The 144,179-nt window shown below is 45.8% G+C and overlaps 1 pseudogene; it reads left to right on the forward strand.

The window, feature by feature from the left end:
* The first annotated feature begins 13,461 nt into the window (after positions 1-13,461).
* On the forward strand, positions 13,462-110,518 carry LOC134936104 (zinc finger protein 268-like; annotated as a pseudogene).
* The last annotated feature ends 33,661 nt before the right edge of the window (positions 110,519-144,179 follow it).

Below are 144,179 nucleotides of genomic sequence, written 5' to 3' on the forward strand. Positions count from 1 at the left end.
TAGATGGCTCTTAGTTCCAGGATGTTGATGGGCAGGCCGGCTTCCAGGCTTGATCACCATCCTTGGAAGGTTTCTCCTTGAGTGACTGCTCCCCATCCCCGGAGGCTCGCATCCGTTGTTAGCAGGACCCAGTCCTGAATCCTTAACCTGCGGCCTACTAGGAGGTGAGGCAATTGGAGCCACCAGAGGAGAGAAATCCTTGCCCTTGGCGAAAGACGAATTCTCTGATGCATATGGAGGTGAGATCCCGACCACTTGTCCTGGAGATCCAGTTGGATGGGCCGAGCATGGAACCTTCCATACTGGAGAGCCTTGTAGGAATCCACCATCTTTCACAATAGGCGAATGCATTGATGAACCAACACCCGGGGTGGCTTCAAGACATCCCAGACCATGGATTGGATCACCAACGTCTTGTCCCACGGGAGAAACACCCGCTGCACTTCCGTATCCAGGATCATTCCCAGAATGACAATCTCTGGATTGGTTCCAAATGTGACTTAGGAAAATTCAGAATCCACCCCTGACTCTGGAGCAGTCGCGTTGTGAGAACAATGGACTGCAGCAGCTTCTCCTTGGACGATGACTTTTTCAGGAGATCGTCCAGATAAGGAATGATGTTCACACTCTGCTTGCGGAGTAGCATCATCCTTTCCGCCATCACCTTGGTAAACACCCTCGGTGCTGTGGAGAGGCCGAATGGCAGGGCCTGGAACTGAAAATGACAGTCCAGCAATGCGAAGCGGAGATAAGCCTGATGCGGCAGCCAAATCGGAATATGAAGGTACGCATCCTTGATATCCGGTGATACCAGGAATTCCCCCTCTTCCAGACCTGATATCACCGCCCTGAGAGACTCCATCTTAAACTTGAACTCCTTTAGAAAGGGATTCAATGATTTTAGGATCAGAATGGGCCTGACCGAACCATCCGGTTTCGGTACCACGAAAAGGTTCGAATAGTAACCCTTTGTCAGCATGTGAGGTGGTACCGGCACAATGACCTGTGTCTCTACCAGCTTTTGGACAGCGTTTTGAAGTACTGTGCTGTCCACCAACAGAGTTGGAAAAACGATGAGGAGGGAGACTTTGAAATTTCAGCCTGTATCCCTGAGACACAATATCTACTACCAAGGGATCCATGCCGGACGATACCCAGACATGACAGAACAGTCTGAATCTCGCTCCGACAGGCCCCACCTCCGGGCCATCCCGTCCCCCATCATGCGGAGGACTTTGGGGTACCTGAAACAGGCTTTTGTTCCTGGGAACCTGCAGCGGCAGGTTTCTTGGACTTACCTTCTTTAGGGGAGGCAAGGTTATTGGATGAACTGGCCTTTCTGGGCTTGTTAGGCCGAAAGAAATGCTACACAGCTGAGGAGAAGGATTTCTTCGGAGCAGGTGCTGCTGAGGGTCGAAACGGAGACTTACCCGCTGTAGCAGTGGATATCTACGCATCTAGAGCTTCCCCAAAGAGAGCCTGGCCTGTATAGGGTAGCGACTCCACACTTCTTCTGGATTTCGCATCGGCCGACCACTGGCGGAGCCACAGTCCCCGACGAACTGATACAGACATGGAAGAAATTCCCGCAGCCACGGAACCCAGGTCTTTCATGGATTCTACCATAAAACCTGCAGAATCATGAATGTTGCGTAAATACAATGCAACATCATCCCCATCCATCGTATCCAAATCCTCAATTAAGGTAGCCGACCACTTCACTATTGCCTTTGCAATCCATGCACTAGCAATAGTGGGATGTAATATGGCCCCTGAAGCAGTGTACATTGATTTCAGAGTATTATCAATTTTCCTATCTGTCGGCTCCTTTAAGGCGGTAGAACCTGGAACAGATAAAACCACCTTTTTTGAGAGTCTGGATACAGATGCGTGAACAATCGGCGAGCTTTCCCACCTTTTCCTATCATCAGGGAAAGGAAAAGCCACTAGAATCCTCTTAGGGATCTGAAACTTCTTTTCAGGGTTCTCCCATGCTTTTTCAAATATATGCTTTTAGATCTTTTGACGCAGGGAAGGTTAGCGAGGCTTTCTTATTTTCAGTGAAAAAAGCCTCCTCAACCTGCTCAGGTGTGGTATCCATAACATTTAACACATCCCTGATAGCCGCGTTCAGCAATTGCACCCCCCTTGCAAGAGATGCGGACCCCCGTAACACATCCCCATCACCATCTGTAGTGTCAGAATCGGTGTCCGTGTCATCCTGTGTTACCTGCACAAGCGCACGTTTGTGGGGGTATATAGCGGGGTGTCCCGAGGTACCAGATAAGGGCCATACAGCCATAGAGATCTGCAATACCTGGGTTGCAGATTCATAACTGGCAACCCTGTCAGAAATCTGAGAAATCCAAGTCTTGATAGAGGAAAACCACTCTTATTCCCTTGCTGGAATCTGTGCTAAACAAGTGCTAACCTGATTACATGGAATGGGATCATCCTGGGAGTATAAATCCCTGGACATTGCTACTGGTGACCACCACACACACACACACACACACACACACACACACACACACACACACACACACACACACACACACACACACACACACACACACACACACACACACGACAGAGTTTTCCCCCCCAAGAATGGCAAGAGAGAGACAGGGATTGGAGCCAACCCACACCAGTGCTTTTTAGTAAGAAAACCCCTCATCAGCGCTGACTTGTGCTCCTTAATAGGACACACAGTCAATATATCAGCCACCACTCCCTTCTACAACCCCCTGGTATCGTTATACAGTAAACTGGAGTTGCTGTGGAGGGACCAGTATCTTCCTTTCAGCTCTGCATGCAGGAAAGTGGCGCTGGAGTGCTGCCGGGTCCGCTCTGAGGAGAAGCTCCGCCCCCTTAATGGCGCGGTCTTCCTGCTCTTCTGATGTTTAAACTGGCCTGAGGAGTTTTGCTGGCTGAGATCCCTGGACCCCGACAGGCTTGCTGACCAGTGTGTGGGGTAAGCGTTGGCCCAGGGCGCCCCTCACAGCGCCGCACTATGTGTCTCTGGTACCGTCCAGGAGCGTGGTTAATACCGCGCTCCATCCCCATTTGGCGCCATCATCACACCGGCCCTCCGCTTGTTAGGGGGGTCAGTGACAAACTCACCACTCACTTCAGCTCTGTAAGGGGTCGGCAGCATGCTGCTGGAGCGAGCGGTTCCCCTGTGGCGGAGACCGATCAGACCCCTCTGGAGCTCAGTGTCCAGTCAGCGGAGTCAGTGGCTCAGACCCCGCAGGGCGGACACTGCTCTCCCCCTTAGTCCCTCACTGCAGGCAGGCTGTTGCCAACAGCCTCTTGTAAAAAAATAAACTCTAATTTAAAACTTTTTCAGGAATGCTCAGGAGAGCTCCCCTAGCTGTGACCGGCTCCTCCGGGCACATTTTCTAAACTGAGTCTGGTAGGAGGGGCATAGAGGGAGGAGCCAGCCCACACTCTCAAACTCCTAAAGTGCCAGTGGCTCCTGCTGGACCCGTCTATACCCCATGGTACTAATGTGGACCCCAGCATCCTCTAGGACGTAAGAGAAAAATATATTTTTTTATTTTTAAATAACTTTACATTTGCTGCATTTTAGTAGATTGAACCAGGAGAGATACATACAGTAGGTTTTCATGTAATGATGGTAATCTGGCAAATAGTAATAAAAATAGTAAAATACAAGGGTTTGCACACGCAGAGAGAAAGAAAAAGATTCTTCCTAGGGCTCTCTTATGGTTAAATGTCAAAGTATCATATAAAATATAACTTTTAGTGATATACCCTTAAACCACATGTAAGTATGAAAATATATACTTACTTATAATAAAGTTGTAATAGTTAAGGGGGTAATTCCAAGTTGATCGCAGCAGGATTTTTGTTAGCAAACGGGCAAAACCATGAGCACTGCAGGGGAGGCAGATTTAACATGTGCAGAGAGAGTTAGGGCTGGAAGTTGTCTGCGCTGACATCAGAAACTCTACCTAATAACGCCTGGGGACGCCTGCATTTTTTCTGACACACCCAGAAAATGGCAGGTTTCTGCCCAGAAACACCAACTTCAAACATCAGTCAAACAGCGACTGCATTGCGTTTACAATCTGTACGCATTTTCTGTTGCTCTTACTCCATGTGCAATGCGAACGCTATGCATGCACAGTTGATTGATAATCGCTACATTTACGAATTCTCTAATTAGCGATCCATGCAGAATTTGGCATTATATACAGTATTAATCACTAGTCAGGCAGGTTATCTTGACTCATGAAGTTGCAGTGTTCATGTCAATCCAGTAGATGGCGCACCAAGACATACACTATATATCATAAAGTTGCTGGTTATATTACTTGCAACCTTGCAGTGTTACTTTAGATCAGAGGTTCTCAAACTCGGTCCTCGTGGGCCCACACAGTGCATGTTTTGCAGGTAACCCAGCAGGTGCACAGGTGTATTAATTACTCACTGACACATTTTAAAAGGTCCACAGGTGGAGCTAATTATTTCACTTGCGATTCTGTGAGGAAACCTGCAAAACATGCACTGTGTGGGCCTCCAAAGACCGAGTTTGAGAACCTCTGCTTTAGATCAAGTAGCAACAGATTTAGGATCTACGAGATAATATTGGTTTGCCTACCTGGACTGTGAGATTTATTGCCACTTGAATTGGAATTTGTGGTTTGCATAAAAAAATAGAAAACTGAAATATTGGTTATTTGTGTACTGTTTATTAGTGTGCGGTATGGCTCACCGGCGGTCAGCATACCAACACCAGGATCCCGGCAGCATACCGATGCTGGAATCCTGCCGAAGGGGGGGGCGAGTGCAGCAAGCCCCTTGCGGGCTCGGTGGCGATATCATATATACCTTATTATCTATCTATCTATCTATCTATCTATCTATCTATCTATCTATCTATCTATCTATCTATCTATCTATCTATCTATCTATGTCAGGGCTGGCCAAACCGGTCCTCGAGATCTACCAACAGTGCATGTTTTCCAGGCCTCCTGGAGATCTGTAGAATTGTCAGTTAGGAATGAATGCAGCACATCTTAATTAGTAATGACTACACCTGTGCACCAGCTAGGTGGTCTGGAAAATGTGAACTGTTGGTAGATCTCGAGGACTGGTTTGGCCAGCTCTGATCTATGTGATAAGCAGTGTGCATATGTAAACTCCACACAGATTGGTAAATCCTGGACTGTCATTACATAGGTTAATACACTTAAACATATAGTAAACTTTTGTGAACGTTCAAATGCATGCTTCTAGCCATTTTAGGAGTTTTTATACAATTGCACATATAAACTCTGCATGGCATTATAGATCATGAACTATCATTATACAGGTTATTGCAACCAATTTAGCATAAAATGGTTCATGGACATTGTTCAGCGTTAGTATGATCAAATTTAATGGTCTGGTCATACATGATGCTGAACGTGAGATACAGATATACACTGATGTTACACACAATCAGTACTTCCTCCCATCATGTTACAGCCCTGCACACACTGATCCTCTGCAGGCAGAACTCTAGTGCACACAGAGACTACACAAGACACTGCATGCAGCTAGTGACACAGAACACACATACACACTCACGCTGTGCTCAGGGAACTTTCTCCTGGTCTCATTTCTAAGATGTAAGTGGTAAAATCCCATTGTCTTCCATGCAGACAGGAGTCACTTTCTCCTGTAATGAGATCCGGATTTTTTTATTTTTTTATTACCCCTCAGACTATGGGGCATATGTAATAGGGTCAGAGGTTGCTGGAGGTGTAGGATGCCGGCTGATCTCGTACTTTTTTAAAGCAGCAATCTTTTATAAGGCAAAACCTTGATTGGTGCTTTAAAAAAACATCTAAGATCTCCAGGCATCCCGCACATCCAGCAAACTCAGACCCTATTACATATACTCCTATGTCTCCACTGATCATGATGAATTCCAATTGCACCAGCCATCATTTCTGTAGTTACACTTTAAGTATAAGCTCTGAAAACACAGTGATACTAACAAGAGTCCTCTGTTCTGTAATTGCGGAGTGACGGTAGGATAATTCCTACACCCAAAACAGATGAATACGTTGGTTCCTTACAGAGAAATCCGGGAACATCGTTTGAGGGAATAGATTCCCAGCATATTAGCAAGCAGACAAATCAGCAGTAGAAACAGAATGTGCCGGCAGATAAGAACCACTTGGCCCATCTAGTCTGCCCGTGTACACACTTACACACTAGGGCTCATTTCTGTTGGGAGACAATTAACCTACCAGTATATTTTTGTACTGTGGGAGGAAACTGGAGTTCTCAGAAGAAACCCATGCAAGCATGGAGAGCAGGGTATGTGGTTTGCATACCGATTGTCGGGATCTCGGCTGTCATAATATCGACGCCGGGATCCTGACAGGGGCACCATACCGATGCCGGAATAGAACCTGTGGCGAGCAAAGCTCACCACCGAGCAAACAGTGTGGCAAGTGCAGTGAGCCCGCAAGGGGCTTCATTGTGCTCCCCCCCCTGCTTGCATTCTACTGCTCAGGATACAGATGTTGGGATACTGACATTCGGCATCTACAGCAGCGGTATCGCATACCCAACCCGGGAGCAGGGCTGTGCTAGGGTGTCTGGTGCTCCCCTGCAAACGATACATTTGTACCCTCCTTTCCATATGTAATAAAGGGACAGCGTGTGCCAAAGCATAAGATGGGTTGTCGTCTCACAAGGAAGGGGCGTGGCCAAATAATAGTACCCCCAACTCAAATAATGGCACACAGTAACACTATCTTATACAGTACTCGATTCATATTGCGCCACACAGTAGTGTCCCTTATTCACATAATGTCACATAGTAGTGACCCTTAGTCAAGTTACGCTGTACAGTAGAACCCATTATACACAAGTTACACAGAAGTACTGCCCCTTATACACAATACCCACAGTAGTGTTCCTTATACACATAACATTGACAGTAGTAGTGCCCCTTGCACATAATACCCACAGTATTAGTGCCATATGTAATGCTCACAGTAGTAGTGCCCCTTACAATTAAAACCCACAGTAGTAGTGCCACACATATTGCCCATAGTAGTAGTTCCCATAGTAGTAGTGCCCCATACACATAATACCACATAGGCTGACACACTACTGCATATGGTTACCAGAAGTGCTGCTTCTACTCCAGCTGTCATCAGACAGCTCCTCATTCTCTGCACCACATACCGCAGAAGCAGGGCCTGTATTAGACTTTGTGGTGCCCAGGGTGAAAGTTTCCTTTGGCGCCCACCCCAAATTCAAAATAGGGATAGTTTGCAAATATATAGGGGCGTGCTCGGCCGGAGCTCTGGCACCCATTAGCTACTATTACTTTAATTACCTGGCATCCAGGAGCAGATATCTGCTTGCAGCTCTCCTCCTGGCTACCTCGGGCACTGTTGGTACCCCATCTAGGGACTTCCAGCTACTTGTCTAGCTGGGGGATTGGGGCCTTCCACGCTGGCCGACCTGCAGCTTACAGCTGTAGATGATTGGTGGACCTCTGCCTCTCCTCCTGTGCGGCTTCCTCCTTTCCTGTCGCTCTTTGAATCTACATAGTAACATAGTTATTAAGGTTTAAAAAAGGAAAAATGCTCATCGCGTTCAACCTGTATTTTGTATTATGTTGATTTGAGTGTACCTGCTGAAGAATGCTTTATGACTAGTTGACAACTACAAATCATGTTACACCCGGATTTACAACGTCAATATTTTAAATGTTGTAACCTTGGATATCCTTTTCAATCAGAAATGTATCCAATCCCCATTTAAATGCATTTACAGAGTCCACCATTACCACCTTACCTGGCAAGGAATTCCAAATCCTTATTGCCCTAACAGTGAAGAACCCTTTCCTCCATTGCGTACGCAATTTTCTCTCTTCCAGCCCACGTGTCCTAAACAGAGTTCTTTTAATAAATAATTCCTCTGATAACTCTTTGTAGTGCCCCTTTACATATTTGAAGACATTAATAATATCTCCTCTTAGACGCCTATTTTCCAGTGTATACATGTTCAACCTAGTAAGCCTTTCCTCGTAATCCAGTCCCTCTAGCCTTTTTATCAATTTAATAGCTTGCCTTTGAACCCTTTCGAGTTCACTGTTATCCTTTATATACAGTGGTGCCCAAAACTGAACACAATATTCCAGGTGCGGACGTACCAATGATTTGTACAGCGGCAGAATTACATCCTCATCCCTTGTCTCAATTCCCCCGTTTTATGCACGTTAACGACATTGTACTCATTGACATTAAGCTTATTATCAATGAGTACCCCCAAATCTTTTACCAAAACTATTACCCCTAGACTTTCCCCATTTAATATGTAGGATGCAAGTGTCGGACTGGGGTATGAAGAGCCCACCGGGGGAATGCAGTGATAGGAGGCCCAAACTTATAGGTGTGGCCAGCCTTCACAACATGCAGTCTGAAACCTCCATAGAGGAGGGGGTGGGCCCTCAGGCAGTGGTCTCCCCTGTACCCCTGCGGGCCCGTCCGACCTTGGGTGCCTGAGTACGGACCCCTGTGGTATTCCGCTGACTACTGGTGTCCAGCTTGAGGACTTCCCATTGACCACTACTCGCTATACCCTGTTGTCCAGCCAGTTACTTATCCATGTACAAACAGGTTATCCTAGGCCAAGCTCCTTTAATTTGATGATTAGTCTCCTGTGAGGCTCTGTATCGAAGGCTTTTGCAAAATCTAAGTAGACCACATCCACTGCTTTTCCTTGGACAAGATTGTCGCTCACTTCCTCGTAGAAGATATCTAAGTTAGACATGATCTATCCTTAACAAACCCATGCTGGTTCTTGTTAATAATCTTAGTGGTCTGCAGATACTCCTGTATGCTATCCCTTAGAATTCCTTCCAATATTTTCCCCACTATAGATGTCAAACTAACCGGTCTGTAGTTACCCGGATGATTTTTGGATCCCTTTAACACATGAATCGTTACTCCAATTGATATCAGGATAGTTTAAATCCCCAATCACTAGGATGTCCCCCAATCCCGCAGCCCTTTCGATTTGCTACAAAGAGTTGTTCTTCCTCATGTATGCTAATATCTGGCTGTTTGTAGACCATGCCTATAACTAGTTTTTTTGCATCAATACCCCCACTTTATATTTCAGCCCATAATGATTCCACATTATCGCCAGTCCCCTCATAAATAACCTCCTTTAAGTATGGTTTAAAAGATTGTTTAACATAAAGACATACACCTCCTCCTCTTTTGCTTGCCCTTTCCCTCCTGAAAAGAGAATACCCTTCCAAGTTTGCAACCCAGTCGTGAGAGTCTTGCCACCATGTTTCCATAATACTTATAATATCATACTAAGCCTTTGTTGCTAACAATTCCAATTCCCCTATTTCACCTGCTAGACTTCTTGCGTTTGCAAGCATACATTTTAGTTTAGTGGTTCCCTTATCCGCTTTTTTTTAAAGGTATTCTATCATGCTTTACTAGAGCTTCCCTAGAGTTACTCTTACAGACTGTCCTTCTCGCTCCCTTTCCCCCCCCACCATACTTAATACTGCCCACCTTACTCTTCTCTTTGAACTACCCAGTGTTTCGACCTGAACTCTCTAAACTGACATAAGTATTTCCACCCTATTCTACGTACATCCTTTTCTATATGCTGTAATGATGACACATACATGTTGTTAATGTTTTGGCAATACCTTTGTTAATACCCTTTTTAGAACCCATGCAACTACCCTTGCCATTGCCAGCTGCTCTTTCCCACCCCCCTTCTCCACTCCCATTTAGCTCATTACCACCATCTTTACTATTCTCGCTACATGTCCCATAGTTTCTAACTAAACCCTCCCCCCAGGCTCCTAGTTTAAAAGCTCCTCCAACCTACTAACCATCCTACCCCCCAGCACCGCTGCCAATCTGGCGCCAATTGCGTAACAATCATGGCACGGCAGCTTCTCTTTGGCTGGTAATCCATGAGCCATGATTGAATCACTACAGATTTAAATATGATGCTCCCTTCTTGTGATTGGCAGCCGATCTGCGAGCTGGGATTGGCTTGCGGGCCATTGCCAACTTTAAACTACACAGTTGCGACACTTTTGTTGCCAAAAGTGGGCAGCAGGAAGGCACAAAAGGAGCTGGCGAGGTGACTACGGCTGTGCTCTCAGGCAGCAACCCAGCCTGTAAAAGATTTTCCGGACAGTAGCCTTACTCTCCACCCCCTTCCCCCACCCACAATCACAGTGACAATAACAATTTCTTCCTCCCCCAAGTTCCAGATCATAGCTATCTCTCCCATCATCTCTCTTGTCACCCTCTCCAGCCGGATCGCAGCCACGGGTATCTCTCATTCCCACTGCCCCGGCTGCCTATGGCAGGGATCATTCAGGCTGCACAGGCACAAGTGGGCCCAGCAGCTCCCTTTTCAGGGGACTCCGCAGTGTGACAGTGTGACAGTCGCAGTGGTGGCTGGCAGCAATGGACAGCAGCAGGCTATGGAGCAAGGAGAGCACTTATCATACCCAGCTCCTCCCTGCCTTTCATCACCCTGCTGAGCGGTTTGAGCTGGCACTGATGGGGAGACTGTACAAACTCCACACAGTTATGGCCATGCAAGGTTGGAACTGGACTCATGACCTCAGTGCTGTGAGGCAGTAATTGTCAGGTCTCTGGGTTAGTCTGTCCCCGGCGGGGGCGCTAGTGGGTCAGTGTTGGTGCGATGTACAAAGCGGGGAGGCAATATGAAAGTCCGGTGCATAAGCACTGATGTTTATTACACAGGGATCACAGAGTAGATGGTATAGCAGTGAATGACAAACTGAAACCAGGCAATAAAGTAACAGTGATTGGTAATTGAATCCAAAACAACTGAAAAGTCTCTTGCAACAAAAATATATAATGACTTGATGCTGAATGTGAATGAAATAAACAGAACTCCGGTAAGACTTGAAAAACACACAGTTACTGTATAACAAAGTCCGTATGGCCACACTAGGCCCAAGCAGGAGACAGTCTCTATGCAATGAGGTGATATACTTGCAGAGATGCACAGATGGTATGCAATTAGCAGTGCACAGGTAGTAATGAATGTAACACCTGAGGAGAGTCTCTTACTGCTGGATGAGCTGGTAACTGGCTGTGGATGAAGTCTGAAGAAAACAGGAGAGCTGAAGTGAGATGAGATGACAGGAGGTAACCACGGGGAATCGCTGGAAACAGGAACACAGGAGTCCGGAGAACAAGGCACACCGTATGTGACTCGTTGTCTGAGGCAATGTGAGTGAGCCACGGACTGGGAGTTATACCCATGGCTCTGCAGTGATTGGTCACTGAACTCTGGGTGGAGACACAGTGCTGGATTGCACACCCGGATCAGCTGGGTGCAGGAGTCATGGCAACGACCTCACAGGCAGGACGCCGGCACACAGCAGAATGCACATAGGACCAGACTCAGGGGTATTCAGCAAGGCGGAAGATGACGCTTGCGGTCCATATACACATGCAGCCGCAACTGGGGCCATGACCTCCGGAGGCCTGCACACCAGCGCGCTGGTAGGTGAGACGTTGCAGAGCGCCGATTCCTGACAGTACCCCCTCCTTTATGGAACACGACTAACATACCATCCAGTTAGGAGAAGTTTCGGGATCATAAAGAAACCTCTATACGTGTGAATTCCTCCGTATTAGACGTGAGTACGGTACGAACCATCTTGTTGAATCATACAATCCAGAACCACCGAAATATAAGACATACTACACTATATTGCTCTTCCACTGTTTTTGAGGGACATTTGGCGAAATCGAAGGGGACTCATCGGAGTCAGAAAGGAAGAAAAGAAGAGGAGAAGAAGATTGGATTATGATCTCCTCTCCACTATTTTGACTGACGTATTTTAAAAAAAAAAAAACTTCATACATTTAAGTGGACCTTTACAAGCTGTGCGCAGTTGGGTAGGCTGGGATTATGTTACTCTGAGCCAGTGCTTTGTTGTAGCTACTCTGTACCCTAGCTCTGTGCTCTCTCCATGATATCCTGTGTAGCTCCAGTGGTCCTAATATCACCTCCGCTCCCAAGGGTCTGCCTGCAACCTTCACCACAAGAGATCCATCAGCTCCCTGCTGTGCTGTCAGTTAATCGCTCTCCAAGTGGAATCCTGGAGTCCTGTGAGAGGTTTCTCTATTCAGTGACTGCCTGATATAATCACAGTCTCTAGAAGTTTCCACTTTATCCTGGATCTCGTTCTCTCATCATCCAGTTTAACTCATTCTTAACCTTTGTCATCTGCTGCAGTTTCACTGTGCTTCAAGTGTCATCTTTACAACTTGCAAGTATTCTATTCAGTATTGTATTTTCATTGTTGCTGCAATCAAGGACAATTCTTCACAGCCTTCCAGTTTAACCTTTAATCTTCAGTACAAGTCTCTACAGCTATTCATTTATGTCTACAATATCCAGTTAAGACTCCTTACAGTTTGGCACCAATCATTGCTTCATTTGGACAATCCTTCATTCATTCACAAGTCTGTTTACACTCAGATGTATGAACATGTCTTCAATGCATCTTTAAGACTGTTGCTGCTTATCATTATACCATTAATTGCAATACATCCGTGTGTGTATATATATATATATATATATATATATATATAAATATATATATATATATATATATATGGTGACTAATAATTGTCATTTAACACCTTACTGGAATTGTTGCCTTTAATTAATATATGAAACATAACTTTGTTTGTCCTCCCAGCTTTCATCATACCCCAGCACCTACACCTTTGGTTGGTCCAGGTTAGCGGATTCACAAAAACACTCAGCCCTGACACTTGATTTACAACCATTTTTAAAAACAATTTTTATATAAATGTCATCATTTGATATCAATTTTTTTCATTAGTCATAGGGCATCACAAAAGTCTCTTACAAGATATGTTTTGTCACATAAGACTCATAGGTTGAAAAAAGCTACAGTATGTCACGCAGCACAGCTATTTAAAAAATGGATGAAAAAAGGTATTACACAGTGTTAAAACCTGGTAGTTATTGCGGCGGTGATAAATATTATAAGGCTAATAAATGAGAGTTTAAAAGATCAGAAACTAACAAATAGCTTCAAGATCAAGATGCCTATAGGTTGCGTAAGATGGACTTCAGAATTTTTAAAACACAAAATTGTTTTGCTATCTAAATATCTCACAGAAAATGGGTTGTATGATCTAACCACAATTTCAAAATATATACATTATTCGTGCTGGACATGCTCAGACATGTATATATCTGTATTATTTAAAACAATATTTGTGTTGTTTTTACAAACATATGTAGAAACACAATGTATTTGTGTTTAAGTCATAGATTTTTATTTATATTTTCATTTTTATTACCTCAATAATGCAAGTTTATTAAATGTTTATGATATATTAAAGAAGCCATGTTATTCATCACAAGAAGCAAATCAAAAGAAAATCCACTGATTCTGTGATTTGAATCAATTTAAATAAAGGTTATATTTTATTTTAACTCAGTGTTTCAAATACTGTACCTTTTTTTCCCACCAAGTCACGGTGGGGGTTGCTCTAACAGAACACTCTAACAAGACATGTCCTGTGCCAGATAAGACTTTACTTACAGTTCTATTACAGGACATCTGTAGCCTACAAAATGCTAACAATTGTTTAATATCACATTCATGTCTTTCCTTAAAATGTAAGTATACGTTTTACTTATTGTATCCTCTTTTCATTTTCTGAACATGCTTTGCAAAATGGTCTTTCACAAATTGCTGCAAGTGCTGCTCACTAATTGTATACTGCGACTCTAGTAGTAATGTGACAACTTGTTCATTGCTGGTTAATATCTGCATTTTTGTTACAAAAAAAGTATATTTGCATTTTTGTTACATCAATAATACAAGTTTATTAAATGTTTATACTATATTAAAGAGGCCTCCTTGTTATCTTTCACAAGAAACAAATCAAATACGTTATTTACACATATATTATATTACATTGTTGTTATGCCAGCACTGCTATTATATATTTGGTGTCAGTAACTAAACAGGGAGGGAGAGCAGTGTTATTGTGAGGCTGGACATGACAGGGCAGAAAGCAGCCAGTGGTGATACAGTACGTATCAGAGATGGGTCAATCTGCTGAAACGCTCTTAGAGGTATGAATTTCAGTAGACTGTATTTGGATTCATGTTTTTCTGTAAAATGCAGGGCCGTAACTACGTGTGTGCCAACAGGGCTTGGCACACAGCGCAGTTGCCCTGGGGGCGCAACGGCCAGCGGCATGTAATGAGTCAAAATGACTCATTACATGCCGCCTCTGTGTGCGCCGCTGCGCTGTGGAGGGGAAGAGACCAGCGCAGCGCCGAGCAGCGGAGAGAAGGAGGAGGAGGGAGGGGGAGCAGGGAGCCGCAGCAGCGCTATTTGATTGGTAGTAAGCGCCGCTGCAGCATCCCCCTCTCCTTCTGTATTGGCTGCCTGGCGCTGCTATGGATGCTGGGATGCGGTTCCTCCATCCCAGCATCCATAGCAGCGCCAGGCAGCCAATACAGAAGGAGAGGGGGATGCGGCAGCGGCGCTTACTACCAATCAAATAGCGCTGCTGCGGCTCCCTGCTCCCCCTCCCTCCTCCTCCTTCTCACCTCACACAGCCTGCACCGAGAGGAAGCTGCACGAGGAGCCTGTCAGCGGGGAGAAGGTAAGTATCTCTCTCTCTCTCTCTCTCTCTCTCTTTCTCTTTCTCTCTCTCTCTCTCTCTCTCTCTCTCTCAGGGGGACTCCGTCTGCCGCAATGTGTAAACAGAGGTCCTGGCTGCCGCAATGCATAAAAAGGGGGTCTGGCTGCCGCAATGTATAAAAAGGGGGTCTGGCTGCCGCAATGTGTAAAAAGGGGGCCTGGCTGTCGCAATGTGTAAAAAGGAGTCCTGGCTGCCGCAATGTATAAAAAGGGGGTCTGGCTGCCGCAATGTGTAAAAATGGGGTCCTGGCTGCCGCAATGTGTAAAAAGGTGGACTGGCTGCCGCAATGTGTAAAATGGGGTCCTGGCTGCCGCAATGTGTAAAATGGGGGACTGGCTGCCGCAATGTGTAAAATGGGGGACTGGCTGCCGCAATGTGTAAAATGGGGTCCTGGCTGCCGCAATGTGTAAAAAGGGGGACTGGCTGCCGCAATGTGTAAAAAGGGGGACTGGCTGCCACAATGTATAATAAGGGGGTCTGGCTGCCGCAATGTGTAAAAAGGGTGCCTGGCTGCCGCAATGTGTAAAGAGGGGGACTGGCTGCCGTAATGTGTAAAAAGGGGGACGCTGTCTGCTGTAATGTATAAAAGGGGCTCTACCTGGTGTAGTGGCGCTACTGTGCAGCGTAATTTGAATAATGTAGACTACTGTGCACCGTAGTATGAATTGCTGTTATTTTGTGGCCACGCCCCTTCCCTGTGAAGCCACGCCCCTATAAAGTTTTCACGCGCCTGCGGCGCGCACTGCCCCTTTCTTACATGGGGGGCGCCACTGTCGTTTCGTGCACACAGCGCTAAAATGGCTAGTTACGGCACTGGTAAAATGTATGTTGTTATTGAGTGTAGATGGTGTTAGAAAGTGTTCAGTGAATGTAAATGAACATATTAATGTATCCACAGCAAGAAATACAGTTTCTAAAATGTTGCTGCTTTGATGTAGCATACAGATAATCATTTATAATATATTTTTCTGTTACAGTACATGTGATATAAAAAAATCTAAAGTAAAAAATGAAAGTCCATTCAGAAATAGTAAAATGTAGAAATATATGTAGGTTCGGTGCTTACATTTTTTAGATGTTGGATTGCCAGAAATAGGTGAACTTTTCTCAGTTTTCTGTTCATTGGGGGGTCATTCCCTAGCTGAATTTGTTTGCAGCGCAGCGATCAGGCGAAAAATGGCAGTTCTGCACATGCGTATGCGGCGTAATGCGCACGCACGATGTACGGGTACAACGAACGATGTCGTTTTGCACAGGGTCTAGCGATGCACTTAAGTCGCACTGCTTGCCGCAGAGTGATTTACATGAAGTGGGCGTTTCTGGGTGGCAACTGACCATTTTCGGGGAGTTTGCGGAAAAACACAGGCATGCCAAGAAAAACGCAGGCGTGGCTGGGTGAACGCAGGGCGTGTTTGTGACATCAAATCCGGAACTGAATAGTCTGAAGTAATCGCAAGCGCTGAGAAGGTTTTGAGCTACTCTGAAACTACATAAAAAATTTTTGCAGGCGCTCTGCGATACAACCGTTCGCACTTCTGCTAATCTAAAATACACTCCCAGTGGGCGGCGGCATAGCGTTTGTACGGCTGCTAAAACTAGCTAGCGAGCGATCAACTCGGAATGACCCCCATTGTAACATGTTTAACCTTTTTGTGTGCAGTCTACTTTATAAATATAGTACAATATTCTTGTATTAGAAAATAGCAGAACAGTGAACAAGATGCAGCCAAGTTGTAAAAACAAAAGATTTCACTTTAGCATCTTTAAATGCTGCAAAAACAATTAGTATAATTCCACTTGATTCAGGAACAAATCATATTTTCCAGTTTTCAATACAGTACATTAAAATAAATATAATACATAAACAGGTTTTTTCTCTCCAAGTCATCGGGCGATGACAAGAGTCTCTTACATGACTTGTGTTGTTTTAGATAAGAGCTTAGCTCCACCTCCACAGCATTATACAATATTAACCCTTAGATGGTGTGACTTAGAGGAAGAATGATAAAGTCCCCATTTACATTATCCCAATATGGTACAGTATATTACTACTCTATGGGGGTCATTCTGACCCGTTAGCTTGCTGCTGTTTATTGCAGCTGAGCAAAGGGGTCTCTACTGTGCATGCACCGACACCATAGTGCGCCGGCGCATGCCAGACGTCCGAAGGCCATAGCAGGGCAGTGATCGCCTCTGCCTGATTAACAGGCAGAGGCGGTTGTAGGGCGGGAGGGGGAGAAACGGCGGCATTTGGCCACCATTTTTTCCAATGCAGGCGTGGCCAGACTGAATGGGAGGCGGGCCGCAGCGGCTGCATGACGTCACACACAGCCGCTGTGGGCCGGGGAGCGAGGAGTAGCTCCCGGCCAGCACGCTAAAGCCACGCTGCCGGGAGCTACTCTTGATGTGCAAAGACATCGCCGCTGTGTGATGCCTTTGCACTTCTGCGAGGGGGGCCCTGTGCTGGGCGTCCCCCCGCATTTCAGTGTAAATGATCGTACCTGTACTAAATTTAGCACAGCTACGATTAACTCGGAATGACCCCCTATACCAATATTCTTTACAAGCCAGCATACAACTGATATGGAATGGTTTATGTTCTGCAGTAAGTAACATTTATGTATTTTATACCCAGAGAGGCACTGGCCACAGATACTCAGTGCAGAGGAATGGCACATTAGGTGTAAAATGAAATATTTGTTTTCTACACAGGGCTATGGTATCTGCAGCTCCCACACACCGCTGTGTTTAGTCTTCTGGGATCTTCCATGTTGAATTTGCTACCAGTATTAGCATTGGAAGCCCTGAAAAAATACCAATTGTCGCAGTAATGGGCTTACCTATAAATCTGCCATTGGAAAGGTATAGCTGGTGACATGTGGTTCATAGGGGTTGTATTCTAATCCCACCTTTTCAGATTTCATACGGCATCAGTGGTTTATCTGAATGGTCATAACATTTATTCTCCTTGTTATACAAGGCATTGAGACTGTATAATGGTAGAATCCCCCCCTGGTAAGGTTGCTGAGAAAGGGGAAGAGATTAGCAGGGACAAGCTTTGCACTTGGCTCCTGAATACACACTGCCTCATGAAAATGTTACAGTGGATGCTGAAAGTTCCGTTTTAACTTTCTAAGGTGTGTAAATGTTTTTTCCTTTGTTTATTTCAGGCGTTCAGTTATACAGGTGGTTTACGTTTATCTTGTCTTTGCTAGGGTTTTGTTGTTGTTGTTTTTATTACCAAATGCTTTTAATGAAATAGTGTAATCTATCGTCCCTGTCAGCATGTCATTAAATTACTATACAACGGTTCTTTTTGAGAATATAGATAAACCTATTAAGACAAATAGATCCCTTTTTACTACTATTATAATGCACATGTCAAATTAACCTATAAACTCCTGTGAATTATATATGCATGTTATCCATTGCAATTGTTGATGTCTGGTAGATATAACGGCCACCATCATATATAGTTGTGGATGTTAGAAGTCACTTCGGATCTCCATCCTGAGTTCTTATTGACTTTTATACAGTGCTTAGAGAAAAGGGCTCAGTACTCTTATAACCTAAGGCAACAAGTTGGTGCAAGATTTACAGTCATTTCCACTATATAGGGGTTGATACTGCGTCCCAGTGAGTGCCATCAGAAACAGCATTGCTGTAACTATCCCGGTCATTTCCAATAGTGGTTAAGTAGACTGCAATCTGTGTTACCCCATGGATATTCACGTATGTATGGTTAATATTATTTATAGCACATTCATTGCCAGTTATTGATTTATGCTTATTTTTATATCTACATCTACTGTAATTTATATATGATAAATCCATGTTCTCCACCTGGAAATAGTAACCATTTCTTACAATTGTTATCAAAGGATATATGATGTAGAGTGCCTATCAAATCTCCCTTAATATTTGTATTTAGTAATAATACTGGACTTTGCTGCGGCAGTTTGCTAATATATCACCCCTAGACTATGAAAGCAATGTTGAAACGTTTATAAAATTAGATTTTCCTCAATATTTAAAAAGAAATAATTTGTTAATTAATCCTCTCATTCATGGACGTATTGGGGTATATTTACTAAGCTCCCGATTTTGACCGAGATGCCGTTTTTTCATCAAAGTGTCATCTCGGTCAATCTCGGTCATTTACTAAACAATAATCACGGCAGTGATGAGGGCATTCGTAATTTTTTGCTAGTTCAGGTAAAAAATTACGAATGAATACACCATCGGTCAAATTACGCCTGTTTAGATACGAATCTCGGTCATTTACTAAGAAGTGCAAAGCAAAAAAACACAAAACACTGCCGTGAAAAATTACAATTCGCAAAAAAGTCCTAAAAAAAACCAGACCTGCTTTTTTTATTCGTGATTTGAGATGCATGCAGGGATCCATGAGATCCGTGCATGTATATCAGTGGGAAGGGGTGGGAAAGTGCTTTTTGTTGCTAAAAAAAATTGCGTGTGGTCCCCCCTCCTAAGCATAACCAGCCTCGGGCTCTTTGAGCCGATCCTGGTTGCAGAAATATGGGGGGAAAAATGACAGGGGTTCCCCCATATTTAAGCAACCAGCATCGGGCTCTGCGCCTGGTCCTGGTTCCAAAAATACGGGGGACAAAAAGAGTAGGGGTCCCCCGTATTTTTAAAACCAGCACCGGGCTCCACTAGCTGGACAGATAATGCCACAGCCGGGGGTCACTTTTATACAGCGCCCTGCGGCCGTGGCATCAAAAATCCAACTAGTCACCCCTGGCCGGGGTACCCTGGGGGAGTGAGGACCCCTTCAATCAAGGGGTCCCCCCCCCCCCCAGCCACCCAAGGGCCAGGGGTGAAGCCCGAGGCTGTCCCCCCCATCCAATGGGCTGCGGATGGGAGGGCTGATAGCCTTTGTTGAAAAATAAAAGATATTGTTTTTAGTAGCAGTACTACAAGTCCCAGCAAGCCTCCCCCGCATGCTGGTACTTGGAGAACCACAAGTACCAGCATGCGGCGGAAAAACTGGCCCGCTGGTACCTGTAGTACTACCACTAAAAAAATACCCAAAAAAACACAAGACACACACACCGTGAAAGTAAAATTTTATTACATACACACATACATACATACTTACCTTATGTTCTCACGCAGGTCGGTCCTCTTGTCCAGTAGAATCCAAGGGGTACCTGTTGAAGAAATTCTACTCACCAGATCCAGTGGTCCAGGCTCCTCGTCAAATCCAGGGATAATCCACGTACTTGAATAAAACAAAAAAACGGTTGCCCGACCACGAACTGAAAGGTGACCCATGTTTGCACATGGGTCACCTTTCCCCGAATGCCAGAAACCCACTTTGCCTTCTGGCTAAGTGGTTTTCTTCAGCCAATCAGGGAGTGCCACGTTGTAGCACTCTCCTGATCAGCTGTGTGCTCCTGTCTTCACTGACAGGCAGCACACGGCAGTGTTACAATGTAGCGCCTATGCGCTACATTGTAACCAATGCTGGGAACTTTCTGCTCAGCGGTGACGTCACTTTAGGTCAACCGCAGGGCAGAAAGTTACCATCATTGGTTACAATGTAGCGCATAGGCGCTACATTGTAACACTGCCGTGTGCCGCCTGTCAGTGAAGACAGGAGCACACAGCTGATCAGGAGAGTGCTACAATGTGGCGCTCCCTGATTGGCTGAAGAAACCCACTTAGCCAGAAGGCAAAGTGGGTTTCTTGCATTCGGGGAAAGGTGACCCATGTGCAAGCATGGGTCCCCTTTCAGTTCGTGGTCGTGACAGCGTTTTTTTATTTTATTCAAGTACGTGGATTAACCCTGGATTTGCCGAGGAGCCAGGACCACTGGATCTCGTGAGTATAATTTTTTCAACAGGTACCCCTTGGATTCTACTGGACAAGAGGACCGACCTGCGTGGGGCCATAGGTAAGTATGTATGTATGTGTGTATGTATGTAATAAAATTTTACTTTCACGGTGTGTGTGTCTTGTGTTTTTTTGGGTATTTTTTTAGTGGTAGTACTACAGGTACCAGCGGGCCCATTTTTCCGCCGCATGCTGGTACTTGTGGTTCTCCAAGTACCAGCATGCGGGGGAGGCCTGCTGGGACTTGTAGTGCTGCTACTAAAAACAATATCTTTTATTTTACAACAAAGGCTATCAGCCCTCCCATCCGCAGCCCATTGGATGGGGGGGGACAGCCTCGGGCTTCACCCCTGGCCCTTGGGTGGCTGGGGGGGGGACCCCTTGATTGAGGGGGTCCCCACTCCCCCAGGGTACCCCGGCCAGGGGTGACTAGTTGGATTTTTGATGCCACGGCCGCAGGGCACTATATAAAAGTGACCCCCGGCTGTGGCATTATCTGTCCAGCTAGTGGAGCCCGGTGCTGGTTTTAAAAATACGGGGGACCCCTACTCTTTTTGTCCCCCGTATTTTTGGAACCAGGACCAGGCGCAGAGCCCGATGCTGGTTGCTTAAATATGGGGGAACCCCTGTCATTTTTTTCCCCATATTTCTGCAACCAGGATCGGCTCAAAGAGCCCGAGGCTGGTTATGCTTAGGAGGGGGAACCCCACGCATTTTTTTTTTACAAAATTACATTGTTTACTTTAAAAAAAAAAAAAAAAAACCCCAGCACGGATCACACAAATCCGGCCGAGATTGATTGTAAAAAAAAACGGCAGTGTTTTGCTAATCACTGCCGTAAAATTAGGTAAAAAAACACGAATGACATCGACATCGGAAGCAAAGAAAAACACGAATACGACAGCTTAGTAAATGAGTCGTAATCAATTCAAAAAGTTGCAGTTTTACACTGTCGATGTCATTCGTGATTGAACTTTGACCTTTTTTCGGAAATTACGATTCTTAGTAAATAAACCCCATTGTGTGTAATTTTTGCACAAGGTTATTTTACAGATTTTTCTAGTAAAACGTAATGTTAGCGTTGTAAACGTGTGCTGTCCAATAGGCACACAGACATTTGTCCTCGGGGTTTGCCATCCCTGAGGCTCTCCACACAGTCTTGTGTGACTTTTATCATTATACTCTGTGTATTTAGAACTTATATTGACTGTGCTTGTATAGACTGTTATTATATTAATTTGAGTGTTAACGTCAGGTTCTACTTAATCACAGTCCCAGCATCGGCAAAGTTGATGACGGCTTACCTCCTGTTTTTTAAAATGGTACTGAAGAGCCCGATACAGACAGACACTTTTGGAGCTATCGTCAATCGTGAGGAATGGCTGTAGCTGTTTATGGTCAAGAGAGAAGAAAACCCACTACCACGCTACCACCTAGAAAATCATTTTACCATGGGGCCTCTACTTTAACAAGAGCATTGAGGGCAGCATGTATCAGTATTTCCGGCTGGTGTTCATGTGACCGGCGGTCAGGAGACTGATGGTCACATGACCACCCCCAACATCCCTCTCCCTCACTATCCCGGCGGTCTGGATGCCGACCAACAGGGACAATTTCCACTCGTGGGTGACCACGAGACCCATAGAGTGGGAATAGAACCCGTGGTAACCGCAGGTCACCACCGAGCCCGCAAGGGTCTTGCTGCACTCGCCCCCCCCCCCCCCTCCGGGATCCCAACGTCTGTATGCTGACCGCCGGTCTCCTGACCATCAGTCAGCCATACCACACCACGTATTTCCTGATGCTGGCTCCTCTTGTAGCCTTAAAGGAAAACCATGGGGACTGTCAGTGGAAGGACCAACCAAATCGCAGCTTGTGCTTATTATCCCTACTCACTCATCCCCTTTTCCCTCTGATGTCATATAATGTTGGTCAGGTAACTAGATTTGATGTGATTATGGAAATAACCCCATTCAAAACATAAATCTGAGTGAAGAAAGTTTCTGGTTACATTGAAAGTACCAGATATACACCATCAGTCCCTCTAATGGTTTTGAAGGGGCCGCGCAGACTCAGACTGGTATATAAAAACATTATTTACAGAATATGGTACTGCCAATCACATTAATGGTAAATATCTTACTACATATGTTGTTAATTGCTTCATTAAAGCAATCATATGAAATGTAATTTTATTGCACAGTGCAAAAGTCCCCAGCAAGGCAGAAACTGTAATGTTTATTTCACATAGTTCTACGTAGTGCTCAGTGCACCGCTGTAACCAAACCATGGCAGCACAACAGGTGAGAGAGCAGCTGTAAGCAGGACACACTCAGGGGGCCATTCCGAGTTGATTGTAGCTGTGCTAAATTTAGCACAGCTATGATCATCTTCCCAGAAATGTGGGGGGACGCCCAGCACAGGGCTAGTATGCCCCGTATGTCTGTCTGCCTCCCCCTCCCCACAAGTACAAAAGCATTGCACAGCGGCGATGCCTTCGTACCTGAAGAGTAACTTCCGGCCAGCGCAGCTCCTGCAGCTGCCCAGGAGTTACTCATCGCTGCCCCAGGTCGCAGAGGCTGCGTGTGACGTCATGCAGCTGCTGCAGCCTGCTGCCACACAGTCCAGCCACGCCTGCGTTGGCTAGACCGTGCCCCCAAAATGGCGGCGAAATGCCACTGTGCCCAATGACTGCCTCAGTCCAGGCAGAGGCGATTGCTAGGCAACAACAGCCGTCGGCCGTCAGCCATGCACTGGAGCACTGCGGTGCTGGCGCATGTGAAGTTCTGACCCGATCGCTGCACTGCGAACAACTGCAGCGTACGATCGGGTCAGAATGACCCCCTTAGTTTGCAAGAACAGAAAATGTTCACACAGAAACTCCTACCAGACATTTATACTATTACCTGTGAACCACATGGCTTCCAGCAGGGGCGTAGCCAGAACTTTGTGGGCCCCATAGCAACATTTTGAAGGGGCCCCTGTCCCAATGGTTCTAGAGAGACACCTCACCACAGAAGTTGTTCATTTTATGCCCCAAAATAGTGCCCTACAGTAGTTGATTTTCTATTCCATAGTAGTGCCTTAGTTAATGTATTCCCCATAGAAGTGTACTAGTTTATTTTATGAACAATAGCTCAATTCACATTATGACATACAGAGTCCCCAGTTCATATTACGCCACATTACAGTGCACCTACTTCCTATTTCTCTAGCATCCATAATGCATCTTTCTGTCTCACCACGGGTGGATCCTCAATCTACAGAAGTCCCACCTGGATCCATCTCAGCGGCTCCTGTTTCTGGGCATGCTACTGGATACTGTAGCACAGAAAGTGTTCCTCCCCGAGGACAAAGCGAGAACACTCCAGGAAATGGTGCGCATGGTACTCAGACCTGCTCGAGTGTTTGTGCATCTTTGTATTAAATTCTTGGGAAAGATGGTGCCAGACCTTTCCAATTGGACATCCTGAACAAATGGTCCAATTCCCATCTTCAGATGCACCGGATGATTCAACTATCATCCCGGGCCAGGATTTAACTCCTGTGGTGGCTACAGTCTGCCAATCTTCTGGAAGGCCGAAACTTCAGGATTCAGGATTGGATCTTCCTCACGACAGATGCGAGTCTACGAGGATGGGGAGCTGTCACCTAAGGGGCACAGTTCCAGGGCAGGTGGTCTGCACAGAAGGCCCTGCTTCCAATCAACATTCTGGAACTTCGGGCTATCCACAACGCTCTACTTCAGGTGTCTCCTCTACTAAGGGATCTGACGATCCAGGGGCAGATGGACAATGCCACGGCAGTGGCATACTTCAAACAACAAGGAGGGACAAAAAGCAGAGCATGCATGCGAGAAGTGTCAAGAATACTCCTCTGGCAGAGAAACATGCAAGAGTGCTTTCCACAATCTTCATTCCAGGAGTGGACAACACTGAGGCAGACTTCCTAAGTCGTCATTAACTCCACCCAGGGGAGTAGGGACTACACCCTCAGGTATTCCAACTGATCATCGACAGGTGGGGTTGCCCACAGATCGAACTGATGGCCTCTCATCTCAACAAGAAGCTTTGCTGCTACTGCTCATGGACCAGGGACCCTCAGGTGAGTGCAGTGGATGCGCTAACTTTGCCTTGGCCTTACTGGCTGGTCTACCTGTTTCCTCCGATTCCTCTGATCCTAAGGGCGCTCAAGCGGAACAGACATCTAAGAGTGGAAGCAATCTTGATTGCCCCAGATTGGCCCCAAAGAGTGTGGTATGCAGTTCTTCTGGACTTGTCCGTACAGGACCCTTGGCCTCTGCCACGAAGAAGGGATCTTCTTCAACAAGGACCGATCGTCTACCTGGACTTACAGCGGCTTTGTTTGACGGCATGGAAATTGAGCAGCACATCCTAGCTCACAAAGGGCTTTCCAAAAAGGTAATTGCCACTATGGTACAAGCCAGAAAACCTGTGGCGTCAAACCACTATCATCATATCTGGCGGAGATATGTCTCTTGGTGCAAGGAACGCACATATCCCTCTGCGGAATTCCACTTGGGAATGTTCCTGTGTTTCCTGCAGGCCGGAGTGGATAAGGGCTTATGTCTGGGATCCATTAAGGTCCAGATTTCAGCTCTTTCCGTCTTCTTCCAGAAGAAGTTGGATCTCTTGATGAAAGTTCAGACCTTCTTGCAAAGGATGCTTCATATACAACATCCTTTCTTGCCTCCTACGGCACCTTGGGATCTGGATGTTATGTTACGTTTTCTACAGCGCTCCTGGTTCAAACCTCTGATGATGGTAGAGGTACCTCACCTGGAAAACTGTGATGTTACTGGCCCTGGCTTATGCTAGGCATGTCTCAGAATTGGGGGCATTGTCGTGCAAAAGACCGTACTTGGTCTTTTATGAGAACAGAGCAGAGCTCAGGACTAGACAGCAGTTCCTGCAGAAGGTGGTCTCCGCGTTTCACTTGAATAAACCTCTGTTGATTCCATCCAGTTCTGACACTGATTCTATTCCGGAGGCATTGGATGCGGTATGAGCCTTGAAAATCTATGTCAAGAGGATGGTTCGGGTCAGGAAGACTGATTCCTTGTTTGTGCTGTATGATGCACAGAAAAAGGGTTGCCCTGCTTCAAAGCAGTCTATTGCACGTTGGATTAGGCTTACTATCCACCAGTCCTATGTGTCGGCAGCCTTACCTGTTCCTCAGTCTCTGAAAGCCCACTGTACCAGATCGGTGGGCTCTTCCTGGGTGGCTGCCCCTCGAGTCTCTGCCCTACAACTATGCTGAGCTGCTACCTGGTTGGGAACTAACACCTTTGTGAAGTTCTACAAAATTGATACCCAGTTTGGGCAGGCAGCACTGCAGTTGTCTCAGCACATTCTGGAAACTTTGGGACATCCCCATCATAGTAATGCTGTCTCCAATATCCCTTATGGATGCTAGAGAACATAGGATTTTCATTTACCTACCGGTAAATCCTTTTCTCGTAGTCCATAAGGGATAATGGGCACCTGCCTCTGTGCAGTGACTTTCTGCAGGTTCTCTATTTGGTGTTCCTGTTCAGCTGTTGCTGTTGCTATTGCCAGATTTTGCTGGCTAAGTTTGTGTTACTGTTGCCAGACTTGCTGGCTAAGTTATGTGCTGGTGTTTAAATCTCACCACACCTGTTATTGTTATATTCCTTCTTTCAAGTATGTCATTCTCCTTTGGGCACTGTTTTACCCATAACTGAGCTGTAAGAGGTGGCATAGAGGGGAGGAGCCAGCACACCCGGTGAAGAATTTAAAGTGCACTTGCTCCTTTGGACCCGTCTATACCCCATCATACTAATTCTGTCCCCAATATCCCTTATGGACTATGAGAAAAGGATTTACCGGTAGGTATATTAAAATCCTATTTATGCTAAATTATAGTGTCTCCACTTTATATTGTGGTACATTGCAGTCCCCCAGTTCATGTTATGTAACATTCTAATGCCCTCCAGTTTATTTTATACCAAATTACAATGAGCAGGTCCTGGGGCATAGATTGTAGGCCCTAAGACAAAAGTTTGTAAGACCCCTATGTATCACCCAATGACGAAAAATGTTTATAACACATATAACTGTGAAACGGAAGTTGAGCCCCTCTCAGCTCTGGGCCCCATAGCACTGCCTGCACCTATGTCAGCTATGCCCTAGGCTTCCAGCTTCCATTAGTATGAGCATGAAACTGACTGTCACAGGTGACTGTATTAAAAAACTGGCAGAGCCCTGGAAATGATGGTTGCATGCACTATTTCATTGCTCTGTAGATGGTTTTGTCTGAATTTTACTCACTAGTGAAGTGGTTCCCAAATGCGGGCCTCAAGGCACCCTATAGTGAAGGTTTTAGGGATTTCTATATGTGGATTTTATTTATTTATTTTGACATATGTTGTGCCTGAGGAGGAGGGTAGCTATATGTTTCTGCAGGCAACGGCATAGTTTAACTTGTGGAATAGGCAGGCCTCCCAGTGCTTGTAGAACTACAAGGCACAGCAAGCCCCTAAAGTCATAGGTCTTGCAGTTCCATAAAAGTTGTAAAGTCACAAGTCTACACTGTATTGACGGGGCCTTAGTATTATTATTGTTATCATTTATATGGTCCCACCTGGGTTCCACAGCACCTAACAAAGTACATAAACAAATAAGCACAAGAAAACAAGACTAACAGTACAAGAGACTGTAGGACAAATACATGGCATATAATAACTGCGGCATCAGGGGACAGGACACTGAAATAATTTGTATCTCAGTTGTTATAAATAGCTTTTGTGTCTTATGTTATTACATTGTCAGATTTACATGCAGCTAGTATTTTACATAGTTGTCAACAATGTGTGATGGTAACCCGCTGTACTATGCTGGTCATTCCGAGTCGTTCGCTAGCAGATTTTAGCAGCATTGCACACGCTAGGCCGCCGCCCTCTGGGAGTGAATCTTAGCTTAGCAGAATAGCGAACGAAAGATTAGCAGAATTGCGAATAGAAATTTCTTAGCAGTTTCTGAGTAGCTCCAGACCTACTCACAGATTGCGATCAGCTCAGGCCGTTTCGTTCCTGGTTTGATGTTACAAACACGCCCTGTGCTCGGCCAGCCACTCCCCCATTTCTCCAGACACTCCTGCGTTTTTCCCCACACTCCCAGAAAACGACCAGTTTCCACCTAGAAACACCCACTTCCTGTCAATCACACTCCGATCACTTCAACGATGAAAATTCTTCATCGGACGTGAGTAAATTTACTAAGTTTTGTGTTAAAATGCTTAGTGCATGCGCATTTTAGCCTTAATCGCTCCGTTGCAAAAATCAGCAATGAGCGATCAACTCGGAATGAGCCCCTAAAAATTAGTGATGAGCGGATTCTGTTTTACTCGGTTCTCAAAACAGAACCTTATTGGCTATCCAAAACACGTGACATCCGTGAGCCAATAAGATGCCGTTTTGAGAACCGAGTAAAACCGAGTAAAATCGAACCCGCTCATCACTACTAAAAATACAAATCATATGATGGAGGACCGCTGTTTATCACATGTAACATCTTGTTTGCATACACTGTACAGCAGTAAATTAAAAATGTTTTTCAATAGTTAACAGTTGTATACTATTAAAATGTCATGGCAGCTGTTTACTCTGAAAAAGGTATAAGTTTCTCATTGCATGTTGCCATATCAGTGAGAAAGTTGGTCCCACAGTCCTAGTTTATGGTCTTATGTTCTTTGGGGTTTGTAAATTAATATTTCAACAAAAAATGAAAAATGTCAAATAAAAAATTAAACCTAAATGATGAAGATTGCCAGGAAAAAAATAAATACTTTCCCATCTGTAACTATGACTGTAATAGGAAAATAAAATAATGATATCAAATTGATATCAAATTGATATCAGATGATAATTGTTTTGATATTAAGAAGTACAGTGGGTTGGAAAAAGCATTGTGTAAGCTAAATGTAACACGTATTTATAATACTTTTTTTTCACCATGTCATCATTTGCTCTGACAAATGTCTCTTACAAGACTTGTGTTGTACCAGATAAGACTTTGGTTACAACATCGCTCTTTGAAAGTACATTTATTTAGTAGGCATGCATTTTCTATACAGAGATTGATGAATATAGGCCCTCATTCCGAGTTGTTCGCTCGGAGATTTTCATCGCATCGCAGTGAGAATTCTCTTAGTGCGCATGCGTAATGTTCGCACTGCGCATGCGCCAAGTAACTTTACTATGAAGAAAGTATTTTTACTCACGGCTTTTTCGTCGCTCCGGAGAACGCATTGTGATTGACAGGAAATGGGTGTTACTGGGCGGATGCACGGCGTTTTAGGGGCGTGTGGCTGGAAACGCTACCGTTTCCGGAAAAAACGCAGGCGTGTCCGGGGAAATGGTGGGAGTGCTTGGGCGAACGCTGGGTGTGTTTGTGACGTCAGCCAGGAACGAAAAGCACTGAACTGATCGCACAGGCAGAGTAAGTCTGAAGCTACTCAGAAACTGCTAACTCGTTTGTGATCGCAATAATGCGCATACATCGGTCGCACATTTAAGATGTTTAGATTCACTCCCAGTAGGCGGCGGCTTAGCGTGTGTAACTCTGCTAAAATCGCCTTGCGAGCGAACAACTCGGAATGAGGGCCATAGTGTTTTACCCAGGGGGAAAATATTTATTAAAAAACAAATGTTTGTTTAATAACGGGAACAATTTATTTAGTTTTCCTATTACAGTCAACAATCTTCATCATTTTGGTTTACTTTTCATTTTTTATTTTTTTATTTTTTATTGAAATGTTAATTTACAAACTCCAAAGGACATAAGACCATAAACTAGGACTGTGGGGCCAGCTACCATTATCCATCTTGGTGGAGCTGAGCTGCGGGTCCTTTGTGACGTCCTGACTGTGAGACTGTCACCTTCGGGGTGTGATATTGCTGCTTTCTAACTTTTTAAATGTGAGTTTATTTTTTAAAAATAAATAATTCTGGAAAATACAGTCAGTATTGCCCTATGTACGTCTCTATTTGAGTCCTGGGAGGTCATTCCGAATTGATCGTAGCTGTGCTAAATTTAGCACAGCTACGATCAGGCACTCAGACATGCGGCACAGGTCTAGTCTGCCCCGCATGTCAGTGCCGCCCCCCCCCCCCTGCCCCCTAAATGGCGGCTTAACACCGCCATCCAGCTCCCTCCGGCCCAGCGTCTGCCTCTGCCTGTCAATCAGGCAGAGGCAATCGCTACAATACAATGGCCTTTGGCTGCCCAGCATGCACCGGCGCACTGCGGCACCGGCGCATGCACAGATCCGACCCGATCGCTGCGATAAACTACAGCGAGCGATCGGGTTGGAATGAACCCCACCTCTGGAGCGGAAAGTTATACAGAGGGATCACAGAGAGACGAATCATCCAGTGGAATTACACCTTCTGTGTTATATGATCTCTTTATCGTGTAAATGTGAGTGCAGTGTGACCTTTTACTTCTATCACTGCACAAAAACAAAACTGCACTCTATTCTTTCACTCTCAGTTTTAGAGATCTGGTTGAAGTTGACCGCCTGAACCTGAAAGGGTGAAAGGAGAATTGTAAGGAGAAGTGTAAGGACTTTGTTAATACAGTACCTTATGCACATTTGGTTGTAGTAGGTGGTGCCATTGTGGGACACCATTTCTTTGGTTTTGGCTTTATATCTAGGAGTTTTTCTGTGAAGGCTCCTTCTGTGTCCTTATAGGCTGCAATCTATTGTGTGCAATTTTGGATACATTTTTTGTATTACAACCACTTTATTAGGCTGATTGTGTGACTGGTTTCTAGGGCATTCTGAGGAGCGCTGTTACTCATGGGGTCGTACTGTATGCAATGTACTTAATGTACAAGTTTCTTGAGGGCTAGATCCTTGGGTATCTCAGGACCTGGTGGAAGTGTTCCCATTGTACGCCCCTGTCACCGGGCATGTGTCTATGGCCAGTGTCAGACTGGGGCAAGAAGGGCCCACCGGGAAAATGCAGTGGTAGGGGACCACAAGTAAGGGTGTGGCCAGGCAATAGTTGAGGTGTGACCAACCACAACAGAGTCCAGGCTAACTAATAGAGAGTGCATGAGCTGGGCCCCCATGATAAATATATCTATAGTAAACACTGCTTGTGTGGGCATGGTAATGTAAAATATTAATAACAGGAGGAGTTGGGCCCACCGGTGGTTTCCCATTTTCCCCTGTGGGCCAGTCCGACACTGTCTATGCACATCCCTGCTAGACCATTGGCATTTCTATAATGGGTGCAATGGGTGCGGTGCACACAGGCCCCTGGCTCCAGGGGTGGACCACACTGCACCCATTGCAACCATTTTAATATTTAAATTTCCGGAGTCCAGCACCGGAAGCTGTGATCATGCTGGAAATCGCAACCAAAATGGTAGCCGCGCATGCGCGGTAGCCAAATTGGTCTCCGGATCATGATGGGCGCCATGTTTCTGGAGACCTACGCATGCACAGTAGACTCCTGCACAATGCTGGAGTCTATAGTGCTGTACAGAGGAGGGGGTCCACCCAGAGGTGCACACGGGCCCCCTCCTCTGTAGAAACGCCCCTGTGCTAGACAGGCAGTATGGTACAGAGGGTTAGGATGAGAGATGACTGGGTGTGAGGAAGAATTGGGCTTTGGGAGCCTATTTGAAGTTTGATATAGTATACCATAGAGTTGGAGAATGCCAGCAATACAGTACTGTAGGGAGGCCGCTTGTGCAAAATATTGGAGGTGACAATTTAAGGGAGAAATCAGTAGTCAGGATCCGCAGCCTGCATTTGTGAAGAGGGTGTAAAAGGAGATAATGTACTGTAAGGTTATGTCTGAGGGTGTGAGGATGATCAGCTCAGTGTTAGACATGTTACAGTGCAGGACAGTGTACTATGTATTTCTCTCTTATTACCAGCAGTCTCCTCCTCAGGATGGCGACGTTCTGTAAAAAGATAAAATACAGTTCTGTAAGTCATATCAGTTTTACTTAAAACAATTTGGGAGAAAAAAATACTGTCATTATAGTAATAACTATTGCTGCTGTATATTTACCAAATGTGTATTCTGGATGCTCCTCTTCATCTGTGGGTAAAAGAAAAAAATATATTATAAGATGTAAAAAGTACAGTAAGAGTACACTAGTGTCCAGGCTCGGTGACAGGTGGGTGAAAGGGGAAGCTTGTGACAGGCCATGTGATTTCAAGAGTGCCCCGTGTGCTGCTGATTACGACTAACGCACAGAGGCAGAACTCTGGGAGGCAACGGACTCATCTGCCGCCGGGCTCCTGCTCTGAAGGGGGGCTCTTCTTCCCCCCCTTTCTATGACACCATTGAAGTAAGTTAATTGATGGCTGCCGCTATCTTTTCACTATATGAAGATATTTCTCTGACAATTACACATAACTTCATATAGTTACAATTCTCATGCTTCCTGTACTGGAGCAAATAGCTCCATCAGTAAAGTGTCTGCTGTCAGTGGGTTCTAATCCTGGGTATGACTGCTAAGAAATGTGTGATTTAAAAGAAAAGACAATGAAATGTATATATACAGTATAGAAAAAAAAATTCAGAACACTAAACACACACACACACACACACACACACACACACACACACACACACACACACACACTTATCTAAATATAAGGGGGGCAACTGGTATGAACTTGCCTCTGGGCAACTGTGACGAACTTACGCCACTGCTAAGGCAGCCAGCATAAGCAAAGATCTTTGAGGGGGAGAAGCGAGAGAGAGAGATACAGTAGGAAGAGACACAGTGTCAGGGAGAGAGTGAGAGTGTCAGGGAGAGAGAGAGAGAGAGAGAGAGATGGAGAGAGTGACCGTGTCAGGTACAGTAGAGAGAGAGTGTCAGAGAGAGGGGACGGATAGATACTGTACACAGTGGCAAGGATAGAGAGAGATGGAGAGAAAGACAGTACTAGCTAGAGAGATAGGGGGTAATTCAGATCTGATCGCTGGGCTGCATTTATTGCTGCCCTGTTATGAGACAGTCGCCGTCTACAGGGAGAAGGAAAAAGACAGTGCTAATGTGTGTTCACTTCTGTAGAAGAGCTGCAGAAAAATCAGTTTGTGCAGTCTCTGCGCAGCCCAGGACTTACTCAGCCGCTGCAATGGAATCCTATTGATCGGGGCCAGAGCTGACGTCAGACACCCTCCCTTCAAATGCTTGGTACCACCTGTGTTTTTCTGGACACCTCTGGAAAACAGTCATTTGCCACCCACAAATGGCCTCTTCCTGTCAATCTCCTTGCAAATGCCCAATGCATTGGTATTTTTCACACTATCCCATCGCTAGGCACCAGAGGCTTAAGTTCATATCATGCGCCCGGAGGCGGTATGGATGTGGTGCCCCCCCCCCCCTCACAGCATTGGTTACCCCCATATACTGCAGACAGCATTTGTGGCATCTTATATAAAAAAAACCCACAGCAAAAAACCCAGTATTGATTTATCTTGGACCTTAAAGCCAAGAAAAGGTGCACACTGGACACATAGGTGCGATTCTGTGGGTGCTCCAGGCAGAGCCGGCCACAGGCATAGGCAAACTAGGCAATTGCCTAGGGCATTTGATATGCCTAGGGCATCAGCAGCTTTTGCTGATTAAAATGATATGCGGCATGCCTATATTCTGTGTGTAGCATTTCATATGTCTCACACAGTAAGTAGGCATGCTGCATATCATTTTAATCGGCAGAAGTGGCTTGTGTATCCTAGCCACATAGCAATGCAAAAAAGATGAATTTTCATTAAAAAAGTGCCCAATGTTAGCATTGAGGCAAGATTTATGAGGACACATCTGTATTCAAGCAGAGGCAGAGGTCACAGTGTTAGTGGCAGTGTGAGTGATGTGTGCATGTGAGTAGGTTGGTTGTGCAGTAGTGTTCGGAATATGTGTATGGAGCATTATGTGTGTCATTTAAAAATGCATTAATAATGTGCAACATATGTGTAAGGGGCATTACTGTGTGGCATTATGTGTATAAGGTGCTCTAATAAGCGGCATTGCGTATAAAAAGGGCACTACTGTGTCGTCTAATGTGAATAAAGAGCAATAGTGTGTGGTGTAATGTGAATAAGGAGCAATTCAGTGTGATGTAATGTGAATAAGGGGCTCTACTGTGAGGAGTAACGTTTATAAGGTTAAGTGATACTACTGTGGGATGTAATATGAATTATGGACACTACCACATGATCAAATGTGAATAAAGTTGCAGTACTATGTGGCGTAATTGAAATTGGGGTTACTATTGTGTGGCCATGCCCCTTCTCAGCAAAAACACACCGCTTTTTGGGCTGTGTGCCAAATGTGCGAACTGTTCCTGTTTAAAATATAGGGGGTACAAACCCCCAAAAAAGGACTGCTATGGGTGAGGGGTGATGGTGCTGGGAAAGAGGTGCAAGGTCAGAGGCGGAACCAGCGCTGGTGCTAGGGGGCACCAGCCAAAATCTTGCCTAGGGCATCATATTGGTTAGGGCCGGCTCTGGCTCCAGGGCCCGAGCACCCACGGAAAACAAGGAGCACCCACGGAGCCGCTGCCCTAGTAACAGTGCTTCCGTACCATAACAGTGTAAAAAAACATCCAAACAGGGCCGCCGCCGAGGAGGAGACAGGCGCTAAAGGTCACATTTGACCTTTAGCGCCTGTCTCCTCGGCAGCAGTCATTTTAAGAGGGTGTTTTTTTACACTGCTATGGTACGGAAGCGTGTCCGCAGCCCCCAGCGCGTCTCAATCGGCTGCGGGGGGCTAGCAGTAACCTTACTGATGCCCGCACCCACCCTTCCTAACTTTATTGGGGCAACACGCAGGAAACCCCTGGCAACCCCTGGAAATGCACAAGTGACCCCTGGCAACGCACATGAAATGCCTTGCAATGCACATGAAACGCCTGGCAACACACATGAAATGCCTGGCAACGCACAGGAGACCCTGGCAACGCACATGAAACCCCTGCCAAAGCACAGGAGACCCCTGCGAGGATGGAACCCAGAGAAAATCGAGGCGGCACTCCATGTGCTTCCATATTAAAAGTGTATTAAGGTCCAGGAGGATTGCCATTTATATACTGTATGTTCAGTATTATTTTTTTAATGTGTAATAACATACCTCCCTATGCTGGCTGCTGGCTTGGAAGCTGTCGCTGGCCCTGGTGGGACTCCAGACACAGACTTCCGTGATCCAACGCTGAACCTCCTCCCAGCCTCCCACGCAGGTTGCAGAGCAGAAGAGAGACAGCTGCAACGCCCCCTCCCTTTTGTCACTTGGACCAATACCAGCGCAGTGGTGAGACGGGCACGGGCTCCCGGGACTCTGCTTTGATGGCTGCAGCAGCGGCAGGTGCTCTACCACTCGCTGCAGAAGTCATCAGCGCCGCAGCGCGCACAAAATAAGTGGTTATAGATTCATTAATCTATAACCTCCAGTGTCCGGTGCCTGCTCCTCTGTGCCCCACTGATGGCTAACGCCCGGCGGCAAGAGTCTCCACTGCCTCCGGGAGTTACGCCACTGCTAGGCACCAAGGCCTGTTGCTGGTGTGCGACATGCCGGCGCAGTGTGGCTCTGACACACAGCAGCAAAAACACACAGCAGCAAAAACGCACAGCAGCGATCAGATCTAAATTACCCCCATAGTGTGAAAGAGAGAGAGAGAGAGAGAGAGAGATGAATGGAGAGACAGTGTCAGGGAGAGAGAGACATGGGCAAATTTACTAAGAGGGGATTTTTTTTAGAACTGGTGATGTTGCCCTTAGCAACCAATCAAATTCTATCTACAGTATTATCATTTAGCAGTAACTACAGAAGATACATGTTAAGTACTGTAGAATCTGATTGGTTGCTACTGTATGGGCAACATCACCAGTTCTAAAAAAAACACACATCTTAAGGCCTCCATCCACTAGTCCGATTTGAGCACTTTTCATCAGATTTTGACACATCTGACTGAAAAATCTGAGGAAAAGTGTCACATTGATCGGCTCCTCCGATCTGATGTGCGTTCCCGTGTCAGATATGTGGCGGCAGCAGCAGCAGCATCAGACAGCAGCATATCGCATAAGATCCATCACAGAAATAATTCTTACCACTGAACGTCTCCTCCTCCTCCTCCTCCTCCTCCTCCTCCTCCTCCTCCTCCTCCGTCAGTTCAGGGTCTGTGAAAACAAAAATGAATGACAAAAAAAGGTTCATTACATGAAATACTGCATACGACACAATACAGTACAGTACATTAAACTTTCAATTGCATCCACACATGCTGTATCAATGGCTTTTTCCCTATAGACTGCAAGCTTGCGAGCAGGGCCTCCCCACCTCCATGACTGTCTGTTATTACCTATTATTTAACAAAGTCGTTTTAAGGGAAAAGCACAAAGAAATTTGTTGCACTACCGTGCATAAAGTACAGTAAAAAAGTTTATAGTGTACTGTACATTATGTGACTACTGTAAGTAAAACACAACAAAGTAAAAATTAACCACACACACACACACACACACACACACACACACACACACACACACACACACACACACACAAAATAGCCCCCCAGCTAAAATATACATACAGTACTCTAAATTGTTAAAACTGTGTACAGTATTTTTATTTCCAATTTGTACTGTACTTACTGGCTGGGAGCGGAGTAGTGGGGGCTGGAGGCAGGCGTAGCATTCAGTTTTTCCTCCTCCTCCTCCCTAGCGATGACAATGATGTCTGTGTGGAAATAGCAGCAGAATGATTGGCAGGGGATGTAATGTATCTAAAATACCGGCTGTCGAGATCCTGGCATTCAGAATGCAGAGGTCTACATGTATATACTGCTGCACATGTGTATAATGCCCACATGTATATACCGCTTACCCGTGTATAATGCCCTCATGTATATACCGCTACACCTGTGTATAATGTCCACATGTATATACCGCTGCACCTGTGTATAATGTCCACATGTATATACTGCTGCACCTGTGTATAATGTCCACATGTATATACTGCTGCACCTGTGTATAATGCCCACATGTATATACTGCTGCACCTGTGTATAATGCCCACATGTATATACTGCTTACCCGTGTATAATGCCCAAATGTATGTACTGCTGCACCTGTGTATAATGTCCACATGTATATACTGCTGCACCTGTGTATAATGCCTACTTGGGCTAATATATTGTGTGTAAATCTGGCTTTGGTACTAGCCAGTGCCTCCTGAGCCATTTACCTCACAGCATGTCCCTGTCTTCTATATGTGTATAGCATTCCATTCCCCGATATTTTACATAGAATTCAATATACTATGGTCCAACATTATTTAGCGCCTCCCATTTATTAGATGGGTAAATCTCCTGCATATACATAATAAAGTGTGTGTGTGTGTGTGTGTGTGTGTGTGTGTGTGTGTATGATATAATATATATTGTGCCAAGAGAGGTACGTTGCCACCTGTAAGCTAGACACAGAGTCCTGGGTTTGGATGTGAAGTGTGGATGGATCGGGTTCCCATCCATTTGGCCCAGACCAGGTCTTATAGGCCTCTTAGCACAAGAAGCTGCTTCATCAGCCAGCACCTGGGTGCTGGGTTTAAAGCAGAGTCTCTCCCATGAGTCAGGGCTCCTGAAGGCAGTTAGTGTCCAGGTGATAGGCCTGCGAGGGACAGTGGGATCCGGAGTGCTGGGCCACTAGTGTCAGGATGCCGGGACCTGAAGGGTTCCTTATTTAGTAAGAGGGAGTGAGGCAGGGCCTAACCTCCTTGGAAGTTTAAACTAAAGACAGTGGCCCTCTTTCCGAGTTGTTCGCTCGCTAGCTGCTTTTAGCAGCCGTGCACACACTAAGCTGCCGCCCTTTGGGAGTGTATCTTAGCTTAGCAGAAGTGAGAATGAAAGATTAGCAGAACTGCTCGGAAATATTTTCATGCCGGTTTTGAGTAGCTCCAGACCTACTCCTTCCTTGTGATCACTTCAGTCAGTTTAGTTCCTGCTTTGTCATCACAAACACGCCCTGCATTCGGCCAGCCACTCCCCCATTTCCCCAGGCATGCCTGCATTTTTACCTGACACGCCTGTGTTTTTTAGAACACTCCCGGAAAATGCTCAGTTACCTCCCAGAAAAGCCCCTTTCCTGTCAATTACTCCCCGATCAACACAGCGACTGAAAAGCGTCGCTATTGTATATCTTGTGTAAAACAGCATCGGCTTTTGTGAAAGTACTTTGCGCATGCGCAGAAATGCTGATTTTTTATTTACCTGATCGCTGCGCTGCGACCGAAAGCACCTAGCGAACAACTCTGACTGAGGGCCCGTGATCTTTGTTTTATGTATATTTTTGTTTTTGAGCTACCTGAATGAAAGGTATTTGTTGTTTTTGCACAAGCCTGGAGTCAGTCGTTGGTGGATTTTTGTAGCAGAGCACATTCTAGCAAGTCTCCTGTTACAAATGGTGCCTGAACAGGGAACCTTCTGCTAGTTGTGTCACACATGGCAGAGGACCCAACAGCTGCAAGGTAGCGGCACACATAACAGTGAACCCCAGACCAAGCTGAACTCATGGGCATCAGTACCAGACCAAGGGTGTTGTGAGTAGTGGCTAATCCCAACCGCACGTGGTAAAAATAATGATATGTCTTGTTTAAATTGAATGTGTTTGATTTTGGTGCAAAGGTTTGCATTGGCAGCAAAGAGGTTAAACAGGGTACATGGCCTGTTCTGTTTTATATGCTTTGAACCATTCATTGAAAGCAGCTGTGCTGATTTGCTCTAAGGGGTTGCAAGCATCTGATAATTTATGACTGAATTTCTTTTCCAAGCTTATTTTTACCTGTGCCTGCAAAATCTGGTAATGGGAGTCTGGTGTCCCTGTTAATTAGCTCATTAAGAGCAATCAAGCAAAGTTGAAACCTTTTATAAATGTTGTTCATTTTACATAGATACATTTTGTGGCACTATGTGTCCCAGAAATCCCTGAGTTCTAGTTTAAGAGCCTGAAGGGAGAAGTTGTTTATTTGCACTACCAGTGTAAGGTTATTTGTGACCACTATATACATGCTACATTTCAGTGCTTTGTTAAAAGGTTAATCTGTGCTACAAAAAAGGAATTTTTATTTTCCCTTTCACTTACAGTTTTCAAAGGTAACAGGGTGAATAAAGATTTTCAGATATACAGCCTATTCTGAAGTGTCTCTTCAAATGGGTAACAAAAAGAGAATTCATGCTAAAAAAACAAAAGGGGTGACAGCTCTAACACCTCAGGTCAGGAACTTATGTGACCCAATTAAAGCCCCACAGTTGTAGAGTGAAGTGGAGAGTTTATTGGGGAGTAATCCAGATCTTGGGGAAGATTTTAGCATGGAACCTTTTTTTTGGTGTCGCATGATAAATGACCTTCAAAGCAATGTCCAATTAAAGGAACAGGAGCTAGAAGAGCTTAAGGAAAAATTCGATTTTCTTCAAGAGCAGGTGAACACCTTAACGCAAAAGCTGGAGGAAAAGGAATCTCTTTTGTCTGACTCTCTGGCCAAATTGGGAAGGAGTAGAGAAGAGATTGCCAAGGTCTCAGGCCAGGTGTCAGAGTTGCAGAGAACTTTGGCAAAGGCTAAACCCAGATCTGAAAACTTTGTAGTACATAGCCAAGGACTATTAGAGGAAATCTCCTGTGACCAGACATGATATGGGAGTCTGGTGCTAGTCAATAAGCCTCGGTCGCAAGACTTGGCGGAGCTTTAGGAGGAGGTTTCTAAACTAAAACCATTGGCTATGCCTAGCTTCAGTTCAGAGACAGGTGTAGCTACAATTAGATGATGATAGAAGTAATTCTAAGCCCCATTAATCAAACCAGTATATATAGATAGGGAGAAATGTTACTTACTAATAGTAATAATATAATAATAAATAAAGCTCCAAACAAGGTAGAGCTAGGAGAGGAATCAGTAGTCGAAGTTCTCTCTGCCCATATAAGGAATGTCTATGGACCCAGGTCTGGGGCTTAGATTTACTTCTATCATCATGTAATTGTGCCCACAGGCTATACTTCTGTATCCAATAATATTTTTGAAGATTAACTAGTTATGGATAACACCAACAACAGATTTGCCTGTAAGTAATTTGGCAGAGTTTTTACTGTTTTCCTTCAATGATCTGACTTTTTTGAGAAATTTGTATGCTAGAGTATATATATTATTAATTAATTAATTAATTAATTATCTGATTGATGGTAATTTGTGTTTTTATGCAAATGTGTAAAAATGATTAATTAAATATTGTAATTAAAATCATATTCATATACTCAAAAAAATTTCAAAAAAATGTTCAAAGAAATGCTATAAAAGTAATTTTATTCTTGGAAGATTGGACAGATATTAGTTCTCTTATTCTTATTTTTTTTTTTTTTTTGAGCTATGACAATATTGTGTCTACAAATGCTGTTCTCTCTCTGTTTTCCTCCTCATCGGCCAGCTTAAACAGATTTCCCCTGATGAAGTCCACATAAGGACGAAACGCGTTGGGTATCAAGACATTATCTCTTCTTAAAAAGGCAGTCCCACACAAAAAAGGGGCACAATGGATGTATTTTATTTGTTTTAACAAGTTTATTGAATGTTAAATTGTACAATACATTTTTATTATACTAGGTTGCTGGTTGAATTTGAATTTAATTAGATCAATCATATGCGCCCTCTGAATTTGTGTCTGTATGTATGTATGTATATATATATATATATATATATATATATATATATATTATATGCAGATCCAAACATCCCGGCACTCCTTTGACCTATCCAGGTCTGTCCGTGCTCCGGTGCCCCCCTTAAGGAGATTTCACACCTAAATATGCAAAATGTAGAGAGACGAGGCACTTCAGAGACATCACAAGTAGTTCAATCTCACCAAACAACCGTGTTTATTGTCTCATATCAATGTTTCGGGGCCAGTTGCCCCTTCCTCAGGACATAACACATAACAAATCAGTGCATATATTTCTACTAAAAATATAAGTGAAACTAACTTCATTGTGATCACTCCCAGCATTTTTTCATGGCCACAGCCGGCCAGACTGCCCAAACAGGACACTTCCGGGCAAGGGTCCTCCGTGAAAATGGAAGTGATGTCATGTGACAGGTGGTTGCCATGGCAACCGCTATTCTATAACATAAGAACAATATACTTTGTGTTTAGGCAGTGCACATAGTGCAAGGACAAATATATAATAGATAAGAGCACTAATGAACAATCATAAGTAAAGTGACAGAGTGCAATAAAGCTAAAGTGCAGCATATACAAAACGACTATAAATTAATTAAATATAATATAATATTATATATCATTAAAATACCATGAGTTTCTGTAGAAAAAAGTAAATGCACCCAAACTACTAAGTATCAAAAAGCAATAAGATATAGCAATAGCATATAAAATATTAATAACTCCATAATCACATAGGGGGATATTTATGTTACTAGCTCCCTAGTGGTTTTAAGATTGAATTAAAACTTACGGGCAAATAAGTGTCTGTCCAATAAATAAAATGAATCAGACCTAAGGACTCATTACATCCCTAGAGGCCTGCGTGTCCAGACAGAAGGTCCATTTCAATTCAAGTTGTAATAATTTTTTAGACCTGTTACCTTCTCGTAGGAACCCCGTGACATGGTCAATAATTTTATACTTTAATGTTGCCATGTTATGTCATGCTTGCATATAATGCCGGCAACAGGTTGGTCACTATGGGGGTAATTCAGAATTGATTGCAGCAGCAAATTTGTTAGCAGTTGGGCAAAACCATGTGCAATGCAGGTGCGGCAGATATAACATGTACAAAGAGAGTTAGATTTGGGTGGGGTATATTGTTTCTGTGCAGGGTAAATACTGGCTACTTTATTTTTACACTGCAATTTAGATTTCCGTTTGAACACACCCCACCCAAATCTAACTCTCTCTGCACGTTATATCTGCCTCCCTGCAGTGCACATGGTTTTGCCCAACTGCTAACAAATTTTCTGCTGCAATCAAATCTAAATTAGGCCCTATGTCCTGTCTTTAGTCCTGCATGATTGGCTGTCCGAAGTTGTGCCATTCTTGTTTTAAACATACAGTCAGTTTTCCCGACATAATATAATCCACATGGGCAGATAATCAGAGAAATTACATGTGTGGATGTACAGGCAAGGGGCCATTTAATAGATAATCTCTGTCCAGAATGGGGATGTAAAAAGGAATCCCCAGGGGATAAGTATGAACACGTCGTACAACCCAAACACTTAAAGCATCCATTTTTTCTAGCGAGGACGTTTTTTACAGGTGGAGCCTTATCAAAGCCCATCACATCTGTCTTAACTACAATATATTTGATGTTTCTGGCACGTTTGTAGCTAGGCATAATTTTTGTATTGTGAAATCATTTTAATTCTGGATCAGATGCCACAATCTGCCAGAGCTCTTTAGTTTTTTGGGGGGATCTGTGCACTAATATTGTCATATTGATGATTCACCCAAGGGATTTTAACTTGGGTCCGGGAAGTTTCTTTCTTGACCTGACTGTTGTTATTGGCAACCGCTTTATTCTTGTCCTTAATCAAATATGAAGTGGAGGCACTATAATGTGGCATAATATGACCAAGGATCACTGTAATGTGGCATAATATGACCAGGGATCCCTGTAATGTGGCATAATATGAACTGGGGACTCCATGTCAATGTGAATTGGGGGTACAGTGTTGCATAGTACAGTGTACTACAATGTCAAGTAATGGAACCAGTGCACTACTATGGAGCACAGCAATAACTGAGGCACTGCTATGGTGCAGAAACCAAACTAGGGCACTATTAGGGGAGCATAACATTAACAACTGCTGCAGAGAGGATTTGGAACAGTAGGATTCCAAAAGGCCGTCCCCTAACCATGAATCCCGATGGGTGGAGACTCATTACTTTACTTTTACTATAACTTTCTTTAACTTTCCTGATCTTCCCTATTTCCTAGCACTAAACCTACCGACATCTCTTGTATAGACATTTCCTATTTCTCCTTTATAAGATGGTGTCTCAGGTGACAATGATTCCTGATTCCTCTGCACACATCACACTGAGCTGAGAGACTGTGACATGGTCACATTACCCCCATTCCCATGGTGTGTGCAGGGAATGGTGACATCCTGGTGCATCAGCTGACAGTAGGTGTGACAGGATTGGTAGCATGTGTTACCCATCTATGGTTAGTGCAGGGGGTGAGTAATGTATGATCTGCACATTCTGAGGTCAGAGGATGAGGATTATACAATTTTCAAAGAAACCTTTATAACCCATGTGTGTATTATAGTAAGTATTGGTGCCTGCTGCCGGAGGGTAGAGGTCTCTGTGCTGCACATCTGACTGGAAATGGCGTCTTAGCAATATGACAACATAAATATAAAAACAATGATCAGTGACTTGGTGCTATTTGTTATTGTATAGAAATATACATCATGTTCCTTATACAATATAATATTTCAACCATTAATGTAGTTACCCCAGTAACCTTTATACTCTTACATAACTTTCTTTCAGGACAGCTGAGAAGGATTCCCTCTAACAGTAATAGAAGACATTGAGGAAAGGGACATTGTTCTCTGATCAAGCCAACTACAGACGCCATTTCTTCTTACACCTCTGGGGGATTCACAGAAGCTATTCTCATTATCTGGATAGAAAAACATTAAACCACTAATTTACTTCTCATCTAATACATGATGAGTCTCACAGGAGAGAAACCACATCTGTGTTCTGAGTGTGACAGAAGCTTTACATATAAATCACAGCTTATCACACATCAGAGGAGTCACACAGGAGAGAAACCATTTACATGTTCTGAATGTAGAAAGTGTTTTTCCCACAAGGCATCTCTTGTTATACATCAGAGAAGTCACACAGGAGAGAGAAAATTTACATGTTCTGAATGCAGCAAGTGTTTTTCCCAGAAGGCAGAGCTTATCATACATCAGAGGAGTCACACAGGAGAGAAACCACATCTGTGCTCTGAGTGTGACAAAAGATTTACATATAAATCACAGCTTCTCATACATCAGAGGATTCACACAGGAGAGAAACCATTTACATGTTCTGAATGCAGCAAGTGTTTTCCCCAGAAGTCACATCTTGTTGTACATCAGAGGAGTCACACAGGAGAGAAACCACATCTGTGCTCTGAGTGTGACAAAAGATTTACATATAAATCATATCTTCTCAGACATCAGAGGATTCACACAGGAGCTAAACCATTTACATGTTCTGAATGCAGCAAATGTTTTTCCTGGACGTCACAACTTGTTATACATCAGAGGAGTCACACAGGAGAGAAACCATTTAAATGTTCTGAATGCAGCAAGTGTTTTTCCCATAGGTCAGTGCTTGTTATACATGAGAGGCATCACACAGGAGAGAAACCATTTACATGTTCTGAATGCAGCAAGTGTTTTTCCCAGAAGGCAGATCTTGTTATACATCAGAGGAGTCACACAGGAGAAAAACCATTTACATGTTCTGAATGCAGCAAGTGTTTTTCCCGGAAGGCACATCTTGTTATACATCAGAGGAGTCACACAGGAGAAAAACCATTTACATGTTCTGAATGCAGCAAGTGTTTTTCCCGGAAGGCATATCTTGTTTTACATCAGAGGAGTCACACAGGAGAGAAACCTTTTACATGTTCTGAATGCAGCAAGTGTTTTTCCCAGAAGGCAGATCTTGTTATACATCAGAGGAGTCACACAGGTGAAAAACCATTTACATGTTCTGAATGCAGCAAGTGTTTTTCCCAGAAGGCAGAGCTTGTTATACATCAGAGGATTCACACAGGAGAGAAACCATTTACATGTTCTGAATGCAGCAAGTGTTTTTCCCAGAAGTCACAGCTTGTTATACATGAGAGGCGTCACACAGGAGAGAAACCATTTACATGTTCTGAATGCAGCAAGTGTTTTTCCCAGAAGGCAGAGCTTGTTATACACCAGTGGCGTCACACAGGAGAGTAACCATTTACATGTTCTGAATGCAGCAAGTGTTTTATTAAGAAGAAAACACTTGTTAATCACATGCGGTGTCACTCTGAGGGCCTGATTGCAGCAAGTGATTCATAAGTAAGGGAACATGTATCACTACAATATGCAATCATGGACACCACTTTTTATTTTCTGAATGTGGCAAGTGTTTTATATAAATAATTCTTGATAAAGACAGGAGAGGTCTGACGGGTGGTATTCATGTGACCGGCGGTCTGCTGACCGTCAGTCACATGACCTCCTCCACTATCCCAATGGCTCACTATCCTGATGGTCGGCATGCCGACCAACAGGGATTATTTCCACTCGTGGGTGTCCACGACACCCATAGAGTGGGAATAGAACCCGTGGCGACCGCAGGTCGCCACCAAGCCCGCAGCGTGGCGAGCGCAGCGTGGCGAGCGCAGTGTGGTGAGTGCAGCGAGCCCGCAAGGGGCTTTGCTGCACTCGCCCCTCCCCGCCGGGATCCCGGCGTCGGTATGCTGCCGGGATCCCGGTGTCGGTAAGCTGGCTGTACTACACCCGGTCTGACATGTGGAGTTACAGTTAGCTGGGAACACACTGAGTGATATGCAGCTTTGATCCACCAGATCAGACAGCAAATCACTCAGAATGGAGCATATCGGGCAGTAGCCCTCATTCCGAGTTGTTCGCTCGTTACCTGCTTTTAGACACTCCCGCGTTTTTCTCTGACACGCCTGCGTTTTTTAGCACACTCCCGGAAAACGCTCAGTTACCTCCCAGAAACGCCCCTTTCCTGTCAATCATTTACCGATCAGCAGTGCGACTGAAAAGCGTTGCACGAACACCAGCAAATCTACTAAGTTTTGTGTTAAATAACTTAGCGCATGCGCTCTGCGTACCATACGCATGCGCATTTACCAGAAAATCGCAGCATAGTGAAAATCGGCAAAGAGCGAACAACTCGGAATGACCACCAGTGTGTATTCCCAATACGTGCGCTCCCACAGTTCCTAGTGATATCTCTAGTGTCCTTGTTTATGCTAATGCAGGACATAACACAGTTGTTCCATTCTTCATTAACATCACTGCAGTGTGTATGAGCAATCTGGACTGACGGGCATTTGTACCGATGTCGTAATGATGCCCATTGTCCCACTGTGTACCCAGCTTTAGAGGTATTTCCCCCTTGGCTCAGTCTCTCTGTTAGCAACCCTCCTAACTTCTAGTAAAGTGAAATTGGGGTCTGCTGCACTGAAGGTGTACGCCCAAAAAGGGTGTTGTGCCTCATGTCAGAGGGGGCGTGGCTTCTCAGGAGATGCCATGATTGCCAGCCATGCCCCTGATTTCATCACTGTGGGGGCATACCAAGCCCTCTGGCAGCTGCTGGCCATGCCCCCAGTCCCTCTTTCCACACAACAGATACCTTGCATGTGTGCAGAGCTTCTATTCACTGCTGCTGTGCTAAGCAGAACCACAAGTGAGAGAGCGGCCTCCCAACTTCCCTCCCACAGTGGGACACTGTGACCCGCGGGAAGGACGGTATGTATAAAACTTAACTGTTCTGCCAATGGCCCTCATTCCGAGTTGTTCGCTCACAAGCTGCTTTTAGCAGCATTGCGCACGCTAAGCCGCCGCCTTCTGGGAGTGAATCTTAGCTTAGCAAAATTGCGAACGAAAGATTCTCAAAATTGCGAATAGAAATTTCTTAGCAGTTTCTGAGTAGCTAGAAACTTACTCTGCCACTGCGATCAGTTCAGTCAGTTTCATTCCTGGTTTGACGTCACAAACACCCAGCGTTCGCCCAGACACTCCCCCGTCTCTCCAGCCACTCCGGCGTTTTTCCCAGAAACGGTAGCGTTTTTTCACACACTCCCATAAAACGGGCAGTTTCCGCCCAGAAACACCCACTTCCTGTCAATCACACTACGATCACCAGAACGAAGAAAAAACCTTGTAATGCCGTGAGTAAAATACCAAACTTCTTAGCAAATTTACTTGGCGCAGTCGCAGTGAGAACATTGCGCATGCGCAATTAGCGGAAATCGCTGCAATGCGGAGAAAATTACCGAGCGAACAAGTCGGAATGAGGGCCAATATGTGTACATTTGGAAGTAATGTGTTATGTATTAGAGCTGCAGTGTAACAGGCACTGGTGATTGTGCTGCCATTACTGAGCTCTGTAATAAACAGCTGTTCTGCTGGTGCAGGTGCTGCAGTGATGTGCGGGGAGGTGAGGCAGAGCCTTCCCTGTCATACTGACGTATACACCAGAGTTATGACTGTATAGATTATATTTATATTATTCTATTCATTATTGTAATAGGAATAGAAAGTCTATGGCAGGTAAGGGAGTGCCGCCCCTGCCTACCTTTCAGTAAATATCTAATCAAATCTCACCAAATTACCACCAGTATATACTGTAGTACCTGTGTATAATGCCCACATGTATATACTGTAGTACCTGTGTATAATGCCCACATGTATATACTGCTGCACCTGTGTATAATGCCCACATGTATATACTGTAGTGCCTGTGTATAATGCCTACATGTATATACTGCTGCACCTGTGTATAATGCCCACATGTATACACTGTAGTGCCTGTGTATAATGCCTACATGTATATACTGCTGCACATGTGTATAATGCCCACATGTATATACTGTAGCACCTGTGTATAAATGCCCACATGTATAGACTGCTGCACCTGTGTATAATGCACACATGAAGCTTTTGGCTCATATACTATGTGTAAGTCTGGCTCTGGAACTAGCCAGTGCCTCCTGAGCCATTTACCTCACTGCACGTCCCTGAGGTGCTGGGACTAGTAGAGAGTTCCAGCAGCTCCTCTCAGTACTGGGTTTCCCTCTATGACTGGCAGAGCTATGAGTACTGGGTATTTCTACAGGATCCCTGCATGCTGACCTACATCATCCTACAGGTCTCCTCTGCTCTGTCTTATGCTGGGTACACAGTAGACGACATTTCAAATGAATTTGCCGATAATGACCAATCGGCAAATCACTAATAATACAGTGTGTACCCACCAGGTCATTAGCGATACGTGCTTCCATGGGTCACTAGTGACATCCCCTGTGCACTGTACATGACGCTCAGTCTGGGGATGTCACTAGCGATGCTATGTGCTGAACTGAATGTCCCTCCTCCTCCTCCCCCCTCCGCTCCATTGCTGCTGTCATTAGTAAGTGTGTATGCACTTTCCGATGTCGGCACCCCGCTGGGTCACGTCACTAGTGAGGTTGCCAGGTACACACATTGGTGGTTCTTCCGAGTTGTTCGCTTGTTATTTTTTTATCACAACGGAGCGATCAGTCGCTAACGCGCATGCGCAATGTCCGCAGTGCGACTGCGCCAAGTAAATTTGCTATGCAGTTAGGTATTTTACTCACGGCATTACGAGGGTTTTTCTTCGTTCTGGTGATCGTAATGTGATTGAGAGGAAGTGGGTGTTTCTGGGCGGAAACTGTCCGTTTTATGGGAGTGTGTGAAAAAACGCTGTCGTTTCTGGGAAAAACGCAGGAGTGGCTGGAGAAACGGGGGAGTGTCTGGGCGAACGCTGGGCGTATTTGTGACGTCAAACCAGGAACGACAAGCACTGAACTGATCGCAGATGCCGAGTAAGTGTGGAGCTACTCAGAAACTGCTAAGAAGTGTTTATTCGCAATATTGCGAATCCGTCGTTCGCAATTTTGATAAGCTAAGATTCACTCCCAGTAGGGGGCGGCTTAGCGTGTGCAATACTGCTAAAAGCAGCTTGCGAGCGAACAACTCGGAATGAGGGCCATTGTTTAGTGTGTCCCCAGCATTACACCTTCTTATTCTTTCCCTCATACCTTTCTATTGCTTCCTTTCCTCCCTCTATTTTGAATACTATGTAATATTGTGTAAAATGTTGCAATGAAGACGCTGGTCACCTGTATCCCATAGTAACTAATCATTGCAGCATTTGTTAGCTTTGCTATCACTATATAGCTGATAGGGGATATCTGGTTGCTATGGGTTACAGCACATCCTTGCTTTTCCTACCTGTTAAGCACCAAGTAGAACACATCGTGTACCAGGATAATGATAAAGATCCTTCATAATAAAAAAAAATTTCAACTAGTAAAATATACACAATATAATGACATAGTACATAGTCATCTGACTTAGATATCTACTGCCTGTATACTGATGACCCGTGTTATAATATTATCTGTAATAACCTTTTATGTAAAAAGCAGCTGTCCCCATAACACTTGCTGAATAAAAACTTATCTGGAGAAATGTCTGTTTCTGATTATTAGAAATAATAGGATTTTGGTACCTACCGGTAAATCCTTTTCTCGTAGTCCATAGAGGATGCTGGGTCCACATTAGTACCGTGGGGTATAGACGGGTCCACCAGGAGCCATTGGCACTTTAAGAGTATAAGAGTGTGTGCTGGCTCCTCCCTCTATGCCCTTCCTACCAGACTCAGTCTAGAAACTGTGCCCGAGTAGATGACATACTTAAAGAGAAGGACTTAACACAGACAGTGGTGAGATTCATACCAGCTCACACATACAAGGCACGTCAAGACAACTAGCATGAACTACTCGGCAAAAGCTGAAACATTACTTACCAAGTAACAATGCAGTACTCAACTAAAATGAAGTTGTACTGAACCAAATAACAATAGCAGGAAAACAAAGCGCTGGGCGAGCGCCCAGCATCCTCTACGGACTACGAGAAAAATATTTACCGATAGGTACCAAAATATTATTTTCTCTTACACCCTAGAGGATGCTGGGGTCCACATTAGTACCATGGGGATGTACCAAAGCTCCCAGAATGGGAGGGAGAGCGCGGAGGCTCCTGCAGCACTTATTGACTGAACTTCAGATCATCAGAGGCCAAAGTATCGAACTTGTAAAACTTTGCAAACGTGTTCGACCCAGACCAAGTTGCAGCTCGGCAAAGTTGCACTGCCGAGACACCCCGAGCAGCCACCCAGGAAGACCATACCTTACGAGTAGAGTGGGCCTTAACAGATTTTGACACGGCAGTCCTGCCGTAGAATAAGTGTACTGCATAGTGAACCTAATTCAGTGAGAAAATAGTCCCAATTTTCTTGGGATCATAGAGGACAAACAGAGTCCAACTTTCTGTGACAAGAAGTTCTCTTCACATATATCTTCAGAGCCCTCACGACATCCAAGGACTTTGAAGTAATTGAGGACTCAGTAGCCACTGACACCACAATAGGTTGGCTGATATGAAATGTCGACACAACCTTTGGAAGAAACTGCTGACTAGTCCGGAGCTCAGCTCTATCTTCGTGGAAGATCAAGTAAGGGCTTTTACAGGATAAAGCCCCCAGCTCGGAGACGCATCTAGAAGAAGCTAAGGCCAACAAAGTGACCGCCTTCCATGTAAGAAATTTGAGCTCCACCTCCTGTAGAGGCTCAAGCCAATCCGACTGGAGGAACTGCAACACCACGTTAAGGTCCCAAGGTGCCGTAGGCGGTACAAAGGGAGGTTGGATATGCAGAACTCCCTTTAAAAGGTCTGAACCTCAGGGAGGGCAGCCAATTGCTTCTGAAAGAAAATGGATAGGGCTGAAATCTGGACCTTCACAGATCCCAACCTCAGACCCATAGCCACTCCTGCTTGCAGGAAGAGGAGGAAACAATCCCAGTTGAAATTCCACCACAGGAAACTTCTTGGACTAACACCAAGAAACATATTTCTTCCAAATACGATGGTAATGTTTTGACATTACCCCTTTCCTAGCCTGTATAAGGGTAGGAATAACTTTTTTCGGAATACCTTTCCGAGCAAGAATCAGGCGCTCGACTTCCATGCTGCCAAACGTAGCCGCGGTAAGTCTTGATAGGCGAACGGTTCCTGCTGCAGCAGGTCGTCCCGAAGAGGAAGTGGCCTCGGCTCTTCTTGCAGTAGATTCAGAAGGTCCACGTACCAAGCCCTTCTTGGCCAATCTGGGGCAATGAGGATCGCTTGAACCCTTGTTCTCCTTACGAGCCTTAGGATTCTTGGGATGAGTAGGACTGGTGGAAACATGTACACTGACTGGAACACCCACGGAGACACCAGGCCGTCCACTGCCACTGCCTGTGGGTCCCTCGACCTGGAACAATAACGCCGAAGCTGCTTGTTGAGATGAGAGGCCATCATATCTATTTGGGGCAATCCCTAAAGATCTGTTATTTCCTTGAACACCTCCGGATGGAGACCCCACTCTCCTGGATGGAGATTGTGTCTGCTGAGGAAGTCTGCTTCCCAGTTGTCTACTCCCGGAATGAAGATGGCTGACAGCGCCAACGCGTGTTTTTTTGTCCAGAGGAGTATTCTTGTCACCTCTGACATTGCTGCTCTGCTCTTCGATCCGCCCTGTCGGTTTATGTAAGCCACTGTTGTTACGTTGTCCGACTGCACTTGGATGGCCCGATTTCTCATAAGAGGGGCCGCCGAAAGAAGACTGTTGTAGATGGCTCTTAGTTCCAGGATGTTGATGGGCAGGCCGGCTTCCAGGCTTGACCACCATCCTTGGAAGGTTTCTCCTTGAGTGACTGCTCCCCATCCCCGGAGGCTCGCATCCGTTGTTAGCAGGACCCAGTCCTGAATCCTTAACCTGCGGCCTACTAGGAGGTGAGGCAATTGGAGCCACCAGAGGAGAGAAATCCTTGCCCTTGGCGAAAGACGAATTCTCTGATGCATATGGAGGTGAGATCCCGACCACTTGTCCTGGAGATCCAGTTGGATGGGCCGAGCATGGAACCTCCCATACTGGAGAGCCTTGTAGGAATCCACCATCTTTCACAATAGGCGAATGCATTGATGAACCAACACCCGGGGTGGCTTCAAGACATCACAGACCATGGATTGGATCACCAACGTCTTGTCCCACGGGAGAAACACCCGCTGCACTTCCGTATCCAGGATCATTCCCAGAATGACAATCTCTGGATTGGTTCCAAATGTGACTTAGGAAAATTCAGAATCCACCCCTGACTCTGGAGCAGTCGCGTTGTGAGAACAATGGACTGCAGCAGCTTCTCCTTGGATGATGACTTTATCAGGAGATCGTCCAGATAAGGAATGATGTTCACACTCTGCTTGCGGAGTAGCATCATCCTTTCCGCCATCACCTTGGTAAACACCCTTGGTGCTGTGGAGAGGCCGAATGGTAGGGCCTGGAACTGAAAATGACAGTCCAGCAATGCGAAGCGGAGATAAGCCTGATGCGGCAGCCAAATCGGAATATGAAGGTACGCATCCTTGATATCTGGTGATACCAGGAATTCCCCCTCTTCCAGACCTGATATCACCGCCCTGAGAGACTCCATCTTAAACTTGAACTCCTTTAGAAAGGGATTCAATGATTTTAGGTTCAGAATGGGCCTGACCGAACCATCCGGTTTCGGTACCACGAAAAGGTTTGAATAGTAACCCTTTGTCAGCATGTGAGGTGGTACCGGCACAATGACCTGTGCCTCTACCAGCTTTTGGACCAGGGACGTGCAGTCAGGGGAGGCAGTGCCTCCCCTGTCAAAATGATTAAAATAATATAAAGAAGATACTTATGACACATATTCTGTGTCATAAGTATCTGCTTTACCCTTTATATTATTTTAATTATTTCTCTCCTGTGAAAAACAGTTTTAAAAGCATTTCAGAGGCACCGCTCTGGGGTGCCTCCCGCTGTCTGTTTGACAGGGTCGGAAGAGGGGGGCGGGGCCAAGCATCAGGGAGAAAAAGGCCATTGAAAAAATCCCTATAAGCGGCACTGAAAGCAGTGCCTCTTTGGCAGGGGCGTGCTTTCAGTCCATATGAAAGCACGCCCCTGTCACTGTGATTGGGCAGTAGAGGATTCGGGAAGGGTAGGGGGGAGGAGCGGGCACCAAGGATATCAAATCTCTACACTTGACTCTGTATGCGGCCGTCCCTACCCGCTCGCGAGCAGCCCGTCCTCAAGCCTGGACCCCAGCACATACAGCTGCCCGTCCTCCAGCAGCCCGCACCCCTGCAACAGGTAAAGAGGAAGCCGCTGGTCAGGGAACTGTATGGAGAAAAGTTCCCTGTGCTCGGTGCTGCTACAGAGACCCCAGTCCCACTTCCACCATCAGTGGTGTATGCAGGGAATCCCCCACTTGTTTTTGAGACGAAGACAGCAGTGTCTCCATCTCAGAAAAAGGCGCGACCGCGATCGCAATCGCGACCGCGGAGCTTCTTACTGCAGAACAACAGAGAATGTCTGAGAGGGAGCTGCTGGGTGTGCATGGTCAGCCACAGCAGCTCCCTCCGTCCTCACCCTGCTGGTTGTTTGCTCCGTGAGTGATAAGTCTGTGAGTGCCGCCTGTTAACAGCAAATATATTACCTTTGTTGAAAGAGGGCACCCGACAGGTCCCTGCTATTAGTCAGTTCAGAATTTACAGTATGTATCTAGGACCCCAGATCAGTACCTCTATTTGGCCCAATTGGTATGCTCTACTTCACCCCAAGCGCTGTCTCTCTAATTAACATTATATATATTGTTTTATAGTCTCTTACGGTACTATCTGATTAGGATAGATAACAACGCTTAAGGTTTATTATATTTATCTGTTTACAAGAGTTTTGGTGATACAAGATTTCCGTAGAGGTTTCTGTGTACAGCATGAAGGTAGAATTGTTTGTTATTCCATGTCCGCCATTGCACTCTATGGCCCTCATTCCGAGTTGATCGCTCGCTAGCTGCTTTTAGTAGCAGTGCACACTCTAGACCGCCGCCCTCTGGGAGTGTATCTTAGCTTAGCAGAAGTGCAAACGAAAGATTAGCAGAACTGCACAGAAAAAATGTTCATGCCGTTTCTGAGTAGCTCCAAACCTACTCCTACCTTGCGATCACCTCAGTCAGTTTAGTTCCTGCTTTGACGTCACAAACACGCCCTGCTTTCGGACAGCCACTTCCCCATTTCCCCAGGCACGCCTGCGTTTTTACCTGACACGCCTGCGTTTTTTTAGCACACTCCCGGAAAATGCTCAGTTACCTCCCAGAAATGCCCCTTTCCTGTCAATCACTCCCAGGTCAGCCGTGCAACTGAAATTAGTCGCTCGAGCTTGTGTAAAACTGCATAGTTTTGTGTGAAAGTACTTGGCGCGTGTGCACGGCGGCCCATACGCATGCGCAGAAGTGCCGCTTTTTTGCCTGATCGCCGCGCTTCGACCAAAAGCAGCTAGCGATCAACTCGGAATGACCCCCTATGTTGTTTGTATAGGCTGCTTATCAACTATGTTCCGACACTGGCAAGCCGCACCTCCTACCCGACAGTCTGTGATTCCCGGCGCAGGGTCGCGCAGGTGACGTCTTCGCCCCTTTGCTGGACGCGGTGGCCTGCAGTCCACTATTGGTGTTTGGTAAGTTGTACTTTTGTATATATATCTCCTATTTTGTAAAAGCTGGTCGTGTCTTGATAAAAGGGAGGTGTCCCTGAAACGTCGACCAAACCAGGGGCTGTGTCCTCTAAATTATTTCTGAGTGCCACCATTTCTTCCATCCTGTATGATCTTCTAAGGGGTTGTGCACCGGACCAAGTTGTTTTGTCTGTTCACATTGTGAGTGCCGGACTTATTTTGTGTCTGTGTGTATCTATCTATCTATCTATCTATCTATCTATCTATCTATCTATCTATCTATCTATCTATCTATCTATCTATTTCTGGTGTAACAGGTGGCTCCCACAGATTTCTCACAAACAGAAGGGACTCCCATTTTTATTTCAACGTTTCGGTCTTTAATAAACCTTCCTGGCTAAGGTTTATTAAAGACCGAAAAGTTGAACTAAATACGGGAGAGTCCGGTTCTGTTTGTGAGAAGTCCGTGACTGCAGCCTGTTACACCAGATATATTGGCCCTCATTCCGAGTTGATCGGTCGCAAGGCGAATTTAGCAGAGTTACACACGCTAAGCCGCCGCCTACTGGGAGTGTATCTTAGCATCTTAAAATTGCGACCGATGTATTCGCAATATTGCGAGCACAAACTACTTAGCAGTTTTAGAGTAGCTCCAGACTTACTCTGCCTGTGCGATCAGTTCAGTGCTTGTCGTTCCTGGTTTGACGTCACAAACACACCCAGCGTTCGCCCAACCACTCCCCCGTTTCTCCGGCCACTCCTGCGTTTTTTCCGGAAACGGTAGCGTTTTCAGCCACACGCCCATAAAACGCTGTGTTTCCGCACAGTAACACCCATTTCCTGTCAATCACATTACGTTCGCCGGAGCGATGAGAAAGCCGTGAGTAAAAATACTTTCTTCATAGCAAAGATACTTGGCGCAGTCGCAGTGCGAATATTGCGCATGCGCACTAAGCGGAATTTCACTGCGATGCGATGAAAAATACCGAGCGAACGACTCGGAATGAGGGCCATTATTTTTATTGAAGAAGGGCACTCGGCAGGTAGATTATCTTTATTGGCAGCGCCGAGCGCATGTAAGTATATATATATATATATATATATATATATATACATATATATACACACACACACATACGGAACCCCCCGACTAAATCCTGCGTTTGCCCCTGTACCTCACTCCCCCTTTGACACCGCCGCCACTGCCTGTCTCTGGCTTACTATGGCATACTGTACTTCCCAACTGTCCCGATTTTCACGGGACAGTTCCGTTTTTGTGGGACTGTCCCGCTGTCCCTCCCGCGGGCAGCAGTGTCCCGCGGTGGTGGTGGTGGGGCAGTTGAGAGGCTCCTGTCACTGCTGCTCTGCTTTGTGCTTCTATTCACGAGTGACAGAGGGAGAGGGGTCATGCCAGCAGCTCACAGAGCACTGGGCATGCCCCCTTCAGTGACGGACTAGGGTGTGTGGCTTACGATAGCTGTATCACCGCGATGCCACGCCCCTTTTCACCACGTGTTCATCCCTCTTTCAGGATAAAGAAAGTTGGGAGGTATGCTATGGTCACTCTGAGTGAAGTCCATGCAGAGGAGCCGCGCTGCAGTTCTAGGCCCAGGACCTATTCTCATCACCCTCTCTATCACACTCTCACCCTCTGCTACTGCTGTTACTCTCTCCCTGGCATCACCCAATGCTGTAACCCTCTCCCTGGTGTCACGTTCTTCCTGTCACCCTCTCCCTTGTGTCACCCTCTCCCTGTCACCCACTGCTGTCATCTTCTCCCTGTCCCTGGCATCATGTTCTTCCTGTCACCATCTCCCTTGTATCACCCTCTCCCTGTCGCCACCCTCTCCCTGTCACCCACTACTGTCAACCTCTCCCTGGCATCACGTTCTTCCTGTCACCCTCTCCTTGGTGTCACGCTCTTCCTGTCACCCTCTCCCTGGTGTCATCCTCTCCCTGTCACCCACAGTGGGCACTGACTGCTGCCACCCTATCCCTGTCGACCTCTTTCTGTCACCAGCTTCCTATCATCACCCTCTCCAGTCACCCACTGCTGCCATCCACTACTGTCACACTCTCCCTGGCATCACACACTTCCTGTCACCCACAGTTGGCACCGACTGCTGCCACCCTCTTCCTGTCACCAGGTTCCTGGCATCACACTCTTCCTGTCATGCTTTGCTGGCTATTTTGTTGTCCAGGACTTTCATTAACTTAATAGCATCGCTCAAGTGGCAATATTAAGTTAATGGAAGCTCTGGACAACAAAATTGCACTAATGTCCTCCTACCACTCCCTCCCCAATCCTAAACACTAATATTTATTTTTTTATCTGATAAAAAATGACAATATAATATATTAGTCGCCTGCTCATCACAAGTTTCGGTAGTGGACTGAGATGCAAATTCGTGGTGGTGGGTTGGGGTAGTTGATGGGGATTTTGTAAGCCATTGACGGAAGCTGTGGCCATTAGTGGCAGGAGTAGCGGGCATCAGGGGCGGCGGCAGCTGGCATCGGCTCAAGTGCAGTAGTGAGTGGCGGTAGGGGTCATCAACGGAACGCGGTGGACATTATCGCTGCAGTGCCTCACCAGCCACTGACCTCACCGCACGCCACTGTTTTGGACAGCGTTTTGAAGTACTGTGCTGTCCTCCAACAGAGTTGGAAAACGATGAGGAGGGAGACTTTGAAATTTCAGCCTGTATCCCTGAGACACAATATCTACTACTAAGGGATCCATGCCGGACGATACCCAGACATGACAGAACAGTCTGAATCTCGCTCCCACAGGCCCCACCTCCGGGCCATCCCGTCCCCCATCATGCGGAGGACTTTGGGGTACCTGAAACAGACTTTTGTTCCTGGGAACCTGCAGCGGCAGGTTTCTTGGACTTACCTTCTTTAGGGGAGGTAAGGTTATTGGATGAACTGGCCTTTCTGGGCTTGTTAGGCCGAAAGAACTGCTACACAGCTGAGGAGAAGGATTTCTTCGGAGCAGGTGCTGCTGAGGGTCGAAACGGAGACTTACCCGCTGTAGCGGTGGATATCTACGCGTCTAGAGCTTCCCCAAAGAGAGCCTGACCTGTATAGGGTAGCGACTCCACACTTCTTCTGGATTCCGCGTCGGCCGACCACTGGCGGAGCCACAGTCCCCGACGAACTGAAACAGACATGGAAGAAATTCCCGCAGCCACGGAACCCAGGTCTTTCATGGATTCTACCATAAAACCTGCAGAATGATGAATGTTGCGTAAATACAATGCAACATCATCCCCATCCATCGTATCCAAATCCTCAATTAAGGTAGCCGACCACTTCACTATTGCCTTTGCAATCCATGCACTAGCAATAGTGGGATGTAATATGGCCCCTGAAGCAGTGTACATTGATTTCAGAGTATTATCAATTTTCCTATCTGTCGGCTCCTTTAAGGCGGTAGAACCTGGAACAGATAAAACCACCTTTTTTGAGAGTCTGGATACAGATGCGTTAACAATCGGCGGGCTTTCCCACCTTTTCCTATCCTCAGGGAAAGGAAAAGCTACCAGAATCCTCTTAGGGATCTGAAACTTCTTTTCGGGGTTCTCCCATGCTTTTTCAAATATATGCTCTTAGATCTTTTGACGCAGGGAAGGTTAGCGAGGCTTTCTTATTTTCAGTGAAAAAAGCCTCCTCAACCTGCTCAGGTGTGGTATCCTTAACATTTAACACATCCCTGATAGCCGCGTTCAGCAATTGCACCCCCCTTGCAAGAGATGCGGACCCCCGTAACACATCCCCATCACCATCTGTAGTTTTAGAATCGGTGTCCGTGTCATCCTGTGTTACCTGCACAAGCGCACGTTTGTGGGGGTATATAGCGGGGTGTCCCGAGGTACCAGACAAGGGCCATACAGCCATAGAGATCTGCAATACCTGGGTTGCAGATTCATTACTGGCAACCCTGTCAGAAATCTGAGAAATCCAAGTCTTGATAGAGGAAAACAACTCTTATTCCCTTGCTGGAATCTGTGCTAAACAAGTGCTAACCTGATTACATGGAATGGGATCATCCTGGGAGGATAAATCCTCTGCAGCATATGACACTGTATCCCTGGACATTGCTGCTGGTGACCACCAAACACACCACACACACACACAGGTGGGGGTAAGTTTCCCCCCCAAGAATGGCAAGAGAGAGACAGGGATTGGAGCCAACCCACACCAGCGATTTTTAGTAAGGAGAAACCCCATATCAGCGCTGACTAGTGCTCCTTAATAGGACACAGTCAATATATCGGCCTCCCCTCCCTTCTACAACCCCCTGGTATCGTTATACAGTAAGCTAGAGTTGCTGTGGAGGGACCAGTATCTTCCTTTCAGCTCTGCATGCAGGAAAATGGCGCTGGAGTGCTGCCGTGTCCGCTCTGAGGAGAAGCTCCGCCCCCTTAATGGCGCGGTCTTCCTGCTCTTCTGATGTTTAAACTGGCCTGAGGAGTTTTGCTGGCTGAGATCCCTGGACCCCGACAGGCTTGCTGACCAGTGTGTGGGGTAAGCGCTGGCCCAGGGCGCCCCTCACAGCGCTGCACTATGTGCCTCTAGTACCGTCCAGGAGCGTGGTTAATACCGCACTCCATCCCCATTTGGCGCCATCTTCACACCGGCCCCCCGCTTGCTAGGGGGGTCGGTGACTAACTCACCACTAACTTCAGCTCTGTAAGGGGTCGGCAGCATGCTGCTGGAGCGAGCGGTTCCCCTGTGGCGGAGACCGATCAGACCCCTCTGGAGCTCAGTGTCCAGTCAGCGGAGTCAGTGGCTCAGACCCCGCAGGGCGGACACTGCTCTCCCCCTTAGTCCCTCGCTGCAGGCAGCCTGTTGCCAACAGCCTCCTGTAAAAAAATAAACTCTAATTTAAAACTTTTTCAGGAATGCTCAGGAGAGCTCCCCTAGCTGTGACCGGCTCCTCCGGGCACATTTTCTAAACTGAGTCTGGTAGGAGGGGCATAGAGGGAGGAGCCAGCCCACACTCTCAAACTCTTAAAGTGCCAGTGGCTCCTGCTGGACCCGTCTATACCCCATGGTACTAATGTGGACCCCAGCATCCTCTAGGACGTAAGAGAAAAATATTTTTTTTTATTTTTAAATAACTTTACATTTGCTGCATTTTAGTAGATTGAACCAGGAGAGATACTTACAGTAGGTTTTCATGTAATGATGGTAATCTGGCAAACAGTAATAAAAATAGTAAAATACAAGGGTTTGCACACGCAGAGAGAAAGAAAAAGATTCTTCCTAGGGCTCTCTTATGGTTAAATGTCAAAGTATCATATAAAATATAACTTTTAGTGATATACCCTTAAACCACATGTAAGTATAAAAATATATACTTACTTATAATAAAGTTGTAATAGTTAAGGGGGTAATTCCAAGTTGATCGCAGCAGGATTTTTGTTAGCAAACGGGCAAAACCATGAGCACTGCAAGGGAGGCAGATTTAACATGTGCAGAGAGAGTTAGGGCTGGAAGTTGTCTGCGCTGACATCAGAAACTCTACCTAATAACGCCTGGGGACGCCTGCATTTTTTCTGACACACCCAGAAAATGGCAGGTTTCTCCCAGAAACACCAACTTCAAACATCAGTCAAACAGCGACTGCATTGCGTTTACAATCTGTACGCATTTTCTGTTGCTCTTACCCCATGTGCAATGCGAACGCTATGCATGCACAGTTGATTGATAATCGCTACATTTACGAATTCTCTAATTAGCGATCCATGCAGAATTTGGCATTATATACAGTATTAATCACTAGTCAGGCAGGTTATCTTGACTCATGAAGTTGCAGTGTTCATGTCAATCCAGTAGATGGCGCACCAAGACAAACACTATATATCATAAATTTGCTGGTTATATTACTTGCAACCTTGCAGTGTTACTTTAGATCAGAGGTTCTCAAACTCGGTCCTCGTGGGCCCACACAGTGCATGTTTTGCAGGTAACCCAGCAGGTGCACAGGTGTATTAATTACTCACTGACATATTTTAAAAGGTCCACAGGTGGAGCTAATTATTTCACTTGCGATTCTGTGAGGAGACCTGCAAAACATGCACTGTGTGGGCCTCCGAGGACCGAGTTTGAGAACCTCTGCTTTAGATCAAGTAGCAACAGATTTAGGATCTACCAGATAATATTGGTTTGCTTACCTGGACTGTGAGATTTATTGCCACTTGAATTGGAATTTGTGGTTTGCATAGAAAAATAGAAAACTGAATTATTGGTTATTTGTGTACTGTTTATTAGTGTGCGGTATGGCTCACCGGCGGTCAGCATACCAACACCGGGATCCCGGCAGCATACCGATGCTGGAATCCTGCCGAAGGGGGGGGGGGGGGGGGGAGTGCAGCAAGCCCCTTGCGGGCTCGGTGGCGATATCATGTATATCTTATTATCTATCTATCTATCTATCTATCTATCTATCTATCTATCTATCTATCTATCTATCTATCTATCTATGTGATAAGCAGTGTGCATATGTAAACTCCACACAGATTGGTAAATCCTGGACTGTCATTATATAGGTTAATACACTTAAACATATAGTAAACGTTTGTGAACGTTCAAATGCATGCTTCTAGCCATTTTAGGAGTTTTTATACAATTGCACATATAAACTCTGCATGGCATGATAGATCATGAACTGTCATTATACAGGTTATTGCAACCAATTTAGCATAAAATGGTTCATGGACATTGTTCAGCGATAGTATGAACAAATCTAATGGTCTGGTCAGGGCCGGTGCTAGGGTGTCCAACGCCTCCCTGCAAACTACAAATTTGCGCCCTCTCTCCCATACTTATGGGACAGTGCGCACCGAAGATGCGTGCCACAAAGGGGTGGTGTCTCACAAAGAAGGGGCGTATCCATACAATAGTACCCCCAATTTAAAGTACACCACACAGTAGAACAATTTTATACATATAAACACACACATACACTGTGCCCCTATACACACACACACACACACACACACACACACACACACACACACACACACTGTGCCACCATACACACTGCCCCCATCTACATACACACATATACTGTGCCACCATACACACTGTGCTCCTATACACACATACACTGTGCCACCATACACACAGACTGTGCCACCATATACACTGTGCTCCCATACACACACACATACACTGTGCCCCCATACACACATATACTGTGCCCCCATACACACTGTGCTCCCATACACACATACACTATGCCCCCATACACACATAAGCGGGTAAGCAATGTAACAAGGCAATGAGCATACCTCCCAACTGTCCCGATTTTCGCGGGACAGTCCCGTTTTTTGGGGACTGTCCCGCTGTCCCACCCGCGGGCCGCAGTGTCCCGCGGTGGGGGGGACAGTTGGGAGGCTCTGTCTCTCGCTGCCCTGCTTAGCAGAGCAGCGGTGAATAGACGCTGTGCGCATGCGCACAGCGTCTATTCAGTGGAGTCAGAGGGAGACGGGGCATGCCAGCAGCTCACAGAGCGCTGGGCATGCCCCTTCAGTGACGAAAACGGGGGCGTGGCTCGCGATCGCGGGTCCTCCCGCGAAGCCACGCCCCCTTTTCGGGAGCGCGCGCGGCTTAGCCGCGCGTGTGTCCCTCTTTAATGAAGAGATAAGTTGGGAGGTATGCAATGAGGAAGGCTAGTCAGATGCTTGGCTGCATTGGGAGAGGAATCAGCAGCAGAAAGAAAGAAGTAATACAGGTTGAGTATCCCATATCCAAATATTCCGAAATACGGAATTTTTTTAGTGAGACTGAGATAGTGAAACCTTTGTTTTCTGATGGCTCAATGTACTCAAACCTTGTTTAAAACACAAAATAATTAAAAATATTGTATTAAATGACTTTCAGGCTGTGTGTATAAGGTGTATATGAAACATAAATGAATTGTGTGAATGTACACACACTTTGTTTAATGCACAAAGTTGTTAAAAATATTGGCTAAAATGACCTTCAGGCTGTGTGTATAAGGTGTATATAAACCATAAATGCTTTCTGTGCTTAGACTTGGGTCCCATCACCATGATATCCCATTATGGTATGCAATTATTCCAAAATACGGAATAATCCGATATCCAAAATACCTCTGGTCCCAAGCATTTTGGATAAGGGATACTCAACCTGTAATGCCACTGTATAGGTCATTGGTACAGCCTCATCTAGAATACTGTATTCAGTTCTGGAGGCCATATCTTCAAAAGGATATTAATACATTAGAAACTGTACAAAGGAGGGCAACTAAAATGGTGCATGGCCTACATCACAAAACATACCCAGAAAGACTAAGAAATCTCAATATGTATAGTTTGGAGCAGAGAAGGGAAAGGGGGGACATGATAGAAACTTTCAAATATATGAAGGGTTTTAACAAAGTCCAGGAGGGAAACATTCTTCAAATGAAGAGAAGCAATAGGACACGAGGACATGCACTGAGACTGGAGGGGGGGAGGTTCAGGGGAAATTTGCGGAAAAATTATTTCACAGAAAGGGTAGTGGACAAGTGGAATAGCCTCCCATCAGAGGTGGTAGAGGCTAAGACAGTAGAGCAATTTAAACATGCATGGGATAGACATAAGGATATCCTTACAAAGAAATAAGGATCAAATAAGGTTAGTGATAAAAAATAATATAAAAAAAAAAAATAAGGGGCAGACTAGATGGGCCAAGTGGTTCTTATCTGCCGACAAATTCTATGTTTGTTTCTATGTAGACTGTACCACCATACACACTGTGCTCCCATACACACATACACTGTGCTACCATACACACATACATTGTGCCACCGTACACACTGTGCTCCCATACACACACACATACACTGTGGCGCCATACACACTGATCACATACACTGTGCCACCATACACACATACACTGTGCCACCATACACACTGTGCCCCCATACACACATATACTGTGCCCCCATACACACACATATACTGTGCCACCATACACGCATATACTGTGCCACCCTGCACACTGTGCCCCCATACACACATATACTATGCCCCCATACACACACATATACTGTGCCACCATACACACATATACTATGCCCCCATACACACACAAATACTGTGCCTCCATACACACATATACTGTGCCACCACACACACACATACCCTCCAACTGTACCTTTTTAATAGGTACAGTACCTTTTTTTCATGGTCTGTACCGATTTTTGGCTTTCCAAACTTCCATTGAAAGTATAGGAAAAGGGGCGAGACCACGCCCCCTTTACCCGCAACCACGCCCCTTTTTCGGCTTTGTACCGATTTTTCAGTGTAAAATGTTGGAGGGTATGCACACATATACTATGCCACCACACACACACACACACACACACACACACACACACACACACACACACACACACACACACTCTCACACTCTCTCTGTGCCCCTACTGTACTGTATATAGACAGCAGGACTCACCCTCCCTGTAGAGCTGACACTTCCTGGACACATGGCTGCTCAGCACCAGTCATGTGATCTGCATTCGGGAGACCACACACAGCATCAGCTCCCCGAGCTGCGGGGACTGGGCTCACTTACAACTGCTGGAGACTTTTTCTCAGGGGCATACTGCAGGTCCGCGGTGGCATTCTTCAGTGGGAGGAAGGCGGGTAGAGGAGGGCAGCAGCGCACATGGACGCCAGCAGAGCAGGGAGAGCGCCTCTCCAACACAGCGCCTCCCTGCATTGCAGGCTCTGCTGAGCGGGTAGCGCCGGCTCTGGGTCTGGTCATACATGATGCTGAACGTGAGATACAGATATACACTGATGTTACACACAATCAGTACTTCCTCCCATCATGTTACAGCCCTGCACACAGTGATCCTCTGCAGGCAGAACCCTAGTGCACACAGAGACTACACAAGACACTGCATGCAGCTAGTGACACAGAACACACATACACACACACGCTGTGCTCAGGGAACTTTCTCCTGGTCTCATTTCTAAGATGTAAGTGGTAAAATCCCATTGTCCTCCATGCAGACAGGAGTCACTTTCTCCTGTAATGAGATCCGTATTTTTTTATTTTTTTATTACCCCTCAGACTATGGGGCATATGTAATAGGGTCAGAGGTTGCTGGAGGTGTAGGATGCCGGCTGTTCTCATACGTTTTTAAAGCAGCAATCTTTTATAAGGCAAAACCATGATTGGTGCTTTAAAAAAACATCTAAGATCGCCAGGCATCCCGCACATCCAGCAAACTCAGACCCTATTACATATACTCCTATGTCTCCACTGATCATGATGAATTCCAATTGCACCAGTCATCATTTCTGTAGTTACACTTTAAGTATAAGCTCTGAAAACACAGTGATACTAACAAGAGTCCTCTGTTCTGTAATTGTGGAGTGACGGTAGGATAATTCCTACACCCAGAGGCAGAACTCTGGGAGGCAACGGAGTCGTCTGCCGCCGGGCTCCTGCTCTGAAGGGGGGCACCTCTCCTCCCATTCTGTGACACCATTGAATTAAGTTAATTGATAGCTGCCGCTGTCTTTTCACTGGCCAACTTCATCACTGGTCCCTGCACCTTACAAATCAGTGAAATCACACCCTCTTTATTATACTGTAGGTACACATTTTACAAGTACACACCCAGGATTAGAAACCACAACCTATTACACTGGAAGCAGGCACCTTACTGATGCAACGCTGTTTGCTCCTATCTAGGAAATAAGAGAATTTTAACTATATGAAGATACTTCTCTGACAATTACATGTAACTTCATATAGTTAGTATTCTCTGCTTCCTCTACAGACGCAAAGAGCTCCATCAGTAAAGTGTCTGCCGTCAGTGTAACAGGTCATAAGTTCTAATCCTGGGTATGACTGCTAAGAAATGTGTGATTTAAAATAAGACAATTAAATGTATAAATACAGTATATAATTATTTTTCAGAACACTCGTATACACACACACACACACACACACACACGCAAACACACACATACACACATACACACATACATACATACATATATTTATCTTCATATAGGAAATAGGGGGGCACCAATATTTATCTTGCCTCCGGGCCACTGTGTCGAACTTACGCCACTGCCTACACCCAAAACAGATGAATACGTTGGTTCCTTACAGAGAAATCCAGGAACATCGTTTGAGGGAATAGATTCCCAGCATATTAGCAAGCAGACAAATCAGCAGTAGAAACAGAATGTGCCGGCAGATAAGAACCACTTGGCCCATCTAGTCTGCCCGTGTACACGCTTACACACTAGGGCTCATTTCTGTTGGGAGACAATTAACCTACCGGTATATTTTTGTACTGTGGGAGGAAACTGGAGTTCTCAGAAGAAACCCATGCAAGCATGGAGAGCAGGGTATGTGGTTTGCATACCGATTGTCGGGATCTCGGCTGTCATAATATCGACGCCGGGATCCTGACAATCTTATACAGTACTCGATTCATATTGCGCCACACAGTAGTGTCCCTTATTCACATAATGTCACATAGTAGTGACCCTTAGTCAAGTTACGCTGTACAGTAGAACCCATTATACACAAGTTACACAGAAGTACTGCCCCTTATACACAATACCCACAGTAGTGTCCCTTATACACATAACATTGACAGTAGTAGTGCCCCTTGCACATAATACCCACAGTATTAGTGCCATATGTAATGCTCACAGTAGTAGTGCCCCTTACAATTAAAACCCACAGTAGTAGTGCCACACATATTGCCCATAGTAGTAGTTCCCATAGTAGTAGTGCCCCATACACATAATACCACATAGGCTGACACACTACTGCATATGGTTACCAGAAGTGCTGCTTCTACTCCAGCTGTCATCAGACAGCTCCTCATTCTCTGCACCACATACCGCAGAAGCAGGACCTGTATTAGACTTTGTGGTGCCCAGGGTGAAAGTTTCCTTTGGCGCCCACCCCAAATTCAAAATAGGGATAGTTTGCAAATATATAGGGGCGTGCTCGGCCGGAGCTCTGGCACCCATTAGCTACTATTACTTTAATTACCTGGCATCCAGGAGCAGATATCTGCTTGCAGCTCTCCTCCTGGCTACCTCGGGCACTGTTGGTACCCCATCTAGGGACTTCCAGCTACTTGTCTAACTGGGGGATTGGGGCCTTCCACGCTGGCCGACCTGCAGCTTACAGCTGTAGATGATTGGTGGACCTCTGCCTCTCCTCCTGTGCGGCTTCCTCCTTTCCTGTCGCTCTTTGAATCTACATAGTAACATAGTTATTAAGGTTTAAAAAAGGAAAAATGCTCATCGCGTTCAACCTGTATTTTGTATTATGTTGATTTGAGTGTACCTGCTGAAGAATGCTTTATGACTAGTTGACAACTACAAATCATGTTACACCCGGATTTACAACGTCAATATTTTAAATGTTGTAACCTTGGATATCCTTTTCAATCAGAAATGTATCCAATCCCCATTTAAATGCATTTACAGAGTCCACCATTACCACCTTACCTGGCAAGGAATTCCAAATCCTTATTGCCCTAACAGTGAAGAACCCTTTCCTCCATTGCGTACGCAATTTTCTCTCTTCCAGCCCACGTGTCCTAAACAGAGTTCTTTTAATAAATAATTCCTCTGATAACTCTTTGTAGTGCCCCTTTACATATTTGAAGACATTAATAATATCTCCTCTTAGACGCCTATTTTCCAGTGTATACATGTTCAACCTAGTAAGCCTTTCCTCGTAATCCAGTCCCTCTAGCCTTTTTATCAATTTAATAGCTTGCCTTTGAACCCTTTCGAGTTCACTGTTATCCTTTTTATACAGTGGTGCCCAAAACTGAACACAATATTCCAGGTGCGGACGTACCAATGATTTGTACAGCGGCAGAATTACATCCTCATCCCTTGTCTCAATTCCCCCGTTTTATGCACGCTAACGACATTGTACTCATTGACATTAAGCTTATTATCAATGAGTACCCCCAAATCTTTTACCAAAACTATTACCCCTAGACTTTCCCCATTTAATATGTAGGATACAAGTGTCGGACTGGGGTATGAAGAGCCCACCGGGGGAATGCAGTGATAGGAGGCCCAAACTTATAGGTGTGGCCAGCCTTCACAACATGCAGTCTGAAACCTCCATAGAGGAGGGGGTGGGCCCTCAGGCAGTGGTCTCCCCTGTACCCCTGTGGGCCCGTCCGACCTTGGGTGCCTGAGTACGGACCCCTGTGGTATTCCGCTGACTACTGGTGTCCAGCTTGAGGACTTCCCATTGACCACTACTCGCTATACCCTGTTGTCCAGCCAGTTACTTATCCATGTACAAACAGGTTATCCTAGGCCAAGCTCCTTTAATTTGATGATTAGTCTCCTGTGAGGCACTGTATCGAAGGCTTTTGCAAAATCTAAGTAGACCACATTCACTGCTTTTCCTTGGACAAGATTGTCGCTCACTTCCTCGTAGAAGATATCTAAGTTAGACATGATCTATCCTTAACAAACCCATGCTGGTTCTTGTTAATAATCTTAGTGGTCTGCAGATACTCCTGTATGCTATCCCTTAGAATTCCTTCCAATATTTTCCCCACTATAGATGTCAAACTAACCGGTCTGTAGTTACCCGGATGATTTTTGGATCCCTTTAACACATGAATCGTTACTCCAATTAATATCAGGATAGTTTAAATCCCCAATCACTAGGATGTCCCCCAATCCCGCAGCCCTTTTGATTTGCTACAAAGAGTTGTTCTTCCTCATGTATGCTAATATCTGGCTGTTTGTAGACCATGCCTATAACTAGTTTTTTTGCATCAATACCCCCACTTTATATTTCAGCCCATAATGATTCCACATTATCGCCAGTCCCCTCATAAATAACCTCCTTTAAGTATGGTTTAAAAGATTGTTTAACATAAAGACATACACCTCCTCCTCTTTTGCTTGCCCTTTCCCTCCTGAAAAGAGAATACCCTTCCAAGTTTGCAACCCAGTCGTGAGAGTCTTGCCCCCATGTTTCCATAATACTTATAATATCATACTAAGCCTTTGTTGCTAACAATTTCAATTCCCCCATTTCACCTGCTAGACTTCTTGCGTTTGCAAGCATACATTTTAGTTTAGTGGTTCCCTTATCCGCTTTTTTTTTAAAGGTATCCTATCATGCTTTACTAGAGCCTCCCTAGAGTTACTCTTACGGACTGTCATTCTCGCTCCCTTCCCCCCCCCCCCCCACCATACTTAATACTGCCCACCTTACTCTTCTCTTTGAACTACCCAGTGTTTCGACCTGAACTCTCTGAACTGACATAAGTATTTCCACCCTATTCTACGTACATCCTTTTCTATATGCTGTAATGATGACACATACATGTTGTTAATGTTTTGGCAATACCTTTGTTAATACCCTTTTTAGAACCCATGCAACTACCCTTACCATTGCCGGCTGCTCTTTCCCTCCCCCCTTCTCCACCCCCATTTAGCTCATTACCACCATCTTTACTATTCTCACTACATGACCCATAGTTTCTAACTAAACCCTCCCCCCAGGCTCCTAGTTTAAAAGCTCCTCCAACCTACTAACCATCCTTCCCCCCAGCACCGCAGCCAATCTGGTGCCAATTGCGTAACAATCATGGCTCGGCAGCTTCTCATTGGCTGGTAATCCATGAGCCATGATTGAATCACTACAGATTTAAATATGACGCTCCCTTCTTGTGATTGGCAGCCGATCTGCGAGCTGGGATTGGCTTGCGGGCCATTGCCAACTTTAAACTACACAGTTGCGACACTTTTGTTGCCAAAAGTGGGCAGCAGGCAGGCACAAAAGGAGCTGGCGGGGTGGCTACGGCTGTGCTCTCAGGCAGCAACCCAGCACGTAAAAGATTTTCCGGACAGTAGCTTTACTCTCCACCCCCTTCCCCCACCCACAATCATAGTGGCAATAACAATTTCTTCCTCCCCCACCTTCCATATCATGGCTATCTCTACCTTCATCTCTCTTTTCACCCTCTCTGGCCCGATCGCAGCCACGGGTATCTCTCATTCCCACTGCCCCGGCTGCCTATGGCAGGGATCATTCAGGCTGCACAGGCAAAAGTGGTCCCAGCAGCTCCCTTTTCAGGGGACCACTGCTGGCTCCGCAGTCTGTCAGTGTGACAGTCGCAGTGGTGGCAGCAATGGACAGCAGCAGGCTATGGAGCAAGGAGAGCACCTATCATACCCAGCGCCTCCCTGCCTTTCATCGCCTTGCTGAATGGTTTGAGCTGGCACTGATGGGGAGACTATACAAACTCCACACAATTATGGCCATGCAAGGTTGGAATTGGACCCATGACCTCAGTGCTGTGAGGCAGTAATGCCATTACACCATCCATACTGGCCCATATAGACTGAGGAAGGTGAGGGAGAATAAGTGATTGAGTGCAGATGAGGTACAGCGGCTTTCTGTATTCATTATACACACTTGTCATCAAGACAACAGAATGTGTGAGGCTGGAGAGACAGGTAGATTACAGTATCAGCATGGTCCAGATTGAAGAGGGAAGACTATGGGGAGATTGGAGAAGAGGAAGACGGTGTGTGATAGAGAAGGACGGGGGTGGGGTGGATGGGTTGGTATCAGGTTTCCTGGGCTTGGGATCCGGCAGTCAAAATACTGACAGCAGCATCCTAGCACCTAGTTGGTAAGTATCCTAAACCTACTCCCCTAACCATATCCCTCCCTCCCCGCAGCCTAACCCTATCTGCCCCTGGCCAAAGCCTAACCCTATCCTCCCAAGCTGGTGCCTATACCTAACACCTCCATAACCCTTTCCCACCACGGTCTATCCCTTCCCTGGCATACTAACATTCGGGATGCTAACATTCATGATTCCGGCGCGGGCATTGTGAATAATGTCCGGATCCTGGTGTCGGTATTCTGACCAGTGTCCAGTTTCCGGCGTCAGCATTACGACTGCCTCCATCCTAAACACCTGTATGCTGACTGGATCCCGGGAGGATTTGCTATTGGCAAAGACAGTGATTAAGAAATGATTACCAACAAAGTGTAGCAAGTGGAAGAAATTCTAAGCTAAAAGAAAACACACAATATTGTATATATACTATATTATCATCTAAGCACCTTCAGTCCAGACTCCCAATGATCTATATAATAAATAAGAAAGCAGTTTTTTCTAACAAATCAGATTTCATTACAATACAATGCTAAATAGTAACACATCTTAGGATCCTTACCCCATGTTCATGAATGTTTCAATGTGCACTATATGACACACACACACACACGTACGTCATACTTGCCGACATTCTGGCTGCTCTCTGCGGGAGAGAGCAGCCAGGTCGGCTCAGCAAGGGGGCAGAGGAGGGCTATGACGTGGGGAGGAGGAGGTCCGGAGGCGGGACGGGGGCGGAGCAAGGGTGGAGCGGGGCAGAGCAAGGGCGGGGTCATGTTGACACCCGCTTTAAGCCACGCCCCCGCTCTGTAATGCCGCGATCACCGGCATTACACGGCAGGGGGTGTGGCTATGATGACGCGATTCTGCAAGAATCGCGTCATCAACTGCCCGGACCGCCCACTTTACACACTAAGTGGGCGGACGGGCAGGGGGACCCCCGTTTCCGGGAGACTTGCCTGCTCTTCCGTGGGGCCGGGAGGGTCACCCGATTTTCGGGAGCCTCCCGGCCATTCCGGGAGAGTAGGCAAGCATGACGTACGTGTACACACACACACACACACACACACACACACACACACACGTGATCTTTCTGTATTTATGCACCGGTCACTTTATTATATAATATTAGGAAACTATATAACACACAAGCAGCGTGTGCATGTATCTATTTCTCTCCCTCTCTCATGTAACAGATAGATAGGAATATGGAGCTTCCTCGCTGTTTAGTAAGTTTTGAAATGTTTTTTACTTATTCACCATCTTAGGTTCCTTTTGTACATTGGGTGCTGGGGACCAGCCTGTGCTGTCTGGTTACTGTATGTTACTGTGAGGTTGTGCACTGTGAAGGTCATTTCTATATATCACTGGGGGCTGGGGACCAGCCTGTGCTGCCTGATTACTGTATGTTACTGTGAGGTTGTCATTCCTATATATCACTGGGGGCTGGGGACCAGCCTGTGCTGCCTGATTACTGTATGATACTGTGAGGTTGTCATTTCTATATATCACTGGGGGATGGGGACCAGCCTGTGCTGCCTGATTACTGTATGTTACTGTGAGGTTGTCATTTCTATATATCACTGGGGGCTGGGGACCAGCCTGTGCTGCATGATTACTGTATGATACTGTGAGGTTGTCATTTCTATATATCACTGGGGGCTGGGGACCAGCCTGTGCTGCCTGATTACTGTATGATACTGTGAGGTTGTCATTTCTATATATCACTGGGGGCTGGGGACCAGCCTGTGCTGCCTGATTACTGTTACACAGCAGCAGTCACCAGCCAGCCTGGCTCCCTGCCCCCAGTGATATATGAGAGATAAACATTAAAGTGTAAAAACTCCCAGTATAACCAGCCAGCTCCTCTGCACGTCCTGATTTCTCCTCTGCACTGGCGCTAGCGTGATAATGTCATTACGTCAGCACCGTGCGGCTCAGTCTACACACAGAGCAGACTGTGGACAGCCATAGATGGTGGGGGAAGGAATTTGTGTCCCTGCAGCGCTTCTAAGAAATCCGGACGGACACCTCCTGGTACAGACACAAGAACTCGGTGCATGTGGAAATCTGCTGTGAGGTAAGTGTTCCTTACAGCCCTTTAAAGTACGGCTACCGCACCTAGATATCCACTATCTGAGTTACTAACATGTAAGTGTCTGTGGTTAAACCCTGAGCAATTTTTTTTCTCTTCTCAGAGCTTTCAACATTTAGTGCATCCTGTATAAACAGGAACTGAATTCTCCTAAATTGTGAGTATTAAATAACTTGTTACCACAGCTGCATCTGGTGTGTGAGACGTTGTTATTGTTGCATTTCTTATAAAATAAATATCCTTACACATTGTTACTAATCTGCCACTTTTACTCTCACTGCAACACTTGTTACATCTGGGAGCATCTGCTGAAAAGTAACGACAGTAGCATACACTGTTACCATCATTTATACTCTCTGCCAGATAAATACCAAAAGTCCAGAGCTGGAACCGGGGTGCAGGTGGGCGATAATGGCATACCCTTAAGAATTTAGCCGTGGGTACCCGGTACCCACGCCGACGGGCCACCGCTCGCTCCCTCCGCCGCTGCTGCTCACCACCGTTGCAAGAGGGGAGGAGAGTGCAGCCTGCACCTCTCCTGCCCCTCAGTGTCTTCAATTCAGTGCCGGTCTGTGAGTCAATCAGAGCTTGCAGACTGTCAGCCAAGGCTCCTGATTGGCTGTCGGACCGCGAGCTTTGATTGGCTCATGGATCGGCGCTGAATTGAAGGTAAAGACCTGCACCTCCGCCCGAGATTTAGGGGCAGGAGAGGTGCAGGCTGCCCTCTCCTCCCCTCACACACAGAACGGCACAGCAGCAGCGGTGAGCAGCAGGGTAAGGGGGGGGGCATGTGTACCTGGCACTGGGGGGCATATCTGGCACTGGGGGCATATCTGGCACTGTGGGGACATGTGTATCTGGCAGTGGGGACATTTCTGTATCTGTCACTGGGGGCATCTCTGTATCTGTCACTGGGGCATATCTGCCACTGGGGAGACATGTGTATGTGGCACTGGGGACATTTCTGTATCTGACACTGTGGGGGCATTTTTGTATGTGGCACTGGGGGCATATCTGGCACTAGAGGACATATCTGGCACTGTGGGGGCATTTTTATATCTGGCACTGGGGACATTTCTGTATCTGGCACTGGGGGGCAATGTATATCTGACACAGTGGGGGCATTTGTGTATCTGATCTGGCACTGTGAGGCAATGTATATCTTGCACTCTGGGGGCATTTGTGTATCAGGCACTGTGGGGCAATGTGTATCTGGCACTGTGAGGCAATGTGTATCTGGCACTCTGGGGGCATTTGTGTATCTGGCACTGTGAGGCAATGTATATCTGGCACTCTGGGGGCATTTGTGTATCTGGCACTGTGGGGCAATGTGTATCTGGCACTGGGGGCATATCTGGCACTGCCGGAACATGTGTATCTGGCACTGGGGACATTTCGGTATCTGGCACTGGGGGCATCTCTGTATCTGTCACTGGGGCATATCTGGCACTGGGAGCATATCTGCCACTGGGGAGACATGTGCATCTGGCACTGGGGACATTTCTGTATCTGGCACTGGGGGGCAATGTATATCTGACACAGTGGGGGCATTTTTGTATCTGGCACTGGGGGGGGCATTTTTGTATGTGGCACTGGGGGCATATCTGGCACTAGAGGACATATCTGGCACTGTGGGGGCATTTTTGTATCTGGCACTGGGGACATTTCTGTATCTGGCACTGGGGGGCAATGCATATCTGACACAGTGGGGGCATTTGTGTATCTGGCACTGTGAGGCAATGTATATCTTGTACTCTGGGGGCATTTGTGTATCTGGCACTGTGGGGCAATGTGTATCTGGCACTGGGGGCATATTTGGCACTGGGGGTATATCTGGCACTGTGGGGACATGTGTATCTTGCACTGGGGACATTTCTGTATCTGGCACTGGGTTGTAATAGTCAAATTGTTTTCTAACAAATATTTAAAGTGCCAGCTCTAATATATACTGTGGACGCCTGCACATCTTATTATCATGTGCTATCAATGTGTGCTATACATCGCAAAACACTACATCCCATAAGAGAAAACAATACACCCACACATTATCTGAGTTACAAAGCTCATTGATGTATATATTTGTTATTAAAAGGATATGTATTCAATATATCACAATGTACAGTATATATATAGTTACATGGTTACAGTTTACACAGTAAGCAGTTATTACAAACGAATTCAAATACAGACACAGCCAGCAATACAATTACCATCTCCCTCAATGCTCACTACACTCCCCCTCCATGCTCACAGCAGAGTATTGGCAGAAACCCATCTCGTTCAGCATCAATATTTTTTACTTCGACAGTCCACCCTTTGGCAGTAAACAATAACTGCCATAAATTATTAACATAAGAAAAAACATATTTCAAACAATAATCGGTGACCTAGACAAAACTATGTATTAATTTTGCAAATCAGACATTTGAATATATTTGGGGAAGACAGGTAATAGGACGAGACATTCTCTATATGCACTCGGTGGTCACGGGACCACTGGTTGGGTGCGATACAACATTCAACGTATAGAGTATGCTGGGACATTGCTATGGTCTTTGATGTCTGATTTGAATGAACATTTCACACATACATGTACCACACATGAGACTTATCCACAAGCTACAAGAAACAGGGCTAGGAAGCACAATATGCACTTGGGTCAAAAACTGGTTAGATAATAGGGAGCAGCGCGTTGTGGTTAATGGATCTTTTTCAAATTGGACTGAGGTGCTAAGTGGTGTGCCGCAAGACTCAGTATTAGGACCGCTATTGTTCCATATTTTCATTAACGACCTAACAGAAGGTCTAGAGATCATGTTGTCAATTTTTGCAGATGATACCATGTTGCGTAAAGTTATAAGTGCGGAGGGGGATGCTGATTCGCTTCAGAACGACTTCGTTAAATTAGAAGCTTGGGCAGCGAAATGGAGAATGCGCTTCAATACAGACAAGTGTAAGGTAATGCACTGTGGTAACAAGAACAAAAATAATACCTACCTACTAAATGGGGTAAAATTAGGGGATTCTGTACTGGAAAAGGACTTAGGTGTCCTCATAGATAGCAAACTAAGCAGTAGTACCCAAAGTAGGACTGCAACAATGAAGGCTAATAAGATATTAGCATGCATAAAACGGGAAATTGATGCTAGGGACGAGAGTATTATACTCCCGTTATATAAATCACTTGTGAGGCCACACCTTGAATACTGTGTACAATTCTGGGCACCTTACTACAAAAAGGATATCCTGGAGCTAGAAAAGGTTCAGAGGCGGGCGACCAAACTAATTAATGGTGTGGAGACGCTGGAATACGAGGAAAGGCTAGCAAGACTAGGTATGTTTACACTGGAAAAGAGATTAAGAGGGGACATGATCAACATTTACAAATATATAAGGGGACAATATACAGATCTTGCTCAGGACCTGTTTTTGTTTAAATCAACAAAGAGAACTCGTGGAGACTCGCTCAGGTTAGAGGAGAGAAGATTCCGCACAATATGGCGTAAAGGCTTTTTTACGGTAAGGACGATACGTGTTTGGAATTCCCTGTCTGAGGGAGTTGTAATGGCTGACTCAGTCAACACCGTTAAGAATGGGTTAGATAAATTCCTAATGGATAAGGATATCCAGGGTTACGGGGCATAGTCACACACTATGGTTATTATAAAAAAGAGGGTTAAAACATAACGGCAGTCATCAACTTCAGTCAAAATTTTATACATAATAATCGTGCATAGGAGACCACAAATGGGTTGAACTTGATGGACAATTATCTTTTTTCAACCTTAGATACTATGTAACTATATTACTATGTTACGTCTTTGTACACTGATGTTTAGATTCGATTCGATTGAGGTTCTGCTGGGTAGAGGTAGAAAACACAAACAAATTGTGAAAGTGACATAAAATTTACATGATGTATATATTCCTATCATTTTCTGAACATTGTTTCCATTTCTGGAACGTATGCTAGGTCTGTTTCATCATTGAACAAGGGTTATAAGTAGTGTCCTTCCTTGATAACATAAACCTTCGGAGTTCGGAGAGAGCCACTCATAAACCTTACTTCCACATATATTCATGAGCTCTTTATCTGCTATGTGTGTGTCTGATTGTTCCTGATTACCTCCATAACTCCATAACTACTAGACCTTTGATTTTTCTCTGGCTTTAACAAACTGATCGGCTAATCCTGGGATCATATAAGGAAATCACTCCTTCCTCCAGAACCAGTTCCAGTACCACACTCAACTCCTCATGAAAAATCTTGCAAAAATAGAATGTCCTGAAAAAAATGTTTGTCAGTGTGAAAAAGGGGAAAAAACATAGAACAAAACAAATCTTGTCCATAGCAAATAAATTACAATGACTGGTCTTTCTGTAATCCTTTAGTACGCTCAGGTAGTGTTCAACAGTGCCGCTTCTCAGTCTTCACGGAACAGACTCTCTGGTGATACTTTTGCGATCTCACTCCATTTACGAGTTCTTCCGGACTACCGACTTTCCTGCAATGGGAATCGTGGACCCAAGTCTCTCTCCTGGCTACTTTCACTGGGATAGTGCTGTCAACAAAACTTGGTATGGTCCTTCCCACCTGTCTATTAGGCAACCTGAGCATAAGAACAATCACAGAGTCTCTTGGTTCACAATCAAGACAGTTAGTATTTGGCATACCAGGAATAAACAGTTTCAAGTTCTTTTGTCAAGTTCTCAAATGCTGGCTCATCCCGATAGGTTACTGTACTGTCATCTCATTGGTGTATTTCTGATCATTATGTGGATCAATCATGACATGAGGTTGTCTTTCAAAAATGAAAAAAACAAAAACAAAAATTTCGAAGAGGGTGATTCGTTAAGTGAATATCTGGGAGTGGTTCCGATGCTACATAATACTAGTGGCAGTGTCTATGACCACAATAGTCCAATTTCAAGCTTTGCTCCTACTCCTAGGTGTACCATATCTACACACAAATTTCTGCACAATTTTTCTTTGTGGTAAACACAGCAGCATCCGTGGTGGCAGGAAATGCCTCTACCCAGTTTGAGAAAACATCAATGCACACCAATACATAACAATAATTCCTAAAGGGTGTTAACTGTATGAAGTCGATTTGTATTACCTGAAAAGATCCGTCTGCAGGAGGGATATGGGATGGCTCTGTTAGTACTACCTTACCAAATGTTCTTCCTCATGCAAGCAAGACAGGTCATTGCTTTCCTGCTTGCCATGGTACACGCCAGTAAGCTCTTACCAATTTGCACATACCTTCCTTACCCTAGGTGAGTCAGACCATATGCCACCTCAGCTAGGCTTGGGAGATACGTCCTGGGGGCCACTGGCTTACCTTGTCCATCTCTCCAGAGTCCTGGGGACTCCTAACCATACCCCTTCGACTTCCAGACCTCCTTTTCCTGTAGGGAACACAAATTTGTATCTTAATTTAACTGTTGTGTGTTTGCAATGTAGAGTACCATGAGCATAACTCAAAAAAAAGAAAGAAACATCTCTAGAGGGGAGAAAGAAGAAGAAAATATCAGGTCTGCGTTCACCAGCGGGCATATCAGTGTCTATATAAAAATTTCCCTTCACCAGTATTCTCATCCTTCCACCACCCTTTGTGCATGACAAGGCACACTGCAGTAATACTGGTGTCATTGTACTGGTGAGATATACTGGGTTCGGGCAGAACTCTGAAGGACTAATTAGGCATGTAGTGTTTGAACTGTAATCGGGTCCATGTATTGTACCACCCTGTGTGAACGCAAAAGATGAAGAGGAAAATGTGGAGAAACAGAATAGGGTTTGGTGACAGATGAGTTTGTAGAGGTGGAGAGGATTTTATTAAAATGACAACTGGATTGGGCACTACGGGGAATTGATTAACTACTTGGTCTACCCCCCTTAAAGCTTGTGCATGCTGTGTCACTACTGGGACTACTTCAGCCATCAATCCAGTGTCCTGTCCATCCTAACTTCATAGGTAACCCGGTATCGTGAGATAATTTCCTCTACCTGTGATGGACATGAATCTAGAACAGTGTAATGCAACATTAGTCTTTGAGGGTATCTAATATACCATGTACTTCCTGAGCGGGAGTACAATATATGTATTTCATATTTAACAAAGTTTCTGTTACGTTAGTCAGGGGCCATTTCTGTTAGTAAAAAGAAGGAAAGGAAAGGGTTTAGCATCGTAGGGGCCCAATCATAACTTCAGCAGGTTTTTGTCAAAGGGTAATGTTGCACTTCTTTCGTTCCTCCCATTTGCCGAATTAGTGTTTACCAGTGATCTTATCCAGATGGAGAATTTTCTAGTACTGCAAAAGACTATAAAAAAAAAATCAACAAGCTTCTAGGTCATGCAAAGTATTCATTCAATCCTTCTCATCCTGTATTAAGGGTCTGTACATGGTCGTACAAACATTTCCGAGCTCATCTTGACTATGGGCATTACTAGTAATGAATACTTCTTATATGGTAACTAAAAGAAATACCTGGGGGTTACCCTATTTATGTCCACTTTCCTACTGGCAAATACTAATGTGCAGTCAGGATTTTCTCCATTTCTGACGTTACTTTCTTGGTTTTTATTTTATTTTTGGGTTTTACTATATATGTACAGGAATGACTCCATACTTACCAGTTCCACTGGTCTCAGCGACGTCCCCCGCAGGCTACTGCTCTTCTTTTACCAGTTGGATACTCCTCTGAGTGCATGAGAAATGGCTGAAACCAGTCAGGTTGCCTTCTCCTCCTAAATAAAACTTCAACATTCATTCGTACATATATAGGTTACATTCATATTTTTAATATTTTTATTATATTCTATAGTTTGTATGCTGGCCATAACTGCTTCCACATCTACATATGGTGGTTTACTTGCTTTCTCTTTTTCTTCCTACTTGTTTATTGTTGCTACAAGTTCCAACAGTTCTTATATTTCCGTTCTTGTCTTGTATGACTTTGGTTAGACATACCACCTGCAATACCTCAGGATCAAACTCACCAACCCTAGGGAATGATGCCCTATCTTCAGCAGTCATACGTACCCATTCATTGCAAAAAGCCTCTGTGTGTGGACCATACTTCTCACACATAATAAACCTTGCTGACCCCCTGGGCCATGGCTCTCCAGCCTGAACCCTGGCTACCAAACGCCCACAGAGGGAGAATAAAATAATGTGGCGCGCGTAGCACGCCACCGTGCCCGTAGCGTGGCGAGCGCAGCAAGCCCGCAAGGGGCTCATTTGCGCTCGCCACACTGTCGGTAAGCCGGCGGTCGGGCTCCCGGCGCAGGTATGCTGGTCGCCGGGAGCCCGACCGTCGGCCAGCCGTACTGAACCCCCCCTAGTGCCAGCTATGCCCCCAGTGCCAGCCCTGCCCCAGTGCCAGATATACATGTCCCCACAGTGCCAACTATGCCCCCAGTGCCAGCTATACATGTCCCCACAGTGCCAGCTATACGTGACCCCTCTTCCCCCCCATAAGCTGCTCATCTCACTGCTACTGTCTGTGAGGGCAGGAGAGCGCAGCCTGCACCTCTCCTGCCCCTCACTCTCTGGCGGCGTGTCTCTCTTCAGTTAGGAACCGGTCCATGAGCCAATCAAAGCTCGTGGTCCGGCATGCCAATCAGGAGCCTTAGCAGCCAGTCTGCGAGCTCTGATTGGCTCAGGGACCGGCACTAAATTGAAGAGTGACACCGCTGCCTGAGACAAGTGTATGTGCCGAGCAGCGGTGGCCAGGAGCCGGCTGAGCCTCATGCGGCGGATGAAAGAGCCGCATGCGACTTGAAATCAGCGTTGGCCAACCTGCTGCTCTATGTGCTCATTACACCATACTAACCCATGTACTCATAATCTATGTGTATGTTAGTTGGCTCTGATATTTATGATGACAAGTGATGACAGGCTGTCACAGTAATACATTTAGAATTATGAATTATACTTAATACTTGTTTTACACTATTTCCGTATGTGTGCTTTTTTGGGGGGATAGATTCACAATAAAAGTTTAAGTTTTAACTACGAGTGTTCCCCCACAAAAGAGTCTACTTTCTGCTGCGTGGTACACTGTGCTCCACAAGGATTAACATCGGGGTGTAGAGTAGGATCTTGATCTGAGGCACTAACAGGATCTAAGCTTTAGACTGTTCCCAAGATGCACAGCGCCGCCTCCTCTTTAACCCCGCCTCCATGCCAGTGAGCTCAGTTTGTAGTTGGTGCCTGCAGTAGCAGGTCACTTAACAGGGGGCTGCCTCAGGCAGCCTAATTCTTAGCTTTAAATTTGAAGAAAAGAAGAAGATTCTTACAAAGGCTGCAGCAGGCTGTGTCTGATAGACGTCTCTGCTGCAGCTCCATCACCCTCAGTGGCGCTGTATGCTCCCGCACCGAGGTTGCCGGGTCACTGCAGTGGAGATGCCGGCTTCTTCTCTCTCTTCACGTGAGTCACACACGCCGCCGTCTCCCGGATTGCGGGGCCACTGACCATGGGGAGGTAAGGGGCTTCTGTGCCGCACTTTGCACTGCGATCCAGCGTGGCCATAGGAGGCGGGCTGCACACTGGCGTGGACACAGATTACTGGGCTGATGTTCCACTAGCCACCAGGGAAATACTGTATGGGCACAGGTCAGGGGGGACGTTGTACCATTACCCCTCCCCCCTCTTTTCTTTACTGCCCGCACGCCCGGTAGAGATGCCAGCAGGGGGAGCAGGCCGGACCTGAGGCCCCTCCCCCCAGCCCCGGGGCACCATTTCAGCAATGTTCCCGCCCTGGAGCTGCTTCCTTCTCCCTCACTCCCAGTCAGCAGCCATTACAGATAGAGCTTTGATGTTACTACTGATGTTTTTAATGAATCACGGACATTGCGGTGTGTGTCATAATGTGTCACAGGCATTACGGTGTGTGTCATACTATATCACGGGCATTTTGGTATGTGGTATAATGTCTCAGGGGCATTGCAGTGTGGCATAATGTATAACGGGCATTGCGGTGTGTGGCATAGGGTGTAACGGGCATTGCGGTATGTGTCACAGGCATTACGGTGTGTGTCATACTATATCACGGGCATTGTGATATGTGGTATAATGTCTCAGGGTCATTGCGGTGTGTGTCATAATGTGTCACAGGCATTGTATGTGCTATAATGTATCAGGGGCATTGCAGTGTGTAACATAATGTATAACGGGCATTGCGATGCGTGGCATAATGTGTCACAAGCATTACGGTGTGTGGCATAATATGTCAGAGGTATTATGGTGTGTGGCATATTATGTCATGGGCATTATTGTTTGTGGCATAATGTCTAAGTGCCATTGCAGTATGTGGCATAATGTATACTGGTCATTACTATAAGGAGGAAAAATGACAAATAATGTAAGAGGCATGAGTCAGGATTATTTTTCTTTCCTGTGGTGGCCAACGTCTGGGCGTGCAGATTGCAAAACTGGGGTATAAGGTAGTCTTTTCCTGCAATGACATGCCCCTTTATGGAAAGCCACGGCCATTTCAAAAAAGCCACACCCCTTTTTTGTGGAGCGCGCGCAAGTTCATCGCTTTACTAGTGCAAATTATAGTGGGGGGGGGCAGAGAATTTTTTGGCTTGGGGGAGAAATATTTCTAGTTACACCACTGCTGTGGGGGCCAAGTGTTTCAGGTTTTCTCTGATGATAATATAGGATTGTTTCACAAGATATGCTACTGGAGTATTTTTTACTTGTGATTTATAGCCACCATATGTTCTATTCCTATTGAACTCTCGGTCTGTGCCATCTTAGGCTGTTTCTCTGAGTGTTCTTACTAGGTATAGTGCTGCTACAATTTGTTCCGGGTTGCCCATTACTGTGCGCATAGTTACTGTATGTCTGATACACGTGGCAATGACGTTTGGGCCTCTACACACTGCGTGGTAGTGAGGCCACTGATGGAATGGAGGATAATTTAGCAGCTGAGAGTTCAGGTTCAGGTGCTTCCTTGCACCCCAGTGGGTCGGTAGCACTTGGGGCATCACAAGAACCACCTTGGGCTACATTTTCCACATTGTTAAACACGCTTGTAACTAAATTGACGCCTCTCGTGGGACCACCTGTGCCATTACCACAGTTTATGGTCCCCGCTGTGAACCCGCCATGGGCGGATCAGCTTTCCACTCAGTTACAGCATTAGAACCGATCCATGTCCAAATCTAAGGGTCCCTTTCACCCGCATAAGACTAAGTCATCTTATAAAATGGCTATTACCTCCTCCCGATCCGCGGCCTTAACTGACACATCTTCTGAGGAGGACAGTGCTTATAGTGACCCCTCAGACACTGATGGTGTTTCAGATGGAGAGGGAAAATCATCTGTGGATGTCTCGGATTTGATTGAGGCGATACGGCTCATTCTTCAGGTGGCCGATAATTCTGAGACTGTCTCCAAGAAACCTTATAGGTTTAAGCGTAAGAAGGTGGTTAAGCAGGTTTTACCCTACTCTAAACACCTGGTTGACATACGTCAGGAATCCTGGGAAAATCCGGGGACAAAGTTTACACCAAATAAGAGACTGTTAACTCACTATCCTCTCTCTGCGGAGGTATGTAAAAATTGTGAAACACCTCCGCCTGTAGATTCTCATGTGGCGCGCATGGTTGTTTCCTCTGCCCTGCCAGCAGTGCCGTTTCTAGCGGCGGGCGAGCCGCCGCGGCACTTCGTGACTACTCTCCTCCCTCTCTCTCCCCCCGAGCACTCCTGCTCGGGGGGCGGGGCTTCGCGGAATGACGCGTTTGCGTCGTGACGTCACGACGCAAACGCGTCATTCCGCGAAGCCCCGCCCCCCCGAGCAGGAGCGCTCGGGGGGGAGAGAGAGGGAGGAGAGGACTGGAGAAGACGGAGGAGGCGGCCGGCGCGCGGGACCTGAAGAGCGGCAAGTTGTAAGTATTTCTCTCTCTCTCTCTCTCTCTCCCCCCCCCCCCCACTTGACACCTGCCACACTGTGTAAAATGGGGGCACCTGCCGCACTGTGTAAAATGGGGGCACCTGCCGCACTGTGTAAAATGGGGGCACCTGCCGCACTCTATAAAATGGGGATACCTGCCGCACTGTATAAAATGGGGGCACCTGCCGCACTGTGTAAAATGGGGATACCTACCGCACTGTGTAAAATGGGGGCACCTCCGCACTGTGTAAAATGGGGGCACCTGCCGCACTGTATAAAATGGGGATACCTGCCGCACTGTGTAAAATGGGGATACCTGCCGCACTGTGTAAAATGGGGGCACCTGCCGCACTGTGTAAAATGGGGGCACCTGCCGCACTGTGTAAAATGGGGGCACCTGCCGCACTGTGTAAAATGGGGACACCTGCCGCACTGTATAAAATGGGGATACCTGCTGCACTGTATAAAATGGGGATACCTGCTGCACTGTATAAAATGGGGATACCTACCGCACTGTGTAAAATGGGGATACCTTCCGCACTGTGTAAAATGGGGACACATGCCTGCGTACTGTGTAAAATGGGGATACCTGCCGCACTGTGTAAAATGGGGGCACGTGCCTGCGTACTGTGTAAAATGGGGGCACGTGCCTGCGTACTGTGTAAAATGGGGACACCTGCCTGCGTACTGTGTAAAATGGGGACACCTGCCTGCGTACTGTGTAAAATGGGGATATCTGCTTACCGTACTGTGTAAAATGGGGACACCTGCCTGCCGCACTTTGTTAAATGGGGACACCTGCCTGCCGCACTTTGTTAAATGGGGACACCTGCCTGCCGCACTTTGTAAATGGGGACACCTGCCTGCCGCGCTGTGTAATATGGGGACACTTGCCTGGTGTAATGTGTAAAAAGGGGACTTTTTTATTTTTATTTTTCCCCCCCTGTGGTGGGTGTGATATCAGACGAGGCCACGCCCACTGAAATGAGACCACGCCCATTTTAATCAGGCCACACAGCCTTGTCGGGAGCGCGCGCGCCTTTGGCAGTACCTGCGGTTTGCAGTAGGCAACCTTCATTACCAATTTCGGGCGTTACCCTTTGGTTTGACAACGGCTCCGCGAGTTTTCACCAAAGTTATGGCAGTCATGATGCCTACGCTACGCCATCAAGGGGTCAGGATACTACCATACCTAGACGGTTTGTTGATCCTGGCGAGTTCCCCAGAACTTCTCCTGTGTCATCTTGATTTGACAATCCAGTGCATGAAAGCCCACAGATGGCTGATCAACTGGAAGAAATCCTCTGTGGTTCCGGCTCGGAGCATGGTACACCTGGGAGCGTTATTGGACACCCACAACCAGCGGTTGTTCTTTTCTCAGGAGAAAGTCCTGAAACTTCAGGACAAGATCAGATGCTTCCTCTCCCGTCCGCAAGTGTCGATTCATTCGGCGATGCAAGTGCTAGGTCTCATGGTGTCGGCTTTCGACATGGTTGAGTATGCTCAATTCCATTCTCGCCCTCTGCAGAAGTTGATTCTGTCCAAGTGGGATGGCCTGCCTCACCGGATCAGTTCTCACATGATCTCCCTATCTCCGGAGGTCCGCCTGTTGCTGAGCTGGTGGCTTCAGGACCAATTATTGAGCAGGGGCCGTCCGTTCTGGATATCCAACTGGGTCCTGCTGATGATGAATGCCAGTTTGAGAGGTTGGGGCGCGGTGTTGGAATAACACTCTCTCCAGGGTCGGTTGACCGAGGAGGAGTCTTTACTCCCAATAAACATTCTGGAACTGCGGGCAGTGTGCAATGCGTTGACAATGGCCCAGCATCTTATACAGAACAGACCTGTTCAAATACAATTGGACAACGCAACCACTGTGGCGTACATCAATCCTCAGGGTGGCACCCAAGGCCACATGGCAATGAGGGAAGTATCAAGGATTCTTCAGCGGGCAGAACACCATCTGATCAGCAGTGTTCATTCTGGGCATTCTGAACTGGGAGGCAGACTATCTCAGTCGTCGGGACGTGCACGCCGGATAATGGAGCCTACATTCAGAGGTGTTTCAACTTCTCATGGACAAGTGGGGCCACCCAGATGTGGACCTGATGGCGTCTCGACACAATCACAAAGTTCCGGTCTTTGGAGCAAGGACAAGGGATCCTCAAGCAGCATTCATGGATGCTCTGTCAATCCCGTGGCTGCCGTATATGTTCCCTCCGGTGTCACTCCTGCCCAGAGTATTACGGAAGTTCAAGCAAGAAAGAGGAAACCTACTTCTAGTCGCTCCAGCGTGGCCCAGGCGGCACTGGTTCTCCGATCTACAGGGCCTCACGTTGGATCGTTCCCTTCTACTTCCACAACAACCGGACCTCCTCGTTCAGTGCCCTTGTGTTTACCAGGATTTGGCTCATATGGCTTTGACGGCATGGCTCTTGAGGCTTCCATCCTGAGGGTCAAGGGCTTTTCTGAGGCAGTCATTCAAACTATGTTGAAGGCCCGTAAACCGGCTTCTGCTCGGATATACCATAGGGTCTGGAATTCTTACTTTACTTGGTGTGCGTCTCACAATCATGATGTTTTCTAGTTTAGTACGGACAAACTATTGGCCTTTCTATAACAAGGCCTGGATTTAGGCCTGCGTCTGGCCTCCCTCAAGGTTCACATCTCGGCCTTGTCGGTTTGGATTTCTGAGAAAGATTGCTACCCTGTCTGATGTCCATGCCTTCACTCAGGGTGTGTTGCGGATTCAGCCTCCTTATGTGCCACCTGTGGCCCCTTGGGATCTGTTGGTGGTTTTGGAAGCCTTACAAGAGTCTCCGTTTGAGCCTCTTACATCTACTGACCTTAAGTGGCTTTCCCTTAAGGTGTTGCTTTTGCTGGATATTGCTTCAGCTAGAAGGGTCTCGGACTTGGGTGCCTTATCTTATAAGTCCCCTACTTGATTTTTCACCGTGACTGCGTGGTTCTTCGGACACGCCCAGGTTATTTACCCAAGTTGGAGTCTTCCTTCCACCTTAACCAGGAGATTGTGGTTCCGGCCTTTAATTCTCCTGAGTAGTCTTCCAAAGAGTGGTCTTTGGATGTGGTACAGGCTCTCCGTATCTATGTGAAGAGAACTTCCTCCATTAGGAAATCCGATTATCTTTTTGTGTTGTTTGGTTTTCACAAATGTGGCTGGCCTGCTTCTAAGCCGACATTGGCCAGATGGATTAGAAATGTGATTGCACATGCTTATGTACAGGATGGTCGTCCGGTTCCTGCTACCATCAAAGCCCATTCTACTCAGTTGATTGGACCTTCTTGGGCGGCCCACTGTGGTGCGACCCTTGAAGAATTGTACAAGGCGGATACATGGTCCTCGAGGAACACGTTCATTAGATTCTATGCCTTTGATACTGTCACTTCCCAGGATGCTTCCTTTGGACGCCAGGTTCCTGTGTCCGCTTCAGTGCGTCCCCTTCCATAAGGATCTGCTTTTGGACATCCCCGATGTTAATCCTTGTGGAGCCCAGTGTACCCTGCAGCAGAAAACGAGATTTATGGTTAGAACTTACCCTTGTTAAATCTTTCTGTAAGGTACACTGGACTCCACAAGGCGCCCATCCTGATGCACTTAGCTTTTTTGGGTTGGTATTGGCATAGCCGCTGACACCCTCTCCTGCGGTGAGTGTGTGGTGTAATTGGCTACGAGCGGTTGTTGTCTCTAGTACCTGCTACTGTATTGGGCTGGTTAACGAAACTGAGCTCACTGGCATGGAGACGGGGTTATAGAGGAGGTGGCGCTGTGCGTCTTGGGGACAGTCTAAAGCTTTCAGCCTGTTGGTGCCTCGGATCAAGATCCTACTCTACACCCCGATGTTAATCCTTGTGGAGCCCAGTGTACCTCGCAGAAAGAGATATAACAACGGTAAGTTCTTACCATAAATCTTGTTTTCTCTTGCCATAGCATACTCCAGTATATGCCAGAGCATTCACTATGTGAAGTATAGGAAAAGTACAGATAATATATTATAAATATCTTCTTTGTATTCTGCACATCCCTAATCAAAGCTTACCAAATTCCCATATACTGCTGTGTATAATGCCCACATGTATGTACTGCTGCGCCTGTGTATAATGCCCACATGAATATACCGCTGCACCCGTATATAATGCCCTCATGTATATACCGCTGCACCCGTGTATAATGCCCACATGTACAGTACATACCGCTGCACCCATGTATAATGACCACATAAATATTCTGCTGTTCTGACAATCAAAAATGGTGCAGCATTTCCCCAGACCCCCAGACTATTGCCTGGCCACCTTGTTCAGCATCAGGAGGCTTATCCCTGGGTATAAACAGCATTCTTAGCGGCATCTAGTAAGTGCTACTAATCAACATGGCAGCAGTTCATTCCTGACTTCAAAGAAACCTGGACGAGATCCATGTCCAACTGTTGATACACTCACACTTGTTTTTGTGACCTCATCGGGACCTATGTCTGGAACATCCCTCATGGGGATACCATTTTCCTTACCTAGCTTGGAGCCTGTGCAAGGGGACAGAGGGTGGGGGCATGTGCGGCCTGGAAAGGGACCATGGGGACATAACATATGGATCAATTTATGTGTGACACCCTCCCCCCAGGTGGCCACCGGGTGCAATGGCACCCACATTTTATTATGTATTGATTGATTTATATATGTATGTACAGTATGCATGTGTTTCTTTGTTTACTTATTTTTTATTTATTTAGTTCATGCTCTTTCTTATAATCGCAGTTATTCAGTTCATTATGTAGAATTTAACTGAAAGCCAGTTCCAAGCCTTCAGCGCTTGGGTTTCAGCCCTTAGGCATGCATCACAATCCTTCATGCCCGGAACCTTGCAGGAGTGGATGAATCGCATACTGTGTCTTTCAACGGCTCTGACTTCCGCTGGGGTCCATGGTTTCCTCTTAGCACCTCTGCTGTCACCTATGTGGGTGAGGAAAGGTCAGTCACCCTGCAAAGCCATCACAAGCCAAGGCCACCCTTCACCAACCGGTATGGAAGGTTGCACCCACCTTTAGGAGTGGCTCCCTCCACTGCCATACTGTTTGCTTCTTTCTCAGTGTGCACCACTGTCTTCTCACTGGCTTGCCTCTCTGGCTCATCCCCAGAGTCACAACTTGCCACCAGGATTGGTTCTGGAAATAGAGATGGACAGTGAACCCTGTCATACCAGCCAACTTACAGTATCAGTCCCTGGAGCCACCTGTCAAGTTATACTTACCATCTGGATCGATGGAGATCTCCTCCAGACTGCGGCTCCTGAATTCAACCATTCCCCATTGCTCCAGGGCAACGAAGAGCTTACTTAACTTGGCCAGCTGCAGGGTACCTTCTGGATGACAGTAATACTGCCAGTGCACCCGGATGTCATGCCCGAGAAAATCGTCGCTTAGGTTAAGGACCCTAGAAAAGGGTGCCCACATGCTTCCGTAGGCGGGTGGAGGACAGTGCTTTGGGATGCTTGGCCCCACACTCCCGGGCATAGAGATGAATCCAGTCAGATCCTCTGAATTGTGATAAGGCGGCTGGCCTGGCAAACATGTAGCAATTGTCAGTGGTGACACCACACTCTGCCATCTTCTCAGTCAGGAGCTTTTTTCATGCATGGGGATAACCGGACAGGAAACTTCCTGCCTCTTTTCCCAGGTATCTCAATATGGGTGAAGTGGTGACAAAGAGCCTTCTCCATCTCCAAGAGGGCCTGGGCCACATTGCTCTGCAAGCAGTCTGTCTGCCATGATTCATATGAGGATACACATATCTTGGAAACCTCACCTTCCCTCCTGTGGTTGAAGAGGATCAGCTGTGTGAAGGTGACCTTGGTCAGCATTGACCACTGCTTTGCAGAAGGGTGGGCAGACAACCCATCAGTGTACTCCCGCTGCCAGTCAAGGAGGTACAAGTTCAATCGCTTCACATCATCAATGAAGCATAGGAGGAGTGGGGCATTCCATTTTCTCTTATGTCCTAGACGATGCTGGAATCCATTTAGTACCATGGGCTATAGATGGGTCCTTTGGGAGCAACTGGCACTTTAAGAGTTCAATAGTGTGGGCTGGCTCCTCACTCTATGCCCCTCCTACCAGACAGTCTAGAAACTGTGCCCGAGGAGACGGACATACTTCGAGAGAAGGAAATACCCAGATAGTGGTGAGATTCACACCAGCTCACACATAACAAAAAAGGAAAGCCAAGCTAACCAACTTGGAAACTAATCAGCAACGGTTGAACCAACAAACGTAACAATGCAGGAATACGAAGCACTGGGCGGGTGCCCAGCATCCTCTATGGACTACGAAAAAAGGATTCACCGGTAGGTAATTAAAATCCTATTTTCTCTTACGTCTTAGAGGATGCTGGGGTCCATTTAGTACCATGGGGATGTACCAAAGCACCCAGTACAGGAGGAAGAGTGCTGAGGTTCCTGCAGAACAGATTGGCCTCTGAGGACCTTAAGTTTGGTCAACGTATCGAACTTGTAGAACTTAGCAAACATGTTCAACCCTGACCAAGTAGCCGCTCGGCAACGCTAAATAGCCGAGACACCCCAGGCAGCAGCCCAGGAAGTACCCACCTTACGTGTAGAGTGTGCCTGAACAAATTTTGGATTTGCCAAACCTGCCATAGAATAAGCATGCTGGATAGTAAGCCTGATCCAGCGAGAAATTGTCTGCTTAGAAGCAGGACACCCAATCTTGTTGGGATCATAAAGGACAAATATTGAGTCCGACTTCCTGTGATGAGCAGTTCGCTTCACATATATTTTCAAAGCCCTCACAACATTCAGGGACATTGAAGTAATCGAGGTGGCAGTAGCCACTGGCACCACAATAGGTTGGTTGATATGAAAAGCTGACACCTCGCCTCATAGTTTCCTGAAGCTCTCCACTGTCAGGGCACTGTCCTCCATCAGTGCCTGGCACTTGACCATTGCAGAAATCTTTTGCAAACTGTGGCCCACCTTCAGGGCCAGAGAGTGGACCTTATAGGTGTTGGTCTTGTCATTGTAGCCAGCCAGGCTCCTAATGGCATGCACCATTTGGAAGAAGTTGGGTGATTGAATGAAACCTTCCATGCTCCGCAATGGAGTGACGTTCATCGCATGCAGCAGGAGCCGACCAGCCTCTTGGAGCTTCTGGCAGATGTACTCGTGCTTGCCGACATCAGACCCCAGCCGGTTGTGGGGTGCTGCCCGAACTGCATGATGCAGCTGTCTTCCTTGATCACGGGTACTACATAATTGTAAATAGTTTGGCTCAACAACTTCCACAGGCTGGTTCCAACACCTGGCACAATGGGTGTGGTGAAAGTGGACACACATGAACTGGACCCTGGTTCTACAGAGTTTGGGGTGGCCATCCCTTTTTTGGTGAGGGCAGCTCTTCACATGTCACCACAGGTGTCGTCTGGAAAACAGACCTTCACAGTGTGCACAGTGCATGAAAGCTTGGGGAGCTGCTGCTTTGGCCGGCTGCTTGCAAGGTAGTAGGACAACGTTACCCTTGCAGAGAACACTGATATTATGTGCAAAGGTCCCCCGGTGGCGAATCATGTCCAGCTGCACTGACCTTTCCCTGGAGTTCTTATCAAAGCTTAGTGCCCTTGCTACCTCCGGCTCACTGCGGTGGACGGCTTCCATGTGCCTCGCAATTTTGGAGTATGTCCTCTCACACCATAGCAGAAGTTTTTCTTGTTATATGTTCTGGAACCATCCCCTTTTCGGGTAAAAAATAAGAATTTACTCACCGGTAATTCTATTTCTCGTAGTCCGTAGTGGATGCTGGGAACTCCGTAAGGACCATGGGGAATAGCGGGCTCCGAAGGAGGCTGGGCACTCTAGAAAGAATTATGACTACCTGGTGTGCACTGGCTCCTCCCACTATGACCCTCCTCCAAGCCTCAGTTAGGACACTGTGCCCGGACGAGCTGACATAATAAGGAAGGATTTTGAATCCCGGGTAAGACTCATACCAGCCACACCCATCACACCGTACAACTCGTGATACTATATCCAGTTTTACAGCATGAAAACAACAGAGCCTCTCAACAGAAGGCTCAACAATAACCCTTTAGTTAACAATAACTATGTACAAGTATTGCAGACAATCCGCACTTGGGATGGGCGCCCAGCATCCACTACGGACTACGAGAAATAGAATTACCGGTGAGTAAATTCTTATTTTCTCTAACGTCCTAGTGGATGCTGGGAACTCCGTAAGGACCATGGGGATTATACCAAAGCTCCCAAACGGGCGGGAGAGTGCGGGTGACTCTGCAGCACCGAATGAGAGAACTCCAGGTCCTCCTCAGCCAGGGTATCAAATTTGTAAAATTTTGCAAACGTGTTTGCCCCTGACCAAGTAGCAGCTCAGCAAAGTTGTAAAGCCGAGACCCCTCGGGCGGCCGCCCAAGATGAGCCCACCTTCCTTGTGGAATGGGCATTTACAGATTTTGGCTGTGGCAGGCCTGCCACAGAATGTGCAAGCTGAATTGTACTACAAATCCAGCGAGCAATAGTCTGCTTAGAAGCAGGAGCACCCAGCTTGTTGGGTGCATACAGGATAAACAGCGAGTCAGATTTTCTGACTCCAGCCGTCCTGGAAACATATATTTTCAGGGCCCTGACAACGTCTAGCAACTTGGAGTCCTCCAAATCCCTTGTAGCCGCAGGCACCACAATAGGCTGGTTCAGGTGAAACGCTGACACCACCTTAGGGAGAAACTCGGGACGAGTCCTCAATTCTGCCCTATCCATATGGAAAATCAGATAAGGGCTTTTACATGATAAAGCCGCCAACTCTGACACTCGCCTGGCTGAAGCCAAGGCCAATAACATGACCACTTTCCACGTGAGATATTTCAGATCCACGGTTTTTAGTGGCTCAAACCAATGTGATTTTAAGAAACTCAACACCACGTTGAGATCCCAAGGTGCCACAGGAGGCACAAACGGGGGCTGAATATGCAGCACTCCTTTCACAAATGTCTGAACTTCAGGTACTGAAGCTAGTTCTTTTTGAAAGAAAATCGACAGAGCCGAAATCTGTACTTTAATGGAGCCTAGTTTTAGGGCCCATATTCACTCCTGCTTGCAGGAAATGCAGAAATCGACCTAGTTGAAATTCCTCTGTTGGGGCCTTTTCGGCCTCGCACTATGCAACATATTTCCGCCATATGCGGTGATAATGATTTGCCGTAACATCTTTCCTGGCTTTAATAAGCGTAGGAATGACTTCCTCCGGAATGCCCTTTTCCTTCAGGATCCGGCGTTCAACCGCCATGCCGCAAACGCAGCCTCGGTAAGTCTTGGAACAGACAGGGCCCCTGCTGTAGCAGGTCTTGTCTGAGCGGCAGAGGCCACGGGTCCTCTGAGATCATCTCTTGAAGTTCCGGGTACCACGCTCGTCTTGGCCAATCCAGAACCACGAGAATTGTGTTTACTCCTCGCTTTCTTATTATTCTCAATACCTTTGGTATGAGAGGCAGAGGAGGGAACACATAAACCGACTGGTACACCCACGGTGTCACTAGAGCGTCCACAGCTATCGCCTGAGGGTCCCTTGACCTGGCGCAATATCTTTTTAACTTTTTGTTGAGGCGGGACGCCATCATGTCCACCTGTGGTTTTTCCCAACGGTTTACCAGCATCTGGAAGACTTCTGGATGAAGTCCCCACTCTCCCGGGTGGAGGTCGTGTCTGCTGAGGAAGTCTGCTTCCCAGTTGTCCACTCCCGGAATGAACACTGCTGACAGTGCTAGTACATGATTCTCCGCCCATCGGAGAATTCTTGTGGCTTCTGCCATTGCCATCCTGCTTCTTGTGCCGCCATGTCGATTTGCATGGGCGACTGCCGTGATGTTGTATGACTGGATCAGCACCGGCTGGTGTAGGAGCAGGGATTTTGCTTGACTTAGGGCATTGTAAATGGCCCTTAGTTCCAGAATATTTATGTGAAGGGAAGTCTCCTGACTCGACCATAGTCCTTGGAAGTTTCTTCCACGTGTGACTGCCCCCCAGCCTCGAAGGCTGGCATCCGTGGTCACCAGGACCCAGTCCTGTATGCCGAACCTGCGGCCCTCTAGAAGAAGGACACTCTGCAGCCACCACAGTAGAGACACCCTGGTTCTTGGAGACAGGGTTATTAAGCGATGCATCTGAAGATGCGATCCGGACCATTTGTCCAACAGGTCCCACTGAAAGATTCTGGCATGGAACCTGCCGAAGGGAATTGCTTCGTAAGAAGCTACCATCTTTCCCAGGACTCGCGTGCAGTGATGCACCGATACCTGTTTTGGTTCCAGGAGGTCTCTGACTAGAGATGACAACTCCCTGGCTTTCTCCTCCGGGAGAAACACTTTTTTCTGGACTGTATCCAGAATCATACCCAGGAACAGTAGACGTGTCGTCGGAACCAGCTGTGACTTTGGGATATTCAGAATCCAGCCGTGCTGGTGCAGCACTTCCTGAGATAGTGCTACTCCCACCAACAACTGTTCCTTGGACCTCGCCTTTATTAGGAGATCGTCCAAGTACGGGATAATTAAAACTCCCTTTTTTCGAAGGAGTATCATCATTTCCGCCATAACCTTGGTAAATACCCTCGGTGCCGTGGACAGTCCAAATGGCAGCGTCTGGAATTGGTAATGGCAATCCTGTACCACAAATCTGAGGTACTCCTGGTGAGGATGGTAAATGGGGACATGCAGGTAAGCATCCTTGATGTCCAGGGATACCATGTAATCCCCCTTGTCCAGGCTTGCAACAACCGCCCTAAGCGATTCCATCTTGAACTTGAATTTTTTTATGAATGTGTTCAAGGATTTCAAATTTAGAATGGGTCTCACCGAACCGTCCGGTTTCGGCACCACAAATAGTGTGGAATAGTAACCCCGGCCTTGTTAAAGTAGGGGTACCTTGATTATCACCTGCTGGGAATACAGCTTGTGAATTGCCGCTAGCACCGCCTCCCTGTCTGAGGGAGCAATCGGCAAGGCAGATTTTAGGAACCGGTCGGGTGGAGACGCCTCGAATTCCAGTTTGTACCCTTGAGATACTATTTGAAGGATCCAGGGATCCACCTGTGAGCGAGCCCACTGATCGCTGAAATTCTTGAGGCCGCCCCCGACCGTACCTGGCTCCACCTGTGGAGCCCCACCGTCATGCAGCGGACTTGGAAGAAGAAGCGGGGGAGGACTTTTGTTCCTGGGAATCTGCTGTTTGTTGCAGCCTTTTTCCCCTACCTCTGCCTCTGGACAGAAAAGACCCGCCTTTTCCACGCTTGTTTTTCTGGGTCCGAAAGGACTGAACCTGATAAAACGGCGCCTTCTTAGGCTGTGAGGGGACATGGGGTAAAAATGCTGACTTCCCAGATGTTGCTGTGGAAACTAGGTCCGAGAGACCATCCCCAAATAATTCCTCACCCTTATAAGGCAATATTTCCATGTGCCTTTTAGAATCTGCATCTCCTGTCCACTGGCGAGTCCATAAGCCTCTCCTAGCAGAAATGGACAATGCACTTACTTTTGATGCCAGCCGGCAGATTTCCCTCTGTGCATTTCTCATATATAAGACTGAGTCTTTGATATGGTCTATGGTTAACAGGATCGTGTCTCTGTCTAGTGTGTCAATATTCTCTGACAGTTTATCTGACCACGCAGCGGCAGCACTGCACATCCATGCTGACGCAATAGCAGGCCTAAGTATAAAGCCTGAGTGTGTGTATACAGACTTCAGGATCGCCTCCTGCTTTCTATCAGCAGGTTCCTTGAGGGCGGCCGTATCCGGAGACGGTAGTGCCACCTTTTTAGACAAACGTGTGAGCGCTTTATCCACCCTAGGGGGTGTTTCCCAACGTGACCTATCCTCTGGAGGGAAAGGGAACGCCATTAGTACCTTCTTAGGAATTACCAATTTTTTATCAGGGAAAGCCCACGCTTTCTCACACACTTCATTTAATTCCTCTGATGGGGGAAAAACTACGGGTAGTTTTTTCTCCCCAAACATAATACCCTTTTTAGTGGTACCTGTATTTATCTCAGAAATGTGTAACACCTCTTTCATTGCCTCAATCATGCAGTGAATGGCCTTAGTGGGCATCAGGTTAGACTCATCGTCGTCGACACTGGTGTCAGTATCCGTGTCGACATCTGCGTCTGCGGTCTGAGGTAGCGGGCGTTTCAGAGCCCCTGATGACCTTTGAGACGCCTGGACAGGCACGAGCTGAGAAGTCGGCTGTCCCACATTTGGCATGTCGTCAAATTTCTTATGTAAGGAGTCTATACGTGCACTCATTTCTTTCCATAGGCTCATCCACTCAGGTGTCTGCCCCGCCGGGGGTGACATCCCTTCTAAAGGCATCTGCTCCGCCTCCACATCATTATCCTCATCAAACATGTCGACACAGCCGTACCGACACACCGCACACACACTGGGAATGCTCTAACAGATGACAAAGCCTATATGTTTATCCTATTTAAAACACTTTAAAAGATTAGGAGACACAGTACGCAATTGGCGCAAAAGGTACCGCAAGGGTAATCCCTTAGCGTAGCAGACGCTGTGCACAGGGTGTGAACACAGGCGTCGCAGATACTTACAGAATTAAACTAGAATAACTATACCTTAAGGAATGTACTTATAATGTAAACCTTTGTGCAGTGATAATGTGTAGATGTAATGCAATGTAACCTTGTTAGCTTAAAAGCTGTATGAGCGGCTGTGATGCTCTGAGAACCCTTTAGCAATATAATAATCAATCAAATACCGGTCTAAGGTTCTAATGCCTTTAAGGAGAGAATGAACGTTCACTTTGCAAAAGAATACACAGTACAAGTTATACACTACCAAAATAACATAGAATATCTAACCAAGTTACTACACATAAAATACAGTAAAGACACAAGTACTTTTAAGGGGAAAGAGAGAGAGAGAGAGAGAGAGAAAGAATGGCTTATAAAAACAATAAAGACACATGTGGAAGCGATCGCTGCGCAGTTAGTCAATGTTGAGAACCTTTGTGTTGAGAAACTTTTGCTCACCCTGGCTGGCTGTCCCTATGTACACAACACATACAGCAACAACACAATGGTCCCTAAAATACGGCATGGGACAGAAGCTAGACTCCATTTTGGGAAAAACTCCCATGATTCCAAAGTCTGTAACATATGATTTAAAAGGGAATGCTAGCAGCCATTTTGGATTTGCAAGTCCAAACACATGGCATTCTTTGCTACACCATATAAGCTTCAACATAATGCATATGTGCTGATATTACAATTCCAAGCCATCTAATTACATTTCACAATTTTAAACCAACTCAGTATCTCAATAACCAGAGCATATGGTATGCTGGCTATGCTATATGAACCATCACAAGACCAGATCACCAGGTAACCACAAGTATCAGCCTGCCATTGCTACAAGCCTTTGCTATATTTCAGCAAGATGCACTATATAAAACCACTACAATCTGTTATAAATCACCATCCACAAATGTATACCAGAGATGCTATGCTACAGATTGTCTACTGTTCCAATTCATTACAGATTTCATAGAGTATCAACACAAACACCCAACAATCACATAACTGCACCAGCATCATTAACCTTAAGCCATTTGTATCTCCAAACTAACTATTCTATACCAATCATTTCACAACTACTTTACCACAAACTCATATTTAACTATTCTATGCCAATCATTTCATGAGATATTGAGATTATGATACTTAGCCTTTGTAAGGAGCCTGGTGATGAACCAGCCATGCTTCTGGGTGCTAAGTAGCTGTGTGTAGCTACAGTACAACTGTCCTCTGAGACCACAAGCAACTGAACCCTGACCTCTTCTCTAGCCAGGAACTACTTTCTTGTGTGACTAGTTCCTGGGGGAGGGGTCTCTCCTGCACGATTCAGTCACTATTCTCTTTGTATATGCTGATCAGGTTCAGCCCTGAAAACTGCTAAAAGGGTTGGCTTCAGTTCCCTGTTCACTGTATCATTCATTGTTCTAACAAAGTGATTTTAGCTTTTATACATATACTATCTGCTGCAATGTCCCACAACTTCACAACAAGTATCAAATTAATCTACACACCAATCTGCTAGTTTTAATAGTAAACATGACAGGTGTATCTGGTTTCGTTCCAATAATACACATTCATGACATTAATTCATTAGGTAATTTTAAATCTCCATGATGTCTGGTGCTTGATATTATTATAATTATGTACTGTATGAAATAAGTGTCGAATCCATCTCTGTGCCATGTCCGTGTAAATGCGTGTGTTAACATATATTGCTGTGCTCGCTGCGCATATTTGCAAGTATAGCGACTTAAATGTGTGCAGTTTGTATGTTCTCTCTATGTAATATTTTTGACTTTGACACAGAGGACAGGACCCACAAAAGCCCTTTGGGGGGACAGAGTTAGAGTATGCCAGCACACACCAGAGCGCTATATAATGCAGGGACTAACTGAGTTATGTCCCCTATAGCTGCTTTTTCTATACTGTATACTGCGCCTAAATTTAGTGCCCCCCCTCTCTTTTTTACCCTTTTCTGTAGTGTAGACTGCAGGGGAGAGTCAGGGAGCTTCCTTCCAGCGGAGCTTTGAGGGTGAAATGGCGCCATTGTGCTGAGGGAGATAGGTCCGCCCCTTTTCCGCAGACTATTCTCCCGCTTTCTCCTATATTCTGGCAGGGGTATTTTCCACATATATAGCCTCTGGGGCTATATATTGTGGTATTTTTGCCAGCCAAGGTGTTATTATTGCTTCTCAGGGCGCCCCCCCCAGCGCCCTGCACCCTCAGTGACCGGAGTGTGAAGTGTGTATGAGGAGCAATGGCGCACAGCTGCAGTGCTGTACGCTACCTTGGTGAAGACTGATGTTTTCTGCCGCCGATTTTCCGGACCTCTTCTTGCTTCTGGCTCTGTAAGAGGGACGGCGGCGCGGCTTCGGGACCGAACACCAAGGACTGGGCCTGCGGTCGAACCCTCTGGAGCTAATGGTGTCCAGTAGCCTAAGAAGCCCAAGCTGGCTGCAAGCAGGTAGGTTCGCTTCTTCTCCCCTTAGTCCCTCGCTGCAGTGAGCCTGTTGCCAGCAGGTCTCACTGAAAATAAAAAACCTAATTTCTATACTTTCTCTCTAAAGGCTCAGGAGAGCCCCTAGTGTGCATCCAACCTCGGCCGGGCACAAAATCTAACTGAGGCTTGGAGGAGGGTCATAGAGGGAGGAGCCAGTGCACACCAGGTAGTCATAATTCTTTCTAGAGTGCCCAGCCTCCTTCGGAGCTCGCTATTCCCCATGGTCCTTACGGAGTTCCCAGCATCCACTAGGACGTTAGAGAAACCTGGACTGACACACCGTGAAGCGTCCATCGGTTCAGGCCGCCATCTGTGGAGGAAGCCTCAGCTTCTTCCCACGCCTATCTCCCGTGACAAGATGTCTCTTCCCAGCTGCTGTTATCTGAACTGCTCAGATAAGTCAGGGAGATAGTATTCATCACTGCCATCTGTTTTACTGTCTGCCCCGTCCGCGTTCATTGTCTTGAAGAAACAAGCCAAGGACTTCCAGGAATGGAAAACAAACGGAGGACTTCTGGGAGTGAGATATATAACGTGGAACTTCTGGGGGTGGGAGACAAACCATGGACTTCGGGGAGTGTGTCATACTATGTGCTTTTGCCTGCAAAGTTAAAAAAAAAGGAAAAATAAAATAAAATAAACATGCAGCTGGGTTGTCCAATATTCCCATCCACTGCAGCAGCACAAGGGGGTAAAAAAAAACATACATAAAACCAAAATAACCCCCCCCCCAACAAAAACACACACAATAAACACAAAAACAAACCCCAAAATAAACAGTATGGGAAAAATATCTTGGCCAGTAGTGGGGTTTATCCAGTATCCCCATCCGCCACTGCAGTACCTGGGGCAAGAAAAAGACACCTCACCCGCTTCCCCCTCAAAAAAACAAAATATAAACAACACACACAAAAATACACACAAACAAACATATAGACCCTCCAAAAACTAGTATGGGAAAAATATCTGTGACAGCGCCGGGATTGTCGAGAAGTATTTATTATTATTATTATTATTATTATTATTATTATGGCGCAGCGCCCATTACCCAGTACATAATCAAATGAGCAAACAAGAAAACAGCACTTACAGTACAAGACAATATAGGACAGGTATGGAAAACCCAGGGCTAGGTGCCATGAAAGGGAGTATGGAGATAATGTAAGTAAGAAAAGGAAAGGCACATGAGGAAAAGTCCCAGCTCTTGTGAGCTTACAATCTAAAAGTATCCCCATCCGCTGCTGCAACACCTGCGTAAAAAACAAAAACTCCCCCAACAAAAGATTTTACATTTTTTTAAATTGGGTAAAAACACACAGGCTGGCATCAGGTGTGTCCAGCTCATGGGGGAAAATAAAAACTACCTTCCCCCCCACCCCCCCCAAACAATATAAAAAAATTAACACACACACAAAAAAAGAGGACCTTCTAACCCCCACTCCTAAGAAAAAAAAAACTGGGAGGAAAAAATCCAGTATCTGCCTCCGCCATTGCCCCACCGTCCGGCGTGAAATCCCGACTGTTAAGCCCAGGGGAAGGAGCAACCCCTCTGGCTATTATGCCCGGAGAGCAGGGGCTCCAGCCGAATATTATGCCCAGGAAGGGATCAACCATGGGGCATGGGAGGACAAGGGGAGAGACCTTCCTGTGGCACTAACCAGTCAGTGTCACCACTGACCCGCATGCCGGAGTGTTCCCGGCCAAGTCCCCGGGCCAGGACTCTGCACGTGCTAGCAGCCCCGCTGTCCAGCATGCATTTCCTGACTGTTAAGCCCAGGGGAAGGAGCACCCCCCTCCAACTATTAAGCCCGGAGAGCGGGGCTTCTGGCCAAATATTAAGCCCAGGGAGGGACCAGCCACGGGGATGGGAGGACCAGTGGAGAAATTCCCCCGCCACCTGACCCAGCCTGCAGTGGCGTTGATCTGCACGCCGACTGGAGTGTCCCCAGACCGTGACTTTGGATGCAACAGCTGCGAGCAAGCTTACAGTGCGAGGGCACGGGATGCCCCATATGCCCACCCCTGCAGTCAGCCAAATTTTGACTGACCTGGTGGTGTTTGGTCATAATATCAGAGATGGTAGCTTGGGCTCCTCTGGCTCCTCATCTTTACATGTGCAACAAATGTCTAATCTTATAGTTTCTCTCCTATTGAGGAGTTCAATGGTGACAACACATCATCAGTAGGCCAAAATTAACCTGTCTTCACAATCGTCTCTCGAGGACAGCCAAGTATGGAGGGGGGTGCCCAACATTTCTCCCTGACACCAAAGTGAGACAATGACTGCAAACTCCCCTCCTCCATCTTGGAGGGGGGATGGATAACCTCCCGCAACAGCCCACCATGATGACATTCAACCTTGTCCCACATTCCCACCGCCTAAGTGGGGAAAAATAGGATTTTGGTACCTACCAGTAAATCCTTTTCTCTTAGTCCAAAGATGCTGGGGATTCCAAAAGGACCATGGGGTATAGATGTATCCGCAAGGAGCTTGGGCACACTCTAAACACTTAAACTGGGTGTGAACTGGCTCCTCCCTCTATGCCCCTCCTCCAGACCTCAGTTAGAAAACTGTGCCCATGAGAGATTGACAATTTCAAGAAAAGAATTTATTGTTATAAACACGTTGAGTGTCCTACCAGCTCACACTTCAAACACACCGTAGAACGTGGCATTCAGTAGAATACCAGCCAACGGCATGAATAAAACACAGCCACATGCTGAGAGAATATGTAACACAACCTGTGTGTCCACAGAAATAAAAATACAACCCCGCATGCTATGTCATGAACAACGGTAGCAATCGCCAGACAAAGAAGACACACCACCAGGGTGTAACCAAAAACAAAAACTGCCGACACCGTATGCACTGGGACGGGCGCCCAGCATCCTCTACGGACTAAGAGAAAAGGATTTACCGGTAGGTACCAAAATCCTATTTTCTCATACGTCCTAGAGGATGCTGGGGATTCCAAAAGGACCATGGGGTTTATACCAAAGCTCCAAAACGGGCAGGAGAGTGCGGACGCTTCTGCAGCTCCAAATGAGCAAACATAAGGTCCCCAAAAAGCAGGGTATCAAACTTGTAGAGCATCGCAAAAGCGTTTGACCCCAACCAAGAATCCGCTCGGCAAAGTTGAACCGCCGAGACTCCTTGGGCATTCGCCCAAGAAAAGTAACAAGAGTTGGTTGGATATCAGTGCGCTGTCTACAGCTGCTAATTCGGGTATCACTAACGAGGTTCCTCCGCCCTCAAATCACACAGACATTTACAAACATATAGGATACCACTGAGTCAGCGCTGTATGGAGATCAGAATCGATCGTATTCTTATAGTCTCTTTCTCTTTAGTCCAATAGACCGGAAAAGGAAAGAGAAACATAGAACATAGTGCAGTAACTTAGGTTAAAAGTTTTAATTCACATAAATTACACCACACAATTATCATAAAATATCCTGGATAACACTACTTAGTTATCTTTAAAATTACAGCCTATGCTGTTTGGGCATTCATTGGTGAACTCAATGCGACATAAATGCCCAAGAAAAGCCCATCTTCCCAAAGAAGGAACCTCCACCGACTTCGGTGACGGCAAAAGCAGCCGTATAACGAACATGCCAAACCGCATCACAGATTCAGCATGTAACAAACTGCATAACGCAGTCTCCCAAAGTAAGCTGGGAACTTACCAGACAAACAGGGCCTCTGTTTCTCCAAACTGAGCCAAATTGATGACCTACATACTCAAATTCCTTGCTAGATCAAGGGAATTTGAACCAGCTAATGCCTAAGTAACCCCCGGCATCAAAATAGTCCGATTTCTGCGAACCCCAGAAACCACTCTTGGTAGAACTACCAACCGAGTACTCAATTCCTCACTATCCACCTGAAAGATCAAGCAAGGCTCTTGTGAGACAAAACCACCACTTCCGACACCCGCCTTGCGGACGTCAAAGTCAATAGCCTGACCCCTTTCCAAAAGTGAAATTTCGTAAAGAAACTTATTAGGCTTGCTTCCACATCGGCTTGTAAAGTATGGATAAGCACGACCTAGCTGAAAGTCCTCCATACACACCAAGACACATAATTACTCCAACAAAGGTGGTAATGCTGTGCTGTCAGTTCTTTCCTAGCCCAAAGAATTGAAGAAACAACTTCACTGGGAACACCCATTCGGCTTAGGATACGACATTCAACCGCCCCGCTGTTAGACGCAGCCGCAGTAAGTCCTGATACACGCCCCGACCTTGTTGTAACATTACCTCACGTAAAGGAAGAGGGCAGTAATTTTCTATGAGTAAACCATGAAAAACTACATAGCCAACCCTCGCTGGTTAGCCTGGATTTCAGAGGATCATCAGAACCTTCGATCATCTTACGCTTCCCACTGTCAGAAAAGTGAAAGCGGAGAGGCCACCTAGACCGACTAAAAACACCCACGGTGTCACAAGGATGTCCGCTGCTATATCCTGAGTGTACCTTAACCTGGAACAATCTCCTCGAGGCCTCTCGTTGAGGCGAGACGCCAACATGTCCAATGGCGACACTCCACAAAGACTTGTCACGTCTGGGAAAGCTTCTCGATGATGACAGTATTCTTCCCGGCTGGATATCGTGTCCGCAAAGGAAATCTATTTCTCTGTCGTTTACCACCGGAACGCAGACTGCTAACACAGCGTCTACCAGACTTCCCACTCAACTGCAAACTGTACATCTTCTGCCATTTCCGCTTATTCCTTGTTCTGCCTTAGCGGCTTATTTACGCCATTGCTGACAAGTCTTCTGGCAGAATTAACACGGCAGAACACGAAGAATACATTCGTCAAAAATAGCTCTTAATTCAAGAAAGCCTACAGCAGACAAGTTTCCCAACTTGACCTCATCCTCTGGAAATACGTCCCTTGCAAAGGACTGCTCCCCAGCTTCGGAGATCTATATGCACGGACACCAGGATCTAAACCTGGATCCCTAAACTTCTTTCCTCTAAAAAAAAAGAACCGAGCAGACACCACAGGAGCGATGTCCTGGCCGTTTTGATTATATTCCGGTGCATGCGGAGGTGAGCCCCGGACCACATTACCAACTGGTCCCATGAAAACCACTCTGGTATTAGACCTGTTCACCGAAAAAGGCCTCTTGTGCCGCAACCATCTGTCTTATTAATGGAACCTATTGATGAGGTGTCACCGCAAAACCGATCCAACTCTGGATCCTCAGACCTCTTTCCACGGGAAAATCACCGAACCTTAACCGGTCAGTATCTACTCTGAAATCCACTTCTGACCTCTGCGTCGTTGGGAACCACAGGTCAATCCCTGCGTCGAAGAACAGTCAGAGATAAACAACGATATGCACCTTTTTACAGGGACAACCAGACAATGTATTGAACGTGACGCACCTCCATATGGCATCGCGTGTTACCTCTCCTTCCATAGGGCAAAGGCAAAATCTATTAGAAAAACAGTAAGGGAAAACAACCATAGATCAGAATGTTCCCTTTTGGCTTCTATGAATAACTCACAGGTCCTAGTCTATTCCTGGACTAACTGAAAATTAGTAGACAAGTGGTCACCGGAGTGGACTCAGCGACAAGTGGTGTATGTAGTGGAAACAGAAAACTACGTCCACTTCTGCGAACCTAACAAGGCTGCTGAACTCTTACCTTCTCACCTTTCACTGTTTGCGCAGCAGAGGAAAAAAGAACGGTATCGAACCGGTTAAAACGACTGCATCCCACAAAAGAAAGCATCACCAACTGTTGTGAAGGAGGTTAACTCACAAATTTAGACTTACCAGCGGATACCGCCTAGATTGACTGAAGCGAGGCCACACCAAACAGCAGTATACCTCCCATCAGCATCTCCCGGAGACCTTCTCCGCATTTTTTCAGTCACACCACCTGCTGTCACGTGGCAGCCTGCTGTACTGTTATAAGGAAAAATAAACATAGGCAAGCCTTACTCACTCTGGGTAGGATAATTCTATCGGATGCCTACCCGACTACAACACTCCCTCAAGTGCATACATTGCAAATAAGGTCAAAGTATAGAAATAAATTTTCACTTCTCTGCCTGCGTATGATCCTTTGCGACCGGGCTCTGCGTCGACCAGGAGTTGACTGTCATAATTTTCTCTCCGCGTTGTGAAGAGAATAATATTCGGACTCCTTGAGATGATCGAAACCAACTCGTCACAGCCAATCTAGAGCTTAATCAAGAGAGCGACCAGCACATAATAAGAATACCATTATTTCAGCATTCATGGATATACATCAAGTAATACACACAAAAAACCACATATATCCTAACCCTGCATATCTAACCTATATCTACATACATACATATATAGATATAACCCATACGCAAGTGGATTGTCCAGACCTGTCAGGTCCCTAGTGACAGTAATGTGTTGCAAATGTGCGTGACCATGTACTGACATGCCCCCGATATGGATCTACCAGGAACGTTATGGTCGACAGAAACTTAGTAAAATGTCGACATCAATGAATAGTAAGTGGGTAAAAAATTATAACAATACTCACGGAACCCCGAGGATTCTGAGGGAGGCATACAACTACAATTTTGATGACAATCCCCCCCCTTAATTTTTTAAACAAGTACCGCCATACGCCGGCGAAGCCGACAGTTATCCCCACAGCAGCCTATGACAAAGTCCTCAGACCTGCCGACATATGTCGACAAACCAATAGTGGGTACAAAACGGGAAACAGTGAATTTATGTAATATAAGAGTGACTACGCGTCCATTATAAAACATAATGCCATATGACAACCACATAGCAATTAAAACACTGTGCCCCCCCCCCCCCCTCCGCCCTGGCGGGATCTGAGGAAAATGGCGCTGGTTCAATGAGGGCTAAGCTCCGCCCCTCCCCGGCGTGCTTACCCTCTCAAATATATATACCCATATAGCTTTAAACTGAGCAGGGGCATATATACAGGGATTAACCCCCTGCATATCTAACCTATATCTACATACATACATATATAGATATAACCCATACGCAAGTGGATTGTCCAGACCTGTCAGGTCCCTAGTGACAGTAATGTGTTGCAAATGTGCGTGACCATGTACTGACATGCCCCCGATATGGATCTACCAGGAACGTTATGGTCGACAGAAACTTAGTAAAATGTCGACATCAATGAATAGTAAGTGGGTAAAAAATGATAACAATACTCACGGAACCCCGAGGATTCTGAGGGAGGCATACAACTACAATTTTGATGACAATCCCCCCCCTTAATTTTTTAAACAAGTACCGCCATACGCCGGCGAAGCCGACAGTTATCCCCACAGCAGCCTATGACAAAGTCCTCAGACCTGCCGACATATGTCGACAAACCAATAGTGGGTACAAAACGGGAAACAGTGAATTTATGTAATATAAGAGTGACTACGCGTCCATTATAAAACATAATGCCATATGACAACCACATAGCAATTAAAACACTGTGCCCCCCCCACTCCGCCCTGGCGGGATCTGAGGAAAATGGCGCTGGTTCAATGAGGGCTAAGCTCCGCCCCTGCCCGGCGTGCTTACCCTCTCAAATATATATACCCATATAGCTTTAAACTGAGCAGGGGCATATATACAGGGATTAACCCCCTGCATATACACCTTTTTGCACAAAAATACAGCCCAGGGCGTCCCCCCCCCCCCCCCGTGCCCCGCACCCACGGAAAGCGTTGGTGTGTGGGAACGACGGAGTGCAGCGTCCCGCTGAGGTGCCCTGGCGGGGTGAAAACACCCGGTGTCCGGGTATGTTCCCCCGCCCGGGATTTTTCCCCCCTAGCGCCCCGCACCCATGGAGCCGGCAGCGGTGAGAAAATGGTGCACAGTGTGCTACCACACGCTGGCGGGGGTCCGGGGACACGGAGCCCCGGCACCGCCAGCATAAGTAAAAACAATCAGAATTATGCTGCTCAGGGCGCTTGCTGGCGGGCGCCCGGGATACAGAGCCACGGCACCGCCAGAGAGCCTTAACTATACAGTAAAAAGACTGCTCAGGGCACTCCCCTCCCAGCGCCCTGCATCCGTAAGAGCCGGCGGCGGAGAAATAATGGCGGCCGACAGGTAATAATGGCACTATAAGACGCCTGCCGGGGTCTGTCTACTCGCTGCCCAGGGCGCTCCCCCCCCCCCCCGCTCCCTGCACCCGTATGAGTGGTGGTGGGCACCGAATGCTTTTATCTGCCAGAGTACCTTAAGAAGACTAGTAACATGCTGCCAGGGCGCTCCCCCCCCCAGCGCCCTGCACCCTGTAAGTGCGTTGGTGTGTGGGAGCATGGAGCGCAGCACTACCACTGTACCTCCGTTACTGAAGTCTTCTGCCGTCTGAATTCTTCTTTTCTTCCAATACTCACCCGACTTCTTTCTTCTGGCTTCTGTGAGGGGGGTGACGGCGCGGCTCCGGGAACAAGCAGCTAGGCGCACCAAGTGATCGAACCCTTTGGAGCTAATGGTGTCCAGTAGCCAAGAAGCAGAGCCTTGAAACTCACAGAAGTAGGTCCTGCTTCTCTCCCCTCACTCCCACGCTACAGGGAGCCTGCAGCCAGCAGGTCTTCCTGAAAATAAACAACATAACAATAAAGTCTTTCAGAGAAACTCAGTAGAGCTCCCCTAGTGTGTGACCCATCACTCCTGGGCACAAAGTCTAACTAAGGTCTGGAGGAGGGGCATAGAGGGAGGAGCCAGTTCACACCCAGTTTAAGTATTTATAGTGTGCCCAAGCTCCTGCGGATCTGTTTATACCCCATGGTCCTTTTGGAATCCCCAGCATTCTCTAGGACGTATGAGAAATGGTAGCTACCACCCCCTCCAGAATGGAGGAGTACGGGCAACCTCATTTGACAGCCGCATTGGTAGATGCAGGGAGAGTTTCTGGTTGCCCAGAAACCCCCTCCCTCTTGGCAAGTTAAATTCCACCACATCATGCAGTTTAAGGGACAGAGGAGAGCTGCTTCACATGCCCAATGGTAGCAGCTTCTTCTATATAGTTTGCTCTGTGTGTGGATCTGAGTCCTCAGTCAGTGCAATGGACCAGAGAGTAGCTACCAGGAAGATGTGACAGGAGCCTTACCATGAGGTGGGAGAATGTGTGCTTAGAAAGGTGAGTAGTGGTTCTATTATTTTTGAGTATTTATTTACTATGGTATGTTTAACTTTTTCCTGACATCTTTTTTATGTTATTTAAATGTATGAAACAGCCTATATTAGAGACCATATATAATCTTGAATATTAATACTGTATTCCATACGGTATCCAGTGTATAAAAAGACCAATGTCCAGGGTCGTTACCAGGCTCCACCGCACCCCCAGACTCCTGCTCTAGCTCAAATGTTCCACACAGTGGGAGATTGTGGACTGCATTTGGAAACCCCTCTCTAGAAATCCTACATTTGCCACTGAGCCCCCACCCATGCCGCTCGGCCACGAGCAAACTTTGCGGAATCCGGCAGCCCTCTGGATCCTGCAGTGATGCGGAGGGAGGCTACAGCGGAGCGGTAGAGCGGCCGGTGGAGACGACACTATATCAATGTGAATTGGGGGTACAGTGTTGCATAGTACAAAGTACTACAATGTCAAGTAATGGAACCAGTGCACTACTATGGAGCACAGCAATAACTGAGGCACTGCTATGGTCCAGAAAACAAACTAGGGCACTATTAGGGGGGCATAACATTAACAACTGCTGCGGAGAGGATTTGGAACTGGAGGATTCCAAAGAGCCGTCCCCTAACCATGAATCCCGATGGCTGGAGACTCATTACTTTTCTTTTACTATAACTTTCTTTAACTTTTCTGATCTTCCCTATTTCCTAGCACCAAACCTACCAACATCTCTTTTATAGACATTTCCTATTTATCCTTTATAAGATGGTGTCTCAGGTGACAATGAATCCTGATTCCTCTGCACACATCACACTGAGCTGAGAGACTGTGACATGGTCACATTACCCCCATTCCCATGGTGTGTGCAGGGAATGGTGACATCCTGGTGCATCAGCTGACAGTAGGTGTGACAGGATTGGTAGCATGTGTTACCCATCTATGGTCAGTGCAGGGGGTGAGTAATGTATGATCTGCACATTCTGAGGTCAGAGGATGAGGATTATACAATTTTCAAAGAAACCTTTATAACCCATGTGTGTATTATAGTAAGTATTGGTGCCTGCTGCCGGAGGGTAGAGGTCTCTGTGCTGCACATCTGACTGGAAATGGGGATAAAGCAATTTCACAACATAAATATAAAAACAATGATCAGTGACTTGGTGATATTTGTTATTGTATAGAAATATACATCATGGCCCTCATTCCGAGTTGATCGCTCGCAAGCTGCTTTTAGCAGCATTACACACGCTAAGCCACCGCCTACTGGGAGTGAATCTTAGCTTCTTAAAATTGCGAACGAAAGATTCTCAAAATTGTGATTACACACCTCTTAGCAGTTTCTGAGTAACTCCAGACTTACTCGGCATCTGCGATCAGTTCAGTGCTTGTCGTTCCTGGTTTGACATCATAAACACACCCAGCGTTCGCCCAGACACTCCTCCGTTTCTCCAGCCACTCCCGCGTTTTTCCCAGAAACGGTAGCGTTTGTCCGCACACAGCCATAAAACGGGCAGTTTCCGCCCAGTAACACCCACTTCCTGTCAATCACATTACGATCTCCAGAACGAAGAAAAATCTGTGAGTAAAAATCCTAACTGCATAGCAAATTTACTTAGCGTAGTCGCACTGCGGACAATGCGCATGCGCGTTAGCGATTGATCGCTCCGTTGCGAAAAAACAACAATGAGCGATCAACTCGGAATGACCCCCAATGTTCCTTATACAATATAATATTTCTACCATTAATGTAGTTACCCCAGTAACCTTTATGCTCTTACATAACTTTCTTTCAGGACAGCTGAGAAGGATTCCCACTAACAGTAATAGAAGACATTGAGGAAAGGGACATTGTTCTCTGATAAAGCCAACTACAGACGTCATTTCTTCTTACACCTCTGGGGATTCACAAAAGCTATTCTCATTATCTGGATAGAAAAACATTAAACCACTAATTTTTTTTCTCATCTAATTCATGATGAGTCTCACAGGAGAGAAACCACATCTGTGTTCTGAGTGTGACAGAAGCTTTTCATATAAATCACAGCTTATCACACATCAGAGGATTCACACAGGAGAGAAACCATTTACATGTTCTGAATGCAGCAAGTGTTTTTCCCATAAGGCAGTGCTTGTTAGACATCAGAGGATTCACACAGGAGAGAGACCACATCTGTGCTCTGAGTGTGACAGAAGCTTTACATGTAAATCAAAACTTATCATACATCAGAGGAGTCACACAGGAGAGAAACCATTTACATGTTCTGAATGCAGCAAGTGTTTTTCCCATAAGGCAGATTTTGTTATACATCAGAGGAATCACACAGGAGAGAAACCATTTAAATGTTCTGAATGCAGCAAGTGTTTTTCCCGGAAGGCAGATCTTGTTATACATCAGAGGAATCACACAGGAGAGAAACCATTTACATGTTCTGAATGCAGCAAGTGTTTTTCCCGGAAGGCAGATCTTGTTATACATCAGAGGATTCACACAGGAGAGAAACCATTTAAATGTTCTGAATGCAGCAAGTGTTTTTCCCGGAAGGCAGATCTTGTTATACATCAGAGGAATCACACAGGAGAGAAACCATTTACATGTTCTGAATGCAGCAAGTGTTTTTCCCATAAGATAAATCTTATTAGACATCAGAGGATTCACACAGGAGAGAAACCATTTACATGTTCTGAATGCAGCAAGTGTTTATCCCATAAGGTATCTCTTGTTATACATCAGAGGAGTCACACAGGAGAGAAACCATTTACATGTTCTGAATGCAGCAAGTGTTTTATTAAGAAGAAAACACTTGTTGATCACATGTGGAGTCACTCTGAGGGCCTGAATGCAGCAAGTGTTTCATAAGTAAGGGAACATGTATCACTACAATATACAATCAGGGACTCCACTTTTTATTTTGTGAATGTGTCAAGTGTGTTATATAAATAATTCTTGATAAAGACAGGAGAGGTCTGACATGTGGACTTACAGTAAGCTGGGAACACACTGAGTGATATGCAGCTTTCATCCACCAGATCAGACAGCAAATCACTCAGAATGGAGCATATCGGGCAGTGTGTATTCCCAATACGTGCGCTCCCACAGTTGCTAGTGATATCTCTAGTGTCCATGTTTATGCTAATGAAGGGAATAACACAGTTGTTCCGTCCTTCATTAACATCGCTGCAGTGTGTATGAGCAATCTGGACTGACGGGCATTTGTTCCGATGTTGTAATGAATGACCATCATCCCAGTGTGTACCCAGCTTTAGAGGTAGTTCCCCCTTGGCTCAGTCTCTCTGTTAGCAACCCTCCTAACTTCTAGTAAAGGGAAATTGGGGTCTGCTGCACTGAAGGTGTGCCCCCAAAATAGGGTGTTGTGCATCATGGAAAACAGAGAAGTTGGTGATACTGCGCTCTCTTAGTGACAACGGTAGCCTATATGGGGTATGCAGCTGGGGGCATGGCTGTATTACATCAGCCCTCCTTTAGTGACAAGAACAAGAAAAAATTGCTTCCTGCACTTAACCCGAAATAAGAAAGAATAAAGAGACTGAATATTACAAATGAAAGGGTTTTATTTTTTGATGTATTAAAAAAACATTACTGGCATTAGCCTAGATAAATGGAGAAAACTGTACCAAATATTTATATTCTCCGTATAACTACAAGGGAGGAGATATTCTAAAAGAATTTCTGGGGTATAATAAATAATGAAATAAGGGATCGCCTAGTACCGGTACACTTTGTGGACAACACAAAGATTTACACAACATATAACATATAAATGTGCACAATGAAGCGCTAGAATGCGTCTTACTCTATCTGCAATAGTGTATTGAACAGTCTTTGTATGTTCCCAATAGCAGGGGTTAAAAAATGAACTCTTTATATATCCCAATGAAAAGAGCTTGGTCCGTGTGTGCACTCTGTGCTATGATCCAAGAGATTAGGGGTTGTCCGTTAATTGATCAAAGAAGATCCTCAGCGACAGGATTAGACAAGACTGTGCCCTTATGTACACAGTATTGACTGTTCCGTATGGAGTGAGGCAGTGGTCAGGTTCTTACCTCCTCCGAAGCGGGTCCGAGTGTCTCGGAGGGCCTCCGATGGTGCAAGCCTTTTAGGCGAAGATAGAGATGTCTGCCGCCAGACTTCCTCACAGCGCGCTGCAGACGTCTAGCGTTGCTGTCAGGGAATCCAGTCAATCGGTTGATAACCGATTTTTAACCCCTGCTATTGGGAACATACAAAGACTGTTGAATACACTATTGCAGAGTAAGACGCATTCTAGCGCATCATTGTGCACATTTATATGTTATATGTTGTGTAAATCTTTGTGTTGTCCACAAAGTGTACCGGTACTAGGCGATCCCTTATTTAATTATTTATTATACCCCAAAAATTCTTTTAGAATAGCTCCTGCCTTGTAGTTATACGGGGGATATAAATATTTGATACAGTTTTCTCCATTTATCGATTCTAGGCTAATGCCAATAAGGTTTTTTTTAATACATCAAAAAATAAAACCCTTTCATTTGTACTATTCAGTCTCTTTATTCTTTCCTATTTCGGGATAAGCGCAGTGTTGTGCCTCATGTCAGAGGGGGCGTGGCTTCTCAGGAGATGCCATGATTGCCAGCCATGCCCCTGATTTCATCACTGTGGGGGCATACCAAGCCCTCTGGCACAGTGACGTGCGGTTAGGTAAATGGCTGGGGAGGCACTGGCTAATATCAAAGACAGATTTACATATATATGAACCCAATAGCAGAGCATGTCGGGGAGGGCTGCACTATGCTGTAGACTGTGCAGACTACTGGCATATGTCATAAGGGACACATCCCTTAGCGCAAGTGACTGCACTGCCATTGCTAGGCACAGTACACACTGGCCAGAGTCACTTACAGTATAGTACATTATATAGTGGGCAGCAACTCTGGCACGCAGTCAGGCAGCCAGTGACATTGGGCCTAATTCAGACCTGATCGCAGCAGCAAAATTTTTCTCTAATGGACAAAACCATGGGGGTAATTCCAAGTTGATCGCAGCAGATTTGGGTGGGTTATATTGTTTCTGTGCAGGGTAAATTGCAGATTGAACTCACCACACCCAACTCTAACTCTCTCTGCACATGTTATATCTGCCTCCGCTGCAGTGCACATGGTTTTGCCCAACTGCTAAAAATATTCCTGCTGCGATCAACTTGGAATTACCCCCCATGTGCAGTGCAGGTGGGGCAGATGTAACATGTGCAGAGAGATATAGCTTTGGGTGGGTTGTGTTCAAACTGAAATCTAAATTGCAGTGTAAAAATAAAGCAGCCAATATTTACCCTGCACAGAACCAAAATAACCCACCCATATCTAACTCTCTCTGCAAATGTTACACCTGCCCCACCTGCAGTGCACATGGGACCTCATTCCGACCTGGTAGCACGCAGGCGGATTTTTGCACTGCTGTGACCAGGTAATCACCGCCTACAGGGGAGGGAGTTAGGGCTGTGTAGGGGAGCGATCGCTTGTGCAGAGAGCTACACAAACAAAAAGTTTGTGCAGTCTCTGCACAGCTCAAGACTTACTCAGCCGCTGCGATGAATCTTCTTGGAGCTGACGTTAGGATCCCTCCCTGCAAATGGCCGGACACACCTGCATTTTCTTCGTCACTCCCCAAAAACGGTGAGTTGACACCCCCAGACGGCCTCTTCCTGTCAATCTTCTTGCATTAGCCGCTGCTAACGCTTTCTTCGTTCTTGTTGTAGCTGCCGTCGCCGGGCAGCGAAGCGCCTGCTCATTGTGGCCAGCACACATACGCTGTTGATACCCGATCGCACGGCTGCCAAAAACTGCAGCGTGCGATCGGGTCGGAATGACCCACATGGTTTTGCCCATTAGAGAAAAATTTTGCTTTTGCGATCAGGTTTGAATTAGGCCCCTTGTCACTGTACCATACACTATAAGTAAGCTTTGTGTCCAGTTTCTTATGGAACACTTGTATTATTATTATTTTATTTTTTTTGGGGGGGGGGGTTCTGTACATTTTGCTAAGCAATGCCATATTAGTTATTAATAAAACCCTGCAAAAAGGGAAAGAGAAGCTCTGCCTCTGTAATACTCCTTTCACGCCGCACAAATTGCCCAGTATATTGCCGGGTTGACATGGGTTTAGGTGCGGTGTGAAAGGGGTATATTCCGATTTCCCGCGTCGCATGGCCTGGTATTTCAACCCGGAAATAAAGCAGGGTTATTCCCGGGTCAGGCGCACAGTGTGAATGGGATGCCGGGTCGATGTGATCCGGGATTCGTTCACACTATAGGGATAGGCGGCACTTGGGAGATAATCTGATCTCCGAGCACTGCCTCTGCACACGTCACTGAGCACGTCACCAACCTGGGTTGGTGCCGTCAGTCTGAAAGGGGTCATGTGACCTGCTTTAGCGATGTGAAAGTGGTATGAGTCTTGCAGCAGCATCATGTCAGTACAGAGGGAAGGTGGCTGAGCTTTCTTCCTGGCAGAGACCTGTGCCTTCTCCACCTCCCCCCTCCCCCCCAACACACACACATACATACACACAGTGTGTGTATGTATGTGTGTGTGTTGGGGGGGAGGGGGGAGGTGGAGAAGGCACAGGTCTCTGCCAGGAAGAAAGCTCAGCCACCTTCCCTCACATACTGAATACAGAAATCCACACCGTATTAGTGAATAAACACAGAAAACTCCAGACAGTCACAATGGAGTGACATAGAGAAGAAAGAGACCAGCACACAATACCACAGACAAAGCAGAGCTCTGCTGGGTATAATCAGAGCCTAAGTAAGGCAATTGTGTATTAAATTTCGCCTATATCCTCTCCCCTATCTATAAAACCCCCTGGTACCAGTAGAATTGGTAATTCAGCAGGTTCTGTGGAGGAGCAGCGCTTGCATGCAGCCTGTAGTTCAGCAGCAGCTGGAAATGGTGCCAGTGAGCTGCTGGTCTCGCTCTCCGGGAAGCCCCACCCCTAGAATAATGCATGGTCTCTTACAAGTTTTATACTGGCTTTGTGTTCATTACATGTGTAAATTAGAAGTTTATACCCCCTATACCTCAGCGCCAGTGTGGGAGCCTCAGCGGGCACTGCAGCCAGGTGCCCACCACCCTCTATGCCGCCATTTTCACCGGGGACACGCTATCCGGGACCCTGGTGTCTGCACTCACCGCACTGCATCTTCGGCATCTGTTGGGTGGTGGCATGCAGCCGGAGTGTGCGCATACCCTGAAACAGCGCCTCAGGAGCTTAATGTCCTGTCCGCGGGGATACGAAACATTAACCCTATAGGAGGTTTGTTAGGTCCCCCCTAAGTCCCATGATGCAGGGAGACTGGTGCCAGCCAGTGCTGCCTGAAAAAAACAAACTAAAATACATTTCTGAAGAAAACTCTCTGGAGCTCCAGAGGAATGCACCCGGCTCCTTGGGCACATTTTTCAAACTGGGTCTGCAGAAGGGGCATAGAGGGGAGGAGCCAGCACACACTAATGATTTCTTAAAGTGCCAGTCTCCAATGGACCTGATCTATACGCCATGGTAAATACTAGTGATGAGCGGATTCGGTTTTACTCGGTTTTACTCGGTTCTCAAAACAGCATCTTATTGGCTCTCGGATGTCACGTGTTTTGGATAGCCAATAAGATGCCGTTTTGAGAACCGAGTAAAACCGAGTAAAACCGAGTAAAACCGAACCTCGCTCATCACTAACACACACCCGCACAAACACACACAAACACACACACACACACACACACTACAGATTTAAATCATTAAGGAAAAAATACAAATATAGACTGCTGTTAATGTATACATTCTTACAAAAGACAGTAAAGTGGACAGTACTGTGTCATATGCCACTAGAGAAGTACCTCCGCTCCATACATAACAAGACCAAATTGGAAACGTGTCACATAAAATCTTGCCATGTAAGAGTGTGCATGGGCAGTCAAATAACACTTGTACCTTTTTAATAGACTGTTTCTTTAAAGAAACCTCTTCCCCCTCAGCAGTAGTGCAGTGGTCAGCTATATGTTTGCTGGGGCCAGTTAATGATAGCTTTCCCACACTATGGTGCCCTCAGCATTAAACCTTGCTGGATGATATGGTGATAAAAGAGCTGGGGATCACTGATGTTTACCTGCCTGGTGATCTGTATGAGGAAGCTGTGTCCTTATGGTTGTATCCCACGTTCAGTGCAGCACAGGGGAAGGAGGTCGAGTGAGGTAGCTAATGCATATGCATAACTGAGGGGGCGTGCCTTCAGCCTGTGTCAAGCACGCATGTCAGAGCTGCCTCAAGCTGGTGCTGTTTCCAATGCAGGATTATGCCTGACGCGTGGCTCCACCCCCAGCCCCGCCCCCAGCTCCGTACAGCATTTGACAGCTAGAGAGAGGCAGATCTCTCAGTGCCTCTCTCTCCTCTGTTCTCTGCATTTGCAGAGTGTTGCATCTTCATATTCCAATGACAATAGCATCATTTTATACTGATCTGTGTTCTAAAGACAAATCAGTGTAAAAAAACAGCTATTTTCACTGGAATATGACAGGTGTGGCTCTGCCTCCCCTGACTGCACGTCCCTGCTCTGGCAGCTGCTGGCCATGCCCCCAGTCCCTCTTTCCACAGAATAGATACCTTGCATGTGTGCACAGCTTCTATTCAGTGCTGGGCCGTGTGCGCCTGCTGCAGCCGGCATCGCAGACTGACGCTAGAGGTCAAAATTGACCCCTAGTGTCAGTGCGGCGCTGCTATGGGAGAGACATCCTGACGTCTCTCCCACAGAGAGGAGCCGGTGCCCGGAGACAGCAGCAGCAGCGGTCCGGAAGCGGGAGCGAGGCTTGTAACTATTGTTGTTGTTTTTTAGGGTTTCAAATCGGCGCTACTCCAGGGGGCACTACAACTGGAGGCACAGCTACTGGGGGCAGATCTACAGGGGGCACAACAACAGGGGGAACAGCTAATGGGGGCAGATGTACAGGGGGCACAACTACATGGGGCAAATCTGGGTGCACAGCTACTGGGGGCATAACTGTGGCCACGACCCTCCCCTATGAAGCCACACCCCTATTTTTCATGAACTGTTTTTCCACGGGCGGGGGAAGCGCAGTGGAAACTTTCGCACTGGGCGCCACAAGGCGTAGAAGCGGCCCTGCATACACTCCCCTGTGGCCAGCAACTATCTAATTGCGGCAGTGCAGAAATCGCTTGCTAGCGATGAGGTATGAATGAGAGCCATGGTTTTACCCATTAGCTAACAAATGTGCTGCTGCGATCGTGTCTGAATGAGGCCCTTAGTCATGTGACTTAGATCTCTCCTGCATGTATACCGATGACCCGTGTTATAATATTATCTGTAATAACCTTTTATGTAACAAGCAGCGTCCCCATAACACTTGCTGAATAAAAACTGATCTGGAGAAATGTCTGTTTTTAATTTATAGAACTAAATAATTTTTTTATTTTTAATTAACTTTGTACATTTTCTGCATCTTAGTAGATTGAACCAGGAGAGATACTTAAGGTCTGTACACACTTAACGATTAAATGAGCGACGTCGCTCATTTTCCCCCTCCTTGAGCGACGTCGCTCATTTTATCGTTAAGTGTGTATGCCGCCAGCGACGAACGATGCGCGGCCCCGCGGGTCGGCAACAATCGTCGCTGTCGGTAGGGCATGCATGAAGGATGTGGACTGTCGTCCAAGACCTTCATCACAGAGCGACATCGTCTAATGTGTATGGGCCTTTACAGTAGGTTTTCATGTAATGATGGTAATCTGGCAAACAGTAATAAAACTACAAGGGTTTGCACACGCAGAAAGAAAGAAAGAGATTCTTCCTAGGGCTCTAATGGTTAAATGTCAAAGTATCATATAAAATAGAACATTTTAGTGATATACCCTTAAACCGCATGGAAGTATGAATATATATACTTGTAATAAAGTTATAATGGTTTCGTCTGTCACATAAAATGGTTCATGGACATTGTTCAGCAAGAGTAAGAACAAATGTAATGGTCTGGTCCCAAAAATGGATTACTGTCTATTCTTAATAGTCATCATGAACACAGATTGATGAATCCTGGTCATAACATTGGTCACTACACTCAATCTTAGCATCTGGTTCACTTTAGCTGATGTACAATAGCATGCTTTCAGCCATTCTGTGGTTATTATTTTTTTTAACAATTGAACATATAAACTCTACACAGATTTACAGGCTATGAACTGTCATTGCACATGTTAATTCAACCAATTTGGCATATAGTAGTTCATGGGAGTGTAGTATGGTATGCCGGCAGCTGTGCGAGCGCAAATGAGCCCATTGTGGGCTGGCTACGCATGCCACGCTATCTCTTCTCCCTCCAGGGGGGTCGTGGACCCCCAAGAGGGAGAAAAGGTGTCGGGATTCCAGCACCGGTATGCTGTGCGCCATGTTCCCAACAGCCGACAACCTAAGTACCACCCGTTCATGGATAGTTCTCAGGTACAGTAAATATATAGATGGGTAAAATGATTTGATGTTCACATCAGTAAGGGCTGCACATATAAACTCCACACACATCCATAGATTAACTCGCTAATGATTTGTACTGCATACAGGTTGAACAGATTTGGTGAAAGGATGCAGCCTACTAGATAACATTGTTATTTCTGCAGCGGGGTACACTGGTATTCCACAGGGAATAACATCGGGGGTGTAGAGTAGGATTTTGATCCGAGGCACCAACAGGCTAAAAGCTTTGACTGTTCCCAGGATGCCTAGCGCTGCTTCCTTTGTATCCCCGCCTCCGTGCACAGGAGCTCAGTTTGTAAGTTAGTGCCCTGCAGGCAGGACACTAACAGGCAGGGCTGCTCCAGCATTCCTGAAAAGAGCTTTTATAAGAAGATAAAATAATTAAAGGGCTGCAGGATAGGGACTCACAGTGCTAGATGTCATTCTGACATCTCATGCTGCAGCTCCATCACCTCACCCGGTGGCGCTGTATACTCCCGCGCCCTGGTTGCCGGGTACTTACAGTGGAGGGCTCCGGTTTATCTCCTCAGGCACACACTCACCGCAGCTCTCCGGGATTGTGTGGCCGCATCAAAGGAGGAGGTAAGAGGGTCCCCAAGGTGGGACCCGCTACAAATCGCGATCCGGCATGGTCCTTGGTCTATTTACACTCTTGCTGGAGCTGTGCACAGGCCTACTATTGCAGCCTCTTGTGCTACTAAAGCTATAGAGGCCTGGGTTCATGATGTTGGGGCGGAACTGCCATCTAATTTTCCTGATAACGCTTGACAGTGCCTTTCATACATCATTACAGCCTCTCATTATATGCAGGAGGCAGCATATGAGGCAGGTATCCTGGCAGCCACAGCATCTACTACGTCTATTTTGGCTCGCCGGATCCTCTGGCTGCGGTCCTGGTCTGTAGATCTGGACTCTAAAAAGACCATGGAGGTGACCTCTTTTATGGGAAACATACTTTATGGGGAAGATTGTTGCTGACTTAGCATCTGCTAGAACTACATGTCTGCCTAGTACTACTTCTTCGGTGCCAAACGCTAAGAGTACTTCATTTCGACCTCCAGGTGAAGCAATGGGTCAGGCGTACCCGAAACAGGCTCGCACTTCCAAATCCACTACGCCCAAACCTAACAGGGCCTGGGCTGCCCATCATCCTGCTTCCAAGACAACCCTGCTGCATGACGGGGCGGGCCTCCCCCTGGGGGATCCTAAGGTGGGAGGTCGACTTCTACGGTTTACTCTGGTGTGGTTACAGACCACTTCAGTCGTCTGGGTAAGGGAAGTCGTCACTCACGGATACCTCATCTCTTTTAAGAACGTCACCCTCGCCAGTTTTGCTCCACAAACATCCCTTCGTATCCGGTAAAAGCAAAAACTCTCCATCTAGTGGTACACTCCCTCCTGGACACAGGGGTGATTGTGCCGGTGCCTCTGGCTCAGAGAGGCAGGGGGTACTATCCAACACTGTTCTTCTTTCCAAAACAGAATGGGTCTTCCCGACCCTCTCTTAACCTCAAGTCTTTGACAAGTTTGTGAAGGTTTCCAAAGTCTGTATGGAAACTCTTTGCTCTATTGTTCTGGCTTTGGAGCACAATATATGGTATCTCTGGCCATACATGATGCTTACCTGCATATACCTCTTACCATTTCGCATCAGCAATACCTGCAGTTTGCTACTGGCAATCTGCATTATCATTTGCATCCCTTGCCTTTTGGACTGACCACGGCTCTGCGGATCTTCTCCAAGGTCATGGTGGCTATGGCGGCTCTGCTCCGCCATCAGGGTATCAGGATTCTGTTGTATCTGGATGATTTGTTGTTCCTGGCAAACTCCACAGAGGGTCTCCTCCGTCATCTGGAACTGACAGTTCAATTCCTGCAAGCCCACGGGTGGCTCATCAACTGGAAGAAATCATCCCTGGTCCCTGCTGAAAGCATGTTGCACCTGGGAGCACTATTGGACACCCATAACCAATGGTGTTTTTGTCTCCACAGAAGGATCTTATTCTTCAGGACAAGATAAGATGTTTCCTCTCTCACCCACGTGTCACTACACTCGGCGATGCAAGTACTAGGCCTCATGCTGTCGGCTTTCAACGTGGTAGAGTACGCTCAATTTAATTCCCGCCCTCTTCAGAGATTAATACTTTCCATGTGGGATGGCCTACCTGACCGGATCAGAACTCACATGATTTCCTTGACTCTGGGGCTCCGCCTGTCACTGACCTGGTGGCTACAGGCCCAACAACTGAGCAGGGGTCGTCCCTTGTGGATCTCCAACTGGGTCATTCTGATGACGGATGCCAGCCTGCGGGGCTGGGGTGAGGTGTTGGAGCAACACTCTCTTCAGGGTCGGTGGAACAGGAAGGAATCACTCCTCCTGATAAACATTCTGGAATTGTGGGCAGTGTTCAATGCGCTAACACTAGCCCTTCCTCTGGTATAGAACGGGCCTGTTCAAGTACAGTCAGACAATGCCACCATAGTGGTGTACATAAATCATCAAGGCAGCACTCGAAGCCGCATGGCAATTAAGAAAGTATCAAAGATCCTTCAATGGGTGGAACACCATTTGCCAGCTATCTCGGCAGTGTTCATTACGGGAGTCCTCAACTGGGAAGCAGACTTGCTCAGTCATCAGGACATACATGCCAGAGTGTGGTGCACTCCACCCAGAAGTATTAAAACTCCTAGTGGATAAGTGGGGCCTACCAGATGTGGACCTGATGGTGTCTTGACACAATCACAAGGTTCCAGTCTTTGGAGCAAGGACAAGGGATCCTCTAGCAGCGTTCATGGACGCCCTAGCAATTCCTTGGAACTTTCGGCTACCATACGTGTTCCTTTCGTGTCACTTTTGCCCAGGGTAATAAGGAAGTTCAAGTACGTAGGAAGATTACTACTTCTAATCGCTCCAGTGTGGCCCAGACGGCATTGGTTCTCAGACCTTCAGGGTCTCTCGTTAGAGCGTCCTCTTCTGCCTCAACAAAGCCCAGACCTCCTCGTTAAGGGCCCTTGTGTCTACCAGGATTTGGCCCGGCTGGCTTTGATGGCGTGGCTCTTGAAGCTTCAGTTCTGAGTGCCAAAGGATTTTCTGAGGCGGCGATTCAAACTATGTTGAAGGGCCCGTAAACCGTCTTCTGCTCGGGTTTATCATAGGGTCTTTATTTCTTACTTTGCTTGGCACGCATCTAACAATCATGATGTTTACAAGTTTAGTACGGCCAAACTTTTGGCTTTCCTACAATAGGGACTGGACTTTGGCCTTCGCCTTGCCTCCCTCAAGGTTCATATTTCTGCCTTGTCAGTATGGTTTCAGAGAAAATTACGACTCTGCCTAATGTTTATGCATTCACTCAGGGTGTTTTATGGATTCAACCTCACTATGTCGCACCTGTAACTCCTTGGGATTTGTCGGTTGTTCTAGAGGCCGTGCAAGAATCTCCGTTTGAACCTCTTGAATCTATGGACCTTCAGTGGCTTACTCTTACGGTCTTGTTTCTGCTGGCTATTGCCTTTACTAGACAGGTTTCGGACTTGGGTGCCTTATCCTGTAGGTCCCCCTTTCTGATTTTTCACGTGACCAGGCGGTTCTTCGAATGCACCCTGGTTCTCTACCTGAAGTGGTGTCTTCTTTCCACCTTAACCAAGAGATTGTGGTTCCAGCCTTTATCTCACCTGAATTGTCCTCCAAAGTGCGGTCTTTGGATGTGGTACGGTGTCCCTGTATCTATGTGGAGAGGACAGCCTCCATTAGGAAGTCTGATTCTCTCTTTGTACTTTTTGGTTTTCACAAACATGGCTTGCCTGCGAATAAGCAGGCCCTGGCCAGATGGATTAGAACGTTCTGTTGGACCTTCTTGGGCGGCCCGCCGTGGTGCGACCCTTGAACATTTCTGCAAGGCAGCTACATGGTCCTCAGTGAACACGTTCATAAGGTTCTATGCCTTCCGATACTTCCGCCTCCCAGGATACTTCCTTTGGACGCGAGGTTCTTGTGCCCACTACAGTGCATCCCCTCCCATGAGGAGCTGCTTTTGGACATCCCCGATGTTATTCCCTGTGGAATACTAGTGCACCCTGCTGCATAAAAGGAGATTTATGGTTAGAACTTACCTTTGTTAAATCTCTTTCTGCGAGGTATACTGGATTCCACAGGGCGCCCACCCTGATGCGAGATCCGGTCTGTAGATCGACACTGTCTAGGTCGGCAATGTTTGGGTCAACCACTATAGGTCGACAGAGATTGAAGGTCGACAGGGATTATAGGTCGACATGAATTTTTCACTTTTTTACTTTTTTTGAACTTTTTCATACTTATCGATCCACATGGACTACGCTTGAGAATAGTAACCTGTGCTGAGCGCAGCGAGGCACTATGCTCGAAGCATGGAAAGCAACGCGAGCCATGCGAGGGGACACGGTGAACTAATTGGGCTTCCTGGTCACTGTACGGAGTAAACGACACTAAAAAGTTACAAAGTTAAAAACTCACGTCGACCTTTTGAACTGTTGACATAGAACATGTGGTATATGTGGCTACTAGCGGTTGTCGTCTCTTTTACCTGCTACTGCATTGGGCTGGTTTACAAACCTGAGCTCGGAGGCGGGGTTATAGAGAAGGCGGTGCCGTGCATCTTGGGAACAGTCAAAGCTTTTAGCTTGTTGGTGCCTCGGATCAATATCCTACTCTACACCCCCGAAGTTATTCCCTGTGGAATCCAGTGTACCTCGCAGAAAGAGATTTAACAAAGGTAAGCTCTTACCATAAATCTCCTTTTTTCATGGGTACAGCATGTCCTTGTAGACTGACACCTGAATAGACATAATTGAGCTGTACCAGCAGGGGGCGACATACTCAGGTATAAGGTAGCTGTACTAGCAGGGGGCATACACAAAGAGACATAAGGGAGCCATTGTAGCAGGGGTGTATACACAAAGATATAAGGGAGACGTACTAGTGGGGGGCATACACAAAGAGATATTTTCTAAGAATGCATTGTGGCTTTTTGTATTCAGCCTAGGAAAATATATTTGTTACATATTCTCATTTTTCATGATTTGTCATTTTCAAATCTTGGTAATAAGTTCAGAGACTGATACGGCATAAGGTGCCCTTGGTATAAGTGATGTAGGCCAGTATTTACTAAAAATCCGAGTTTGTCCGATTTGTATTTTTTTTTCTAAGTCCCAATCCGGAAAATCAATAAGCACCAATCTCGGCAGTGTTTGGAGTATTCGTAATGGTTTGATTTGCAGTGTTCAGAAATACGAATGAATAGACCATTGGTCTATCGCGGTGGTTATTTCATACAATACGGGAATTCACTATTCATTCGTATTTGGGTGTTAGTCTCTAAGTGCTCAAATGCGGTCGTATTTTTTTGCGAATCATGAAAAAAAGCGGCAAAAAATTAGACCTGCTTTTTTCAGGCATGTTTACATGTGTTGCAACTCAAAAATCAATCACACCTGAATTAGGATGCCTAAAAAAGGATGTTAGGCCAAATTCAATCCACCTACACTCAAATGGCAGCAGGACTGTGGACCAGTGATATTTTGTGTGCTGTGGGATTCCTCATACTCAGACATCAGCCTGTAAGTAACCAGGGCCAACAAACTGAACATGGTCAGCAGGATGTACAGGTTCCACGGAGGCTGCACAAGCCTCGTTTTTTTAGGGGGTGTTTTAACTTGAACGCATTGTCCGATGATATGGTCATACAGATGTTCTGTCTAAATCGTAACAACATTTTCCGTCTGTATGACCTTGTCAAACTGGGCCTAGACCCTGAGACAGCACGCTCTCGCTCTGTCTCAGGCCTGCACAAACTCCTGGCTGTGATGCACTTTATGGCTACTGGAAACTTTCAGGCTGTGTCTGGGGATGTCATAGGAATCTCACAGCCCTCATTTTCGAGAATATTAACACAGGTGATGTATACCTAACTACCTCTTCTTTTTTTTTTTTTCTCGGTGGACAGTTCTGTCCTAAAATCTCATGTTTATTGTTCTTTCAAATATACACACAGGTGTTGGCTGTTTTGCAGCCCCACATCGATGCCTCAATCTGCTTCTCTACCCAGGAGTCTCAGTGGCATGCCGTCAGGGTAGATTTCTATGAGTTGGCTGGCATGCCCAATGTGCTGGTAGCCATAGATTGCACACACATTCAGCTGAGACCACCTAGGGGCAGGCAGCACATATATACTAATCGCCATTAAGAACACTCCACAAATGTGCAGGTGGTTTGTGATACAAATCTCAAAATAATGAGTGTTGTTGCTGGTTACCCTGGGGGCTGCCATGACTCCTTCATTCTCAGTCAGTCATCACTCTTTGATAAGTTTGATGACGGACAAATGCCAGATGGATGGCTGCTGGGTATGTAATTTGATATGTGTAGGCCTGCGTATACTTTGTCCAAATACTGGGGCAGGTGTAATAACCTGTAGAAGGCATAAGGAAGTGAGAAACTAGTGATATGTGCAAGGTGATAAAGGCACCAGCCAATCAGCTCCAATATGTAAATTAACATTTAGGAACAGATTGTCCGCTGCCTTTATTACCTTGCACATATCACTGGCTTATCACTTCCTTATGCCTTCTACAGGTTAATACATCTGCCCCACAGTGTGTTACTTATGTGTTGCTGTATCTTAACATGAATCACGTTACTATTTCTGTCTTTTAGGTAATTGAGGATATGGCTGTTTCTCTTGGCTTCTAACTCCATTGTCCCGACCTGATACCCCTGCTGAACACAATTACAATCATGCACATAAGTCCACGTGGAATGTGATAGAAAGATGTTTTGGTGTGCTGAAATCTAGGTTTCGGTGTCTGGATAAGTCTGGTGGCCTTTTGTTGTATAGTCCCTCGAAGGTGACTCAAATTGTGTTCTGCTGCTGCTTTCTTCATAACATGTGTTTGCAACAACATCTGCCACATGTTGAGGAGGAGGAGGATGAAGAAAGCAGCCAGCAAGCAGAGGAATTAGAGACATCTGGTGATACTTGGAGTACAGATGTAGGGAGGCAGGTTAGGCAAGAGCTCATCACTCGCTATTCCTAAGGTAAGTTTGTTTTGCTTATTTCATTTGTTGTGTAATCATAAATAGATGTTGGCCCATTTTTATTGTAAAAACCATTACTCAGAATGTGTCTGTCTCCTTGAGACATACAAACATACCCTCACTTTATACAAAACTAATGTAGCATGTGTATTGTGTTTAATTTAAAAATCAAACCAACAGATTATGAGTGGCATGCATTAAGTCTGGATAAGTGTTCGTAAACTTGCACTGATAATTTATTACAAGCACACATAATGCACATAGTAATTTATTCAGTATTTTACTTTATGATTGTGTGTAACGTCCTAATGCACAGGTTCTCAAACTTGGCCCTCAGGACCCCACACAGTGCATGTTTTGCAGGTAACCCAGTAGAAGCACAGGTGTATGAATTACTCACATACACATTTTAAAAGGTTCACAGGTGGAGCTAATTATGTCACTTGTGATTCTGTGAGACCTGCAAAACATGCACTGTGTGGGGTCCTGAGGGCCGAGTTAGAAAACCTGTGTTCTAAATAAACAGTCCTCAACATATAATATGTTAGCCTTGAGGAATACATGTGTCCCTATGTGTGATGCTCCATCATATTTAAGGGACACAAACTTAGTCTCATCCAAAATAATTTATTTCATAGTGTTTGCTGCAGTAAACTTGCTGATTTGTTAGTAAATTCACAGTTTGCCACATATATACATTATTATACACAATTTTATTTTTTTGTTAAAAATTTTGTATTTTTTGGTTTCTACATCATGTGTAATAACATTATTACTCATTTTTCACACACACAAACATGGCCCAACAATAATGACATTCATTTTGGCAATGAATTATCTCAATTCAATGACAACATATTAAAAGCTTTTTACGCAACTCAATTGTGTAATTCTTGTAATGTTGTACAGAGAAAAAAGGTACAATAGTTAACAATCACATTGTAATGTGTATTGGCTGCAGGATAGGAGAATGATTGGAATCTAGAAAGAGTAATGATTAGAAAAAAATCAAGTGGTCTGGTTACTTCCTGGTAACATGTATGTGCAGCTCCAACAACATTTCCCTTCTACAAAAGAAAACTAAGATGGTAAAGAATAAATGTGCGTACAAAGTTTATGCTATTGTTTGTACCACTTATAAATAATGATGTTGTATACATTTTCAAGGAGCTAAGTGTTATATATATATTGCCAAACATACACTTACTAACTATTTAGAATTACTTCTCAGAAATGTAATATTTGTTTGTTTTGTGTTATTTTTTTGGGGGGGGTGCCTGCTTGTCCTGCCCTTTGCCTTTAGCACTGTCATGTTGTCGTGCTCTGGTGGAGCGTCTTCGTTGTGATTAGACTGGTGTGATATTTGGAGCAGTCGTACCAGAACTGCTGCTTGTTTGCTGTTGGTGCATGGATCTGAGTGTTTCTTTTAGGCTAGTGAGGGTGGCATTGAGTTCACGTGTAGCAGCATTTTGATTGTCTACAATTCGGAATAAACTTTCATTAATCTTTTGATTGTTTTGAAAAATGTTCATATAACTTTGCTGTTGTCTGTGCTGTTCTTCCATTAGTCTGTGCTGTTCTTCCATTTTGCGCTGTAAGTTGCCCATGACCTAAGTAATGTCTGTACGCATGAGCTCCATGGTATTGCCAATTCTGGTTGTTTGTTCATTTTGTCTACTCATATTTCTGGTTATTCTTCTGAGGTGACATGGTAGGCTTTAAAACATTTGTGTCTGCCTACGCAGGCAATATTCATTAGTGGCATGCTGTCTAGCCCAAATGTTTCAAAACACCTAATCAGGGCCTTGTGTTACTGGTGTTGTTGGGCTGTGTTGTGGTGGTGGTGTGCTTTGCTGTGGTGGTGTACTCACAGGTGCTGGGGGGCTGATTCCTTGGCTTAATGGCTGCATTTCTAAGATGATTGCCTCCTCCATGTCACTGTGTTGTTGTTGTGGAGGGATGCTGTTACCAGGACTAGAAGCTGAAATGTTGAAAAAATCCCCGTTAGCTATCGATATGTTTGATAAATGAAAAGAAATCACTACACATGGAACACATGTCATTCACTGTTGCTTTCAGATATTCTGCCTAGCAACATCATCACTCATAACTTCAATACATACATATGCTTATTTGTGTTAGGCGCCGAGGGTCCGCCCGTCAGTGCGGCCCGGCGCCTAGCAACTAGGGACGCCGCAGGCAGACAGCCGCCGGCTCCCTAGCAATGCTAGACGCCGGGCGCACGGAGCCGCTCAGACCCTAGCAACGGGGACGCCACGGTCGGACCGCGTTCCCCGTTGCTGGGTCTTAATTAATCAGTTCAATTGTATCCTGGCCGTGCAGCATGCAGCTGCACGGCATGATTATGTGATTACCCTGTCTGGATCTTGATTGGAGGGCTCCCAAATTTAAGCACTCTCAGGACTTCTCACAGACGCCGGTGATAGCTTCCTGTTAGCTGTGTCAGTTACAGAGAGTTTCCAGTCCTGCTCAATCCGGTTGTTCCTGTCCTCAGTGGTCCAGTACTCGGAAGTTGTCATCTATTCCTGGAGTCCGACTGAGCACCTTTAACATCCTGTGGTGTTCGTGAGTCGCGGCGTAGCCGTGTGTTGCGGCTTGACCGCTTACTGTTTATTATTTCGTTTCTTTGTGTTCCGGAGCTTTTGCGGAGAATTCCGCTCCCACAAATCCACTCTGGTATCCAGCGGTGCTGGATAGGAGTAACGGATCAGTGGATCTTTGGTTGTCCTTTTCCCTGGCGGTTTGTCCGCACATACTTTTGGTTTAAGTTAGTTAGCTTGTAGCCCCTGGCTTGGTTGCTTAGTCAGAGGGCCCCTTGTTATCACCCTGTCTCGGATTTCCCTTTGTCTCCCATTAAGACCTGAGGGGGCATCGAAGTTGGGCAGACATAATCCGCCCTTCAAACGCGGCTGCCATGGGCTCAAGCAACCATAGTCTCGCAGGGGATTTCTGATAACACGGGCGAGACAACGGAGTTAGGGCGCCAGGGGTTACTAGGCTTTCCTGCTCCCGTAACCAGCATATCTTTCCAGTACTCAGACCTCTGCCATTAGATCTCCTCTGGTCTGGAGTACGGGAATCATAACAATTTGTGGCAAATGTGTCTGGTTACTTAATTGTGAAAGCATACTCCACCATAAAAACACATTGTAATCCATAATGTGTTACCTTACAGCTTTTCTTAAACAAACATAGTAATGTTTTTATATGTATTTGGCAATGTGAGCTCAAACACACATGTGAAAATTTGAAAAACAACCTTACTATTTGCAAACATTAAACATGAGTTTCTGTTGCAGCATCTTACACACATTGTGCTACTGTATGGCTCAAGTGGACATACATATCATTACTGGATGTGGACAAGGCCATGTTGCTTGGATTCCATTTCATGTTTTACTTACTTCGGTAAGTGTCACAACTGAGGGCCTGAGCTGACGGGAGGCAGCCTCAGTTGTAGGGGCTGAGATGTACCGGAACCTGGGAGGTTGTATCAGACCCCTGGACATGTAAGTAACATGAATAATAACTGCCCGAAGGCGTGACCACGACAACTTGGATAAAAGTCAATGATGTTTATTATGACAACTCCGCAACACAGCAGCAGTAAAAGAAAACGTAAAAGTCAGCAAAGAATAAATACAGTTCCTGAGTACTACAGGATGGCAGGAGCCACAGGGCACTGGTAGTGTGAGATAGTTCTTATGATCTTCTAGATGGAAAGTCCTTACCAGGCCCAACTGTAGCAATGGAGATAACCCAGGATTGTGCCAGCTGATGTTCCAGGAAAAGCTGGGTTGCTGAAGGTAAAACAGCTGCTGTGGATACTGGCTGGAACCAGACTGTTGTTAGCACGGAGTGGATACTGGCTGGAACCAGTTAAATAATAAATGAACTTGGGAGCGATGAAATATGAACTGAAATGTAGAACTTGAGAGCGGAGAAATAATAATACCGGTGGAGAGTGGTAAAGTGTAGAAAGGACACCGGCCCTTTAAGGGAAGCTGTACTCTGCTGGAAGCTGAGCTGGAAGCAGGTAATGTTGTAGCTGGAAACAGATGAATCCACAATGGATTGGAGAGTCAGGCTACACCGCAGGTGGAATGCTGGTGCGGGTCTCTATGGTGGAAGTCTTGAGACAGGAGCTGGAACCTGGAAGACAATCACAGGAAAGAGACAAACAGGAACTAGGTTTGACAACCAAAGCACTGACGTCTTCCTTGCTCAGGCACAGCTTACTTATACCTGCAGCAAGGAAGGGGTTGGCTAGGCAATTATGCAAATCAACAATACAGACAGCAGATTGGTGGAAATGATCAGATGACAGAATCCAAGATGGCTGCGCCCATGCAGACACTTGGAGGGAAGTTTGGTTTGTAATCCATGTGGTCTGGGAAACAGTAATGGCGGCGCCGGCCACCGGAGACAGGAGACGCCAGGCTGATAGATGCACATTTAACCACGCGGGCACAGCGGAGGCCGCGGCTGATGAAAACACCACTCTGACACTCTGCATGTGGAAACTCAGGAACAGCGGGATCCGGTCCTGGAACGCTGAGCCCGCCTTAGGAGGCATCTGAAGGGTAAGTAATGGCGTCCAGATACCCGGATCGTGACAGCACCCCCCCCTTTAGGAGTGGCCCCAGGACACTTCTTAGGCTTTAAAGGAAACTTTGCGTGGAAATTTCGGACCAAGGCAGGAGCATGAACGTCAGAGGCATTGGTCCAAGAGCGTTCTTCAGGACCATAGCCCTTCCAGTCAATGAGATACTGAAGTTGACCGTAACGGTGACGTGAGTCCAGGATCTTGGCCACTTCGTACTCAACGCCTCGTTGAGTTTGGACTTTCGGAGTTGGTGGAAGTGAGGAATGAAACCGATTCAAGATTAGCGGTTTCAACAGGGAAACATGGAATGTCCTGGGTATTTTTAAGAAGGGAGGTAACTGGAGTCTGTAAGCAACAGGATTGATGACTTGATCAATTTTAAAAGGACCGATGTAGCGAGGTGCAAACTTCATACTGGGAACTCTTAACCTCAAATTCTTCGTGGATAACCATACCCGATCACCCACCTTGAGAGCAGGAACTGCTCGACGCTTCTTATCCGCAAACTTCTTGTACCTGAACGATGCCTTGAGCAGAGCTGATCGTACGCTCTTCCAGATATTGGCAAACTGATGCAAGGTGATATCCACTGCGGGAACAGAAGTTGCTGGAAGCGGTTGGAACTCAGGGACTTTAGGGTGGAATCCAAAGTTGGTGAAGAATGGTGTTGAAGAAGATGAAGAATGATACTGGTTGTTATGACAGAACTCGGCCCAGGGAAGTAATTGAACCCAGTCATCTTGAGAGGAGGACACATAGATGCGGAGGAAGGCCTCCAAGTCCTGATTCACCCTCTCAGTTTGACCATTGGTCTGAGGATGGTAAGCCGTGGAAAACTTTAACTTGACTTGGAGGACTTGACATAAACTTCGCCAGAATTTGGCTGTGAATTGAACTCCTCGATCTGAGATAATTTCTTCTGGAAGACCGTGGAGTCGGAAGATCTCTTGTATGAATACTTGAGCCAACTTGGAAGCTGACGGAAGACCGGTGAGAGGAATGAAGTGTGCCATCTTGGTGAACCGGTCAACTACCACCCAGATGGTATTGAACTTGTTGCACATGGGCAAATCTGTAATAAAATCCATCGACAAATGGGTCCATGGTCGACGGGGAACAGATAGTGGAACCAGTTGCCCCGCAGGCGACTGGCGGGATACTTTATGTTGAGCACACTTTGGGCAAGATGCAATAAACTCCAAAACGTCCTTTTTCAGAGTTGGCCACCAATAGGACCTAGAGATAAACTCCAGGGTTTTTTGGATACCTGTATGTCCGGCAAAACGGGAAGCATGGGCCCAATGCATGAGCTTCTTCCTTAGTGTCGGCTTCACAAAACTTTTCCCTGATGGGGGCGTAGAGTCCATCCCTACCGTGGAGAATGCCAACGGATTTATAATAGGATGCTTGTCTGAAGACTCTGACTCATTTTCTTGCTCCCATGAGCGGGAAAGGGCATCGGCCTTGCGATTCTGAGAGCCCGGACAGAACTGGAGTTTAAAGTCGAACCTGGAAAAGAAAAGTGCCCATCTGGCCTGACGAGGGTTGAGACATTGTGCAAAAAGAAAAAGTGGATGGGCAGCGCTAATAATGAAGGAGTGATCGGATTGATATACTATTTTGATAATTTATTTAAATAATAAACATAAATATAAAACAATTATTCTCCTCTGTGATAAAATTGAGTAAAAATTGGTATTAATGCATAAAACACATCACATTCAGTTCATCCTAGCATTGTATAGGATCATTCAGTGTCTGTTCCTTTAAAGCGCCCAGGATAATGTCCACTGTTTTTAAAGAGGTGTTGGTTATTGTAGCACAGTTCGGTTTGTTTGTATATTTACCGGTCACCGCCTTAGAGGTGGAAAGGCTTCCGGGTAACAGTCCATATCAAATGGAGATTGACCTCATTGCTGGTGGTGAGTGCTGTAATTGTCCTCTTTCTTGCCACTTAGCAGAGTGGTGGTGGATCCCAGGCTGCTTCAGACACGACTCAGAGTTGACTGGAACTGAAGTGGTGTGAAGAAAGGGGGGTTCCTAACGCGTTTCGCTGCACCCCAAATGTGTTCAGCAGCTTTGTCAAAGGATACTGTGCATTAGAGGAGTGGGGTTTATATACCCTTACTAAGAGGAGAATTATTAGCAGCTGTGTAACTTAATCAATCCAATCACTCAATATACAGTCTATAACACTAATACATTATATAGGAGGCAGACCTATTAAATAAATATAATGATAGTGTATATATTTATTGCATAATTCTAATTAGAAAGCGATAAAAAGGTTTTATTAATTTCCCTTCCATTCAGTGTGGGCCGTTTTCTGGCCAATACATGGCATTGTTTATGATCAGTTGCTATGGAGTCTCAAATACTGTTCTGCTAGTGGCTAATATATTTGATAGGCAGGGATATCGTCCAATCACATGAAACCAGATACTTCAGATGGTATGGGTCACGTGACCGCAACTCAGAATGACATCATTTCTCTTAGAGAGTCCCATTGGACAATATAGGTGACGGACATATCTTTCCGCCTATCACAATCCCGTATATTTGTTTGTGCTGGTAAGCGTGACGTGAGCCGGTCACGTGGCCGGGTCACGTGACACGGCCTCGGCACGCAGCCAGACACAGGGACTGTTAGGGTGATGCGTCGTGATGTGAGCCGGTCACGTGACTACGTCACGTGACACGGCTCCAGCACGCAGCCCGTCGTGAGGATCATGTTGTCATAACAACCAGACGCTTCTTGCGGCTGGTGTAATTACTGACAGCTACATAAAGAATGGTAGAAACCACTTAAATGACATACCAGAAGATAGGAAAGAAAGAAAGGGCAATAAAGATAGGAGGAATATCTATCAGGAGCACATATTGATGGTAAATCGTAGTATCGATTGCTAGTGACTATATTCATTCTAATATACATAAATCTCATACACAATTCACATAGATGAAAGCTGTTATTCACTAATTCCTATGATGGTTTTTAGGCAAAGAGGAAACCACAGATTCAAAGAATTAGTTATTAACATATTATACAGGTTCTATAGAGATTTCTATAGAAGACAGTTGTGAATGAGAGACCTGTATATCATTCTCAATATTTCAGAAAGAAGGTGATGCATTAATTCAGTTTGATGGCAAGATCTATAGTAGCACATTCAATTCAACCGCTTCATTTAGCCCATCAGGATGAATAGAGCCCACTCTATGCATCCAATATACCTCTTGTTTACAAAGCCTCTTGAATCGATCCCCACCTCTATTGGTGACAGGTATATGTTCTACTCCTATCAATTTGAGACTAGTGGGATCCCCATTATGAAAATTAAAGAAGTGTTTGGATACACTATGTGTTAGGTTGCGGTTCAAGATGTTCCTTCGATGTTCCAGAAATCTGGTTCGAAGTTTCCTAGTAGTGCGGCCAACATATTTCTGGTTGCATCCGCAAATTAATATGTAAATCACGTATACACTATTACAATTAATAAAATTCTTTATGTCCCATTCATGATGATCAAGGTTCTTTTTTGTTATTTCGTATACATGGTTACATGTTATACATTTATTTCCCCCGCATTTGAAGAAACCTTTAGGTTTCGGTGGAAGCCAAGACAGGTTATTTTCTTGTTGTACTGGTACATCATCATTTCTAAGAAGACTGGGGGCTAGTATGTTCTTTAGAGACCGGTTCTTTTTAAAGATAAATAGGGGTTCTGATGGCAGATCCTTATTCAATAGATGATCTTGTTTAAGAATATTGTAATTTTTCTTAATAATTCGCTTAATTTCCCCACATTGATTATTGTATGTAGATACAAATGCTATTTGATTATTCATATGTTTGGGCGTTTTGATTTTGGGAACTAGAAGATCTTCCCTCTCTAGGGATAGTACTTCTTTATAGGCCGACTGAAGAGTGGCCGATGGATAGCCCCTTTGTATAAAGGAATCCAACATAGAGCTAGCTTGTTTTTCAAATTCTTTTTTCTCTGTGCAATTCCTACGTAATCGTATTAGTTGGCCCTTAGGGATGTTTTGTTTCCAAGGTGGGTAGTGGGCACTTTGAAAATGCAAATAAGCATTGGTGCCCACTTCTTTTACATAATTAGTGGTATTAATAGTATTGTTACATATTGTTAGAGTCAAGTCCAAAAAGTGAATCTGGGAGGGGTGAAAAGTATATGTGAACTGTAAATTAAAAGAATTGTGATTGAGGTGATCTATAAAAGAAAGTGCTGAAGTGAGATCCCCATCCCAAATAATGAATAAATCATCAATGTAACGCCCATAGAGGACCAGGTTCGCCCCGAAGTCGCCCCCCCAAATGAGGGTGTCCTCGACCTCCCCCATGTAGAGGTTGGCGTAACTCGGAGCGAACCTGGTCCCCATGGCGGTCCCCATAACTTGTAAATAGTGATTATCCAGAAATTTAAAGTGATTGTGTCGTAATATATAAGTTATGGAATCTATCAGAAAAATTTGGTGGTCCTCAGTTAGATCATTGTCAAGGTGTAGACGGTTCTGAATACTTTGAATACCAAGTTCATGTGGTATATTTGAATATAAGCTCTGAACATCCAGTGTGAGGAAATTGTAAGAACTTTTCCATTCTATTCTTTTGATAAGTGAAAGAAAGTGCATTGTATCCTTGACATGTGATCTAAGTGTGGATACTCGTGGCTGTAAGTGAGAATCAACGTAAAAAGAAAGGTTGGACGTGAGGGAACCTATACCTGAAATTATTGGGCGCCCAGGAGGTGAAGTGAGGGACTTGTGTATTTTGGGGAGGTGATAGTATATGGGAATTACCGGGTGTTCTGAATAAAGAAACTGGGATTCCTCTTTGGAAATGACTCCTTTCATTTGTGCTGTATCTAGAAGTTCCAATAGTTCAACTTGGAACCCCTTTGTGGGATCCCCTATCAGTTTCTTATAATAAGTGCTATCATCTAGTTGCCGCCTGGCTTCCTTGATATAGTCTATTTTATTTTGTATAACTATACCCCCCCTTTATCGGCCTCTTTGATCACTAAGGATGTGTTGTTGGTGAGGTCCTTAAGGGCCTTCTTCTCGCGCCTAGTCAAATTTGTATGTTTTATTTTGGTAGTCTGAGTCTTAGCACAAAGATTTTTGAAATCACTGAGGGTGGTTTTGTAAAAGCTTTCTATATTGGAACCTTTTGATTTAATTGGAAAGAAATCAGACTTCATCTTGAACTGGCCTCTTGAGATGTCGAATATCTTCTCAGGTTTCTGGATAAATTCCAGATTATTCTCTCCCCAGAGTTCGTTAAGGGTTTCTAATGCTAGGAAATCATTGGCATCCAACAATATAGGTGATGCTTCATCTTTGTTCTTAAGAAGATGTTGTTTGGCAAAATACCGTTTGCGACATAGAGTCCTAACGAATCGATTTAGTTCTACAAAGAGGGAAAACGGTATTTTGCCAAACAACATCTTCTTAAGAACAAAGATGAAGCATCACCTATATTGTTGGATGCCAATGATTTCCTAGCATTAGAAACCCTTAACGAACTCTGGGGAGAGAATAATCTGGAATTTATCCAGAAACCTGAGAAGATATTCGACATCTCAAGAGGCCAGTTCAAGATGAAGTCTGATTTCTTTCCAATTAAATCAAAAGGTTCCAATATAGAAAGCTTTTACAAAACCACCCTCAGTGATTTCAAAAATCTTTGTGCTAAGACTCAGACTACCAAAATAAAACATACAAATTTGACTAGGCGCGAGAAGAAGGCCCTTAAGGACCTCACCAACAACACATCCTTAGTGATCAAAGAGGCCGATAAAGGGGGGGGTATAGTTATACAAAATAAAATAGACTATATCAAGGAAGCCAGGCGGCAACTAGATGATAGCACTTATTATAAGAAACTGATAGGGGATCCCACAAAGGGGTTCCAAGTTGAACTATTGGAACTTCTAGATACAGCACAAATGAAAGGAGTCATTTCCAAAGAGGAATCCCAGTTTCTTTATTCAGAACACCCGGTAATTCCCATATACTATCACCTCCCCAAAATACACAAGTCCCTCACTTCACCTCCTGGGCGCCCAATAATTTCAGGTATAGGTTCCCTCACGTCCAACCTTTCTTTTTACGTTGATTCTCACTTACAGCCACGAGTATCCACACTTAGATCACATGTCAAGGATACAATGCACTTTCTTTCACTTATCAAAAGAATAGAATGGAAAAGTTCTTACAATTTCCTCACACTGGATGTTCAGAGCTTATATTCAAATATACCACATGAACTTGGTATTCAAAGTATTCAGAACCGTCTACACCTTGACAATGATCTAACTGAGGACCACCAAATTTTTCTGATAGATTCCATAACTTATATATTACGACACAATCACTTTAAATTTCTGGATAATCACTATTTACAAGTTATGGGGACCGCCATGGGGACCAGGTTCGCTCCGAGTTACGCCAACCTCTACATGGGGGAGGTCGAGGACACCCTCATTTGGGGGGGCGACTTCGGGGCGAACCTGGTCCTCTATGGGCGTTACATTGATGATTTATTCATTATTTGGGATGGGGATCTCACTTCAGCACTTTCTTTTATAGATCACCTCAATCACAATTCTTTTAATTTACAGTTCACATATACTTTTCACCCCTCCCAGATTCACTTTTTGGACTTGACTCTAACAATATGTAACAATACTATTAATACCACTAATTATGTAAAAGAAGTGGGCACCAATGCTTATTTGCATTTTCAAAGTGCCCACTACCCACCTTGGAAACAAAACATCTCTAAGGGCCAACTAATACGATTACGTAGGAATTGCACAGAGAAAAAAGAATTTGAAAAACAAGCTAGCTCTATGTTGGATTCCTTTATACAAAGGGGCTATCCATCGGCCACTCTTCAGTCGGCCTATAAAGAAGTACTATCCCTAGAGAGGGAAGATCTTCTAGTTCCCAAAATCAAAACGCCCAAACATATGAATAATCAAATAGCATTTGTATCTACATACAATAATCAATGTGGGGAAATTAAGCGAATTATTAAGAAAAATTACAATATTCTTAAACAAGATCATCTATTGAATAAGGATCTGCCATCAGAACCCCTATTTATCTTTAAAAAGAACCGGTCTCTAAAGAACATACTAGCCCCCAGTCTTCTTAGAAATGATGATGTACCAGTACAACAAGAAAATAACCTGTCTTGGCTTCCACCGAAACCTAAAGGTTTCTTCAAATGCGGGGGAAATAAATGTATAACATGTAACCATGTATACGAAATAACAAAAAAGAACCTTGATCATCATGAATGGGACATAAAGAATTTTATTAATTGTAATAGTGTATACGTGATTTACATATTAATTTGCGGATGCAACCAGAAATATGTTGGCCGCACTACTAGGAAACTTCGAACCAGATTTCTGGAACATCGAAGGAACATCTTGAACCGCAACCTAACACATAGTGTATCCAAACACTTCTTTAATTTTCATAATGGGGATCCCACTAGTCTCAAATTGATAGGAGTAGAACATATACCTGTCACCAATAGAGGTGGGGATCGATTCAAGAGGCTTTGTAAACAAGAGGTATATTGGATGCATAGAGTGGGCTCTATTCATCCTGATGGGCTAAATGAAGCGGTTGAATTGAATGTGCTACTATAGATCTTGCCATCAAACTGAATTAATGCATCACCTTCTTTCTGAAATATTGAGAATGATATACAGGTCTCTCATTCACAACTGTCTTCTATAGAAATCTCTATAGAACCTGTATAATATGTTAATAACTAATTCTTTGAATCTGTGGTTTCCTCTTTGCCTAAAAACCATCATAGGAATTAGTGAATAACAGCTTTCATCTATGTGAATTGTGTATGAGATTTATGTATATTAGAATGAATATAGTCACTAGCAATCGATACTACGATTTACCATCAATATGTGCTCCTGATAGATATTCCTCCTATCTTTATTGCCCTTTCTTTCTTTCCTATCTTCTGGTATGTCATTTAAGTGGTTTCTACCATTCTTTATGTAGCTGTCAGTAATTACACCAGCCGCAAGAAGCGTCTGGTTGTTATGACAACATGATCCTCACGACGGGCTGCGTGCTGGAGCCGTGTCACGTGACGTAGTCACGTGACCGGCTCACATCACGACGCATCACCCTAACAGTCCCTGTGTCTGGCTGCGTGCCGAGGCCGTGTCACGTGACCCGGCCACGTGACCGGCTCACGTCACGCTTACCAGCACAAACAAATATACGGGATTGTGATAGGCGGAAAGATATGTCCGTCACCTATATTGTCCAATGGGACTCTCTAAGAGAAATGATGTCATTCTGAGTTGCGGTCACGTGACCCATACCATCTGAAGTATCTGGTTTCATGTGATTGGACGATATCCCTGCCTATCAAATATATTAGCCACTAGCAGAACAGTATTTGAGACTCCATAGCAACTGATCATAAACAATGCCATGTATTGGCCAGAAAACGGCCCACACTGAATGGAAGGGAAATTAATAAAACCTTTTTATCGCTTTCTAATTAGAATTATGCAATAAATATATACACTATCATTATATTTATTTAATAGGTCTGCCTCCTATATAATGTATTAGTGTTATAGACTGTATATTGAGTGATTGGATTGATTAAGTTACACAGCTGCTAATAATTCTCCTCTTAGTAAGGGTATATAAACCCCACTCCTCTAATGCACAGTATCCTTTGACAAAGCTGCTGAACACATTTGGGGTGCAGCAAAACGCGTTAGGAACCCCCCTTTCTTCACACCACTTCAGTTCCAGTCAACTCTGAGTCGTGTCTGAACCAGCCTGGGATCCACCACCACTCTGCTAAGTGGCAAGAAAGAGGACAATTACAGCACTCACCACCAGCAATGAGGTCAATCTCCATTTGATATGGACTGTTACCCTTGGAAGCCTTTCCACCTCTAAGGCGGTGACCGGTAAATATACAAACAAACCGAACTGTGCTACAATAACCAACACCTCTTTAAAAACAGTGGACATTATCCTGGGCGCTTTAAAGGAACAGACACTGAATGATCCTATACAATGCTAGGATGAACTGAATGTGATGTGTTTTATGCATTAATACCAATTTTTACTCAATTTTATCACAGAGGAGAATAATTGTTTTATATTTATGTTTATTATTTAAATAAATTATCAAAATAGTATATCAATCCGATCACTCCTTCATTATTAGCGCTGCCCATCCACTTTTTCTTTTTGTAACATACACAGGTTTGACATTCCTGTTCTTTGTGGCAGCTGCTTGGTGCAACAACTCTATAATAAGCGCCTGTTCTTCTTTCTTGGGAGCTCTTTTACATTGAGACATTGTGCGCCTTTTAGATATAGAAGGTTCTTGTGGTCTGTAAGGATGGTGATTGAATGAGAAGCTCCCTCCAACAGATATCTCCACTCCTCTAGAGCGAGCTTGATGGCTAGCAACTCCTGGTCGCCAATGGCATAGTTGCGCTCCGCTGGGGAGAACTTCCGTGAGAAGAAACTGCAAGGATGTAAATGACCATCTTTAGCCCTCTGAGATAACACCGCTCCTACTCCAACGGAGGAGGCATCCACCTCTAAGATGAAAGGAGAGTCGATGTCAGGCTGTTTCAGGACAGGTGCAGAGATGAACCTCTGTTTTAAAAGATGAAAAGCTTGCATGGCTTCTTCAGACCACTTGGACGGGTTAGCACCCTTCTTGGTGAAAGCAGTAATAGGCGCCACAATGGTGGAAAAGTCTCGTATAAACTTTCGGTAATAATTGGCGAACCCTAAGAACCTCTGGACCCCTTTGAGGGTTAAGGGTACCGGCCAATTCTGGATTGCTTGTAGTTTCTCAGGATCCATCTCTAGTCCGGAACCGGACACAATGTACCCTAGAAACGGAATGGACTTGACTTCAAAGACGCATTTCTCTAATTTGCAGTAGAGATAATTGACACGGAGACGGGACAGAACCTCCTTTACCCAGAAACGATGTTCCTCTAAATCGTTGGCAAAAATGAGGATATCATCTAGATAGACCACGACATGACGGTATAGAATGTCTCTGAAGATCTCATTGACGAAATGCTGGAAGACAGCTGGAGCATTGCTCAATCCGAAGGGCATGACGAGGTACTCATAATGTCCGTCACGGGTGTTAAATGCGGTCTTCCACTCGTCACCCTCACGGATCCGGATGAGATTGTATGCACCTCTCAGGTCCAACTTTGTAAAGATGGTAGCTCCGCTAACTCTGTCAAAGAGCTCAGTAATCAGGGGTAAAGGATAGCGGTTCTTGATGGTAATGTCGTTCAAACCTCTGTAGTCGATGCACGGCCGCAGACCACCATCTTTCTTCTTTACAAAAAAGAAGCCTGCGCCGGCTGGAGAAGAAGAAGGTCGAATGAACCCCTTTGCTAGGTTCTCTTTAATGTATTCCTCCATAGAATGCGTCTCGGGGAGAGACAACGGATAAGTTCGGCCTCGAGGTGGAACCTTCCCTGGAACGAGATCAATCGGGCAGTCCCATTCTCTATGAGGAGGAAGGATATCAGCAGAAGCTTTACTGAACACATCCGTGAAATCTTGATATGGAGGAGGTGGAACATCAGACGACCTGGGGGAGGAAGAACAGACAGGCAACACTTTAAACAAACATGTCTTAGTACAGGAGGAACCCCATGCCAGGATTTGCGTAGTCGTCCAATCAATTGTAGGATTGTGAAGACGGAGCCATGGAAGGCCCAGGACCACAGGATGTGTGGCTCTTGGAATCACTAAAAGTGAAATAAGTTCGGAATGAAGAACTCCCACTCTCAGACGAACTGGTAGAGTCCTTAGAGAAATAACTGTATCAAAAATTTTACTGCCATCCACAGCAGTTAAGGAAAAGGACGAAGGAAGTCTCTCGGTGGGTAGGGACCACCGTTTAACATAGGCTTCGGTAATAAAGTTCCCAGCTGCTCCGGAATCCAGGAGGGCAATGACGTTCTGATAACGTTGAGCAACTTGAAGCGAGACTGGGAGTTTACAATCTTGAGGAGATGGAGAGGAGATCATTACTCCTAGCCGGCCCTCTCCTTGGCGAGCTAGGATTTGGAGTTTCCCGGACGTTTGGGACAGGCATTAATGGTGTGAGACGGAGCTGCACAATACAGACAGAGAAACTCGGAGAGACGTCTTCGGCGCTCAGCAGGAGTTAAACGGGAACGGCCAATTTGCATGGGTTCATCTTTAGTTGGTGACAGTTGGCGAGGAGGAGGAGCAGAAGATTTTGGAGCAGATGATCTTCCACGCTCAGTTGCTCTCTCTCTGAAACGTAAGTCAACTTTCGTACAAAGTGAGATTAGCTCATCTAACTTGGAGGGTAAGTCTCTGGTAGCTAACTCATCTTTAATACGCTCGGATAAACCATGCCAGAATGCAGCATACAGGGCCTCGTCGTTCCATGCCAGTTCGGATGCCAGGATCTGGCACTGTATAAGATATTGTCCTACAGTACGTGATCCCTGGCGTAAACGGAGAATCTCAGACGAAGCTGAAGTTACCCGGCCTGGCTCGTCGAAGATGCGCCTGAATGTTGACACGAATGCAGTGTAAGAAGATAGCAGGGTGTCGGACCTCTCCCATAACGGTGATGCCCAATCAAGGGCTGAGCCACTGAGAAGAGAAATAATGTAGGCAATTTTTGTACGGTCACTGGGAAAATTGCCAGGTTGTAGCTCAAACTGAATCTCACACTGGTTGAGAAATCCCCTGCAGAATCTTGGAGATCCGTCAAATTTTGCTGGCGTTGGAAGATGAAGACGTGGAGCAGAAATGGGTAAGGTGGGTGGGGTTATAGCTGGAGTCACTGTGGTTGACGCACCAGACGCGCCTGATCCACGGAGAGTTGTCTGAATCCCATCCAGCCGAGTAGAGAGATCCTGGAGACAGCGGATGATGTGGCCCTGTGCAGCCTCCTGATGTTCTAGTCGGGCTGCCAGTTCTTGCATCGGCCTGGCCGCTTGATCCTGGTCTCCGGCTGGATTCATTTGGTCAGTGCTTACTGTCACAACTGAGGGCCTGAGCTGACGGGAAGCAGCCTCAGTTGTAGGGGCTGAGATGTACCGGAACCTGGGAGGTTGTATCAGACCCCTGGACATGTAAGTAACATGAATAATAACTGCCCGAAGGCGTGACCACGACAACTTGGATAAAAGTCAATGATGTTTATTATGACAACTCCGCAACACAGCAGCAGTAAAAGAAAACGTAAAAGTCAGCAAAGAATAAATACAGTTCCTGAGTACTACAGGATGGCAGGAGCCACAGGGCACTGGTAGTGTGAGATAGTTCTTATGATCTTCTAGATGGAAAGTCCTTACCAGGCCCAACTGTAGCAATGGAGATAACCCAGGATTGTGCCAGCTGGTGTTCCAGGAAAAGCTGGGTTGCTGAAGGTAAAACAGCTGCTGTGGATACTGGCTGGAACCAGACTGTTGTTAGCACGGAGTGGATACTGGCTGGAACCAGTTAAATAATAAATGAACTTGGGAGCGATGAAATATGAACTGAAATGTAGAACTTGAGAGCGGAGAAATAATAATACCGGTGGAGAGTGGTAAAGTGTAGAAAGGACACCGGCCCTTTAAGGGAAGCTGTACTCTGCTGGAAGCTGAGCTGGAAGCAGGTAATGTTGTAGCTGGAAACAGATGAATCCACAATGGATTGGAGAGTCAGGCTACACCGCAGGTGGAATGCTGGTGCGGGTCTCTATGGTGGAAGTCTTGAGACAGGAGCTGGAACCTGGAAGACAATCACAGGAAAGAGACAAACAGGAACTAGGTTTGACAACCAAAGCACTGACGTCTTCCTTGCTCAGGCACAGCTTACTTATACCTGCAGCAAGGAAGGGGTTGGCTAGGCAATTATGCAAATCAACAATACAGACAGCAGATTGGTGGAAATGATCAGATGACAGAATCCAAGATGGCTGCGCCCATGCAGACACTTGGAGGGAAGTTTGGTTTGTAATCCATGTGGTCTGGGAAACAGTAATGGCGGCGCCGGCCACCGGAGACAGGAGACGCCAGGCTGATAGATGCACATTTAACCACGCGGGCACAGCGGAGGCCGCGGCTGATGAAAACACCACTCTGACACTCTGCATGTGGAAACTCAGGAACAGCGGGATCCGGTCCTGGAACGCTGAGCCCGCCTTAGGAGGCATCTGAAGGGTAAGTAATGGCGTCCAGATACCCGGATCGTGACAGTAAGTATATAAGTTTTTGATGTGTTTTGACTTAATGCGGATAAGAAAAACTTAGATTACGATCTAAAATTGTTTACATTTATTTCAGTTTGATACTCACAATTAAGATGAGGGGAGTGTGGATGACGTCTTGGAGGTGTGTCCAAAATTTGGAGTGGGGGGACCGAACATACTGTAGATAATCTTCGTGGCAGGGTAGCCTGCTGTGGTTGGCCCTGGACATCAGACCTTGCTTTCTTTGCTGCCACAGGTTTTTTGTGGTGATGTCTTACAGAAGTCCCACTTCTGCTGCTCCAGACTTCTTTTGATGGACCTATTAATGAAAGTGAAATTTTGTTATGACCATTCCTTTACAAACATACCCTATACTACAATGGACACTTTACCTGCTTCTGCAGCATCATCATCATCAGATGTGCTGGGAGTTACTGGAGGACGAGTAGTACTGCTTTTTTCAAACACTGTAAATAAAATAAAAAAACTCATGTATTCATGCTATTCTTGATACATCCACCCATTATGCTTATAAACATGTATTCTTTAAGAAATGATTGCTTTAATTTTCTGAAAAACAATAATCATTGTCCAATAGCCATATGCACTATGGAAAGTTCAACACAGGAAAACATGTACAGGACACTGACATAGGCCACAAGTAATAATACATACATTAACAACAACAAACACACACATCTTCATTGTGTAATGAAAGGAAAAATATTACAGATGCAATATATAAATTGCTCTGTGATGTGGCACTCCAAACACACATTACCACTATATGAGCTAACAACAACAACAAAAAATAAATAAAACTGCAGTGTTGTGTCACGGTACAAATACAAACTCAAACTGAGCAAACAAATATTAAAAATAAAAAAATATTACATTCTGTAATAATGACATTACACATGTAAGTGGTTTCCAAACCACTTTCCAGTACTCCAGCCTCTAACATGACAGCCACTGTTTTTGAAACATTGCACATGGATAACCTAAATATAAAACATAGTCCAAATTTAAAAACAAAAAATGTCCAAAAGCAAAACATTATTGCAGGACAATTCAGTGACACACCAAGTCCAAACTACACATGCAAAATATACTGGAAAAAAACACATGACGTACAATAAAGTAAGATGTTACATTGGCTTTTGTATAAAACATTACCCAAAACAATGTATTTGTTGACACACACTTGAAGATGGGAGTAATAAGCAATGTGACATGACACATATTAAAAAAAAAAAAAAAAAAACGTCAAAGAATGTTAATGCAAATACACGAGTTCACCATTCTTCCTGGGCAGATCGGAATCCCAGACATGGGTTGCAGAGACTACTTAAGAATGTATTACACTGCGCATAGGCTCCTCATACTCCAGATATCTTGCAATATAGGGCTGGCCACCCCGGTTTTGCGAGCCGACTTCGCCTCCTTGGCCATTTTGGACTTGACACGTCGCTTTATGTCATAGTACCGTTTGCAGCACTTGTCCTCCGTCCGCTTGACCACCCCCTCACTATTGACAGCAGCAACAACTTTCGCCCACAACACCGTCTTCTTCCGTATTGGCACCTTGGCGGACTCAGGCCCAAATAGCTGCCTCTGATACTTCATCAGCTCACGCACCAATGCCACATTTT

The sequence above is a fragment of the Pseudophryne corroboree genome, chromosome 6 (genome assembly GCF_028390025.1).
Source record: "Pseudophryne corroboree isolate aPseCor3 chromosome 6, aPseCor3.hap2, whole genome shotgun sequence".
In the NCBI taxonomy this organism is placed as follows: domain Eukaryota; kingdom Metazoa; phylum Chordata; class Amphibia; order Anura; family Myobatrachidae; genus Pseudophryne; species Pseudophryne corroboree.